This window comes from Siphateles boraxobius, unplaced genomic scaffold, assembly GCF_051911475.1.
Source record: "Siphateles boraxobius isolate OS27281-9 unplaced genomic scaffold, OSU_SipBor_1 9, whole genome shotgun sequence".
NCBI classification, from domain to species: Eukaryota; Metazoa; Chordata; class Actinopteri; order Cypriniformes; family Leuciscidae; genus Siphateles; species Siphateles boraxobius.
In genome coordinates, this window is record NW_027509219.1 from 10,767,103 (window position 1) to 10,910,255 (window position 143,153).

At 42.7% G+C, this 143,153-nt stretch overlaps 6 protein-coding genes and 1 long non-coding RNA gene across 14 annotated transcripts in view; 2 read left to right on the top strand and 5 right to left on the bottom strand.

The window, feature by feature from the left end:
• Positions 1-829: 829 nt before the first annotated feature.
• pqbp1 (polyglutamine binding protein 1) lies at positions 830-4,249 on the bottom strand. The gene is made up of 7 exons (XM_077222888.1): positions 4,153-4,249; positions 3,906-3,972; positions 3,688-3,799; positions 3,297-3,397; positions 2,484-2,705; positions 2,325-2,403; positions 830-1,192 (listed from the first exon to the last, which is right to left on the bottom strand). Exons 2-7 carry the CDS (start codon positions 3,970-3,972, stop codon positions 1,018-1,020), a joined length of 756 nt encoding a protein of 251 aa, XP_077079003.1. The 5' UTR covers positions 4,153-4,249; the 3' UTR covers positions 830-1,017.
• An 858-nt stretch (positions 4,250-5,107) lies between these two features.
• pold2 (polymerase (DNA directed), delta 2, regulatory subunit) lies at positions 5,108-17,080 on the bottom strand. The gene is made up of 11 exons (XM_077222734.1): positions 16,917-17,080; positions 16,558-16,773; positions 16,353-16,474; positions 15,433-15,556; positions 15,229-15,343; positions 13,517-13,715; positions 8,253-8,333; positions 6,449-6,606; positions 6,248-6,375; positions 5,452-5,553; positions 5,108-5,350 (listed from the first exon to the last, which is right to left on the bottom strand). The coding sequence occupies exons 2-11, from the start codon at positions 16,769-16,771 to the stop codon at positions 5,190-5,192; spliced, it is 1,404 nt and encodes a 467-aa protein (XP_077078849.1). The 5' UTR covers positions 16,772-16,773; positions 16,917-17,080; the 3' UTR covers positions 5,108-5,189.
• A 230-nt stretch (positions 17,081-17,310) lies between these two features.
• sf3a1 (splicing factor 3a, subunit 1) lies at positions 17,311-27,412 on the bottom strand. 3 transcript variants are annotated; one of them, XM_077223098.1, is made up of 16 exons: positions 27,280-27,412; positions 27,077-27,185; positions 26,034-26,143; positions 25,748-25,946; positions 25,348-25,605; positions 25,161-25,235; positions 24,085-24,235; positions 22,546-22,742; positions 22,321-22,438; positions 21,924-22,231; positions 20,481-20,720; positions 20,166-20,373; positions 18,349-18,509; positions 18,132-18,233; positions 17,923-17,994; positions 17,311-17,799 (listed from the first exon to the last, which is right to left on the bottom strand). In XM_077223098.1, exons 2-16 carry the CDS (start codon positions 27,122-27,124, stop codon positions 17,698-17,700), a joined length of 2,349 nt encoding a protein of 782 aa, XP_077079213.1. In that variant the 5' UTR covers positions 27,125-27,185; positions 27,280-27,412; the 3' UTR covers positions 17,311-17,697. The 3 variants fall into 3 exon arrangements, with proteins under 3 accessions (XP_077079213.1, XP_077079215.1, XP_077079214.1); XM_077223100.1 differs by having other exon boundaries at positions 27,077-27,166; positions 27,280-27,393; XM_077223099.1 differs by having other exon boundaries at positions 27,077-27,352.
• Positions 26,597-35,059, top strand: ccdc157 (coiled-coil domain containing 157). 2 transcript variants are annotated; one of them, XM_077223101.1, is made up of 9 exons: positions 26,597-27,753; positions 28,302-28,464; positions 28,617-29,072; positions 29,545-29,758; positions 29,864-29,941; positions 32,773-32,945; positions 33,102-33,278; positions 33,358-33,520; positions 34,351-35,059. In XM_077223101.1, exons 1-9 carry the CDS (start codon positions 27,506-27,508, stop codon positions 34,701-34,703), a joined length of 2,025 nt encoding a protein of 674 aa, XP_077079216.1. In that variant the 5' UTR covers positions 26,597-27,505; the 3' UTR covers positions 34,704-35,059. The 2 variants fall into 2 exon arrangements, with proteins under 2 accessions (XP_077079216.1, XP_077079217.1); XM_077223102.1 differs by lacking the exons at positions 32,773-32,945; positions 33,102-33,278; positions 33,358-33,520; positions 34,351-35,059 and having other exon boundaries at positions 27,391-27,753; positions 29,864-30,071.
• A 165-nt stretch (positions 35,060-35,224) lies between these two features.
• LOC143732253 (uncharacterized) lies at positions 35,225-49,676 on the top strand. The gene is made up of 8 exons (XM_077223103.1): positions 35,225-35,480; positions 36,178-36,346; positions 36,835-36,891; positions 37,096-37,236; positions 37,322-37,368; positions 37,489-37,550; positions 47,218-47,344; positions 47,679-49,676. The coding sequence occupies exons 2-8, from the start codon at positions 36,268-36,270 to the stop codon at positions 48,372-48,374; spliced, it is 1,209 nt and encodes a 402-aa protein (XP_077079218.1). The 5' UTR covers positions 35,225-35,480; positions 36,178-36,267; the 3' UTR covers positions 48,375-49,676.
• A 419-nt stretch (positions 49,677-50,095) lies between these two features.
• Positions 50,096-61,075, bottom strand: slc7a4 (solute carrier family 7 member 4). Of its 5 annotated transcripts, none has more exons than XM_077223109.1 (6): positions 60,957-61,065; positions 58,407-59,485; positions 56,592-57,337; positions 55,358-55,466; positions 54,111-54,322; positions 50,096-53,459 (listed from the first exon to the last, which is right to left on the bottom strand). In XM_077223109.1, exons 2-5 carry the CDS (start codon positions 59,386-59,388, stop codon positions 54,126-54,128), a joined length of 2,034 nt encoding a protein of 677 aa, XP_077079224.1. In that variant the 5' UTR covers positions 59,389-59,485; positions 60,957-61,065; the 3' UTR covers positions 50,096-53,459; positions 54,111-54,125. The 5 variants fall into 5 exon arrangements, with proteins under 5 accessions (XP_077079224.1, XP_077079221.1, XP_077079223.1 ...); XM_077223106.1 differs by having other exon boundaries at positions 58,407-59,388; positions 60,957-61,042; XM_077223108.1 differs by adding an exon at positions 60,222-60,273 and having other exon boundaries at positions 50,096-54,322; positions 60,957-61,033.
• Positions 61,076-124,212: 63,137 nt separating this feature from the next.
• LOC143732905 (uncharacterized) overlaps positions 124,213-143,153 on the bottom strand; it is a 376,949-nt gene continuing 358,008 nt past the window's right edge. Inside the window, exon 3 of the long non-coding RNA XR_013201198.1 lies at positions 124,213-124,396. This is a non-coding gene — a long non-coding RNA (uncharacterized LOC143732905). The remainder of the gene's footprint in view (positions 124,397-143,153) is intronic.

Sequence of the window (143,153 nt, forward strand, 5' to 3'; positions counted from 1 at the left end):
ATGGCGAAATACACTGAGTGGTCGACCCGAAGTAGAAAACTATTATGAGCGCAAACTACAAAAATTATTTTCTCAGACAGTATTTTTGTTAGTCCCCAAATAGTACATTTTATCCCTTAAAACTAATCCTTGATCACCAAAATTACATACTTAAAATTGTTTTCCTTTGAAAAAAAAAAAAAAAAAAACATTATTCGTGCCTTGAAATAGCTTGAATGTTACTCTCTACACCCTTGCCTTGTTTAGTACACGCGGTTGTATGAATATGCAAATTAGCCCCGCCTCCACTCACTCACACCAGCTCAGAGATCCACTCGTTGACTATCACATGTTGACGTGATTGGCTACAATGTAGTTTGTGACGTCAGAAACATCAGCGATTTCAAACCGTGTTTTTGAGACTGTCTTTGGTTCGCTGCAGTTTTAAGGAGAAAATACTCAGCAATGGTGTTGACTTATGAATTTGCACGTTTTATCGTAAAACACATTAAAAACGCCACATAGACATACAAACAACATTAAAAGCTTGATTTTCACCACAGGGACTTAAAATCAAGATACATTTACTTGATCAGCAAAATTGCATAAAATATTAAGTCTTGTTTTCAGAAAAAAGTAATTAAAATTTAATTAAATTTTGGAATTTAAAACAAGTTGGAAAACAAGATTATTTTTCACTGACATATTTTGTGTTTTAAGCATAAATTCACTTTTTTTTTCATCTAGAATTCAAGACTTTATAACTTATTCAAGACTATATAACTTATCATTTAGTCTCTATCAGTTTTAATGTGTGAATCATTTCAAAAGAGCACCAAACCACTTGACGCACCTTCAAACAAAATGTTTATTTTGCAGGGAACGGCATCGCTATGTTATGTAAAATGACAATTGTTTATAAAATGCATAACATACAACACATGGTATATTTACAAATGAATCTGTCCTAAATGTAAGAAAAGAAATTACAAACGCCTTTTACCAGTCACAAAGGCTTTAAAGACACACTGTTCCTGCTCAGTCATCATCAGAATCATCCTCCTCCTCCAAGCGTCTTGTGTTCTCAGCGTTGGCTCTCAGGACGGCTCCAGGACTGGGGTACGGTCTCTGCTGGAACAGGGGTCCTGCCGCCGTGGTGTCTGCTCCTGTCTTTGCCTCATTGCGTTTGGGGAGACCGGTGGACCATAAGCCCCTAAAAGTGACACCACAGTATATTGATCAGGAACGTGTTTTTTATTACAGAAACAACCTATTTTTAGATCTCACATAAACGCAATTTGAGTGCATTGCAGTCTGTTGTATACTAAACTTTGCAGTAAATTTAGTAGGTATCCAAAGTAGGGATCTATGATTTATGTGATGCCGAATACATGGATAGAATTACGTTCATAAGAATTTACTGTATAACGCGGAATTAAGGAATTTGGATGAATATTCAAAAGTAGGGCTGTACACTTGTTCAAATTGCTATTTAGACTAGTGTCTGTGTACTGTATGTTAAACTGCAAAAAGACTCTGCTTGTTCTGCCGTTTGATCCAGACATACTCAAGCACGCGAGGCGTTCGTAGTGTTTTCAGCGTCTGCTGTCTCACTACAGTACGAGGACATGAACTTTATTTCCAGAGCTCCTTTGAAAGTCACTTCATGAGCATTTCACCATTTCATTTAATAAAACAGCTGTCGTCAAATACACACAGAAACTTAAATGTCTTCCAGACAATTTGAAATAAAACGTGAAGAAATAGTCACAGAAATACTATTGTACAGTAGAATGTACTCCTCAAAAGTAATAACAACAATATTACATTAATAAAACATTATTTTTAAGGAATATCACAAATTTTTTCATCAATGTTTTCATTTAAACAGTAAACCTTAGTTGTCCTGCAATTTGTTTGGCAAAATTAAAAAAAATGAAAGGAATTGTTCAAATTTACATTTTAAACGATTAGTTAAGTTGTAAAAGTTATGCACCCATTTGATTACCAGCGTTTGTAATAATATTTTTTTTTAAATTTTTCTAGATTCCTTGTTTTATGATTAAAAACCACAGAATTTCTGAAAATAGGGCACGTTTATTGTTTGTTTTTTTGTTAACTATTAAATTGTTCAATATTTATGAATTCAAATGATTCATTCAACATTCTTTTTTATTATTAAAATGTAATCAAACCATTAAAACAAGCTCCAGTAAAATTAAAACGGACCACAAAGAATTTGGAAGAAAATGAAACATTAAATTAAACCGAAAATGAACGTACTGCATGCTGCACAAAGACAGTAAGAGACAGTAAGTGTTCATTTTAAACTAGCTGGTCATTACCTTGGAGCATCCGAATAGGCGCTGGGATCCATGGGATCCATTTCCTCCTGCTGTTGTTTCCGCCCTCCTCCTAGTCCTCCTGAAAAGTTGGCATTTATTCAAGCTTACTGTAGCAATACTTTTAATTATGAATTAAATATCTAATGAGGCATAAATTACCTCTCTTTGATTTGTTATAAGGTGCACTGTCGTCTCTCCGCATCCTTCTATCACGGTCCCGGTCTCTGTCCCGGTCTCGATCTCTATCCCTTTCTCGGTCTCTATCTCTGTCCCGGCCGTCCTCCCTGTCTCTGTCCCGCTCTCGCTCTCTTTCTCGCTCTCGTTCCCTGTCTCTCTCTGCCTTATCATAGTGGATGTCCACTTTGTCATGTCCAGTATCACCTAGGAATTAAAACACAAACATTTTCAGCATATATGTCTCAATAACAACACAAAATCCTTGTGTACTTACGCATGTCCATCCCTGCATCCCAATGTTCATACTATCCATCCTAAACAGTATGTGAGATTAGAATAAGTGTGTCCCAAAGCATAGTATATTGAGTAATTTTCGAAGTGTGGATCTGTGCACACTCTCAAGGCTAATGTTGCCCACAAGCCATTGAGTTTTGGAGGATGATTCGGATCAGAACTACAAACACGAGTAAAAAGTGTTTAAGTTTTAAAATGGATTATGCATTAATATGAATCTCTGCATGAAAAACCCACAACTGCAGATCAACGTCTACTGCAATTTCTCTCTGATACAGTAGGAAAATGAAATGAAATGTGGAGGATTTGAACTGTCACAACTTACAAGATGATTGACAGACCAGTTTACAGTGTCAGGAGCGCAACCGTTAAAGACGTTATTGTATGACGTGATAGTATGTCCCGAACCTTGTCTACCCCTTTGCTTTTTTTCTTCACAAAAAGAGTACATACTTTTAGGCCATAATAGAAGTAGGCGAATTTGGACGCAGCATGTCTTACCTTTCTGTTTCTTAACCCCCTTGGTGATAACAGCAGAAGGGTCATTAGGAGACAGCCAGCACACTAAATCGGTTTCCACATTCCAGTAGTACGGAAGACCGCTAAGGACAAGAAAAGTGGATGATTATTATGTACATGCAATGACTAAAACATTTTAAATTTTGGATATGTATAATGGTATTAACATGCTATTCTTGTAGGTAACTTCAAGAATCATGAATATGGTATTTGTTCAGTAGCAAAGTACATTTTGAAGTAACATGATATTTCAATCTCGGGCAATTTTTGTGCCACAGTAGCGTCATTGTATTCTTGTACTGTTACATTAAAAACGAATGTCTTGAATTCTTACCGCAGACCAGAGAAAAACAAAAGCTTATGAACTGCTTACCAAGAGGGGTCAAAAACTTTGTACCAATTCGTTGGCAAATTTTCAAGCCTTGTAGCCTCATAATCAACGTTGTTATCATCATAGTCTTCAGCGATGATCTCCTCTTCGGCCTCTGATGATGATCATGGTGATGAGAGACAATAAATGAGAGCATGAACTCATCATTCAGTGTGTTTTATAGATTACACAGTAAGATAAATATGCATAGTGTATTTTACCTTGGTCAGACTGTTTCACGATCCCTCTTTTAGCGAGGCGTGCAAGTAAAGCTGGAGGGAGAGGCATCTAAAGACAGAGCAAATCATTTTAGTGGTCCGTGTTGACGAGCCACGAGTAACGTTAACGTTAAACTGACACTATCTGAATCTGGGCTGACACAGAGGCTGATGTTGTAGTCAAATAATGGACAGAACATTACACATGCAATTTAAATGAGAAATACATGACGGCGAGTGCAAAATGTACCTTTATGATGTCCAAAATCTTAGTTATGTAGTAAACGTTTCATTGAAAGGAGCCAAACAAGCGACGCGGACGCGCAATAATGACGTAGCAAAAACGTAACGTGACGTAATCTAAAGGAACTGAATTAAACGCTGATCTGAGAAAAAAAAAAAAAAAATTTGAACACCTGAATACTTTTTAAAGAAATACGCCATTAATATGTTGTTTAAACTAGTTTAAAATATGAATGTAAATGTAATACTTAATGGGTGTTTTTTGCCAACGCTAGATGGCGACAAATATGCTCTGGATTTAATTTCTATACTGCTAAAATGTAAGAAAAATTATTTTGAGGATGCTTTTCTGTTGTGTTAGTAGTAAGATGAAAAACTGACATTTCATAGGCCACAGTACTAATGTTTATTGTTTTCATTAATAAATACGCTGCTAATGTTTACCAAGAAAAAAAAATGTTGGTACTAATATACACTAACCATGTTGTGCATTTCTCTACCTTATAGGTGTCTTAAAATTGCTATTGCATGTCTCAAATAAAATATATTTGTACAAAGTACCAATCTTCCCATTATTTAGGTTTCCAGCACAGTCCCCTCAGTAAATAATAAACTGAAATTTCTGTGAAGCAAAATTATGTGTTCCTGGAATCTAAAGCTAAAACTATCAAACACAAATGAATTGTTTCCAAATTATAAAATTAAGGACTAATTTTAATTCTAATAGGACTAATTAAACTAAGGATCATGGTGATTTTATACTTACTACAAAAAAAAAAAAAATTATCTTAAGGGCTATGCATGGATAAATGCAAAATAATAATGTAACAGTTGCATGCATGGTGCATAAATGTAATAAAAGGGTAGAAAAAAGGTGATTTTAAATACATGAGACAAATACTCTCAGAAACATTACGTCCATACAACAAGTACACTAGACCCAAAGAGGAAAAAGAGAATGGTTTCATACAAAAGAGGGAGCTTTATTAACAAACAACAAAACAGAAACAAGTGAGCAATTGCCATATGTTGATAAGCGAGTGTTTAATGGCTGATATTCATCTCGTTGTCCTCATCATCCTCTGTGGAAAAAGAGGAGAAGCAGACCGGCTCACACTCTAAAGTGCGCAGGTTCACAAGACAGGCTGTCTGTGTGCTGCTGAACTCTGGGATTGCTAACAGGAGAACATCTTGTCCTTCAGGTCCTGATAGAGACAAAAATTACCATACAAAAAGATATCGATAAAGCATGGCCACACTGTTACATAGCGTTGTTTTTAATATTATAAAATAGTCTTCTATTCACCTGTGACTCGTTTACATTGGTAGCTTGGAGCATTTCCGCAGAAGTACACATGGGGACATTCTTCCAATATAAAGGGATCTTTCTGATAGAATGGGTAACAACCTAAAGGGTCAACAGAACATAGCAGAATAATTTAGCATTAATGGTGCAATCTACAAAATATTTTTAACAGAATATAACAAAAATCAACATATTAAAAACTTTAAAAATAAACTTTTATAAATTCAAATGTTTTTAAGGTCCTGAAAAAGTCTTGTTAAAGTCTGTAAAAAACTATGGAATAAAATAAATAAATAATAAATTTCAGCATATATATATAGTAAAATATATTCAGAATATAGGGACATGGTAATGGGGAAAAGATAAGACCGGAGGAAAAGTTATATATTTCAATTCTTTTGAGTTCTCTCCACAAACTTTTTGCAATGTGAACAAAACTGGTGACGAAATATAATATAAGGAGGGAGGAAAAATTATATTTCTATGTTTTGTGAAAGATAGCAAAAGCATTGAAATATATACATAATATATTTGTGATACATTTTTATATATATATATATATATATATATATATACTGAGTGTTATTTTAACTTCAAGACTTTTTACCACAGACAAAAATCAAACAGAACTCAATCTTCAGTGTTTGCATAAATTTCACATGAAATTTTGATAATTTGAGGTACACAGATATTATACTAAAATTAGCCCAGAATATCCCTTTAAAACGTCAACAATCAGACCAAAAAAAAAAAAAGCGAATACATAAATAAAACAAAGAAAATAGTGTGTCCAGACCCAGTGTGTCCGGGGCGGTGGGAGCCAGGTGACGGAGTCTCAGTGTGCTTTCTAATATTTCCAGATGATCGTCCACACTGCTGTACTTCACAATATCACTGACATTCTGTCCTGCTGTGCCCAAGAACCTGAGACCACAAAACATTCACTGTCATGTACACTTGCCACTAACACAGAATAAAGATAAAGTCAGTTACTCACTGGACGCCATCTACGACGGCCTGGAATGGGTTGCTGACCAGCTGCAGTGTGGGGAAGGGCACAGACAGAGGGAACATGCAGCGGTGCAGGGGCTGCTGGGGGAGGGTGTAGTTCGTTGGGTCATACTGTCCAGGCATCACATCCACAGGTACAGAGGCCTGTAACGGACAAACCACATATTACAGACAATTGAAAATGAAATGAAAAGCCCCTTCATTACTAGGGCTGGACCCGAATATTCGTTCAGTGGGTTGGTATTTGATGAAATACAATACTCTTTTTTACAATTATCTTAGCTTAGCCGTTTTTATTAGGATGGACAGTTGAAGGAACCCAACCTTGTTATATAATATATTTGGATATTCTTAGCCTACTAAAGTGTTCCCTGCACCTAGAGTATTCTCGGTCTAAAGCGCACAACTGCATCTTGTTTTTTGCGTTAAGCTGCGTTGCTTTGACATTGTGGAAAATAGAATGTGGAAAACAGAATAATAGAAACAAAAAATATTAGCCTTTTTACTCGTTGTTTAGGGCTGTGATGGTAAACTTGACAACGCACCAATTCCGTTTTTGGTTTTTGGTCCGCAAAAACAATTTTGTTTTGTATGTGAATGCCATTTAACTGTTTTACATGAATATTATGACCCGAGTGAAGCACAAAGCATTGTTTACTAAATAAACAACAGGTTAACAATTAAATGTTACATCGCAGCCATGGAAACATTTGGATTCATGACGAATGAGAGAGTTGTGCGTGAGCCCATTAAAATGTAAGCTTTGTATTCTGGTTTGCGATCTGGTCTCCCGATCATCAGTATTTAACAATAATCAATTAGTTATTCCACTGGACATGGCATCTCTTGTTTCTTTTCCCAAATCTTCACCAACGTCTCACCCATTTTTTGCAGAGGATTATAAATGTTTCTTCCTTTGTTTCGCTTTTAATTAGGCCTATTATATTCGCATTCTTTACTGTGGTAGCCTAAAGCAGAAAAAAACGCTGTAGGACAAGTAGCCTAACTTTTTACTTGCGTGTCAAATTCTTTTTAACACCGCTTGTGCTTGTTATTAGACTTGGTAAGGCACGTCAAATTTATTTGTAAAGCGCGTTTCACACACACAAGTGTGATTTTAGTTTCGATTTCTCTGGCAGCGCAAAATCAAACATAGCCTAAATGTCTTGACACTCAGGAAGATAAAATTCACTCTTTTGCAGAAAACATATTAGAAAAGAGATGGTCTCTTTCCTGCTCGTGTCCCACATCCCTGATCCCTCTCAAAGCGCAGAGCGGTAGGCTTAGGCTATATCATGCGTCTTTATGTGGAAATATAAAACGAATTTAAAAAAAATTACTTTATTATATTATTTAAGTAACCATTATTTACTGATATTTATTTCAATGCTTTATAGGCATTAGTGTATTGTTTCATTGATGGAAGTGCTCAAATAAACACTCATGTCTGTTACGAAATGGATGTTTGAGCCTCGTTTATTATTATTTTTTATTCGAATATTTTTATTTTTTATTCGATGTTGATTACTACGGAAGCTTCGACGCTCAAAAAATGGTATTCGGACCAGCCCTATTCATTACCAATTTAACAGTATGACAGACTTAAAAGAATTGGAATAAATGGATAAAAGCCAGTCTAATCTCAGCATGTGATCAGAAAACAACTAAGAGCTACGGGACCTTGTCCTATTAACTTGATATATGGAATAAATGGGGGGAATATATGTCGGCTTGTCCCAAATCAGGCCCTCGGTCATTTTGGTCCTCCACAAACACTTGTAAATACTCACCACTAACTGAACTAGAAGCTCATCCAGCAGTCTGATAGCCTCCACACTCCCAGCCTGTGTCTTCTTAGTCAGATACTTTGCCTTCAAATGGAAAACAGTTTGATTGAAAAGACTTATTCACTAAATGTAATTGAATTCAATTAGCACTGTTTGGACCGTAAGTCCCATTTGCACACCTTAGGCAAGTTGGCAAGTTTATTTATATAGCACATTTCATACACAATGGTAATTCAAAGTGCTTTACATAGAAGAAATTAAAATAATCAAAAGAAATCAGAATAATTAAAACAGTTTAGAATAAAAGATAAAATACAGAAATCAGAATAATTAAAACATAAAATAAAATACAGTGCAAACAGTCGGACGAACAGTGGCACAGTGCTCATTCAGTAAATGCACAGCTAAACAGATGTGTTTTGAGTCTGGATTTGAATGTGACTACTGTAGGAGCACATCTGATCTCTTCTGGAAGCTGGTTCCAGCTGCGGCTGGCATAGTAGCTAAAAGCAGACTCGCCATGCTTAGAGTGAACCCTTGGTATTTCTAGCCGATGTGATCCTAATGATCTGAGTGATCTGTTGGGTTTATATTCAGTGAGCATATCTGCAATGTATTGAGGTCCTAGGCCATTGAATGATTTATATACCAGTAATAATACTTTAAAATCAATCCTAAATGTAACTGGCAGCCAGTGTAAAGACCTGAGGACTGGTGTGATGTGTTCATATTTTCTGGTTCTGCTCAGAATCCTAGCAGCAGCGTTCTGTATGAGCTGCAACTGTCTTATGGTCTTTTTGGGAAGGCCAGTGAGAAGTCCATTACAATAATCCACCCTACTGGTGATGAAAGCATGCACAAGTTTTTCTAAGTCTTGACTGGAAACAAAGCATCTAATTCTTGCAATATTTTTCAGGTGATAATATGCTGATTTAGTTATTGCTTTGACATGACTACTGAAACTAAGGTCTGACTCTAGAGACACACCCAGATTCCTGACTTGATTTTTAGTTGTTTGACCCCTAGACTGAAGGTATGCGTTCACCTTGAGAACTTCATCTTTGTTTCCAAACGCAATGACTTCAGTTTTGTCTTTGTTTAACTGAAGAAAGTTTTGGCACATCCAATTGTTTACTTCATCAATGCATTGGCAAAGGGAGTCAATGGGGCTGTAATCGTTAGGCGATAGGGCTAAGTAGAGCTGTGTGTCGTCTGCATAGCTATGGTAAGCGATTTGGTTCTTTCTCATTATTTGGCTCATTGGGAGCATGTACAGGTTGAATAGGAGTGGCGCAAGAATTGAGCCTTGAGGGACTCCGCATGTCATGGATGTCCACTCAGACTTATGGTCTCCTATACTCACATAATAACCTCTGCCTCCTAAGTATGACCTGAACCATTTTAGGACTATCCCAGAAAGCCCGACCCAGTTTTCCAGCCTGTCAAGAAGTATTTTGTGATCGACAGTGTCAAATGCAGCACTGAGGTCGAGTAGTACCAGCACTGATAATTTGCCTGTATCAGTATTTAAGCGAATATCATTTATTATCTTTATGAGCGCGGTCTCTGTACTGTGGTGCGGTCGGAAACCAGATTGAAAATGGTCAAAGTATCCATTCGAGCTTAAGAATTTGTTCAGCTGATTGAAGACAACTTTTTCAATGATCTTGCCTATGAAAGGAAGATTTGAGATCGGTCTATAGTTGTTTAATATGGTCTTATCCAGATTGCTCTTTTTCAGGAGGGGCTTGACAACAGCAGTTTTCAGGGAGGTCGGAAAACTCCCAGAGAGAAGTGAGGCATTTACCACTTCTAGGAGATCTGCTTCTAAGCTGTGTAACACATTTTTGAAAAAAGATGTGGGAAGTGCATCAAGGGCGCAGGTTGATGTTTTTAGTTGCTGTACGGTTTCTTCCAAAATTTTGCCATCAATTTCTTCGAAATCAGACATAGTTGCTACTTTCTCGTGCTGTTGTTTGATCTGCCTGACCCCAGCGCAACTCAAGGATGAGCTGATCACCTTTCTAATATTATTGATTTTCTCAGAGAAGAAAGAAGCAAACTCACTGCACTTTCTCACTGAGAGCATTTCACTGGGAATCTGGCTTGGGGGGTTTGTCAGTCTCTCTACAGTAGCAAAAAGAGTGCGCGTGTTGTTTATATTGCTGTTTATAATATTCGAGAAAAAAGTCTGTCTAGCTTTGCTTAGTTCCTTATTGAAAGCATGGATGCTGTCTTTGTAGATGTTATAATGGACTACAAGTTTTGTCTTCCGCCACATGCGCTCTGCTTTTCTGCATTGTCTTTTCATATTTTGCACTGCTGTTGAGTTTCTCCAAGGTGCTTTTTGTCTGCCACTCTTCTTCCTGACTTTCACAGGAGCAATATCATCAATTACACTCTTAACTTTTGAGTTAAAAGAATCAAGGAGAAAATCAACAGAGTCAGCAGATATGCTTGGTGTTAAAGATATAGCCTTCATAAATAGTACACTAGTATTCTCATTTAAGCATCTCTTCTTGACAGACACAGATCTAGCTTCAATGGCAGGAGAGATCAATATATCAAAGAAAATACAAAAATGATCAGACAGTGCTACATCCTTAATAACAATTGATGAAATGTTTAGACCCTTACTGATAAGTAAATCTAGAGTGTGTCCACGATTATGTGTGGCTCCATGTACATGCTGAGTCAGATCAAAAGTTTTTAAAACAGTTTTGATTTCTTTTGCCATATTGTTTTCTGCATTATCTATGTGAATGTTAAAATCTCCAGCAATGGCAAAGCAGTCAAACTCTGAGGAAATAGAACTTAACAGTTCTGTTAAGTTCTCAGCAAAAGCTGGAGAGTATTTTGGAGGCCTGTAAACAATGATAAGTAAAATGCGTGGAGCACCTTTTAACACAATACCCAGATATTCGAAAGACGGGTAATTCCCAAATGATATTTGCTTACATTGATAGACATCTTTATAAAGAGCAGCTAAACCTCCGCCTCTTCTGACAGCTCTGCAGACACTCATAAAAGTAAAGTTAGGAGGGGCTGTTTCATTGAGGACTGTTGCACTGCAACTTTCTTCTAGCCAAGTTTCATTTAGCAACATAAAATCCAGGTTGTATGTGGTTATTAAGTCATTGACTAAAAGTGATTTATTTTTAAGTGAGCGGATGTTTAAAAGTGCTAACTTAACAGTCTTACTTTTTGTCCCCACAGCAATCTTGGTATGTCGTGTAATAGGCACCAGATTAGATGGGTTTGCTGTACGGCTTTTGAAGGCCTTAGACTTTCTATCATGTAATTGAACAGCAATAGAAAAACATACAGGCACACTGGGTTCCCGCTTGTTCTGTAAACATTTGAGAAAGTTATTGTTATCATAGCGGGGACCCGACACATATCACTGAGAGCTGGTATCAGTTGTTTTTGGTTCACCTCGAGCCGCCGGAGGAGGGTGTGGGCCCTGGCGCTGTGGCAGAGGCCGAAGAGCTCTCACAGGGGGAGGGGGAGGGCGAGCTGGGCCCGTAGGCTTTGGTGGTTGTGGGGCCTGGCGTTTTTTGGTTGGTATCTGGGGGCTCGCAGCAAAAGAGTGGGATAGTCTAGTTCCAGCGTGCACCAGTTGTTCCATTTTCTCTGAGAAGCACAGAAGTGGAGATGCTGGAGAGAGTGATAATGTTTCCAGTGAGAGTGATTTTTGCTCTGGTGTTATTGGAGGCTGTAATATGCTGTCCTGGTTTCCCTGGCTGTTTTCCAGAAAGTCGTCCTTGGGTGCTGTATATTGGAGCAGTGCTGGTATGTCACAGTCTGTCTGTGGTGAGCTCTGTGGGCAGGGCTCAGCTGAGATTGTGTCCGTGAGCAGAGGTTGTTGTGGCTGAGTGGTGTTATCACTGTCCTTGTGTGATGTGTCAACCGCATGTCCATTCAGGGGCTGAAGTGAAATCCTGTGGTCATTCATACTGTATCCAGGTGTGTGTGTGCCATTCAGGTTGAGTGGATTGGCACACATTGCAGAAGGATGACGGAGGGAGAAGTAGATATTGTCCTTTAGCACTCTTGAACCAAGTTTGTTTGGGTGGTGGCCATCCTGTTGAAACAGTTGCCTCTGACTCCAGAAAAGATTGAAGTTGTCAATAAAGTTCACTCCTTTTATATTGCAGGTTTTTTGCAGCCATGTATTAAGCCCAAGCAACCGTGAAAACCTGTTTGTTCCTCTTGCTGGGAGTGGTCCACTGATGAATGTTTGAACTTTCAGTCTTTTAAGTGTTTCAAAAAGTTCATTGAAATCCTTTTTAAGAAGTTCCGACTGCTCTTTATGAATATCATTCTTCCCCACATGAATGATCAGTCGATTTGCAGTCTTATGTTTCATCAGAATGTTCTGAAGTTCCCTGTTTACATCAGATGTTGTTGCTTGTGGAAGGCAGCACGTTGTTGTATCCCTGCTATTAATGTTTCTGATTACGGAGTCGCCCACTATCAGAGTCCTGGGCTCGGCTGCACTGTGAGCTGAGTGCCGCTGTCTGCTCGACCTTGAGCCCCAGTTAGCATCAGTGTTAGCTACTGGTTGATTCAGTCTGTGTTCAATCACATTCATCAAATTTGGGGATTCCTCATTCATTAATACTTCAAATCTGTTCTCAAGATGTATAGGCGGTGGTAGGAGACCAGTGTTTGCAGTCCTTGTCAGAGCCGTATCTGGGGTAGAGGATGCTACTGCAGTAATATGTGATGCTCGTGACAATCTGATGTCTCGAGTGCCTTTGGGTCTCGCACCCTGTTTGTGCCATCGATTAGTAAAACGATCGGCTTGTTTCTCTACACTCAGTATGGCCTGTCGAGAAGCACTAGATTCATGGGACTCACCGGCTGTATGCTGAGGACGTCCATGACGAAGCTCTGTTGTGTGTTCCGTCTGGTTTGGTGGTCCCGCAATTAACTTTGTTTCAAGAATTGCAATCCTTTGTAAAAGTCTGTGGCAGTTGGAGCAGCAAGTAGATTCCAGAGGAGGCATTTTCTTATCCTTATGAATGTAGGCAGTTTTGTTTTCTCTTCCCCGGAATGTAAGCTTTCAGTGGGAGGCTGGTTGAATAAAATAATTCTGCTTTTTTTTGTAGTAATCCAAACGTTTGAGCACTGTGCTGATTTGCTGAAGTTAAAATTAGGTGATAAAAGGAGATAAAATATAGAAATATAAAAGCGATAGAGCAAAGCGCGGAGCAGTAAGCGAGAGCGTCCGAACAGTAGCTGAGCAGGAAGTAGAAGGTCACCTTAGTGGTTGAGACTTTGTCCTGAGTGCTTTGACTCAACAGGTTTCCAGCTAATATGACTCTGGAGATGGAAGCTGCTCCGCTCTGCTCCCCCTGGTCTCCAAGCTGACCGGTTACCATATCAACCAAAAGTTGCAATCCCATCATGCTGTCTGCTTTGCTGCCGTTCAATCCCAGGCCAGAGGCAAGAAGAACAAACCTAAAATGAAAGTGGAAAGGTTATGCGTGTACCACTGTAACAGTAGGAATGCACAATATATCCGACAACTCAGATTTTTTATTTATTTATATATTGAGTTTGTACGATATATTAAAATATTTTGTAAACGATATAGTATAAGGCAATACAGTTTATATCGATATACAGTAGTTTGATATTCCGAGCACATCTGACAATAGTGGAGGACACGGAATGAGGAGCAGCAGTGAAAGTGCATAATTTAATTTCTCCTAAACATGAGACATGATTTATATTAAGGGCTTCAAAATAACATGTAAGATATATGCATATAGTTTAAGATGGCTTGTTGCTGACAGACACTTGCTGTTTAATGCATTTGAGATGTGTTTTTCCTCCATGCATAACTTACATTCCACAGGTATATTCTCCATCTGTAAATATTAGAAATGTTGCTATGTTAAAAAAACTTTTTTTAACCTCATAATTTCGGATCAAAGTGTCATAACTGGACCTTCCTGTGAGACATAAGACTTCTTGAAGTAAGCAGGATTTCTCGAATCATTTGATCCCTTTTAAGCTCCGCCCCTGCAAGCTCGTGTTCATCTGCCTCCACTATTGAGTGCTATGCCCACATCTCAGCATCCAATCAACAATCGGTGGATAAAACCAAGTCCTCGTCCTACACATTTACTTTTTCGATAATCCGTTATTACAATTAGGAAGACAAGATCTTTCGATACTTCCATTTCATAGTGACTTCAAAACTAATCATTTATCAGTTAAAGGTAGGGTAAGAAAATTTAGAGAGGCTAGCAATAGCAAGCTAGCTTTGAAAGCATAAGATCCCACCCTCCCTTCAGAACGTCTCTAAATCCACAACTTTCTTCAAAACACACTACTACGCCACAACAGAGTCTGCAAAGTGTCACGAGAGACGGCATTAAATTACCTCATGTCTCAAAACTAATAATAATAATGTATGTTAACAACTTACAGAGCTCTAGTTGTACCACCTGACTACAGCAGATTAATTTCGGTGTGGATAGTGTTGACATAGAAACGCATTAATCCGAGTAGAACGTCCTGGTTTGCCATCTCTTAATTACAATAGTTATGGCCGGAACGCAGCAAAAGCTTGTTGTTTTGGTTCAAGAGGAACATTAAATGTGGCTGCTGTTTGTTTGTGGCCTTCAGTGTCTTTGACTTCAACTCTGCGTAACCTCATGCAACATGCTGATTCAGACCGAATGCAATGATTCGACAAAAAAGTTTTGGTTCGGAGACTTCCACAGAAGATATATGTACATGTTTTTAATATTTAGACCACTTATATTATTGATTGCTATCAAGATGTGAAGAGAGTTTCAACCACTATTATATCAAAAAGTGTTTATGAAAAGCATTGCCTACCCTACCTTTAATAGTCATAATAACATTTAAGTAATTATCAGTTTATCATATTTACACCAGTATGACTAAAAACCAAATCTCCTGCTCTTCAGTCAGTCAGGTCAGGTGTGTGTTTCTGTACCTGTCTGAGCTGGGAGGCTGTCTAGGTGTTTGTGGAGGAAGATCAGCCATGCAGAAGTCTTCAACTGTGAATTTCCCATCATTCTTCTCTGCACCCATGATTGCAATTACACTCCCTGGAAAAACCATTTAATTATAAAGCAGGAAAATGTAGAAGCATGAGAAGTTTGAGACAGGTAAGTTTATCTTTCTATATGTATCCCACCTGTTACAAACTTGGGTGTGTCAATGTTTCCCTCCAGTTTAATCCTCTGAAGTTCATCCTCCAAAATAAGCTCATCTGATTGGCTGATGTATTTGGAACGAGGCGGCTGGGGCAACAGATTGTGCTGAAGAGAGAAAAGACATGTTAAAGGGATAGTCCACCCAATAAAGAAAATAAGCCTATGATTTACTCACCCTGAAGTCATTCTTAGCTATATGGCATTCTTCTTTCAGACGAATACAATCAGAGTTATATTAAAAAATGTCCTGGCTCTTCAAAGCTTGATAATGCCAGTGAAAGGGTATATTTTTTTGGAAGTCCATCAAAGCACATTTATCCATTATAAAAGTGCTCCACACAGCTCTGGGGGGTTAATAAAGGCCTTCTGAAGTGAAGCGATGTATAATGAACTCTTGAACTTGACACAACATAATGATGAATGCGGTTTCCCAGCCCTGTCAGTTTGAACCGCGAGAGGCGTCAAAGCTTACGCTACTCCTACATCATACATAGTCCAGTGTTACTCTTTTGGCGAGTAGAGTGTAGAGTGAGTAGTGTTACTCTTACTCGCAAGTCGACTTGCGTTATTTTAGTTGATAATGGACATTTTTCTTACACGAACACATCGCTTCACTTCCGAAGGCCTTTATTAACCCCCAAGAGCAGTTTCGAGCACTTTTATAATGGATGGATGCGCTTTGATGGACTTCCAAAAGAATATACCCATTCACTCCCATTATAAAGCTTGGAAGAGCCAGGACATTTTTTTATATACCTCAGATTGTATTCATCTGAAAGAAGAATGTCATATACACCTAGGATGACTTCAGGGTGCTTAAATCATGGGTTATTTTTATTTTTGTGTGAACTATCCCTTTAATGAGGAAAAGCGAAAAATGCTTGTATCATCCAAGATTCACCTCCTCGCTGATCTCCTTCAGGATGGAGGGCTGCAGCTCCATGTGTTTGAATATGGTGCCCACTATTATACACTGTTCACCCATCTGCAGATCACACAGCTTCCTGATGGGCACGACACAACCTGCCACACACACATTCACTCATGTTCAGAAGCGCTTCAGGGGAAAACACGAGCCTGTCAGTGTGTTCACGGATGTTTCTCACCCCACTTCTGCGTGGCTCTGTCACTGAGGATGTTTCTCATCTGCATGAGTCTGGTGGCGTAGATGTGCGCGTACTGGCGGCTGAAGCTGCGCTCGCCGAGGCGGAACCGCTCCGAGCAGCCGCTGTATGAGGGCTGCTGACGGTCAAACACGGGCTCCTCGGACCCCGGAGGAGACAGCAACGTCTCCTTTGGCACGATCACGTCTGAGAACATGACTGGAGAAAGGTTTTGGACGCTAAATTAGCAACTGAACAGTTGTATCTGAATAAAATGCATTATAAGACAATGTATTAAAAACCTATAGAGTTGTCAAACAAGCATCTTGCTGTATGCTAACAGCACCGTAGCTTCACTTTACCTTATTCCTTGCTGTGTTGGTTTTCTACAGTATATTGAAAATCTAGTTTGATTCGATGATAAAGTAAATAAAAAAAATTAAAAAATCAGATCGATCTCCTCTGTGTTGATTTTTGGTATCTCCCGCTAAACACTTGAACTCTGACCTCTATGAAAATATGACGCAGCATCCGCTAAAATACACTTTCATAATAAAAGCCACCGGAAACAGAATAATCTGCGTTTATGTACGGTACTGTTGCGTTTTTTGCACGTATTATTTAAATTTTAAATATAATATTTAATATTTCATGATTACTTAAGACCATTATTTAATTAATACCCACCAAAAATACAAAAATTTAAAAAATAAGTAATTGCCAGCATTTGTGAGGAAAAAAAGACAGTATGACTAATAACATTACTTATTGAAATTTATTAGGTACATTTTCCTAAGGTACATTTTTATGCGTTTAACATGTATCCCACAAAATGTGATGTTTCAAAGCTGAACTTTAAATTTGCAAATATTTATTTCACACAATCACTTCAATAAAAAGAAGTGCAACTAAAAACAGTCAACAAGCGGTTTGCTAGGAGACTAATGCCAATATTAAATGTGCTGTTATTTAATCATTCATGCTTTGAATGTTACACATATTGGTACAACATCACAAGACACTGATTACTTTGCATTACAGTTTTTCTACAGAGCGCAGCACAAGTTCTGTGAAGTGTACAAATGTAGCAGGATTATAAGCACAATAATGTGGAAGATTCGAACAGCAAAGAAAACGAGCAATCTACTTCTTCCTTCCTCCTCTCTCCTTAAGGGCCAGATGGATGACGGAGCCATTGTTCATGTTGTAATAGGCCAGAGAGTTGGAATCTTTGATGAAAATACCCTGGAGAATCAAACACAATAATGAGATCTGTTTTCAAAGTAAATAATTTTATATTTTATATTAGTATACACCATTTATATATTAAATACATTTTAAGATTCAAATTAAACCAAAATATTTTACCTCATACTGCAGCTTCTGCTTTCCAGCCGGCATACCAGTGGCTTCATGGATCTTAACCTTGATGACAGACACCTGAGGCACATAATGGCAACAAATTAGCTTAGATTTTTATGTTTTACATAAAATGTATAGAATTATATAGGTCAGTAGTTAAAAATGTGTACAAATGTAGTTGGTACATATAGATCCCGGATAGTAATAGTCTTTACCTGGTCTGTGAGAGGCAGGTTGAAGTTCAGCACTTGGCCACTCAGCTTCCATTCGGTCTTGTCCTGCATGTTGGGCACTTGGACCTTGACTGCAACAGGCCCCTAAAAGAGAGCAAAAGATCACATTAAAGAGATTAACAAATGACTGATGTAATAGTTATAAAATATTATTTGTTCCTACTAAGTGCACTCAGAGTATGTAGCAGCAGTGTTGTACCTTGGTCCTGCGCAGGAACTCCTCTTCTGGAATCAGGTTGTCCTCGGTCTTCATCTTCTTGCTGGAAGGCTCGTCCTCGTGAGGAGGTGGAGGATGAGCAGGAGGCATGGGGGCGGAAACAGAGCTGGGAGGCTGAGGCACAGGGGGAGCAGGCACAAACCCTGAAAAACAAAAACAGTTTATTCACTAAAACTAAATTATTATTAATATACTTCAAGGTACACTATGTAACTTTTATTGTCCAAAATTTATTTAAAAAACAAGTCAATACATTAATTCTTCCTCCAAAATGAGTTTCCAATCCTGCCAAAATAGGTACCCTGATTCACTATTGGCGCTTTTCGATTACCAGTCTCAGCTGAAGTCAACTCGACTCGGCTCGCTTTTCACTCCGTTTTCCATTACAGATAGTACCTCCCCAATAGTACCTGGTCTTCATAGCGACCCCACAGGAACTACGCGACACGCCCGCTACCCACACACACACAGGACAATGGAGGAAATCGAGTGTATGCTGTTTTTAAACCTCGGGATGTGGCTATTTTTCACAGCAAGTAGACAAAACGTTGTTTCAGGAGAGGCTGAGGGCAGCAAAACGAAACACTGCTAAAAAAAAAATAGCTCTGTGTGGCGCGTGCAATGATGTAAATAGAGACGATTCTCTCTGACCAATCAGCAGTCTGCAGTGTTTCACGTCACATTTTAGTATCGCCTCAGCTCGCCTCAGCCCGCTTAGAACCTTGCCGGAGGTGATACGAATAAAAGTACCCGAAAGCAGGTACAGGTACAACTTTTACACAGTGGAAAACCAAACAAAGTCGAGCTGGTACTGTCTAGTGGAAAAGCGCCATTAGGTAACTAAAGCCTATTATCAGGGTTTATATTTTAGACCTGACAGGATGGTAATCGCGGGAAATTGCGTACAGTAGCCTGTGCGTGTCTCATCATATCCGTAAATGGAGAAAAGTTGCTTGGGCTGTTTTGAAGTGTATGGTGCAGGAGTGGCAGAGGTTCGTTGTCACAACGAGTGAGAAAGCTTGACATGGAGCAGCTAAATCTCCAACCTCCAGGGAATCACCAGTAAAAAAAAAAAAAAGAAGCTGTACAGAGGAGAGTCTGCTGACAAAATGAGAAGGCAACATTTGGCTTTTCTAAGATGGCAAAAACATGGATTTGAAATGTTGTAAAAGTGACACGGAGATGCTGTTTTTATTACTCAACAGGCGAATAAGGTAGTTTTTTTAAACAGATAAATTGCCATCTGTAGCTCTAGCAGTTCATTGTAAAGAATTATCTATTGTGAAGGGCCATTTCATTATGTTTGTTGTAGCGTTGTGCTGGTGTTTATTTTTTTTAAAGGAATACCGTGTCTATTAATGGGTAAAACTACAGTAGCGTCTTCAGCTAGTCACAGCTTGAGATCCTTTCTATCTAAACTGGTTATATCTTTTAAGCCTAGTAGTGAATGTTTTATGAGCGGTAAAGGATAACATTATTCATCCACACGTACAGTCACACAGAGCCAAAGCACAACCAAAACAATGTTGTTCCCCAAAATGCATGCATTTAGAGCGCAAAAGTTACATAGTGTACTTTTAATATAATTTAATCATTAATAAATTATTATTTTCCAAGTTGTTGTTGTTATTATTTCTATAATTTAATTATTAAAATTATTTACATATTACATTAAAACATAATACGTAAAAACGCTTAATAAAAGTATTATTATTGATGTGGATATCTTGTCTTAAAATTACATTTTAGAACAATGTACCAAGAAGCTACATAACATTTCAGTAATTCCAAAGACTGACCAGCAGGGACCACCATAGGTGGAGGTCTGGGTGCCATAATATGGGGTCCAGAGGGTGGCATGGGCACCACATTGATGCGTGGGGCATGAAGCATGGGTGGCATGGGAGCCAGAACTTGTCCAGGGCCCAGACGCACCACAGGGGACACCGGAGGTCTGGGTATGACAGGCACTGCAGGAAGCAAGGTGGTCCGCACTGGGGGCACCATCTGAAATATACACAAGAGCCTTTGGTTAGTATTAGCACTTATATTTTTGTGTTCGACAATCAGTGATCTTGCGAAACTCTTGAATGCAGAAACAGATTGAGACTCACAGTAGGTCTCGACATGGTGTTGATTGGTGGGGTAGGTTTGGGCATGCTGGAGGCTGATGATGGCATGGGCGGCTGAGGCATCTCATTGGGCTTGCTAGGGCCGATCTTCTCCTTGGTGTCGTCCTCCTGCACCAGACCTTTAGCTTTGTGGATGGCTTCGATCTGCTCCTGCAGGGTGATGTTAGCCTGAGCCGCCTGCTGGGTACGAGCCATACTGCCTGAGTGACCGTCCCATGTGACCTGCGGAAAAAGTGGAAGTGGTGTTAGATGAACACTACTACCTTCTGGTATTCCTCACTTTGGGGTCACACTTATGAATCTCGGCAGTCAAAACGGAGAGAAGACAATAATAATGACTTTTTAGTGAAAAGAAAGTACTTTTTCAGTAATATTTTTTTTTTTTTACATTTTGTATTTTGAGGAGATTTCTTGGTACTAGACAATATTCACCTCTAAATTACACAATTTATTTCTGTACAAAATACATATTTGTGTAATATTTATTACAAGTGTGAATATTTTTAAAGACTATTTAGTAGGGGTGGGAATCTTTTGGTACCTCACGTTTTGATTAGAATCGATTCTTGAGGTCACGATTCGATTTTGAATCAAATTTCGATTTGATATGTGCAACTTGTTTGTAGTTTACTGTTTTGTGTTACTTTTCTTATTTGACTGGGGTAGACAGTACTCCACAGTCCACACGATGTGCATTTTGAAAGTTGTGTGTAGCTGTGAAAAAGAACGGAATTTGAGATCACATGCATGTGGAGGCGGCAGCTGTGCGCGCACTTCGGCTGTAAGTCCGTCTGTCCGAGCACCGATTTGGGTCCTTGTTCGTGGCTTATTGCAATTAAAGTCAATAAATTTCAAATTTCAAATTTCACTAAGTAGCACTGCGAGTTAAAGAAGTGTAACACTTTAGAAAATCGATTTTTGAAATGTAGAATCGATGGAAATCAGCAGAAGATAGAATTGGCATTCATATACGAATCGATTTTTTTCTCGCACACCTAATATTTAGTCCTTTCACCAATTTTTGGTGCACAGCACATACAACAGCGCATGCGGAAGGTGAATGTTGAGAAAGAAGAATCCACTAGGTGGAAACAGTCCGTTGTATTGTGCAGTAAAAGAGTGCAGAGAGAGCTATACAAAAAAAAGAAGCATATAAATTTCCATAGTCTTTTAGTTTTTCTCTTCTACTTTTATTCTTCTATCCTTCCCAGTGAATGTCCAGTAAATGTAACACGACTCAGTGCTGCCCTCTGACGTCTTGGAGAGTATAGAAAAGCAATTTTACATATTAAAATCTGTACGGACATGACTGTGCGGAATACGGAAAATGAAGTGTACCAGGGCCTTAATCATGTCCACATTTTTTTTTTACATTCATATAGCAAGCAAGTCGACAAAAGTCAATTTTTTCTTTGTCTTTCTTACCTTCTCCTCAGGCTTCTGTATCTCCTCCTCTCCGATCTTCTTACCGATGGCCGTTTCTTCCACACCGAAGATATCGGTACGTCTCTCGGCCAGCTGCTTCAGGCTGCTCTCGATGTCCAGGCCGGGAGCGTACACCTCCTCCTCGATCCGACGCTCTCGGATGTTGCGGTCACGCTCCTCCAGCCAGCGGGGATCCAGCAGGCCGATGCGCATGTGCTCCTGCATCTTACTAGCTGGGATCTTCTCACCCGTGATGGGGGAGATGAGGTACTCGTCAGAGGAGCCCATGGGAAGCAGAGACTTAGAGGCTGAAGAGAAGATGAGATGGAAAGTGAGTGGATGCAAAGAAATGCGTGCCATTTTAGAACGATAAAGTGTGTTTTATAAATGCGCTTACCCTTGGGGTCGTAGTCTTTGCGAATGATAACCTGGTCTGGGGTGGGGGGCAGAGGTGGTGGCATGGGGTTATCAGGGGGTAGAGGAGCTTTCATGCCATCATCCTCTTCATCAGAGCCCTATTGAGAGGAATAACAGATGCTAGTTAGTCAGAGTAATAGTTAACCTACTTCTACAAACTCATCATCTATGGCATTATGTGAACATAACCCTGGTTGTCTCTCACCTCGTCCATGTCCTGCAGCTGTGTGTCCTGGTCCAGCTGAGCTGTGTGTCTGTCCTCCCTGCCCCCTCTCTCATCCTCTTCATCTTCACTCTCTACCTCCATCTCCACCTCCTCACTCTCTCCAAATTTCTCATAGCGCTCCTGAATCAGGATACGAGCGCCCAGCTCCTCAGGAGTAGTGGGAGGAGGGAAATTACCTGTAAAAAAGTATTAATAATATTGATGAGGATGATAAAAAAAAGAACATAAAAATGTTTAATAACAAATCATTAATAACAAATATTATGAACAATCAATTTAATATGAATCAATATTTTATTAAAAATTGTATAGTATTTTTTATGGTATAGTAAACTTATATTGATATAATATTAATAAATATCTATATACATTTTGTAAATAAACAACAAAAATGTCAATTTAAACTATTAACTCTTTCTCTGCCATTGACGAGTTCTCATCATTTATGAGAAAAAGCTCCCAAGCCATTGTGTTTTTACGGATTTCCGTGTTATCACAGTTATAAGATAGAGGGCGCTATTGTGCATCTCCTGAACAAGTACAGTATCTCCGGATCAAAACACAGGCAAAGACGAAGCACAAACGAACGATCAAATTTGTAAGCAGATGCATATGAAAAATAATGTGATCATCAACTATTAAACAGCATATATATCGAAACGGCCTAATGTTACTGAATGAAATGCTGACCCAGGACGACATTAAGGACTGTGTGTGTGTGTGTGTGGGGGGGGGGGGGGGGGGGGGGTGTTTTGATCAATGTTTTGATCATTCTGAATCCGATCTGGATGTAGTCTTTGACAAAAACACGATATTTTATTTATTAATGAAACATAACCACATTCAAGTGTTGATAAAGAATCCACGAGGCTAGAATAAAACATTTCTTTAGAGGCAGAGGCTATGTTCTTTCTTTTGATATATTGCATGTTCAGATATTCATACAACAAAATATTATGGGGGCCATGAAAACTTTGAGAAAACGACCAAAAACGCTGACGGTGGCTGACAACTGGCGAGGAAAGGGTTAATAATAATAATAACAATGATAATTTAAGTCCAATTTTGCTGTGGAAAGATTCACGCTTTTGGGGTTGTTCATGGTCTGTTGAAAGTACCTTGTTGATGATTTTACATTAAATGTCCTTTTAATGTTCAATGGTTGAAGGGTGAGTAGAATAATGTTATGTCATTGTACATAGTTTAAAAATATATATATTATTGCGTCCATAGAGCTAGTCTTTCACTGATTGTTTAAAGCTTAACGGAAGTTACACCCATAATTCGCGCAAAGCGTCTCGGGGTGTAGGAATAATGTGGATAGCAATGTCTCTATTATCTTAGAATAAAGGCGAGATTGTGTCTGAAATTGGCTAATTGAACCACATCTGAGATTGAAGAAATTGCTTGCCATTACCAAAACCAAGAGCATTCTTCTGATGCAATAGTATGTTTGCACAAATAAAAACACTCAAATATCTAAAATCATGCTAATTGTTGTCAACTAAACATGCTCACCTTGCTCATTTGGTTGGAAGTCCACAGTCTCCACGACCACAAAGTCATGCCAGTCAATCTGAGCATAAGCCACCCTCTCCTTCTCTCGCTCCTCCTCTTCCTTCTTCCTCTCTCGTTCCTGGAATTTTGCCCACTCCACACGATATCTGACCTAAAATATTGGGGAACGATATATTATAGGTCAATCTGATATGTCCTTTCCTTTTGAGATCTTACGAGTTTCAAAGCTCAGATTGATCCAACTTTTTTGATACATAAGATATTAGGAACGATTTTAGTTCTAGGAACTCCTTTTGAAGGAACTAATTTAGCTCCTACTTCAGAGTAGGGTCTAAACCAGCACTATAGGAACTACTGGTGAAGTTATTGTACGCTGACTGGCCGAACACACGTGAAACACCAGCACCTGCCATTTTAAAAACAGCTGTGTAAACACAAATTATAGCCCATACATTTACTCTAGAAACTAACTCTACAAACATGGAAAACAGTGATAGATGGACCTCTTAAGCTTTACGCCAAGGAGAAAATCCAACCCAACTTTGAGTGGACCAAGCCAAACATGATTATGCATTTCTGCTCAGCAAGCAACACCGGACATCAACCACACGGCATACGCTAATACCTTTTCATATACTGTCTACTTTCTATGTATAACAGTTCTGTCTAATAACGTATTAGACAGATCGTAAATGAATGAACATGGAGAATGCAAGCACTATGTGCCGTCAAAATAAAGGTCTGTGTGCGGTCAAAATAAAAGTCACAACTACAAGCGCGGTTTAAATTCCTAAAATCCAAAATTCATACTGGCGGTTTGAATGCAAACAGGAAAATGTTCCTAAGGGAACCATTAGTTCTTGGGGAATCACCCTGGTGGCTAGTTCCTATAACTACCCGATGTGAAAGCCCCTATAGACAGTCACATCCTTTCTCCACCCCCCGCTCCCTGCTCCAGTTTTTAGGGCCGGAGTTGAACCAAAGCACATTTTCTGCAGTGGAAATGCACGGTTTGAGAATGGACCAGCCGGGAACTGCACCGGAACCGTGTGATCTGGAATGGCTGTCATAATTACCTGGTCCAAGACTTCACGAGAATTCTCTGCTTCCTTCTTCAGTTTCAGCAAAAGACCTTTCGGAGGAATTAAAACCTGCAAGAAGCCAATCAATTATTAATATCACACTTGAATATCTTCATGATTCCCATAAAACTGCTTTCATTAGCCAAGTCAATCGGACTCATCCTAAATATTGCTGCCATACCTTTGTGTATTGTTCCACCAGTTTTGTAAAGTAGTTGAACAAGCTGTGCTGTGGTCGCAGGAAGTCAAACTGATAGTTCCTCTGCTCCTTCTGCATCAGCTGCGTGAGAAACTGACGGCCATTTCGGGCGACAAACTGTGCAGTCAGCTTCACCACATCCAGGTCAAAGGCTGAGATGGAGGGAGGGTCGGCAATGAACTCAAACTCAGGTGGAGGCTCCTTGGGCACCACCGTCTCATGGATCACCTGCGCTTGAACCTAAATGACCACAAACGCATAAGCTCTTCATAAAATATCTAGCTATTAAAGACTTTCAAATCCGACTGCTTAGATTATGACTTGACTGGTTTTACTTCAATTACTAGTAGGTGTTGTGTAAAGTCAATGACAGGATCCTGACCTTCTGAGGAAGCTGCTGTGATGCTTGCTGTTGCATGACTTTAGGCACCGCTGCAGACGGCTCCTGAGCTTTGCCCTCCTTGAACTCGTTGACCTTGTGGCGGTAGTAAGCATGGTAAGGGTCGTTGGGGTTGAGGAAGTTGAATTTAGGGTTGTTGATCTCATTCTGTCGAATCCTGGCCTCGAACTCGGGTCCATTCCTTCAAAAAATAAAAAGTGGTTAATTAAATGTACAATATTGAAACTCGATATATCATCATATGACTTGTAATGATATGATTTCAAACCTGGCCACGAAGCTGGCAGTCTTGTCAACAATGTTTCGGACTTCAGGAGGCGGATAGATGATTCCAACAATGGGCTTTGTGGCTGGAGTCTCTTCTTTCTGCTCCTCGGGCTGTTATTAAAACATTACACAACTTAACTGATCCGAGCCTTCATTAACACTTAATGCAAAGACTGCCCCACAAGCCAATTATTTTTGACTACCTGCATATGCTATTAGCTTAATCTGCCCCAAAAGAGTCCATTTAGTTACGCAACACTATATGTAAACATTGAAAAAAATTGTTGCTTTGAACTTATGAGGAATTACGTAATTGTAATTACTTAATGGAATATAGCCAAACTATACAAAAGAAAAATATATTATTTTGAAAATTCTGACTTGACTCAAGCAGTGGTAAGGGAAGTCGATTCATTCCCCTTGCCAACTTAAGCTTTCACTGCATCGGAAATCGCATACTTCCCTACTATATAGTGGGTGAAAAGAGTATGTGACCGAAAAAAAAGGCTGAATTCACAGTGCTCATAAGAGAGTAGGCAAAAGTACCCGGATGACCTACTTCTGGAGTGCTTCTGAAGTGTGCATTGGATGGACAGTTTACTATCCCATGAGGCCACAGGAGAGGATTTGTAAATGGCACACTTCAGAATCTCACCGCAAGTCTTTGGTCAACCGGATACTTTTTGCCTTTTCTTTTTTGATCACTGTGAATTCGGACATACTTATTTGATCACATACTGTTTTTCCGTGATAGTGACAGTATGGCGGATGTAGTACGTCCAAATTACATTCATTCATTTATATTCATTATATAAATATCATACTGTAATTTTTTAGCGGTCGTGAATAATTTATTCCAAATAAGTACCTACTCAAGGGAGTATGCTATTTCGGACGGAGACATAAGTTAATGCATAAAACATGCAATACTATGGCCCATTAGCATGTTTGTATGTTTATGAAGATAAATATGTTAGTAAGTGAATATAACGCAGATGAATCTACTCTGTGCTGTCTCTAAAATAATCAATCCTATGTCCATACCTTGTTATTTAGCTCCGGCTGCATGATCTGCACAGGCCCAGGCGGCATGACTGCGACACTACAGGCTCTTCTCAGGCCTAATCAAGAACGCTGAAAAAAATCACTCAGTCTAAGAGTGATTTGATTGAAAAGGTGAACGTACAGCCCTTAAAATTACTTAAGTTATATAATTTCTATATACACTTTCATTCAACTTCACTAACCTCTGGTTGCGCCAAACGCCACACAACAGAAGACGACAAATGAACGACTACTTCCGGTACTAGCAAGGCCAAGGGGGGTTGTGGTAAATGTAGTTCAAGTGGAATGATTCCGCCTACATGCGACCATGGAAACCTGGTTTGTGTTTAGAGCTAACGTTAGTGCACATGTTCTTGCTACAAAACTAAAACGATTAAAGAAGAAACGCATATTTTTGTCTGTTAAACAATGACTCATCTGTTAGGCCGTCAGGACTGTATCGACAGTCTTCGGAGAGATCTTATTGATTTACAGGGAGCGGTGCTGGATGTTTTTTCTAAGACTGGACCCGTCCGTTTCCCTTCATGGAAGTTTCCCGATAAACTGTCATGTAATCTGGATTTGGTCAGTCTTTTAGAAGAATATGATTATGTGGATGGTGATGAGGAATTCAGTCAGCACTCCCACATAGTCCTGCTAGAGTTGCTGATGGACAGGTAAGTTAGTCAACTTATTGTGAATTTTGTAGTTAAAAAAAATAAAAACTTTATATATATATATATATATATATATATATATATATATATATATATATATATATATATATATATAACACATTAATATTTGCATTATAACTTTAATCAATCAATATTATAAAATACTATATAATACTTAGTTAAAGATTTTTTAAAAGTTTCTTATGCTTAATTTAGCTACATTTACTTGATCAAAATACAGTAAAACAGTAACACTGAAATATTATTACATTTTAAAATAATTGTTTTCTGTTAATATATTTAGCATAGAATTACATTATTTATTGATGGCAGCCATTACTCCTTCAGTGTCTTATGATCCTTCATTCTTTCTGATCCATGCACTTTCTGTAAAGCTGCTTTGAAACAATATGTATTGTGAAAAGCGCTATACAAATACATTTGAATTGAATTGAATTCTCATATGCTGATTTGGTGCCTAATATCTTTTTGGGAAAGTTTTTTTTTTTTAATCAAAATCATTATGTGCATTTGTTTGTTTGTCCCAGATTAATGCTTCTTCTTCAGAGTTTCAACGTTCATACAGAGCTGTTGCTTGAGAATCCGAGAGCTTTATCATCTGGTCAAAATGAATCCTCTGTTTCCATCGGTCCTGTGGTCAAACGCTTCTGGAACAACCTACTTCAGCTCAGCAATCCACAAACACAACAGGTAAGAAACCTCTTGATAAAGACAACATTGACCTATCAACAATGATCCTTGCTTATAAACTAAATCATTAAACCGTGTGATCAATTTTATTTCACTGAAAACAATCAGTTAATTTGCAACCTAGAATATTTACTAAAGGCCTCTTCTTTCAGAGCACCAGTGAACAGCAACCTCCATCTCAACGGAGTTCATTCCCCACCAGAACAGCAGCAAACACACCTACTATTAATACGCACAAAACACAGAGCACCTCCATTGCAAGTACCCATAAAACCACCTCAAGTACCCCAGATTCCTCTTCCCACCACAGAAGAGCGTCCGCCGCAGGCTCCTGTGTGTCTCGGTCCGCTCACACTGTGAGCTGTCAGACGGTAGAGTCGGCCCTGCTGCCCTGTGAGGCCTGTGCTTGTGTTCAGGCGGTGATGAAGGAGAGCAGTGATGATCTAGTGTCTCTGTGCCGGTCTCTGGGTTTGCCTTGCTCCATGCAGGGCTTCCTGGAAGCTGTGGAGGAAACACAGCAGCTGGGCCGCTTGTCTGCATGTGACATTTCCCAATGGGCATGTGAGCAGCGTAAGGATATGAGCCGTGTTGGGAAGCATGTTCTGGAGGTGAGGGTCGGAGTGGTTTTGTTGGGTTTGTTGTGGCTATTCACACTTTTTGTCATTTAATCCTAAATACACTACAATCAAAGGTTTGGAATATTACAATAGTTTTTTATTTTTTTGAAAGAAGTCTTAGTTTTATGCTCACCTAGACTGTATTTATTTGACCAAACACAGTAATATTTTTAAATATTATTATATTTTAAAAGAGCTGTTAAATTATAATAAATAAATAAATATATATATATATATATATATATATATATATTAAAATGTAATTTATTCCTGTGATGGTAAAGCTGAACTTTCAGCATCATTACTCCAGTCTTCAGTGTCACATGATCCTTCAAAAATCATTCTAATATGCTGATTTGGTGCTCAATTATTATTATTTCAAGTGAACAATTAGAATTATTCCAAACTTTTGACCGGTAGTGTATTTCCTAATTTGATTTTTATAACTATTTTTCAAATGGAGGTGAGAGAAACTGTTGAGCCACTGAAAAAGAAGCTGAAGGAGACAGAGATGGAGCGAGAGAAGCTGAGAAAACAGCTAGCAGAGACAGTCAGAAGAGAGAAGGAGGAGAGGAGGAAGATGGAGGAGGAGTGTGAGCGAAGAATGCAGGAGGTGAAGGTCAAGGGAGAGGAAGCAGTAAGGAGGCTGAAGGAGAAGCAGGAGGAGTTAAAGAGAGGTCAGAGGTTTTTTAAGACCCTTAACTCATATCTGAAACTTATTATATTTAATATAGCTTGTTAAGTTTAATGCAGTTCATGTTAACAATCATTTTCTTTCACAGCTGTGACGTTATCAGAGGACAAAAATTCTGAACTCACAGCAGAACTGAATTTGCAGACAGAAGTAAAACAAAGTCTTGGTAAGCAGGACATCATTATAAAACTACTGGCCAGCTGTTTCTACTACCACTACTGTCCACAAAAATTAAACTAATAAAATCCTTAAAAATCTTTTCTTTTCTTTTTTTTCCCTTTATTTTTGAGCTGTACAAAATGATCAATACAATGATTCATGTTTCTCATAACTGTTAGTAAATATATGGAATAATACAGGTTAAAGTTTTTGATATTATGGACCTCCTTCTTAAAATGCAATGACAACTATTTAATATTTATTTTTATATACTTTATATACACTCACCGGTCACTTTATTAGGTACAATGCAAATATCTAATTAGCAATCACATGGCAGCAATTCAAAGCATTCAGGGGCCATTTACACGACAACATTTTCAACTAAAAACGGAAAACTTTTTATGCATTTTGGCCGTTCATTTACACAACAGCAGCGTTTTGGGGGCCTGGAAAAGTTAACTTGAAAATGGGTTTCAAAGTCTTTGAATGTGATACCACTATCGTCTCCGTGAAAACTACAAAAACGTGAATGTGTGAAAACGGTGACGTCATTCACTTGCATATTACGTGTTCAGTCTAAGTTCTAACTGAGCACCAGAATGGGCAAAAAAGCTGATTTAAATGACTTTGAACGTGGCACTGTTGTTGGTGGAGTATTTCAGAAACTGCTGATTTACTGGGATTTTTACACACAAGCATCTCTAGGGTTTACATAGAACGGTCCGATAAAGATAAAATATCCAGTGAGCAGCAGTACTGTGGGTAAAAATGCCTTGTTGATGCCATAGGTCAGAGGCCAGACTGGTTTGAGTTTATAGAAATTCAACAGTAACCCAAATAACCACTTATTTGCAGAAAGTCTGCAGAAGAGCATCTCTGAATGCACAACACATCAAACCTTGAGTAGGGTCATGGTAGGGTCCAAATTTAGCATTTACAACGTGAAAGCATGGATCTACAGTATCTGCCTTGAATCAGCAGTTCAGGCTGCTGGTATATTTTTCTAGGCAAACTTTGGACCTCTTAGTACCTATTGAGCATAAATTAAATGCCACAGGCAACCTGAGAATTGTTACTGACCATGTCTATCCCTTTATAACCAGTTTCCCATCTTCTGATGCCTACTTCCAGTAGGATAATGCAACCATGTCACAAAGCTCAAATCATCTCAAACTGGTTTCTTGAACATTACAATGAGTTCACTTAACTCAAACAGCCTCCACAGTCACCAGATCTCAACCCAATAGAGCACCACTGGGATGTGCTGGAACAGGAGATTCACATCATGGATGTGCAGCTGACAAATCTGCAGCAACTGTATGATGTTATCATGTTGATATGGACTAAAATCTCTGAGGAACCACCAGCACTTTGTTGAATCTGTGTCATGAAGAAATAACCAGGCAAAACGGGGTCCAACCCAATACTAGCAAGGTGTACCTAATAAAGTGGCCGGTAAATGTGCATTTTCAGCATTAAATAATTGGCATTTATATCATAATTAAATTATTGGGAAAAAAAATCCAACTATTAAAAGTGATGTTAGATGTATAAACTTGAAGAAGAACATTTTTAATTTAATTCAAATGATTTGCACTATTTAGGGGTCCTTCATTTAACAGTCACACTCAGGACCTTCGGGACCAAATGGTCTGAGAGGGCGGGATTAATATATTAAAAAAAAAATCATATTTTTTTTTATGATACTTGTTTTTTATAAAAAAAAATGTATTTAATTTTTTGGTGTTTTGAAATAATTTTATGATTTATAATTAATATTTATGCAATGATTATGACCTCTTTTTTCTCCTATTGAATATAATAGAATTAAAAAAAAATTTTTTTTTTTATTAAAGCTGTATTTCATTTTAGAGTCAAGCCTAGGCCTCATGAAAGCAATTTTTGAAATGAGATGGATGCCATCTGGTGGACACACTGAGCATTTTAAAATTTCAAAACAGATATATGTAATCTGAATTTATTAGTGTGTATGTGTATAAAAGTGTGTTTGTGTGTGTGTGTGTGTGTGTGTGTGTGTGTGTGTGTGTGTGTGTGTGTGGATGTGTCTGTTTTGCACTCTTGATGTTTTATAGATTCACCCCTTCACTGTTGTGTGCTTTTTTTCTGGATCGTGGCTGATTTGTAGATTGTACGCACAAAAAAACTCTGTATTGTCACATTTTTGCAAATTTCCCATTCATTTCCTATGCGGGTCCATTTGGACCCGAAGGCCCTGAGTGTGACATTTTTTTTTACAACCACTTAGACTATTCAAATCCTGTCCCCAATTTTTTTGGGTGTTCATATACCAAGTACCAACAAAGCCACCAAATTTCGGACCATTCCGATGAAGCAATGATTTTACACAATTTTTTTATTTAAATGCTTCGGGTCCATTTGGTCCGAAGGACCCCAGAGGGTTAAAATAAATATGTAAAAGCAGCTTTAAACATTACAACTCGCCTTACAACTCGGTAAGCAAGGAGGAACTTAATGCAAAATGTTATTGAAAATATGTATGTCATAAGGTAGGACATATGACCTATAACAAATAAATATAATTTTTACAAAGAAAAGGCAGATTTGGTCTTTTAACAATTTCACACTGTTTAAAACTACGACTGTCAATAGAATAAAATAATCATGATTAATCTCCAAAATTATAAAACATCTAATTATAAAATATTGCCTTAAATCATTGTAATATCATGTTCTTGACAGCCCTGATAAATACTTTTGTAGAATATTTTATTATTGTAGAATTTTCTCTCCACTTTTTTGAGGTATACACCCCCCTGGGATTATATAAGGAATGGATTGCTTTTTTTTCTATAGAAAGGGAGAGGGCTGCACTACAGGAGCAAGTTCATCATCTGCATAATTCACTAGAGACCATGTTAAAAGAGGTGGAGGAGAGCAGGAAAAACCTGGAGAAGGAGCTCAGAAGTACACAGACACTGTTAGACAAAGAAAGCGCCAAAAACCACAGTGTGCAACGCCAGCATGAGGTGTGTCAGTGTGATTACTATCATAATATTAAAATCAACAAGAACAACTTTAACAATGTTCCTTCCATAACATGATATTCAATGAGGAAAACAGTGTTGAGCTGGACTTGATTTCATCTAATTCGATCATGAAACATGGTCACTCTCTGTGCACAGGCTCTTCAGGTGAGGCAGACAGCTCTTCGGAAGCATCTGGATGTGCTGGTTCAGCAGACTGAGGATCTACATAACAGTCTGGAAGAATGTGAGGATGAAAAAGCTGATCTTGCCAACAAACTCGCAGAGATCGTACAAGAAAGAGACACACTTCAGGAGCAACTCACACAGCAGCAGGTAAACATCTAGTCAAAAATATTTGGAAAGACTAAATCAACCTGATTACATTAGGTCACACCAGTTTTTTTCTCTGCAGTCCCGGTGTAGTTCACTGTGTATTGAGAAGCAAAGGCAGCAGACACAAATCACAGAACTGGAGGAGAGTATGTCTAGTCTGAAAGACAAGCTGGAAGAAGCTGCTCAGAGAGAGCGGATACTGGTGGCCTTTCCTGAGCTTAATCCACAAGCAGCACCACAGAGTGAGTGAACTCTGCCCACTCCTGCCTCTTAAAGTTGACATGAAACACAAGTTGCAGTAGTCTTTTCTTCCCTATTGTGACGTATATCCGAGTGAAACTGCTTCTCGAACAAGAAAAAATCCCGCCCTCGCGCCGGTAAACACATCATCAGAGAAGAGAAGAGATGACACTGCAGGTGGAAGGGAAGTTATTTTGATTAAAGATTACATGGGCACATGAATAAAAAAAAAATGATGTACGCCAATCATTTATAATAAATACAATATTGCAATACTGCAATATTCCATAAAAAACAAGAATTGTCTATTTTTATTTTATGGTGACTTTAAGTATGGAAGCAATTTCTTATTCCAGACCAGAATTTATTCAGAAGGCAGTGGATATTTATACTCAGTGTAAAAATGTAGGTGCTATTTACAGTGAGAGCAAGTATTGGTAGATACATTTATATTTACATTTACATTTAATCATTTAGCAGACGCTTTTATGCACAGCGACTTACAAATTAGTTTTAAAAAAAATATATATTAATAGCCTTTAAACACATTTCAGTCGCGTCTTTTTCTGTCTTTTTCTGTCCCCCTTCAAATGTTGCTTTTGAGGCTTTCAGGGGGGGGGGGGGGGGGTCGAATGAATGAAATATGTTACCACACTTTAATATTGTTATTTGATACATAATTAAGGCCAATTATTAGATCACATTTATGTTTCCTCTCTTAAAAATAATAAAACCTCATTCGAAAGTCTGCATTAAAAACACCTGTTGTTAAATTTTGTGTGATTTCCACACCTACCTGCCACTTACAACCGTTTCTCTGTGTGTGTCACAGCTACAGGTGATGTAGTGTGTGATATGGAGCAGCAGCTGAAGGCAAACTCAGTGAGGATCAGGGTTCTGCAGCAGGAGAACGTCTCCCTGAGCAACAGTCTAGACAAACTGAAGGACAGAAAAGAAAAACAAAGGTCTTCAGACTCTGGGATAGTAGAGATGGACAGGAGCAGAGTAGCTGCAGCGACGGGACCCTTGGAGAGCTCTAGCACCTCCTCACCCACCTCCCCTTCATCCATTCTTCATCATCAGACTCTCTGCCTCTCTCTCCATCAAGATGTGGAAGAAAGATACATGAACATTCGTCAGGCTGCTCGCATCCGGTCTGCAGGCACACGCCGTAGGAGGAAGTGATGTCACTTAATCGACTGAGACTGGTCTGGAGATTGGGATATTAATGTGACTTTTGTGTTGTTTATTTGTATGACATTGAAATTACAATGGACATTTGGCATTTTACGAATGTTGCAAAATGAACAACAAGCAACAGTGTTCATAGCAACAGTGTTGGATGAACTGGATCTTCAAATCCATGCTCTTCAGCAAGATGCTAAAAGATTCTGGCTGACTTTATCAAAATTAAATTATTTAGGTTTTGTCAATATCATCACTGTTTGTAAACACACACACACACACACACACACACGGGTTCCCCCTGCAAAAAAAAGGAACCTGTAAATTGATAAATTCATTCCTTTCATAGTAATGCCCTCCTGCTCATATTTGTCTCTTTTCTTCGAAAAACACATTAAGGTCACCGCCGTGCTACTAAAAGGTGAATATTGATAAAAACGAAAGCAAAATTTGTCCTGCTCGTCTTGCGTCATAGTTTCCGTACTGTGTTTGATTGGCTCGCGCCCGCTTTTTCTTTATTTGAATACGTTTGAATCTACTAACAAAGTAGATAAGAGGAGGGGAGGGGCTGGATTCTGGAATGGTATTATAAGTGTAAATCTAAGTATAGCCTATTCATTTTTTGTCACATCATGGCCATTATGTTGGTCGATTTATAAAACATGAAAAATTGGAAGACATTTGAGGTATTTTTTTGTAACCAGCCAGACGTGAATGAAGCCGTGTTTCTGAGTCACTGCTTTTGGATGGAGGAAGTGCGTGTGTGCAAGAGCATAAGTGGGTTTCTCTATTATTTTAAATCTCTTTTGTTTTGTATTGATTTATTAATTGGCTTTAGTTTATACCATTTTAACAGTATATACATTTTCCGTCATATGTGGATTCTGCGACTGCGAGTAGGCTATACATGTTCTACCACAATGAACAATCTGACTGACATTGGCTATTTTACTAGAATTAAATGTATCATGTGATCTTCTACAAATGTTGCAAAACTTCACTAGTTTGTTTACATTTTTCCTGCAAGTCTTTTTTTCATTTTTGAATATGCAAGGACTTTGTGCTGTACGTGCCCCGATTTTCTAAACGATTATCACATTAGGCCTGCCTCCTTCATAAACAGAAAGTTATTTTAAAGAATCCATTTTCTAGCAACGTCAAAAGAGCACTATACTACCTGGCTAATTATTACTTTCTTGTTTCTTTAACTGTATGTATCTGCACAAAATATTGCATCACCACGCACAGGAATATTTAAATGGCCCAGTTAGCTATCAGTTGAGAATTACACATTGTTTTAGTTTAAAGGTATAATCTAATTTGTAATTTTTAAATTGCCAGAGATTTGCATACACAACATCATAGTGGATTGTATTTGTCATTGGTGAGATCATTACGACTGTATTATAGAGGTTTATTAATTTTGCTTAATTTATTAATAATGGGTTTTGTAATATTTTCTTGGTCCTATCAGGTCTGCTGAATATGTAGACTTGCTGCTCCTCACTCATAAAGTCAGGAGTCTCTTTGAGGAGGATCTGAAGTCAAAGTCCATCAGATTAAAATGAAGAGAAATTCTGTTAATAGATCAAAAACCAAACAATCATCAGCAACAAGCAGATGCCGGTATAAAAGGTCCAAAGGTAAGTTCAATTTAGGTATTACCTATTTAAACACTAAAACAGCACAAAGACTACAAGGCTGCCATCCCACGTTAATCTCGAGTAGTTATCTGTTCATAGCACTGATGTTCCTGAAGCAAAGGAGTACACAACTCATTTTTATTTCTTATTGCAAGTTAGAGGCCGATTAAAGGCACATTTACAATTGCTCTGCAACATTTCACAGGCAAAATCCAATCATTCAGCGTGAATACATGTGATCTGGAATTTCATGTACAAAATTGCTGCATTAACCAACAGTAAACTGCTTGCTGCTTACTGAAAGTGACTTCTGTGTGAGCGGTGCTTTATGCATTGCTATACTATTGACAATAAACCTTATTGCCTCCAAAACTGAAATGTGTGCATACTGCATATTAAATATCTAATTGAATTCATATTCTTCAAATTTTAAGCTGTTTATAATGTCTCCATCCTCTCTTTGTTTTTCCACATATCTCCTGTTGAAGTGGACCCAGAATCAGAAAACAAACCCCCTTGCCCAAGTCCAGTTCAAAATAAATGTGGTAAGAAACACTGTAAAACTGTAAGTTGAATAGGTGTCATTTGGAAGGGTTGGTTTTACAGTGAATTGTCATTTTAGTCGGTTTAAAACTTATAGAGAATTAATTTAACATCAATCATGGGTCAGGTAGGTCTACAGCATTATCATTATGTTAACCATCAGTTTTTTGCGGGTCATTTCTGTTTTTGTTTCTAATTTCTCTCAGCAAGGGACCATGTAAGGATAATTTTAGCTCATACTCCTTCACGTCTGAATGTCACTGCTTCAGCGGATCATGGAAGTCCAGTCAGTGCTCCAACAATTAGCCAGACAAGTGTGAACGGAAACTTAACTATAAATCAAAACTGTACGTTTTTTTTACCAGCTGTGATTTGTAAAACATACATGATGTATATAACATATCTAGAGAAAATAATACTATGCCTCTTTAGTTACAATGGTCTTGCAGAATCCCTCTGATGATTATCCTTTGGCTGAGGTAAGTGAGATGTCTTAAAGATTTTTATTGATGATATTTGAAACTTCACCTCATGAAATTCCATTTGAAAATATTAGTGGCATAAATATAACTCCCTTTATTGCTTTCTTTCTGCATTAGGATCACTCAGATGGGGGGACATATAATGAATATCAAAATCTTCCTTCACACAACACTGAACAGTAGGTAACTTGCAAAAAATCAATTGCATTTAGGTGTTAGTGTCAGTTCCTGTAAAAAATGTCTTGTTAAAAGAATGGAATATTCTGTCACCACAACAAATGAAATGTGAAATCTCTTACTCAATCCCTCTAGCGCCACCAACTGTCCAAAGTTGTTTAAGCTTATAACTTTTGAACCGTAAGGGCTAAAAATTCTTCACCCAACTGATTACTTGGCTTAAGGCGATTCGTTTTTATGGACATATTTCATATAGCTACTCTAGTGATCTAAACATGAACCAGCACTGCGTATGCGCACATGAAATAAATATATGTGCAAATAAGGACACTTATTTGGAGCCGTGCGCCTGATCATGAACGCGATGACACAATGGATTATTCTGATACACAGAAGACAATATTCTTTCTGTTAAACTGACGCGTCATTTGTTCAGAGACTGTAGTGCTTGTAAATTTATGAATATATATTATTATTAGACCTTTTAAATGTTCATACTTACGATTAAACTAAACTAATCACTCAGAACTAAATATATTCCTCATGAATCCCACAGAAAATCCCACAGAAGCACATAGCCAAGCAAGGTAGCTTAGACTTGGCCTTTTCGCTCGTATCTTCATGAAACATACATCGATCGTGAAAACTGGAACATCGTTATTTACAGAAGGAGCTCACTATTAAAAAGAGCCCAAACTCAATAATCCATCATCAACGTTGCATTTTAGCTTATAACTTCATGAAGCATGCACAAATCGTTGAAAATGGCACAACATTGTTTACAGCAGACTCTCACGATTAAATATAGCCCAAACTCAACATAATTCATCTTTCAGGTCTAAAGATATTCCTCATGGAGTTGTCACACATAAACCCACAAGCCTTGTATACTGATGACGTGGTTTTGCTCATAACTTCAGGAAGCATGCATAAATTGTGGAAAATGGCACATCCTTATTTACAGCAGATTGTTACGATTAAAAAGAGCCCAAACTCACCATAATCCATCCCTCAGATTTAAAGATATTCCTCATGGACTTCTAACACATGAACCAGCACAGGCGCACATCCAATGAAGGATATAGACGGTGCATTGATGTGACGTTTCAGCTCATAACTCCATGAAACATGCAGTTGTGCAAAATATAACATCTTTATTGACAGCCGAGTCATACGTTTACAAAGAGCCCAAACACAACATAATACATTGCGTTGATAACGCGATATTCCTTTCAAAGTGATGCATACATGGCTAAAAAACATGTCTCTCATCTTTCCGCGATGCAATGTGTTTTCCAATGTTCCCTGAACCGTCCGTGATTGTTTTCACACCACTTTGATAAACTCTTAAAAGAGTAGTTCACTTTAAAATGAAAATTAGCCCATGATTTACTCACCCTCAAGCCATCCTAGAATTTTACTTTGTAACGTGTTAAATATGAATATTTTTGTGAAGTTCGTTTACGATGGATGGATGCACGTTTTTGAGCTTCAATCTGTTGGTTGCAATCCACTGCCATTCTAAAACTTGGAAGAGCCAGGACATTTTTTAATATAACTCAGATTGTATTCGTCTGAAAAAAGAAAGTCATATACACCTAGGATGGCTTCAGGGTGAGTAAATCATGGGCTAATTTTCATTTGAAAGTGAACTACTCCTTTAACAAGTGCCTCTAAACTGGAGTGTACCGCCTGCGGCTGCGAAAAAATTCATAATCATATTTTTCAAAACTGCTAATAATAATAATAATAATAATAATAATAATAATAACTTCAATTTATATAGCGCCTTTCAAAGTACCCAAGGACGCTTAACAATCAACATGAGAAAGGGAAGGGTAGAATTAAGATAGGGGCAAAGGCCAGGGGAGCTAGAGTCCATAGGCCTCATTGAAAAGGTGTGTTTTGAGCTGGCATTTAAAGGTTAAAAGTGAGGAGGCAGAGCGGATCTCATGGGGAAGCTTGTTCCAAAGTGACGGAGCACCAACACAGAAAGCTCTATCACCAAATGTCTTAAGCCTGGACTTAGGAACAGCAAGCAGATCCTTGTCAGAGGAACGCAGGGACCGTGACTGAGTGTAGGGATGGAGAAGATCAGTAATGTACTGGGGTGCAAGTCCATGAAGGGACTTGTACGTCAGGAGGAGGATTTTATATTTGATGCGGGACTTAACTGGCAGCCAATGAAGCTTCATCAGGATGGGAGTAATGTGAAGACCAAGTTTTGTGTGTGTGAGCATCCTAGCCGCAGAGTTCTGCACATACTGTAGTCTGTCAGTGGCTTTGCTGGGTAGACCGAACAGGATGCCATTGCAATAGTCAAGTCTGGAGGTGATGAATGAGTGGATGAGGGCCTCAGCTACAGAGTTGGAGAGGCACTGTCGGAGTCTGGAGATGTTCTTGAGATGATAGAAAGCAATTTTAGTGACGTTTTTGATGTGTTGTTGGAAGGAGAGAGTGGAGTCCATGATGACGCCCAGGTTGCGTACTTGAGGAGATGCAGAGATTGAGCAGCCATCCACATCCAGTATGATGTCATCAACTTTTTTAAGAAGTGACAGCGGGGCAAACACCATGAGTTCTGTTTTGTCTTTGTTCAGTTTGAGAAGGTTACTGTCCAACCAGTGCTTTATGTCCTTCAGGCAGTTGATAAGTGCCACTGGTGGAAGAGAAGTAGAAGGCTTGGTACTGATGTAGAGCTGAGTGTCGTCAGCATAGCAGTGGAAGTGTAATCCATGCTTCCGGACAATCATCCCAAGTGGCAACATGTAAATATTAAATAGCAGTGGGCCAAGTACAGATCCTTGTGGCACGCCATGCAGGACTGGCGCCAATTTAGAGCAAGTCCCCTTGAAGGTGACATATTGTTGCCTGTCGGTGAGATAGGATTTAAACCAGGAATACACTGTATCAGTAAGGCCAATGAGTTCAGAGAGACGTGTGAGAAGAATGGAATGGGAAACTGTATCGAAGGCTGCAGAGAGGTCAAGAAGTATTAGAATGCTGACATGGCCAGAGTCAGCTGCCATGTGGAGGTCATTCGTGATTTTGATGAGGGCAGTTTCTGTGCTATGATGTGTCCTGAAACCAGATTGAAAAGGCTCGTAGAGGTTGTGCTGTAACATGTGATGGTTGAGTTGGGAAGCCACAGCCCTTTCCAATAACTTAGAGATGAAAGGTAGATTTGAGATAGGGCGGTAATGGTTTAAATCGTCTTGGTTCAGGCCTGGTTTTTTAAGTGTAGGGATCACCACAGCAGTTTTAAAGCTGGTGGGGACCACCCCAGAAGACAGTGAAGTGTTAATGATGTTAACCAGTGTTGGACCCAAAGTTGGAAGACATGCCTTAACCAAGGCTGTCGGCATAGGATCCTGTTTGCTGGTTATGGCCTTTGCTTTTGATACTAGCTCAAGGACTTGAGCTGTGTTGAGCGGGGAGAAGGAGGAGAGGCAGTCCTGCGGCGCGAGAGCGGTTGAAGAGTTTGTGTCAGACAATGGTAGTACGGTTGATTGAGATAAGCTGGACAGCTGCAGTTGTTGGTGGATGGTTTCAACCTTTTCCCGGAAATGAACCAGGAATTTAGAACATAAGCCAGCAGCATCAGAAGGTTGAGGAGGGTCAGGTGGGCAGAGTAAGCGGTTGATAATGGAAAAAAGCTGTCTAGGATGGTGTTGTTGTTTGCCAATGAGTGTAGAGTAGTAGTTATTTTTCACCTTGGATAGGGCATCTTTGTAGCTCTTAACGTGGTTCTTATAGGCTAGCTGGTGGACAGTAAGGCTAGATTTTTTATAGTACCTTTCCAGCCTCCGCCCTGTAGCCTTCATTACGCGGAGTTCAGCATTGAACCAGGGAGCAGGAGAGGAGAATGAGACAGATCGCGTAATGAGGGGGGCAACAGAGTCCAGACTATGTGACAGGGCCAAGTTGTAGTGAGTAACCAAGTCATCAACTGTACAGGATGGAGGACAGCTGATAAGATGGCCTGCAAGAGTGTATGATAATTTGTGAATGCACACTTGTTTGATGTTTCGATATGCAATGGTCCTTTTCACACACTTCTTGTGTGTGTGTACAGAAACAGAGAACATAACGGCAAGGTGATCAGAAATAGCTAGGTCGATAGTTTGTAGATGGGTTGGGGTTATACCCAAGGAGCATACCAGATCCAGTGTATGACCTTTAGCATGAGTTGGGCCGTTGACATCTTGTGAAAAATTAAAACAGTCCAGTAGTGACAAAAATTCTGCAGTGTAGACATTACTGGAGTCAACATGGATGTTAAAGTCACCAAGTAAGATCGTAGCTGGAAAGGTGGGACAGATTAGAGCAAGGAGGTCAGAGAGCTCCGGCAGGAAACTAGCAGATGCCTTAGGCGGACGATAGACAAGGACCATTTGTAGCTGCATTGGCCCGATCAAAGCAAAATGAATGCACTCAAATGAAGAGGTGTGTACTGGAAATTCTTTTATATGGAAATCTGCATGATGTATGACAGCCAGTCCCCCACCCCGTCCAGAACTACGTGGCTTTTGAATGTAACTATAGCCTTGGGGGGTAGCTTGGTTAAGCGTAAGAAAGTCCATTTGGTTCTGCCAAGTTTCAGTTAGACAAAGAAAATCCAGTTTCCTGTCAGTTATAATGTCATGTATGAGTGGTGCTTTATTATTTAGCGACCGAGTGTTCAGCAGCATGAACGAAACAGATTTCAGGACAGATGAGTTGGCATGAGAAGTGACGTCAACAGCCTGTTCAACGGGCCGTAGATTCAAAAGGTGTATACGCGGCTCATTCTGATGACGTCGTCGCTGGGAAGTGATAGACCGAACAACAGGAATAGCCTGGGATGTCTCCGTGTAAACAAGCTTATGCCGAACAGCCCTGTGCACATAGGGGGCACGACGTAAGAGATGGAGAGATTTAATCACCTCAAGGCTACCGTTGCCCGGTACGATGTGCGAGTTGAAATTCTTGAGTTCCAGAGCGCAGTATCTTAGGAATGCCATGATGCCAGAGGAAAACGTTAGCTTGCCCAACACTAGCTAGCAGCTTACAAGCCGCAGATCATCACGACCAAGCTTCAACAGAGAATACTGTGGAGGATCAAGCCGTTGACAGAGGTAATTACAATGTTCACAGTTTGGAAATCGTCCGATTGCAAAGAAGCGTAGCAGCTGGAAAAAACCACAGGTTTACCAGATCCTGTAGCATAACCAAGCATACAGCGAAAGAGTTGCAGAATGTGAGAAAGTTAATCCAACTAGTAGCATGAAGTATAGTCCAGCTTTGATAAAGCAACGGGAGAAGAATCGCAGAGTAGCGGTAGTAGTGCGTTATTTTGTTTGTGAGCATGAGAAGCAGCGACATGAGCATGAGAAGCGGCGACAGACACGCCAGCGTCCTCTCGTAAGCTCAATATACTTTATTGACTTGCTGGCTTGATTAACACAAAATAGGCATCATTTGAAAGCTAAGAGCCTGAACTTTACAATGAATGTGTAAATTCTGATTTGATTAACTCCGAAGTAGTGCTGATTTACTTGCTGATAAATAGAATTTCGTTTTTTCATAATCTATAAAATACTTTTTTTGTTTTGTGTACTGCAATGTGTCGAAAACATCATACAGCCCAAGAAACATTCACAGATCGTTGAAAATGGCTCATAATTTTTTACAGCATATTATTACAATTAAAATGAGCCCAAAATGAACATAATCTATTGCGTTGATCACAAGATAATCCTTATGGAGGAACAATTTTAAAAGCCGCATTAGGGGACGTCAAGGACTGAACAAAAAGGCTATCTTGGTTGCAACTGCAAAATGCTGCAACTTTAGATAACTTTATGCACCACAAAATTTGATCCAGATGCAGCTCAAGTGTAGAGGGACTTCACCAAATTCAAATTTAAAAAAAAATTCCTCCTTATTTCTGTCCTGAGTTATTCCATGTCAAATAATAAAGATATATATAAAATATATATATATATATATATATATATATATATATATATATATATATATATATATATATATATATATATATATATATATTTGTCTTTTATCAGCAGTTTCTCAGCTTGAGAATTTCCAAATGTAATGTAAATTTTCAAAAAATTTCAAAAGTGTTTTATCAAACGAAATCTACCTTTTGACTCTCCTTGTTATAGGTTTCGAGTTATGAGTATTTAGTTTTGTGTGTCACTCAGAAAAACAACAACTCTAAAAATGCCCTCAGGGCTCAAGGGGATTGATGTTAAATTTAGACTTGTATTCACTATAAACATTGATCAATGCAGAGGCCAAATATGGTAAATGAAAGCATAACCATACTTGCATAGAAAAAAATGTAGCATTGGTGCATGCTGATTCAGAGCTTCCTTCATCTGAAGTCTTCATAATAGGCTGGATTCAAACTGGAGCTGACATACTCTAGTTACCTCAGGATGGGCATCCCAAGATAAAACAGAGAAGCAAATAGAAAATAATTAGCGTAGCTGCTGTTCATAACATTAGGCAAAGATAATCGTGTGCATTTAATCTGATATAACTGGGGTACAAGCCTATGAGATGCATTATATGAATGCTAGACTAAAGAGATGTGTCTTTAATCTAGATTTAAACTGGGAGAGTGAGTCTGAGCCCTGAACATTATCAGGCAGGATATTCCAGAGTTTAGGAGCCAAATGTGAAAACGCTCTCCCTCCTTTAGTGGACTTGGATATTCTAGGTACTACCAGAAGCCCAGAGTTTTGTGACCTTAAAGATGGATGGATGGATTGTAAGGCGTGATGGATTGTAAGGCGATAGAAGATCAGTTAAATACACAGGCACTAAACCATTTAGGGCTTTATAGGATAGTAGCAATACTTTGTAATTGATACAGATCTTAAAGGGTTAGTTCACCCAAAAATTAAAATTCTGTCAGTAATTACTCACCCTCATGTTGTTCCAACCCCGTAAGACCTTCGTTCATCTTCGGAACACGAATTAAGATATTTTTGATTAAATCTGAGAGCTGGATCACTCCTCCATAGGCTTTTTCAGGGATTGAACTTGCCGGCCTCGAAAAGTTATTAAAGACATCGTTAAAATAGTCCAAGTGACTACAGTGGCTCAATCTTAAGTTTATCAAACGACGAGAATACTTTTTGTGCGCTAAAAAACCCAAAAATAACGACTTTATTTCAACTATTCATTTCCTTCTCTGTGGGCCTCGAGTCAGTTCACTAGTGTAATAGCGTACGCTTCTGTTGTTGTACGTCACACGCATCACCCACATGACCAGCGTCGGCCAATAGTGAGCCTACGTGTGACGTAGCTCTACGCTATTACACTAGGTAACTGACTAGAGGCCCACAGAGAAGGAAATGAGTAGTTGAAATAAAGTCGTTATTTATGTTTGTTTTTGCGCACAAAAAGTATTCTCGGCGCTTGCTAAACTTAAGATTGAGCCACTGTAGTCACTTGGACTATTTTAACGATGTCTTTATTAACTTTTCGAGGCTGGCAAGTTTCAATCCCTGAAGAAGCCTATGGACTAGTATGGAGGAGTGATCCAGCTCTCAGATTTCACCAAAATATCTTAATTCGTGTTCCGAAGATGAACGAAGGTCTTACGGGGTTGGAACAACATGAGGGTGAGTAATTACTGACAGAATTTTCATTTTTGGGTGAACTATCCCTTTAATAGGTAACCAGTGTAGAGATGATAAAATTGGTGTTATATGAGCATATTTTCTTGACTTAGTAAGAACTCTAGCTGTTGTATTTTGGACTAATTATAGATTGTTTATTGAGGATGCAGGACAACCAGCTAGTTACTACAGTAAAGTAATGCATTACTTGCTTTGACATGTGAAAACAAACCTTTTTATTTACATGTTTATAAATGAATAAAATCCCAATAAAAGTTACATAGTTTGTATAGTCTATACATTTGAATTACAATAATAATAATAATAATATGTTTATTTTCTATAGCGCCTTTCAAGAACCCAAGGTCGCTTCACAATGTAATACAAATAGCAAACAAACAACAAGCAAACAAATACAAAGGCCATCTGCTTATGAGAGACAGAACAGATGGAAACAAGCATACACTGATTGACATGAATCATAACAAAGACATATTGTATTATTGATCAAAATATACAATTACGACGAAGTATGTAGCAAATAGAGCTGGAAAAGTGAAGAGTGAAGAACAGAGAAAGCAGTGATGAGGATACTGATTTATTGGGCAAGCTTGAAGATATGTGTTTTAAGTTGTTTTTTGAAGGTCCGGATGTTGTCGGTCGCACAAAGATTCGGGGGCAGCTTATTCCACAGCTTAGGGCCAACAACACTAAAAGCCCTACCGCCCACCGTGGAGAGTCTGACCCGGGGTACCACGAGTAGGTTTTCAGTGCTAGACCTAAGGGCCCGAGTTGGAACATATGGCTGTACCAAATCATCAAGGTATTTGGGTGCCGGGCCATGTACAGCTTTAAATACTAGAATTAACAGTTTAAATTGGATGCGGTTTATGACAGGAAGCCAGTGCAGTTGGTGAAGGATAGGAGTGATGTGGGCAGATTTTTTATTATATGTCAGGGCACGTGCAGCAGAGTTTTGGACCATTTGAAGGCGGTGTATTGATTTGGTGGGTAGTCCGCTGTATAATGAATTACAGAAGTCCAATCTGGAAGTGATAAAAGCATGAATAACAGTTTCCGCATCTATAAAGGTAAGAGAGGGGCGAATACGAACAATATTCCACAGGTGAAAAAAGCATGATTTGACAGTCTGACTAATGTGTGAGTGAAAGCAGAGCGTGGGGTCGAACAGAACTCCCAGATTCCGTACAGTTTTTGAAGGCCTAATCTCAGTACCATCTATATCAATAAAAATGTCATGTCTGGGTGAGCTCTGTGATCTAGGGTTAATCAACAGGATTTCGGTTTTACCAGCATTAAGCTGTAAGAAGTTAGAGGACATCCATGTTTTAAGTTCGTGAAGGCAGGAGGTAACTGAAGAGGGTGGAAAGGATGAATTCGGATCGATCGTGAAGTAAATTTGAATATCATCAGCATAGCTATGAAAATTGAGACCATGCTGTCTGATGATCTGGCCTAACGGTAGCAAGTAGATTAGAAATAGAAGCGGGCCAAGTACAGTGCCTTGGGGCACACCATGAGAAACAGGAACAGAGCGTGAGCGGTTGTTACCTATCTTAACAAATTGTTGTCTATCACATAGATACGAGGTCAGCCACTGAAGTGCCGCACCCGTAATGCCTATTGCAGACAATCGTGAGATAATTGTAGAGTGGCACACAGTGTCAAATGCTGCACTGAGGTCAAGGAGAACCAGGATACTATGTGCACCTGAATCAGAAGCCAGAAGGAGGTCATTTAGTACTTTTAGAAGAGCTGTTTCTGTGCTGTGATATGTCCGGAAACCAGATTGAAGGGGTTCGAAGAGATTATGTTTCTCTAAGTGTGATTGCAGTTGTGCCACAACTACCTTCTCAAGTAGCTTGCCAACGAAAGCGAGATTTGATATTGGTCTATAATTGCTGTAAGTGGCGTTGTCGAGGCCGGGCTTCTTAAGGATTGGGGTAATGGTCGCTACTTTCAGATTAAGCATAATAATAATGAGCAAAGTGAAAAAATTAACTTTTTCTTGTAGGGTCCTTCAAAAATGTAAAAGCTCTCAGCGCTTACATCATCCAAGATGCTTGTCCTTCAAAAATTGTCAGGAGCAACCGAAATTAACTCTTGCAGAGGTGAAAAAGAACACAAATTACCTAAGAGAGGTTAGTAAACCAAGTACCATATTTTGATTTCTTATCATTTGGCTTTTTACCCACTACAACAGTTTGGAATATTGGATTTTTTAAGTTGTTGAAAGAGGTCTCTTGTGCTTACAAAGGCTGCATTTATTTGATAAATACAGTAAAAACAATTTAAAATAACTAATATAATATATTTGAAAATGTATATTTAAATGTGTATTTAAATGTATAATGTGATGGCAAAGCTGAATATTCAACATCATTACTCCAGTCTTCAGTGTCACATTATCCTTCAGAAATCATTCTAATATGTTGATTTTCTAATCTTTGAATTAAGTAATCATTTTAATTTCAGGTTACTGTAATTGGAAAGATCTTTGAGAATCAGCCTGCAATCAACAACATCCTACCCGATGAAGAAGGGATGCAATATTCTCATCACACCCTGTATGATAACACTGCAAAAGTTCACTTGAGTTTAGCAGATAGATTTACTGTAACCCTCAATCAGTGGTATATATTTACAAGTCTTTCCATCTGTGACTTTGGCGAAGGAAATGTACTCTGTTCAACCGAACTCACAACGTTGGAGCCATTTACTCCTTTAGAAGACAATTTACAGGAGCCTGAAGAGACAATCATCTCAGGGCTGGTCACTGAAGCATTACTGAACTTTGAATATTTGTGTTCATGTGGTGCTACTCTCTCTCTCTCAAATTCAAAACAGTTCAAAATTAAATGCAAGGAGTGCAGAAAAAGCTGCAGGTGTGACAGCGTTCAAAACCGAGCCAAGGCCAATGTAACCATCAAACAGCTCAATGGAACCGAGCAGAGAGTGGTGTTAAACGATACACTGCTGCACTCTATTGTCCGCTTTAAGAGAGAGGGATACTGTGACAGTCAGCTGCTAGAGGAGCGTCTGCTGAGAGCTGAGAGAATGACTGTAGTGTGTGTGGATGATGAGCCTCGGAGTGTGCAAATAGAAGCAGTGGAAGAAGCAAAGGGTGTGGCAAAGCCCTTTTTTTCTAAGTTGAAATGTTGTGTGTTATGAAGCCTTGTCCATAAAAGGTGCAGTAAGTGATTTCCAAAAAAACAACAAAAAAAACACTTGTATCCAATCAGCAGTAGGAGGCCGATACACTCATGAAGGGGGAGGAGAGAGAGAGAGAGCAAGAGGGAGATTTGAAGAAAGACTGTAGAAAGAGAGATGGCTGAGAGACATTACAAAAGAGAAAATTTCTGAGAAATATCACTGGATAAAGAAGGTATATGATTAGGCAACAGGTTACTATTAGAAAAGGCCTAAAAACGGATGCAGAGGTTCTTGTGTTTCTGCTCCATACGCAGGGCTCTCAAGTGTCACGCATTGAGCGTGACAGTCACTCATTTCGGTCTTTTGTCACGCTCTCCCGCCACACATTGTATTTCTCACGCTGAAAAACTATTTGTAATATATTTAATATGCCGCAGCGCCCAAAACTCTGGCCGCGCCGCTCTCACTGTGGAACCGGCAGGAATCAAGCGCGTCTCCTCTCGTATTGTTCGTCGAGCTACACAATAGCCAATCAGAAAATATTGGAAGAAATATTGGAAGAAATACCCCCCCCCACCCCCACCCCCCCGTTGGCTGGATGTCACTCTAAATATTGGAAGAAATAATGTCCATTATTACGTATTTCCTTTAGATTTGTTCTTAACTGTTTGTGCATGTTGTATGTTTATTGCATATGCCTGTAGAATGTAAATTTGGCTTTATCAGAGACAGTTTTGACACGTTTTTAAAACATGAAATAGCAATGAAACAATGCTTCTACAGCATTTATTATTCATTGTTAATGTTAACCTTAACTATCAACCTTATACTAATACATTTTTAAGATCAAAAGTTCTATCTGTTAACATTAGTTAATGCGCTGTGGACTAACATGAACGTTCGCATTTTTTAAAGGTTAATAATTATGTAAAAAATATATAGCATATTGCTCGTTGTTAGTTAATGTATTATTAACTAATTTTAAGAAATGAGTATTTATTTGTATTATTTATTAAATGGGTATTTATTTAAGTGTTGCCCATAATTTCAACCTTGGCAACTGAATAGATGTGAATGTTTACTGACAAAGACCTCAGTATGTTGTCATGGTAACCCTCATTCTGGAGTGAAACATTATCTTTTCACTACAGAGATCCATCAGTCTATCTATCTGTGCTGTATGTAATATTGAATCAACTGCACACACAATGTTTTCTGTCACTGTTTCCTGTGGTAAAGTCAAGGTACACACTGTACATATTACTGTATTGTGTTTATATGACTGACAAACTCAGCATGTAAAAGAGAAATTTAACCCCAGTGTTTTGTTCTGTGGCATTGTTGGGAATCTCATGTGCAGCTAAGCATGATGGGTGTCATATTATGGAGTCTGGGACTGGGTAGATCTTGGTTGTCAAGCTGAATCATTCATGTAGCATTTGGCAAACACAGCAAAAGCAAACACTCCAGTTATCTATCTACACCTTGTTAAGCCGAGGTCATCTAGGTCAAACTAGTAATTGGAAAAAAATTCCCATGTGACTTTTCACAAGTTCTGCTTAATCTAATAATCCATTCCTGTCGGATAGATATCTGTCATTGCTGATGTTAAAGTTTTTACAGTTGATTATTGAAAAGAAAAAAATACTATAATTTGTGTCACTTAATATAAAAATAAAAACTCCACAAAAAAATATATAAAAGAATACACCACATATTCTATGAATAACCAAACCATATGATGCTTCAAAACATTTATTCATCACTATATAATACAATCTCTCATAACAGAAAGTTACAAAGACAGAGGTATATGCTCATGACACAACAGAAGAAACTTCTTAATAACAAGTGGTGCTTTTTAAGAGAGATGAGTGCGAGTGAGAAGGGCATAAACAAACCAAACTGGTATACAGGAAAAGGTGTAGAAAGAGATCAAGACAAAAAGATGTACTCAAAAATTTATTTTTAAACAAGATCTCAACGTTATAATGATTTTCATCTTCGATTCAATAATCTTAAATTCCACAAAATGACAGTCTATACAAGTCTAAAATAACAATTCTACAGTAGCTGTATGTAAAACTTTGGGAATGCTTCAGTATCTGAATCATTAAGGCCATTGGTTACATGTGCTATACAAACATATAGATATAATATTTACTTGTTAACTGGGTTTTGTGCCTTCATCTATTCTTCAGTTCCTCATTAAGCAACTACATTTGGCTGCCAGAAAGACATGAACTGGATTATACAGCAGAGTGGACTGGCAGACATTTTTAGATATAAATTAAACAGCTGTTGAACAAAAGCAGGGAACGGACTGAGGATATAAACCCCCGTTAGAAGCGTCTGAATAAACACCAGGGCCAGTGCACTCAGTAAAGGGAGTATTTCATATGGACATTCGATCTGAATCAGTGTATGGGCAGCCACAATGTGATGTGTTGGACTTTTTACCCTAATCATGTGATAAAAATGGGATTAAGGACATAAACAGGACATTTAAGGTTAAGGAGGGAGCAGTCACATTCTTTATATCAGTGAGGAAGTGTGATTAAACAGAAACAGCAGGAAGTAGAATGACACATCATGTTTCTGAATGTGTGTAGTGCAGCTGAAGCTATTCGAGCGACAATAATAATCTTCGATGCACTGACTCTCTCTACCGGGATAATCTGGGTCAATCTCTGAGGGAGGGAACGCTGTAGATCTAGGGGGTGAGGGAGATTAAGGGGCTTGTGAAGCAGAATATTATCTAGTATCTGCTGTCCAGCCAGTATCTATATAAAATGCACACTTCTATTATGCTTGTACCGAGGAACAGATCTGTTCTGTGCTTGTTTGTATTATAGTGTTAAAGAGAAGTATAGATTATTATTAGTTATTTAAATTGTAAATTCCTATCCAAAAACTCAAGGAGAAACTCAAGGTGAAGTGCTCTGAAGGGCACACTGGTGATCGGGGTGCCAGTAATTCACAAAACTGTGTGTGCAAGTTTGTCAATATAATTTTGAGTGTTCTATTCTGTTCTAACATAAAAAATATTTAATATTTATGGTCAATATAAAATGTAAAGCTCAGTTTCTAATGCACACACGACACTTGGTCAAGTTTGTGCACACTTGGCAGGTTTGGTTTGATTAATATGAATTCTGGTGCTATTGCTCTGTTAGTTCGGTTCATTTGGATAAGTGTGAACGCTTCCATCTGAACCCTGTGCACACCAAACAAGCGGACTGAGACACAAATTTTCAGGGGTTCTTAGTCTTCCAAACTAATTCTGGTGTGGTTTAAATGAATACAACACAGGCCAAAGATAAACAAATCAAAAACAGGATGTGATGTCACTAAAAAAAGTATACTGCTCAGGCATACTTGGTTCTTCTTGTCATAAGACCTACGTTTCCCATTAGAGTTCAGTACAGGCATCGGAACTGAGTCTCCCTGAAGCAGATCTTCATTTGAAAGTGCAATGGAGGAATTCCTACATGTTTTAATTCCTTTACACATTTTATAAGCTGTTTGAGACTTGTAAGCTGGTAAAGATGTGTGTATATGTACACACATACAACAAGCGCATTTAGCACACAGCATTATTTTGGATGTTCGGCAAGTTCTGACGCAAAATATACAGCATAAAAGCTGTTCAGTCAGGTTGTGACCTTATCCTCATGCCTTTTCTTTTGCATCTTTAGGTTTGATGTTAAAATTACAGTGTAAAACACTAAGTGACTAATGTGTCGTTTTCTTTTTTGGCCCAAAAGAATTAAGAAATTTAAGTGTGAACACACACTTAAATGCATGTGTCACGGTCTTAGAAATGAACTCATTTCCTTAAACACAAACTAGAAATGAACTCTTTTCAAATAGTTTTTCAAATAGTTACTATTTAAAGAAAAAACACTGAAATAATAGAATAAAATATTATTATTTTCAAGAACTTCCTTTTAATGATTTTTTTCTTCTTCATTCTGTAATCAGGACAGTTTTATCACCCTGTCATTAATTTGTTTTGAACAAAAAAAATGTATAATAAAAGAGGTGTATTCAAGTAATATTATGTATGAAATGTGTCACTGACCCAGATGCTAAAACAACCAGTCAGTTCCAAGGTACCGATGCCAAGTAAATGTCCCAGCTCAGTCACGTCACACTGTTTGAGTGTGTGTGAGAATAAGGGCAGTTTAGTGTGTGTGTGTGTGTGTGTGTGTGTGTGTGTATGACGTCACATGAGATGTGCAAATCTGAGTGTGGGAATAGGGATTAGTGAATACTGGGTAAGTGTGTTTGCAAAGGTAAGGCAAGTGAGGAGTGTCAGTGGACACAAATGAAACAAGATCACTCAGGAACAGCTCATTCTAAGGTTATCATACAAACATGCATATGAAAAACAGAAAAAAACTCAATTCACAATAGTGACCATTATTAAAACCTGATTTTGGTTTAATTATACACTGAAAAATGAATAAATATACAGTTATGCTGTATTATAAATAAATATTCATGAGGTGCAGAAAAGCAATGGAAAACAAAACAAAGAGAAAAGGGTTGGAATCAGGGCCACAGGGGTTAGTGTGTGTTTAAGGAGTGTGTTCCTGACCCAAACACCCAAAAATAATGTATGTGTAAATATAGTAATGTTTGAGTATATTCATGTGATCCTGTTCCTTCTGTTAAATTCAAAGTATGGCCATCAGAGTGAGTGTGTGTGGGTCTGATGGGGGAAGGGAGATAGATTTGAGTAGATCCACATGATCCCTTAACAGCATTTGCTTAGACACTCATAGACCTTTAAACAGACCCTATATTCTGTCTACCAACCAGTGATTGTCAGTATTTCCCACAGGTCTGCAGAAACCATAAAAATATCAGGTATCTGCCAGTAACTACACTCCAAATGACATTTCAACAACCACAGACTCTTGCATTATAGATGAATCTACCATCATACCTGTGCATTTCAGTGTTTGGACTACACAGATGAAAATGTTTCCTAAGAATATGCTCAAGCAACAACTTACATCAGTGTTTGAATGATAAACAGTAGTCTGTCTTAAAGGTTTCAGCTTTCACAGAGCAGCAATGCGGATCCACTCGGCTCTATATAAACACCATATAAAAATAAGGAGATAATGAAGCCGGTTGGGCCACAGAATTATGGTGCACTTCGCTTATTCTCATATATAATTTACATACAAGCCAGAATAGTTGCTAAAAGTAGCTTAACACAGTGGATATGTTATGTAAGAGAGAAAGTAAATGGCCCACAGTTATGATCAGAATGCTAACAAAGGACAATGATTGCATACAAAACAATCACTTACTGACTTTAGAAGAAATATTTCATGTTCAGTACAAGTTAAGCTCAATCTACAGCCTTTGTGGCATAATGTTGATTACTACAACCATATTTAAACTTGTCCCTCCTTTTTCTTTAAAAAAAGCAGAAATCTGAGTTACAGTGAGACGCTTACAAAGGAAGTGAATGGGGCCAATCCGCAAACATTAAAGTGCCTTTACAATTTTTTTACAAATTTTTTTTTTTTAAACAAGGTTTACATTTTTTTTTTGTGGTAATAAACATTAAGCTTTACTTGTATTGAACCCAAAACATTCCTTTAATCCATTTTGCTTATGAACAGTTTGGTTTATCTTGACATGATGACAGCAGTAGTAAACGGAAGTGGAGCATAATAGAAAGAAAGCAAGAGTAATACAACAGGTAGGCATGCAGGTGTACTGTAAACACACCTCAGCATGATCAGATCATCTGCTGGCAGGTGGATTGTCGAGGGTTGGTGTGTGTGCGTTGTGAGTGTGTCCTTCAGGCTGGACGTTCTGCACTGTCTCCACAAGGCTGCCGCTGGGAAGGACCACGTAACGCGCTGCCACTTCCTGCCCCTGCTGTTCCCGTAAACCCTCCTTACTGTGCCAGACGCCATACCCGAAATACACCAGAAGACCTGTGATAGAGCAAGAGGACAAATTTGATTATGTGACCAGGCCGGTTTAACTGTTTAAATGGTTTGTAGCAGTGCTGACAGGAGCTGAAGATAATCATGTTTGGACTGATCTTCTTTTCCCACAGATGAGTCCAAAGCCAATAAATGCTGAGACACTAAAAACAATAGTTGCCTTGTCTCTTTAAATGCTTGCACATGGCGAAGCAGCAGCCATTTAGCTATCAGCTTTGATTAACAAACTAACAAAACAAGACTTTGACATGACATTTATAATTGATTTCTCATTAAAACAAGATGGTGTTTATATTTACCTGTCAGGGTAACAGTACATTTCAAAATGTAAATTCTGTCAACATTTACTCTCCTAATATGTGACTAACAATTTATAATTCCTTATGTTCCTTACACAAAGCAATTGGATGGGTTTAAAAAACTTTAAGGGTGTGTTTTTGTCTTTTTGGAGCTTGACAGTAGCCGCGTTTCCATTACCCTTCAACTGCAAATTGAAAATACGCCCAATGGAAACGCATCAATTTCGCAAAAATTCCCACATAATCGCAAAAAAACTTTTACGCTCATATGAAGAGGTTTTTTTTTTTATTATGATTTATCGTGAGTGGAAAAATGTGTGTTTTAGTCGCATAATATTGGGTAATGGAAAACGCTGTAATTTAGCGATATTTTTTAATCAACATTTATAAAATATTGCAAAAGTTTTGCACAAATCTGTAATGAAAACACGGATTGTAATGGCTGCCATTCTCTTTGATGATAAGAAAAAAGTAGGTTAAACACTCAGCTGAACATCCCTTTGGTGTTCCACACAACAACAAAAAATACTGACAGAATGGAGCAATATGAGCAATCATTTTTGGGAGAATTATCACATTAAGATTTTTTTTAAAGAGATAATGCTGTTCTGTACTGAGTTGGTCAGTTCATAAAGTGTATATATCCACCTCATTTGCTGCTTTACTTTAGAACAGTAATTACTAAATTGATGTTTATGAGAAGTGAAAAGTGATGAACTTGTACCTGCTGCGAGCCATATGCTGAAACGGATCCAGGTCAGCGGACTTAACTTCAACATGAGAAACACATTCAGGAGGATGCTGAAGCCAGGAATAAATGGAACCAGAGGAACCTGAATGATGAAACACATACTAGTGATGCAAAGTCTGACTCATTTCTATGACTTAATCTCAGTTGGTTTGAACGGTTTGTTTAAATCAACTGGTTCAAGAAAACTATTCAGTGATTCTTTTACATACATCCTACATGAATGCATCATCTCATGGTTCCTGGCATACAAGCATGTTTTGTATGTTTTTTTACATTTATTTATATGGTTTTATTAATAAGGGAGTTTGTAGTAATTTCATGTGTTCATTCAGTTTGTTGCGGCCAATTCAGCTCCAAGTAATTTTGAACTCATCTAATTTACATTTATATTAAACAATGCTGAAATCTATTTATACCTTTAGACTGAAATAATTTTTGCATGATTTTATATCAGACATCAGTATCCTCAGTTTATTCCCAAATGCTCTTAGTACTTATCGGTTGTCACTCATTACACATTCCATTTCAAAAGCTCAGTCAGTTAACATTTTGCAGATTCTGCAAGGTGTATATAAACTAATGACCACAACTGTACAGTTTAACCAATTGTAACATTTCATGATGTAGGCTTGCACAGAACAAATATTAGTGTGCATAAAAACATATTTGCTATAGTAATACACTAAATTCAACTTATTACGTGTACAATACATTCATTCCCACTTTTTGTAAAAGTAATAGTTCAACCAAAAATAAAATTCTATCATAAATTACAATTGTCTAATTTCGTTCCAATCCCATAAGACTCGTTTAATGAAATGTGAGAAATTTCTGTCCCTGCATGAAAAGTCTTATCACCCAAAACCAAGTTCATAACATTCATAAAGAGCATGCTCTATGTATGTTCGCTGATCAATATGTGAATAAAATCCTAAATTAAATTCATATGAATTTATTTTACTATATCTTTATGAACTTGTTGAACATCCGAGTTTTGGGAACAGAAATATCTCACAATTTATTCATAATTACTACATTTGTGTTCTAAAGATGATTGAAAATTGTATGGTTTTTGAATGACATGACAGTGAGTAATTGATGACAGAATCAATTTTTTTTAGTAAACTAACCCTTTAACTGTATGATATCTGTGTTTTTTTCTAACCAGATGTCTAATCACCTCATTACTGCAGTATTTGTAACTAACCTGAAAGGTCTTGTGATTGGGCTGCTGTTCATGGACCCAGATGAGAGCCAGACTGAGCAGGAAGACCAGACTGAAGATGACCAGCAGAAGTGTGAAGCTCCACACAGGCAGATGCAGCTGGTTACTCCCAAACACCAACACAGCACTTAAAGAGACAGCACTGACCATCAGAGCCAGCACAGAGAACGCCACCACCTCCCCCGGCTCACAGTCCCCCAGTATACGGCCCAGATACGGTTCCCAGCGAGCCTTCAGTGTCCCAGCAGCGCGTCTCTCCTTCACCGCCTTCTGCCTCTCCACCAGCTGAAGTTTATCAGAGAATGATTCATACTCCTTCGGCTCTCCGCTGTCCTGTGCAAAGGTCTGGGTCTCGTTCACTGCCACAGATGGGTCCAGCTGTTGCCCTGACTGGTTCAGTGGAGGTGTGGATGAAGCATCTGTCTTGATTCCATTTCCTCCTGAGCTCCCAGTACATTTATCCTGTTGGTAGCGGAGAACTATGATGCTGGCCGCTACAAAAGTGTAAGCAAGCAGAGTGCCAATAGAGAGGAACTGGACTAGTGCTTCTAGATCAAAGATGAGGGCAAGAAATGCCATAAGGCTGCCAAAAACAAGAATGGCGATCACCGGGACTTTGGTTACAGGGTTGACACGAGAAAAGACGGAGAAGAAGAGGCCATCCTCCGCCATGGCATACACAATCCGCGGGAGAGAGAAGAGGTTGCTGAGCAACACAGTGTTCATGGCTAGATGAAAGAGATTAGATCGTTTTAATTAGACAAGATAGGAAACAGTATAAACTCCATATTTCTTCATCTATATGAACATAATCATAGAGACTGCTATAAAGTAGAAAAGAAAAAAAAATCTTTTACATCAATGTGACCATATGAACATCAATATGGATCTTCTCTACATACACAAAGGATCTCTACACACACTAACGTTCATAGGTTTCTGGTCTTTAAGAATGTTTTAAATGTTTTTGAAAGTCTCTTCTGTTCACCAAGGCTGCATTTATTTGATCAAAAATACAGTAAAAACCTTAATATTGTGAAATATTATTACAATTTAAAACAAATGTTTTCCAAGTCAGTATATTTTAATCTGCATATTAACTTCAAAGCTGAATTTTCAACACCATTACTCCAGTCTTCATCCACCAAATCCTTCAGAAATCTAATATATATGCTTATATGGGGCTCAAGAATCATTTCTTATTATTACCAATGTTGAAAACAGTTGTGGTGCTCAATATTTTTGATATGCTTTGATGGCGTGATGTATAGACAGTTCAAAACGACAGCATTTACTTAAATTAGACATTTTTGGTAACATTATAAAGGTCTTCCTGCCACTTTTGATTCATTTAATGCATCCTAGCTGTATAAAAGTATTAATTTATTATAGCCATAAAAAATATTTAGGTATATTTTTAAAAGACGTTCACTGGAGGTTAACATTTTTTTATTTGAATCGGTAAGGTGACATCATATGCAAACAAACCAGGATGGAAACATATTTATTAAATAAATTCCTAAAAGCGCATCAAAAAAGTGATGTGATGTTGCCTCAACAAGACAGCTTTCAGCCTGAATAATTTGCTCACATGATTAGCCACTATTACATTGTATATTTTTTGTGAATTAATAATCATTGCGTAAAATAAGTGGTTATTAAATGAAAATTTTTGTACATCTTTTATTATCATTTAATTATGTATATTTGTATTAAATCAACAATCGACCACCCTGCTCTCTATATATCAAAACTGACCATCGAAATCCTATACGTCAACTACTAACTCATACTCACCACAGATGGAACCCACAGCCACGATGAACCCGGCCCAGCTGTATCCCCGTCTGAAGAACGCATCTGACAGAGCGGAGTTTGGGTCGAGTGTATGCCATGGAACCATCAATGTAAGAACTGTGGACACCAGGACGTACGCTGTGGCCGCCAGGCCCAATGAGATTGCAGTCGCTATAGGAATAGCCTTCTGAGGATTACTGGCTTCTTCACTGGAAGCGGCTATCACGTCAAAGCCAACAAATGCATAGAAGCATGTTGCAGTTCCTGCCATAATACCCGAAAATCCAAACGGGGCAAAGCCTCCCTCCCGAGCACTCCAGTTGACTGGGTCGGCCAGTACAAAGCCAAACACCAAGATAAAGGCAATGACTACCATACTGATGGCCGAAAAGATGTGGTTGAGCCAAGATGAGACACGAACACCAAATGAGATGAAAAATGAAGCCACTAGGAGGATGGAGGCCGCTAAGAGGTCTGGGTAATGAGTAATGAAGGGCACGTCCCAACGCATCACATGACTTTCAGTGAAGTTCTGGATGCGGTGATTGAAAATTGAGTCCAAATAGCCACTCCATGCACGAGCTACCGCAGCCCCTCCAATCATATACTCCAAAATGACATTCCAACCAATCAGGAACGCCCAGATTTCCCCAACAGAAACGTAAGTAAACATGTAGGCGGAGCCTGTCTTTGGTACACGGGCGCCAAACTCAGCATAGCACAGCGCTGCCATGAGAGACGCTACTCCTGCGATGAGGAACGACACCACGACAGCTGGTCCTGCAGTGTCTTTAGCAACAGTTCCTGTGAGAACATACAGGCCTGAACCCACCATTCCACCGACACCAAGCAGAGCGAGGTCCACTGTGGACAGACAACGTTTCAGTGATGTTGCCATTACGTCATCCTCCAGCGTCTTTAGCCTGTTGAGCTTCTGACAGAACCTCATCACTGAAGAGCATCCAGAAACACATGATGCCATCTTGATAGAGAACGAAGAGTTGGTAAAAGAGATGATATGAAATACACCAAGGTCACACCTGGTCCATAGTTTCCGGAGTCAAACAGGCCTTATAAACCTGAAATGAAAATAGACATAGAATAAATATAATATACTGAAAATCAAAGTCAGAAATATATATATATCAATTTAAAGTGTTGTGAAAAGATTTTTTTATTGGACATTTTATATTTCATAACATTCTATTCTAGGCCTGTCTAGTGATGGATGCAGTCCCTTTGTAGACCTGTAGTTATTAGATATGCACATGACTGTTTAAGATGTTAACGTATGGCTAATGTTTAATTGTTGTGGATCAACAAAAGAAAAACTGAATCCAGCTCTGAAAACATTGATTGAATATGAAAAATTTACATCCAGCAACTTTCAGTAATTTACCTTATTACATACAAATGATAGTACACAGCAGAGAGCTGTGTAATATAACATAGAAACCAGTCAATTATTCAACATGCATTTATTGTGTTATGAAATGTTGTGCATTATTAACAGACAGTCACAGGGCCATCACTACAAATCATGGTACATCATTTTATTGGGTGGGCTTCCTTTCCCCTGGTCTCAATAAGTAGGCAATAGATGACCTAGCTTACAGATGGAAACTAGCTTAAGCTAAATCTGGTGCAAAGCATCTTTAATTAATGTTTTTTGCACATTGTCCCTGTTGAAATAAATAAATAAACAAACAAACAAACCTTAGTAGACACATTTTGTAAACTCTAATTGAGCCGTAATATTTGTTTTTATGCCATAATGTATATAATAGACCCTATGTATTAAGTTAGTGACAATACCTTTTGCAGGCAGCCAAAATCCACAGCCATAGATATGGTACAGAAAGAATTTCTAAAAAGAAACTGAATTACTAATTTCCGCTATCATAACCTGGCATAATATATTTGGAATATGCAACATAAACGTTTAATAGTGTTTAATGCTTAATAAAACCTCTACATTTTGATTAAATTAATGAATCATAATAAGCAGTTATGAGGAGATCAGGCCACACAGATGATGCTGCGGATGACAGATGGTGATTCCCGGGCCGTTCACATCACATCATATCCGCTGCTTCACTAGACTCACTGCTGGAGCGAGCCCTGGATGACGTCATACATGCCATCCTTATCTGAAAATCTCCATTGTACAGTGAATTTACAACTCACTTTACTTATAAAATGATATGAAATACAAGCTAAATGTTGATGCACGACCTTTCTCCATAAAACGCAGCACGAATAATCTAACTCAACATGTATTTGAGTCGGTAGTGATATTTTAAAGAGCTCAAATAAGCTCACATTTAATAACCAACGATATTTTCTCGGCGCTGTAATCGTTTGATTGAACTATACAGTGACAGCTGTCTGTTTTCATCCTCCCTTATCGCCAAAACCACAAGGTGTTGATGAGCATCGCCGAGAAGACAGGTGAGAAACTGCCCCGCTATGTTTCGCATTAAGGACAAATCTAAGCATTAAAACCTATACATGCAAATTCATAAAGGAGAGTAGGCTATGGCTTTTTACCTGTAATTGATTCTTGCGTTCATTCGTGTCGTGTTTGATGAAAGCGATGTTGTAAAGCGTCATTGAACAGAGCAGAGGGTGGAGGAGCGAACAGGAGCTGTTTCCGCTCTTAAAGGCACAGCACCTCATTAATGGATAATGTTTTGTATAAAACATCCCTTTACCTAATGTACTTTTGTCTGTACACAGACATGATGCTATTACTGATAATTAAATACTGAGCCACTTTTCTAGTGTTGGAAAGTCAGATTCATTCTATTGAATCTGTGCATCCTACAGTTCTTCTCATTAAAAAGGTCATCTGAGTCCTTATTGTATAGTTTTTTAGTTAAACAATTTTGATTCAAATTATATATTTGTAAGTTTGATGTTGTAATTCTAATTATCATTCATTCAAACCTCTTTTTTTGCCCAAAATTACATTCCACTAAATTGCACGTTTAACAAGTCCCTAAAGGAACTGTGTGTATACATATAATGCTTCTCCATTCAAAATTAGCTGTGTATTTTAATCACAAACATTTCATAATATATTTTAGGGGACAGAATTTTTCCAAAGAGTTTGAAATTTTTGCACTCTCTTCTGGAGCAACCTGCTGACTAGTTTGTTCTGCATGAAGTGAATTTAGAGGGGAAAAAAATATTTAAACAAAATATGACAGTGTTAGGCTATCTTTTTATTAAACTGAAAAAGTCTCAGGCTGCATTAATAAAGTTTGAGATTTTACTGGTTACAGAGTTAGAGCAAGTAGAAATCAGAGGTATAAAGCCTAATTTAATATAAGCATAACAAATAATAATGAACAGTATTTCACAGTAATTATGTTTATGATTGACATGCAATAGCTTAAAATATACAGACATTCGGCCTATACAATGTACAATACCATACCTCTGGTACTAATAAATAAGCCTAATACATGATGTTAGTTTAATGTTTTACATCATTATTTTTTTGTGTGTGTTTTCTTTTAGAATATTAATTAAGATTATGCTAATATAACACATTTTAAACACTCATAAGGCTAATTAGGTCTCCATTGTTTGCCGAGGCCCCCTAGTGGTTAACTGCAGTTAAACCCTTGTACAGTGTGACCATATGGACATTTTTTTTTTCATTTTGCCTGTGTTAATGCCAACTGCATACATTTTTGCACATGTATTTTTATTGGAATTTTACTGTCACCCCAACTTCCTTTAATAAATCTATTTTGCACTATACACAAAATAGTTTCATTCAGGACCTTAAAGGTGCTCTAAGCGATGTCACACATTTTTTAGGCCAAAACATTTTTTGTCACATACAGCAAACATCTCCTCATCATCCGCTAGCTGCCTGTCCCCTGAACACACTGTAAAAAAATGCAGTGTCTGCCGACACCCCAGACTCCAAAAACGGCAACAAAAACAAACTGGGCTAACCCACACCACGAAACATAACAAACTGTTCCAGCCAGTAACCGACAAGAAGGATTTGGGGGTTAGTGCGCGGATGAGGAGGAGGGAGGGTCTAGCTAGCCTCCGTTTTGTTTGACAATACTTTAAACGTCAACAAGAAGTGACATCACCCGACATCGCTTAGAGCACCTTTAAGGACAAAAAAAAAAGAATTATTAACCCCAGGGGTATTTAACTATAAAATGATATGATCTTTGTTAATAGGCTTTCATTAATTTGGGAAGGCCTCAAAATTGCAGCTGCAATTGTGTGAGTGTGTTGGTATGGATGTCAGATTGTGGTTTTTATGTGTGCAATAAAAAAATGTGCATGTGTGCTTGCTAGTAATATTTGAGAGAGAAAAACTCTACTGCAAATCACAAATCCAACCACTGTGTGCACCACTGGAGCTTTGCTGGCATCTAATGGGGGAAATTTGGTACTGTGCTCAAACTAAATATTACTGAAAGCTTTACGCGTCGCGTCCCGCCAGAATGGGCGTGGCTTATGTCTATATAAGCTGAGTCCACATAGGGTGTTCTTTGGTTATTCATACTGAAGCGAAACCAGAACGTAGCACAAGCACGGCAGGGTTACGCAACACTCGTTCCCTCATCTAGAGAGAACTGAGGTTACGTTAGTAACCGAGAGCGTTCTCTTACGAGAGTACTCTCGTATTGCGTAAGCTAGCTTACGCTACGGGAACCCGAAGTAAAACGCCGTGCGTGCTGAAGTCATTCACACACATGGCCCCAAGGGCGTGTGCCCGGGGTGCACATTATAGTGGGTAATATCTAGACCAGTGAGTAATATTCGGACCGCAGCTAACCAGCTGTAGCCTGACATGCACTTATCCAAAAAGATTAATTGAGTGAACACGGAGCAGTTTTTCCGTGAGCGGGAATTGAAAACCCGGACTGAATCATAAGCGAAGTGATTACAGAATACTTAGAGTGGAGAGAGGAACGTGCTTTCGCTCCACTCCAGGCTTTATCACATCCCCCTCAGCAGGGTGAATACACCTCGTCTTTCCTTAATTTAGGACCTATTCAAACTAAAATTAAGACATTTATCACACTATTTGAGAAATGAAAGCCTATTTACGGTCTTAAAATTATGAAAAGTGAATTTAGGACATTACGGAACATAAGGACAGACGGAAACCCTGCAATTGACGGAAATCCGTCATAGACGCGACTGCAATTAACGGAAATCCGTCGTAGCGACGGAGAACTTTAATCCCTGTGAATAGTCCACCGATAGGCTGCAGCAGTTGCAGCAGAGCAACCAATAGGCGTGCGAGCCATCTCGCCTAGGTCTGCTCTATGCAGCAATGCGTTTTAAATTAATGCAAAATTATGGATAATTTTTAGCTTCAGTATTCTCGAGAAAAGAGGTTTTCCCAGCTTACGCAACACGAGAGTACTCTCGTAAGAGACATCTATTTACCTAGAGATTGGCATGGGGTTCTTTCAATAAGATTATCACTCAATGCAAATCAAACCAGCTATTAGGCCAACTGAAATAAAACCATGCCAATCTCTAGGTATGGTGAAGGGTATGTGATGATGTGGGGCTATTTTAATTCCAAAGGCCAAGGGAACTTTTAGATTCAAGATGGATGGCGTGCTCAATTCCTTTTGAATTTGATTTGGGTGCTCTTCGGTCCAAGGTAGAACATCTAAGAGACAGTGTAGAGAAAGAATTCTCTGATGATCGAGGCACTCCTTGATTAAAATGTCTTTATTACAAAAATGACATGTCCTACACGGACAACTCTAAAACGCCCACGCGTAGCGGCATGGAGCCTTCTTCAGGGCATAGTGAAGCAGATAGAAAACTGATCTTATGATCTTTCCGCCAAGGGAACTTTATCAGGATGCATAGTATCCTGGATCCATGAAACAACTGGCCTTTAAAAATAAAAATCTGCCTGCCTGATGGGAATTTAACATAGGGATGTCCTGACTTATGCAACCTGTATTTTAAGGAAGAACATTTATTTATTTACGATACAGTATTTATTCACAAAGAAAATTGGTGCCCTTAAAGGTTGGATTTTTCCTAATTTTTCTAATTAAGGTATTAAGATCAATTTCCAAAAGATGATTTATTCCTCTTTTAAGTCAACTTTACCATGGGTGTGTTCACTTATGCTAAGCACCGTAACAATTACCTCTGTTTAGCGACCGAAGCTGGCAAGATTGTGATTGTGAGACCCACGTTAAACAAGGCGTGAGGACCTCTGAGCGACATAACTTCCTAATATGAACGGGTAAAATATAAGTAAAGAGTTAAATAGAACAATCAAATGTATTGCTAAACTATTATATAATTGACCAATAACCAATTGGCAGTCTAACTTAAATTCGAGGTTGTGGTAAAACGGAGTGAGATTAAAGTTTAAATGGAAATAAATTACTTTGCCACACGGAAAGACAATAACACGCAGAGACCTTCACCCGTTCTATCTGGAAACCACCTTTGGGCCGATCTAGACGGGCTTACAAAAATGGTGACCAGCCTCCGTGATCTCGCAAGGCGAGCAAGGTCTTTTCAGCAAAATATTGGGATTTTAAAATCAACAAGAGTTTTGATCATCTTATTCCTTCTGCCGTTGTGGTAAGTCAATTATTTTAGCCTTTTCAGAAGTGTTGAGGGAAAAACAGACACACTCCATATTAACACATTTATAGAACGGGTCAGAATACCCAGTCACATCCGGACACCGAAAAAGGCAGATAAAGCTTGAGAATTAGACACAACCACATGTCAGGCACATGATAGTGGCAGTGCAGATGAGCAATGAAAACCCTTGTAATGGATTTTAAAGATCTCCTTGTTTTCAGGAAAGGAGATGAGATTATTTTCTAGGACTCGATGAAGAGCTATAAATTAGAGCCTAAAGTTTTAAAAATCAGCAAAATGCTTTAAATCCATTGTTTTATTGGCTTTGTTGCAACAAACTAGCAACACTTGATGAGAATGAGCAAACAACAGAATGACAATTTTAAGTTTGTAAACAATTGGAAAACATGCTATTGATAAATGAAAAGGCAAGTCAGTGCATTTGTTTATGAAAACATGTTCAGTTGAGTTGGGAAAAACAGGATGATATGATGCAACAGTTTAAAAAGTTAAGGAAACTTTTTGTTTGGCCAGAATTATACCTCAGCTCTTGAGGGCTTCTGCTACAAAGCATAATTGCTCTTGATTACAAATAATTAAGAGGTGAGAAGCTTAAAATATAAAAACGATACACAGAACGATGGTGATGTTTGTCACAACTGATGTGGTAGTTCTCAGAAGATTAAATGAAAGTTTTCACAAATCAGATTGACCTAGTTAACCACTCAGGGAAGGGTTAACTGACCCAAGCTGATCTGTGAAGGTTTTCACAAATCAGAATGACCAAGTTAAACACTAAGGGAAGGGTTAACTGACCCAAACTGATCTGTGAAAGTTTTCACAAATGAGAATGACCAAGTTAACCACTCAGGGAAGGGTTAACTGACCCATACTGACCTACGGTAGTTTTCACAAATCAGAATGACCAAGTTAAACACTCAGGGAAGGGTTAACTGACCCAAACTGACCTGTGAAAGTTTTCACAAATCAGGCTCAATCTAAAACAAGTGTTTTTGTAATCCAGCGGTGTGTGTGTTTATTATAAATTGTTATTATACATTGTTAAACATTAAAAACGCCTATTTTCCACATTCCTGTCTACCGGACTTAGCGACCGGTTTACAGACAAGAGCTTTGCTGTGAAAAAATTCACAAATCTAGCATGTCAAGATGACACTGGGTTCAGACTTCTGAGTGACCGACTTTTGCAGCTATACCCAATTTAAAATTAAAATTCAGAAAAAAAAAACTGATTTCGGACCGGAGTAACACCGTTACACGAATTCACAAATCATGAATAACCACATGAGATATTATTATTTGCATGTCTACGACATCGCACGGCGGGACCACAGCGAAACAAAATCTGAAGATTGTAGGGTATGGACCAATCAGACACACACTAATTATTCATTATATACAAAGGTTTATGAAACTCCAAAACTAACAGCCCAAATGAACGAACACAAGGGCAGAAACAGTGTCATGTTACAGGGCATGATAAGGAGATTTTATGACCTCAGAGGAATGTGGCCACATGCACAAGAGAGAGATACAATGGGAACACGGAAACCCTCTTTAAAACAGACTTTGCTGCATTAATCATAGACTAACTGATCTATAAATGAACATGCATAAAACTGTGAAAGAAACAGTGTAAATGGTTTACTGTCTCGTGTACTATTAGGTACATATTATGGTATGTATCCTGGTATACAACCAACTAACGATCAATGTAACCTCACCTGTATCATGCCTCCTACCTAATTAATCCTCATTTATTGACTCACACTTTGATGTACATCACCTTCTTCTAGAATGCAGTGTGGATGTGTTATAGCTATCTGAGCATTAATGAAGGTATAACCACGCTAGGGACAAAAGACTCGTAAATCAACTAAGAGCCACTTTCCCTCTCAGACATGTCACCTTTCTGATTGGTCGAGTTCAACCCTTAGGGGAGGATCTTTTCCAGGCTTTATTAGAGACAGTCCACATGTGACCTCCCTCTCTTAGTTCTTTCATCCAGCCGCAACACTGCTCTGGTGATCCTGGGGAACCCCCTCCCCCTCCACGGGGGCCCCAGGGCCCAGCAGGCCTCGATCCAACCAGATATGGGCTCAGGCAGGAGAGAGAAGACTCTCTCACAAAGAACCAAGGACAATCTCAGGAGTTTTGGAACAAAGACTCCAACCAACAACGACTCCAATCACCCACTCTTCCGACTTCCTCACTTCTCCTGGGTGCTCGGCGTGGCCTCAACAGGGACCTGACCAAACCAGCCGTGCATTCCTGGAGAAAGAGAACTCTCAACCAACTTCCACTTGACACTGCCGGAACCATCAACGACTTAAATTTTCAACAACTTCAAGAATTGTTCCCACTACAAATGCAAGTATTTCAATTCAATGAAATGTGAAAATGAAATTCTGATGGTTCTTCTCATAGTCCCTTTTTCCGGTTTCCAATTTAATCCTATCACTAACCTATTTCTGTATTTCTGTATATATGTGTTTTAGTTTATTTATGTTAATGATTTAGTTAATAAAACTTATGCACTTTATGTATTTGGTTCTGATTCGCTTGCAATACGAAGTCCCTTTACGGTTTGTTCTTGCTACATGCTCAAAACGCTGTACATGCTAAGAAATAATTATTCTTCTGTGGCCAGGGAAGATACCCTTTTCTTAGAACAAATTAATAATCAAAAGAGTTCGTTGGACGAACTGATTAATTGATTGTAATATTAATTTAGCCATGTCAAGTTAATCCAATTAACTGACCCAAATATTCATAATTAGTCATAACAAAATATTATTGATTATTAATATTTCATATAGCTAGGTTCCTTACAAGATCAAACCGCAAACTATCTTTACTCCGGTGAGGAATCGACACTCACTCACACACATCCTCACATACACTCACACACGTCCTCACATACACTCTCACACACATCATGACATACTCACTCTCACACACACATCCTTACACTCACTCTCTCACGCATCCTCACACTCACCCTCTCACACACATCCTCACATACACTCTCTCAAACGCATCCTCACATACGCTCTCACACACTCTCACACACATCCTCCTCACATACACTCACTCTCAGACACATCCTCACACTCGCTCTCTCACGCATCCTCACACTCACTCTTACACACGCTCTCAACATACACAGAGGCCGTTTCTCAATATGCGTTCTTGTCTGTACTTGTGTTCTTGTGGACTTGTGAAACGTCATCAGTCGCTGCCCAAGTACTGTCCCAATTCAAAGTTCACATCTAGCCAAGTCCAGTTCAAATCCCCGGATGTGTCCTTGATCCGCCCCTTTTACCGAGGATGCATCGAGAGCAAGGGGGTAATCCATCAGCCGGAAGTTGAAGCCTCGCGGGAGCCGCCATTATAGCAGAACTTCACCTGCTGTTAGCATTCCATTGACTCCCATTCATTTTGGCGTCACTTTGACAGCGAACAACTTTACATCTGAGGCGTCCAAAGACTTCTTTTGTCCATTATTAATTTCTAAATTAACACGACAATGTATAAAAGGCTCCATTACTTTGTGTCTTACGTTATGGCCCCGTAGAAGCCGTTTTTGTTAAAAACAGGCTAACGATTGCGTCATAACCACGCGACTTTATGTAGCACAATAGAGACATTACCGTATAGACAGGAGGAGAAGCTCGCAGGCAATCGGGGGGACGTCCCGTCAAGGGATAAGCCCATAGATAATGAGTCCATAAAGGCAACGGGACAAAATATTTCAACAACGTTTTTGGGGAATTGGAAATAATTCGGTATTTGGCAAGTGAATACATATGAAGTGATTAACGTTGGCAATTTTTACGCACAGCTACTAGAAGATTTACGTCTGTCAGACAGGTTTCTCACGTCATCAAGCTTAGTTTGAGTCGGTTTGAGTCTGCGCGTCAGGAACGGAAGTGCTCAAAAATCGCTAAAAATGGGCTTCAACTGTCTCAACTGAGTTCCAATGAGATGGCTCTGTCCACTTCTTATACTGTCTATGATCGAGAGGTGACTTGTGCGGACTTGAGACAGCCATATATCCCAGAATGCATCTCGCACCAACCAGCAAGCGTCAATACCAGTGGAGAAAACCCGCGTTATATCAAAATACTACTGTTATTGTGTCATGAAATGTAATTTTAAGAGTGTTTCAGGCGAGAATATAGTTGTTTAAAGCTCAAATCTGTGGTTTGTTTATAAAGATAGCGCCTATTTCAGAAGAATCAGAAAGAGCTTTATTGCCAAGTGTGCTTGCACACACAAGGAATTTGTTTTGGTACTGAGGCTTCCAGTGGACTATACAAATACAAATACAACATGAAACATGAAACATAATACTACAAATTATAAGAATAAAAAAAATATAAATATAAATATATGAGAATAAAACTATCACAGTTTGGTTTAGTCAGAATAGTTTAGTCAGAATATGAGAATAAAACTATCACAGTTTGGTTTAGTCAGAATAGACATTTTCAGATTTACAGATTATGAACCTATTTACAGTGTTTTGAATATTATAAATAAATAAATCTACATATAAGTATCACCTGAGTTGTAGGATATTGCACTAAACAGTGGGAGTATTGCACTTACAGGCATATGCCTTGGGAGGAGTGTTAACTGTTCAGGAGGGAAATGGCCTGTGGGAAGAAACTGTTCCTGTGCCGAGATGTTCTTGTGGCCAGTGATCTGAGTCTCCGTCTTGACGGTAACAGTTTAAACAGGAGGTGTCCAGGGTGAGTGGAGTCTGTGATGATTTTACCTGCTCTCTTCCTCACTCTGGAAGAGTACAGGTCCTGGAGGTTTGGCAGGGGGGCACCAATGATCCTCTCCGCAGTCCGGACTGTCCGTTGTAGTCTCCTGATGTCTGATTTGGTAGCTGAACCAAACCAGACAGTGATGGAAGCGCACAAGACAGACTCAATGACGGCTGAGTAGAACTGAATCAGCAGATCCTGTGGCAGGTTGAACTTCCTCAGCTGGCGAAGGAAGTACAGTCTCTGCTGGGCCTTTTTCACAGTGGAGTCAATGTGATTGTCCCACTTCAGGTCCTGAGAGATGATAGTGCCCAGGAACCTGAATGACTCCACTGCTTCCACTGTGCTGTTCATGATGGTGAGTGGGGGGAGTGCTGGGCTGTTCCTCCTGAAGTCCACGATCATCTCCACTGTTTTGAGCGTGTTCAGCTCAAGGTTGTTATAACTGCACCAGGCAGCCAGCTGTTCAACCTCCAGTCTGTAAGTAGACTCGTCACCGTTTTGGATGAGACCGATGACAGTGGTGTCGTCTGCAAATTTCAGGAGCTTGACAGTGGGGTCTTTAGAAGTGCAGTCATTAGTGTACAGGGAGAAGAGCAGTGGGGAGAGAACGCACCCTTGGGGGGCTCCGGTGCTGATTGTGAGAATCTTGGATGTGTGTTTCCCCAGTCTCACTCGCTGCTGCCGGTCCGTCAGGAAGCTGGTGATCCACTGACAGATCGAGGATGGTATGGAGAGCTGGGTCAGTTTGGCTGTGAGAAGACCAGGCATGATGGTATTGAAGGCCGAACTGAAGTCCACAAAGAGGATCCTTGCATAAGTCCCTGGTCTGTCGAGATGTTGCAGGATATAATGCAGTCCCATGTTGACTGCATCATCCACAGACCTATTTGCTCTGTAAGCAAACTGAAAGGGATCCAGCAAGGGTCCAGTGAGGTCCTTCAGGCCGGCCAGCACCAGTCTTTCAAACGACTTCATGACCACAGACGTGAGAGCGACAGGTCTGTAGTCATTAAGTCCAGTGATTTTGGGTTTTTTGGGGACAGGAATGATAGTGGAGCGTTTGAAGCAGCAGGGAACTTCACACTGCTCCAATGATCTGTTGAAGATCTGCGTGAAGACCGGGGCCAGTTGGTCAGCGTAGGCTTTTAAACAAGCAGATGAGATGCCGTCTGGGCCTGATGCTTTCCTAGTCTTCTGTTTTTTGAAGACTGGGCTCACGTCCTCCACACAGACCTTAAGCTCAGGTTGGATGGCAGGAGGGGGGAGTGATAATTGGAGTGCAGGAGGTGATGGTGAAAGTGTGAAGTGCAGATCAGACCGGGTGTGTGGTGTTAATGAGGGCTTTTCAAACCGGCAGTAAAATGAATTTAAATCGTCAGCCAGGTGTTGATTGTCCACAGATCGAGGGGATGGTGACTTGTAGTTGGTGATGTTCCTCAGGCCATTCCAGACTGATGATGGGTCGTTGGATGAAAACTGGTTTTTCAGTTTATCAGAGTAGTTCCTTTTAGCAACTCTGATCTCCTTTGTCAATCTGTTTCTGGCCTGGTTATACAAGATTTTATCCCCACTTCTGTAAGCATCCTCTTTGGCATGACGAAGGTGTTTGAGTTTCCCAGTAAACCATGGTTTATCATTAGTGAATGATAAGAATGTCCTGGTAGGAATGCATGTATCCTCACAGAAACTTATATATGATGTTACAGTATCTGTGAGCTCATCCAGATCATTGGTAGCAGCTTCAAAAACAGTCCAATCAGTGCAATCAAAGCAGGCCTGTAGATTCTGCTCTGCTTCATTAGTCCATCTTTTTACAGTCCGTATTCCAGGTTTAGCTGATTTCAGTTTCTGCCTGTAGGTCGGTATGAGATGAACCAAACAGTGATCAGAGAGCCCCAAAGCTGCCCGTGGGACGGAGTGATACGCATTTCTTATTGTGGTGTAACAGTGGTCCAGTATATTACTGTCTCTGGTGGGACATGTAACGTGCTGTCTGTATTTTGGTAGTTCACGGGAAAGATTTGCTTTGTTAAAATCCCCAAGAATGATTAAAAGAGAGTCTGGGTACCTTTGTTCCGTTTCAGATATTTGTTCAGCCAGCTGTTGTAGCGCCGCGCTCACGCACGCGTCTGGAGGGATGTAAACATTCACGAGAATGAAAGAGGGAAATTCCCGAGGCGAGTAGAAGGGTTTACAGTTTATGAAATGTGCCTCTAAATTAGGAGAGCACATCTTCTTCAGTGTTGTTACATCTGAACACCAACTTTCGTTAATGTAGAAACACAATCCACCACCTCTCGTTTTCCCCGTTAGCTCCGCGATGCGATCCGCTCGGAACAGCTGGAAGCCCGGCAGATGTATTGCGTTGTCCGGTATGGCTTCACTCAGCCAGGTTTCAGTGAAGCACAAAGCAGCAGAGTTTAAAAAATCCTTGTTAGTGTGGGTGAGGAGAAGAAGTTCATCCGTTTTGTTAGGAAGGGATCGGAGATTCGCGAGATGAATACTGGGGAGTGCAGAGCGCAGGCCGCGCTCGCGGAGTTTAACCAGCGCGCCGGCTCGCTTCCCGCGTTTGCGTCTGAACGCGCGTTTGAACAACAACGCTGCACCTCCGACGAGAATGTCCAGCAAAACGTCCGAATAATCAAAAACTGTAGAAAAGGTCTCTGGTGTGTGTTTCCTAATGTCCAGTAGTTCGTCTTTGGTGAAACTGATAGGAAAAGAATGACTAAACGCAGAACAAACGAACAAAAACAACACAATAGCTGGAGAGCTCCACACCGAGGCAGCCATCCGCGGCGCCATCTTGGATTTGAAAAATTTATCTGACGCTTTCGGAGTTGTAAGATCCAGGTGATCACCGGGTGTTCAACGCTCATTAACCCCGACTGGAACAGCTTTTCCTCGGCTAGTGCTTCTGATGTGTGCCGCTGGCTCTGGTGTCTCTAGTCTAGTGGATAAACATGACGTATATTCGTCTTGTGTCGATCTTTGGTCTCACTCATTAATCTATATTTGTTCCATGGCAAATCGTTTTGGCTGAGGGCAAAGTGAAGTTTCATAACTTTATATATTTAGGCTATTTAACTTTAACTTTGTAGCCTAATTGTTTGCTTAATTTCTCATTGTACGTTAGCTTCTTATACCTTTATACTGGATATTATTGATCAGTAAAAATTACATTTAACAAAAAGAGACAGGGTTGTTTTTTTATTTTATATACTTTAAAATAGATATATATTTTTATATTTATTTTAACATCCTCTTCACTGTGTGTAAAATAAAATGACACAACTCTGTCCCTCTTTGACAAATGGCAATAAAAATCAAGAATATTTAAAATAAAATAAAAAAGAAGCAGGGTTGGGTTTTAATATTTCATGTTGTTATAAATATGCAGTGAAGATAATTAATGTACACGTTGCCTGCACCACAATTGTGTGGCCATTTAAGCTAATATGTTTAAGATTTTTTTTTTATGAAAAGAGGCTGTCACGGTGTGGGTTTTGTGTCTTGTTCCTTGTTCTTGTCTGTCATGTGATTCCCTGTTTGCCATGTGTCTTGTTAATTGTCTGATCATTGTTCCCATGTGTTTCTGATTAGCCACGCCCCCTTGTTATCTTGTTTAGCTTGTTTGCCTGTCTATTTAGATCTCTGTGTTTCAGTTGGTTTTTGTTGGTCGTTGTTTGATGTGAGTTTTTCCCAGTTCCTTGTTCCGTGTGCCTTGTGCCTTATTCTGAGTTTACCCTGGATATTCTGTTATTAAAGTGCTTGCGATTGGATTCACTCTCCGCTTTATCCTTGCTGCAACATTACAGAACGACCGATCCCAAATATGAATCCAGCAGCACGGATCTCGCCTGATCTACACAGGCTAGACCGGGAGTTCGCTGGACAGATCGCGGCCTTGGCCCTGGAAAGCCTTGATCTGTTCCAGTACACCTGGGGGTTTGTTCCCCTCGCTGCCTCCTGCTCTCTGGGTGATGAGGCGATTAAGATGTGTTACCGGCTGGGGGCTAAGGAGGTCGACCCGAGGGAGCTCCCCGATCTCTCCGGTCTGGACTGGAGAGAGGCACTCTCCAGATGTCTGGAGAGCTTCCTCCCGTGGCACGCCACGTCATCACCTGTTCTTCACGTTCGCCAAGACATGCCTGAGCTTCACCACGACATGCCTGAGCTTCACGTCATTCACGTCCGGCCAGAGCTTCACGTCAGCCACGTCCGGCCAGAGCTTCACGTCAGCCACGTCCGGCCAGAGCTTCACGTCAGCCACATCCGGCCAGAGCTTCACGTCAGCCACGTCCGGCCAGAGCTTCACGTCAGCCACGTCCGGCCAGAGCTTCACGTCAGCCACGTCCGGCCAGAGCTTCACGTCAGCCACATCCGGCCAGAGCTTCACGTCAGCCACGTCCGGCCAGAGCTTCACGTCAGCCACGTCCGGCCAGAGCTTCACGTCAGCCACGTCCGGCCAGAGCTTCACGTCAGCCACGTCCGGCCAGAGCTTCACGTCAGCCACGTCCGGCCAGAGCTTCACGTCAGCCACGTCCGGCCAGAGCTTCACGTCAGCAACATTCTCCCGTCCAGCACAGAGCCTTCACCGCTGGTCCCGTCCAGCACAGCGCCCTCACCGCTGGTCCCGTCCAGCACAGCGCCCTCACCGCTGGTCCCGTCCAGCACAGCGCCCTCACCGCTGGTCCCGTCCAGCACAGCGCCCTCTCGCTCTCGGAGACGGAAGAGGAAGAGGACTTCCCGCGTCCCGCAATGCCTGGAAGTCCTCCCTGTACTTCCTGTCAGCCCAGAGTCCTCGCCGCTGGTCCCGTCCGATCCAGAGACTGTTCAAGTCACGTCTGCCGATCCAGAGGCTGTTCAAGTCACGTCTGCCGATCCAGAGGCTGTTCAAGTCACGTCTGCCGATCCAGAGGCTGTTCAAGTCACGTCTGCCGATCCAGAGGCTGTTCAAGTCACGTCTGCCGATCCAGAGGCTGTTCAAGTCACGTCTGCCGATCCAGAGGCTGTTCAAGTCACGTCTGCCGATCCAGAGGCTGTTCAAGTCACGTCTGCCGATCCAGAGGCTGTTCAAGTCACGTCTGCCGATCCAGAGGCTGTTCAAGTCACGTCTGCCGATTCAGAGACTGTTCAAGTCACGCCTGAACCTGATCGCTCTATGTTTGTTTCTGTGTTTACGTCTGTCCTTGTGGCTGTTTCTGTTCTGGTGTCTGTTCCAGAACCGGAGCCAGTGTCTGTTCCCGAGCCATTCTGTGTGTTGTCTGTTCCCGAGCCAGTGTGTGTGTGGATTTTGTGAATAAAATATTAAATGTCTCCTGTATCGTAGCTACATGTATGACCTTTGCAGCAAAAAAACCCGCGTGAAAATCAGTTCGGTATTCAGTGAGATAGGCCTATGATTAATTAAATGCGCTGATAGCTCATTGCACCTGCCAAACAGATTACACTGAGCGGAGCGGGTGACCGGTTTAAGATGGCGGCCCCACGGATCGTCCGCGCCAATAGACAGTAGCGGTCGATAGGGCGTCTATCTATACATAGTTCCTACATGACGTCACAACATACGGGCATTTGCAGACCCGGCGCCATTTCTATGGGCAGAACATTAGAAGAAGAAGCTGAAACGAGTTAATGTCGTGATAAAAAGTGAAAATGGTCATCTCCTGCTGGGTCAATGGATGTTCAAATCGTGCCGGAGGTTCAGTTAAATTTGGATTTTACAGTATACCCGTTATTAGACTTCATGAATGTGAGAAGACTAAGCTTTTGTCAGAACAATGACGGAGGTTATGGCTGGTGAGGATAAACAGGAAAGAAACTCCCTCAAAACAAATATAAGTTAACACTTTGCAGTTTGAATGATGTCCTGTATCAACAAAATGACGAGGTATTAAAAACATACAAAAACAACATTGTTTCCACTGTTTGATCGCGATCGCGCCTGCGCCTCTCTCACTCACTCACTCACACACACATTCCAGCATTGCAATCTCAGATTATGTCCCTAAAGAACCCGCGTATAAAGTAGTTCCGCATTACATTAATTAATTTGCACGCGGGTTTTATTTATTTTTATATTCATGCACCGAACCATGACGCCCGTACCGTTTCGGTTCAATACGAATACATGTACCGTTCCACCCCTATTCTTCAGTGTACAAATAAGTACATGCATATAACAGAACGCACCGATGACTGTTTTAATGGGAACATAGGAATTAAGTTGTGGAGGCTATGGCTTTTTAATAGACATTTGATAGTCTAGCATCATGCTACATTTGCTATGATGACTAATTTTCCATTGATTGCACTTGAGCAAACGTCACCAACCCAACCCTCGGCAAACTGATTGTACGCCTTCAGTGATTTCCAGGCTCGGAATTACTCACATGTGTAAAAACTCCTAGCCAATACTAGATAATGGTACATATGAAAATACTGTATCTGAGGCAAAGCTGCATAATCAGTGCTCAGTGCTTCCTTCATTAGCGCATACGGATCCAAACCATTTATGACTGAAATTTTCGCATTGTACCTCTCTCTGTCTTGTGTTAATAGAGTCTCTTTATAATCTCTGTCATTTTGTCTCTTCATGATTTGCGTAACATTATAAACAGAAAGAAATATTTGAAATTTGCTTGTAAAACTGTGTAAACACCGCAGATTATGCCATCAAAGATGGCGTCTCCGGGGAGGTCACGTGACATGAATTGGCCTGTGGGAACCATAGATATCATATAGAGACTAGATGCCCTATTGGCCGCTGTGGCGCAAGAAATGCGGCCGCCATCTTAAACCGGTCATACTCCTATTTGCATTGCATAGCAGCAGTAGATGCCAGAGCACTGTGCAGCATATTTCTGCTCAAATCGGCGGACCATCACTCGGGGATTACTTTTCACAAGTAAAATTTAACATTTAACATTACCGTACTATTGGTTGTATTTTGTGAGCAAAATATTCAATGTGTCCTGTATCGTAGCTACGTGTATCCCAGCAAACACAGAACGTTCCCCTAACGTTCCCGAATGGTCCCATGAGGTTATTTTTTTGGGAACCAAACAAGAACGTTATAGGAACGTTCCATGTAGGTTATTTTTAGGTTCCATTTTTATAACGTAAGGAAAACGTTCCGGGAACGTTCCCCTAACGTTAAGGGAAAGTTCTAGGAACGTTCTGGGAACCAAAAACGAACGTTCCCAGAACCTAAATTTGTTTGCTGGGATGACCTTTGCAGCAAAAAAAACCCGCGTGAAAATCAGTTCGGTATTCAGTGAGATATGATTAATTTAATGCGCTGGCAGCTCATTGCACCTGCCAAACAGATTACACTGAGCTGTAAGGAACTCAGCTTTTTGGAAATATTAATAATCAATAATATCTTGTTATTATTAATTATAAATATTTGGGTCAGTTAATTGGATTAACTTGATGTGGCTGAATTAATATTACAATCAATTAATCAGTTCTTCCAACGAACTATTTTGATTATTAATTTATTCTAAGAAAAGGGTGTCTTCCATGGCCACCGAAGAATAATTATTTCTTCGCCTGTACAGTACTTTGAGCCAGTAGCAAAAACCGTGATCGTAAAGTGACTTGTATTGCAAACAAAACAGAACCAAATACATATTATGTACAAGTTTTATTAACTAAATATAGATATTTATATGAATATAAATAAACTAAACAACATACACACATGAATACATAAATAGGTTAGTGATAGGATGAAATTGGAAACCGGAAGAGGGTCTATGAGAAGAACCATCAGAATTTCATTTTCACATTTCATTGAATTGAATACTTGCATTTGTAATGGGAACAATTCTTGAAGTTGTTGAAAATTGGAGTCGTTGATGGTTCCGGCAGTGTCAAGTGGAAGTTGGTTGAGCGTTCTCTTTCTCCAGGAACGCATGACTGGTTTGGTGAAGGCCTGGGACTCTGTTGAGGCCACGCCGAGCACCCAGGAGAAGTGAGGAAGTCGGAAGGATGGGTGATTGGAGTCGTTGTTGGTTGGAGTCTTTGTTCCAAAACTCCTGAGATTGTCCTTGGTTCTTTGTGAGAGAGTCTTCTCTCTTTTCCATGAGGCCGGATCTGGTTGGAATCGAGGCCTGCTGGGCCCTGGGGCCCCCGTGGAGGGGGAGGGGGCTCCCCAGTCTCACCAGAACAGTGTTGCGGCTGGATGAAAAAACTAAGAGAGGGCGGTCACTGTTGCCTGCCTCTGATATACCCTGAGAAAAGAACCAACCCCTAAGGTTTGAATGGACCTATGAGTAAGGTGACATGTCCGAGAGGGGAAGCGGCTCTTAGTTGATTTATGGTCTTTGTCCCCAGCATGCTTAGACTGTTCATTCAAGCTCAAATAGACATAACAAATTCACATTGCATTCTAAGAGAAGGTGATGTACATCAAAGTGTGTGTCATTAAATGAGGATTAATTTGCTAGGAAGCATGATACAGGTGAGGTTATATTGAACGTTGGGTGGTTGTTCAACCACATACACCCCAATCAAACATACCATGTTGTTATACCTAATAGTACACGAGACAGTAAATCATCACAGTTTCTGTGAGGCATGTTCCTTCATAGATCAGAGTAACACCGCAAAGTTTATTTAATTAAAGATGGTCTCTCTCTCTTAAGCATGTAGCGCATGTGGCCACATTCCTTTGAGGTCGTAAAGTCTGTTATCAGTCTTAAAGTGTTCTGTAACCGGACACCCGGCTGACAAAGTAACTTCATTTGTGAGGTTAGTTTTGGGGGAGAGTTTCATAGACCTTTATATTCATTAAATATAGTGAATATGAATAATTAGTGTGTGTCTGATTGGTCCAGACCCTACAAGCGGAGCGGGTGACCGGTTTAAGATGGCGGCCCCACGGCTCGTCCGCGCCAATAGGCAGTAGCGGTCGATAGGGCGTCTATCCATATGATGTCTATGGTCGTCACGCTCAGTTTGAGCCTGCGCAGTCGCTCAGCCATCAGACAGGAAGTACAATAATCGGGCTTCAGTCTTCTCCGTTGAAATCAATGGTCCATTTCTGTGTCCATTTCTTTTACTGTCTATGGTGGCTCCTCAGACTATCAGAAGTGCAAGGCGGCACGCACTTGTTCCTCTAAAGTACACACACACACACACACACACACACACACACACACACACAACCCACATAAAAATGTGCGTCAGTATCGGGTCCTCTTTCGAGCTTGAACGAACCATAACACACACAAATTATGCCAAACTGTCCGTTTTGTCGTGTGTCCTCATAAGAGCAGTCTTAAATGAGTAAAATAAAGTATTTTATTTTAAAGAGTAAATTACTCACTCAGACCAGGATGATTATTACCGGCAGCCTAATAATCAATGCACTCCGCTATCTTTTAACACATCTCCGGCGAACAGCTTCTTCGCGCAAAAGGAAAAAATGTCACGAAGCGCAGTGAAATGCAGCGACCTGTGGCGTTTCCTGTGGATCGAGGTTGTTCATTTTATACGTACAATTCACACGAGCTCTAAGCGCGTGCAAGACTGCTGCAAGTATGCGCTTATAGCTATTAATGTCGTGGGAAATACTTAGAGGACACTGACAACGCGCTGACAGACAGGACCAAGAGGGTAACATTTAATAAAGTCTCAACTTTCAAATTTGGTCAGTCAAAGAAAATTAAACCTTAAATAGGCCTACTATTTTGTTGTTCTTTAATGTGTCGTGACAGATCGCACTTTTTTTCAGTAAGCTCTGTTTTCAAGGCTTCAAGGTTTTATTGAATGCTACCTCTGACTAAGAATGCATTACTTTTTACTTGTATAGTCTTTTATTTTGGAATTTTAAGAGCAATAAACATATATTGCAATGTTAAGGAATTCATGTTTATTTTTCATTCAGATATGTAAATCAACATGTATAAATTGCTATTAGTCAATTAATGGGGAGATAATCGAATCGGACTGGAAAAATGAATCGTTAGATTAATCGATGCATCGAAAAAATAATCACTAGATTAATCGTTTAAAAAATAATCGTTTATCCCTAATTGGAATACTTGATCACTCGAGCGTCACTTCATAGCGTCATCAGCAGCACTCAAAGGATCTGCCCTTATGTTGTTGAAGTTTGTTTATTTAAGACATTCATAATGAATAATAATAAATCAAGATACTCTGTTGAAATATTTGAGATGTGTGGTTTATATAAACTGCAAGAGTAAAGTATAAATGAAGAAGATTGTGATCGATGTGAAGGGGGAGGAGAATTTATATGTGTGTCACGTTTAGTCAATAAAACACTTCCGCATAGGATACGCCTGTGTATCCTCGCTCATGGCTCCTCTGAAAGCCTCCTCACTCCTCGATCCTCGACTCCTCGCGGTGCAATTAGAGGGTGCTTCTCAATTCTTATTTGTGCATCCTCGTTTCCTTTCCTCGCTTCCTTTCCTAGCGTCTCAGCTCCACCCCCTGTAGGTTGTGAGGGAAGGACGCAAGGAAAGAAAATGAGGATGGAAGGATCGAATGAAAGCTTTTTTATACATTGGAATGCTTGATCACTCTAGCGTCACTTCATAGCGTCATCAGCAGCGCTCAAAGGATCTGCCCTTATGTTGTTGAAGTTTGTTTATTTAAGAAATTCATAATGAATGATAATAAAGCAAGATACCCCGTTGCAATATGTGAGATGTGTGGTTTATATAAACAGCAAGAGTAAAGTATAAATTCAAATTATTGTGACCGATGTGAAGGGGGAGGAGAATTTATACGTGCGTCACGTTTAGTCAATAAAACACTTCCGCATAAGATACACCTGTGTATCCTCACTCACGACTCCTCTGAAAGCCTCCTCACTCCTCGATCCTCGACTCCTCGCGGTGCAATTAGAGAATTGAGATGTCCTTCAAGATGGCTGTGCTTGATTGGTTCTCTTACGAGAGATTCTCTCGTATTGCGTAAGTTTAGCTTACGCTACGGTAAAGATTCATCTTCTCGATATATTGAAGCCAAAAATTTTCCTTAATTTTGTATTTATTGTCAACGCAGTGCAGCAGCAAGCAGACCTAGAGCAGGTTTTCTAGCGTGCTCATGGGCTGCCCTGTGGCAACTGCAGCAGCCTACCAGTGAACCCGGCGTGACGTCACGTCCAATGAATGATACTTTATACTCAACGCGTCCTAGCCCACCAGAGTGGGCGTGGCTTTAGCATATATTAGCGGGGCTCAGAGGCTGATATTCTGATTTTCATCTCTTCAGCGAAGGTCTCCGCATCGCTGGATCTTGGAAAGCCAACGCCGCCGTTGAAACGCGACTAGCCAGCTTAGGACAGTGCCTGAGGAAGCCGGTCGTCTTCGCAACCTTCAGCCTGCCGTGCGTGCTATGCCATCCGGCGACGTATCCTTTTATCTCTATTCCTTTCCTTCTATTCTAAAAGAGCTGCGAGACGTCTTTTTCAAGATGTCCCGCACTTCCTGTGGCTCGTGCAGAGCCCCGCTCAGCGCCGGAGACCGCCACGTTATATGCGCTCTCTGCCTGGGCCAGGAACACGCTGCTCTTGCCCTCTCGTCCGGACTGCGATGAGCTTTCAATGTCGACCCTGCGGGCTCGACTCAAAGCCTTCACCGAGGATGCTGTCTCTCCACCCTCTGTAGGACCGCGCAGGAAGAAGCGCCGTTCTCAAAGGCTGCCGGAGCCTGTGGCTGTTGCGACGCGCTCGCCGGAGTCCCTCCCTCGAGCCTCGCCCTCGCCTTCCCCGCCTCTCCTCACCGAAGCGCAGCCACCGGCCGAAGCCCGCACTGCCGTCGTGTCGGATGACGAGGCAGAAGACGGGAAACAGCTGTTCCATCCTGGCTTCGGATAGTGAGGAGTGGTCAGGCTCTCATCATTCTGCCTCCTCCTCGATCCAGGAATCCGGTAGGACCCGCGCTGGAGTGGACGCTGAGCTGATGCGCCTCCTCTCGCAGGCCGTTGACCAACTCGGGCTCGAGTGGTCAACGCCTAAGGAGCCCGCGCCCAACAGACTCGACGGCTGTTCCTACATCGCCGCCGCCAAGCGCCCTCAGCCAGGCCTGCTCCCTTCCTCCCAGAGCTGCACTCCGAGCTCTATAAATCGTGGAATGCACCCTTCTCCGCGAGGCTCCACTCTTCTACCTCCGCGTCGCTCTCCCAGGTGGACGGCGCCGCCGAGAAAGGGTACAGCTTGATCCCCAAGGTCGAGGAAGCGGTTGCCGCCATCTCGCCATCCGCGAGATGGCGCTCAAAGTCTGCGCTGCCGTCGAAAGCCTGCAGGAACAGCTCTGCCCTTGTCGGTCGAGCTTACACCGCCACCGGACAAGCAGCTTCCGCCCTGCACTCAATGGCTGTTCTGCAGATCCTACAAGCCAATCTCCTCCGTGAGTGGGATGAGAAAGGCCCGGACCCAGCGGCCATTACGAACCTGAGAAGCGCGATGGATCTCTCCCTGGCGCTACCAAGTCAGCTGCTCAAGTCTTGGGACGATGCATGGCCTCGTTGACTGTAACGGAGAAGCATCTTTGGTTAACACTTGCAGACATGAGAGAGTCTGAGCGCTCCACTTTCCTCGACGCGCCCTTCTCTCACATTGGTCTCTTTGGCCCTGCAGTGGACGGGATCGTCGACCGTTTTTCTGAGGTACAAAAAACCTCCCAGGCCATGAACCTATTCCTGCCTCGCCGCGCTAGCTCTGCTGTAGGTCGCCCACGTGACCGGCCGCCTGCACGAGGCTCTTCACAGCGCCCGACCCAGCCCAGGCAGTCCAGCCAGCAAAGCCAGTCCGCGCAGCGACGGGGCGGCCGCCCCAGATCGCGCTCGGCCAACCGTCATGGACTGCGCCCCCCATGTGGGCCACGGACCAGGATTGCATTGAAGCCCGAGCACGCGAAGCCCTCCTAGCCACAGCAAGAGGGAAAAGACGGCTGAGTCTCGCCGCGGCCGGACCGGTCAAAGCTTCTCGCCCTGTCAGTCCCCTTAGCACAGGCTACTGCAGTGCTTTATTCAGCAGCCAACGAGCCGGTAACACGACCAGCTCGCCTGCACACAACCGGCGTTTTTACGGCGACCCAGAGAAATCTCATAAAGAGCATAATGTCTGGTTATCTGGCTCACGCCGATGGTGTTTTAAGTGTAGAAAAAGTGCCTGCGCCACAGTGCCCGCCCCTACACACAAGCACAACACTTCCTGTGTCACTCACAGAGCCCACTCACATAAAGCTGGCAGGTGCCGCTCGAGTGTTAACTACAGGAGATGTGCCCACGGGTCCGTGCCAACATCTATCCTCTGCCCGCTCTGTCACACGGCCAAGTCAACCCCATATCAAGCAGGTTGTAAGTCTGGTGCCCGCTCGCAAGCGCTCACGCTTACTGACTCGCACTTCACCCATGGCACTGCTCGCACATCACAATGTGCAGCCCCATATCTGTCAGGTTATGAACAAAAGTCTCGTGCCCGCTCGCAGGCGCTCACGCTTACTGACACGCATTTCGCCCACAGCGCCTCTCGCACATCACAATGTGCAGCCCCATACCAGCCCGGCCCCGCTCACGCTTACTGAGATGCACTTCGCCCACGGCGCCCATCACGTGTCACGAAGTGCGGCCACACATCGGTCAAGTTATGTATGTAGATCCCGTGCCCGCTCACAAGCGCCCACGCTTGCTAACATACACGCCGCCCACGGCACCCCCCACGCAGCACAAAGTGATCGCAAGTCGCTCCCCATTCACAGCAATCGGGCCGCTATATATGAAACAACCTGCTATCGCTGTCAGCGAGCCGCCTCTTTCATGCACAGAGAGCGCGCGCGCGCGCTGCGCCCATTCCTCCTGTTCAGTTTCTCGAGCCCACACAGCGCGGCGAGCAGAACCCGGAGACCATTCTGCCCCTAGTTGCACACATAAAAGCATGGGAAGCAATTCCAGGGGTATCGGCATGGGTGCTAAGCACAATAAGACAGGGCTATGCGTTACAGTTCGCTCGCCGTCCTCCATGCTTTTGAGCACGGACCGCAACGACAGTGAATGCTGAGGCAGCGCATCTTCTCCGCTCAGAAATAGCAAAGCTGTTGTGCAAAGGGGCCATAGAACCGGTACCGCCTTCTCTGAGCAAGTCAGGCTTTTACAGCCGTTATTTTCTCGTGCCCAAGAAGGACGGGGCTCTCAGACCTATTTTGGATCTGAGGCATTTGAACAAAGCTCTCATGAAAAGACCGTTCAAAATGCTTACGACCAGGCAACTCCTCGCGCACGTTCGCCCGGGGGACTGGTTTATCTCTCTCGATCTGAAAGATGCCTATTTTCAGATTCAGATAATACCCCGTCACAGGCCATTCTTGAGATTCGCCTTCGACGGTCAGGCTTATTAATACACCGTCCTGCCGTTCGGCCTGTCTTTAGTTCCCCTACATTCACGAAGTGCATGGACGCGGCTCTTGCCCAATTGAGAAATCAGGGTGTGCGAATTTTGAACTATCTGGACGACTGGCTGATTCTGGCGCAGTCACAGACAGAGTTGATATCTCACAGAGCTGCGCTCCTCAGTCACCTGGAAGGCTTGGGTCTCACGGTCAGCTGGACCAAGAGCTCATTACTGCCCAGCCAGTCAATTTCCTTTTTAGGAATAGAACTGGACTCCGTGGCCATGACGGCTCGCTTATCAACACAGCGCGCGCGCCGTGTTCAGCGGCTAGCCGCGTCCTTCTAGACGGGCAATGCAGCTCCTCTGAAAACATTCCAGAGGATACTGGGCTACATGGCTTCAGCCGCTGCGGTACTTCAGCTGGGGTTGCTGCGCATGCGCCCTCTGCAACGCTGGCTGACCGCTCGTGTGTCTCACCGAGCTTGGAGGTCCGGCTGCGAGCGGATCAGAGTGACTCAGAGCTGCATGACGGCCCTGCAGCCCTGGTTAGTGGCCGACTGGTACCAGCGGGGGGTGATTATGGAAAGCCCAGATCTGGCCCAGCCGCCCGCTATATGCTTTCCCTCCGGTCTCCCTGTTACCGCAGGTTATCAAGAGAATCAGGGAAACGCGCCACTCAGTGCTCCTCATAGCCCCGCGCTGGGAGAACCAGACGTGGTTCCCGGAGCTGACGCGGCTGTCACAGACAGCACAGTGGCCCATCCCGGAGAGAACAGATCTCCTCTCTCAGGCTCTTGACGCGATCTGGCACCCCCACCCAGAGCGGTGGTCTCTGCATGCATGGTTGATCAACGGATACCCGTTGCTCTGCCAGACACAGTAATGAACACGATCACGCAGTCTAGAGCTCCTTCTACCAGAAGGCTCTACGAGTCTAAATGGTCTGTGTTCTCCAAGTGGTGCGCTGACAAAAACCTGGACCCACGAAAATGTGGGGTTTCGCGGTTGCTTATTTTCCTTCAAGAGCTGTTGGACAAGAGCAGATCCCCCTCCACGCTCAAAGTGTACGTGGCAGCCGTTGCGGCGTTTTCAGAATCAGCGCACGGTCAGTCAATTGGAAGGAATGAGCTTGTCATCCGCTTCCTTAGAGGAGCTAGAAGGATGAATCCCCCGCACCCCACTTCTGTTCCTATGTGGGATCTTACTTTGGTCCTCAAGGCCCTGAAAGCATACCCCTTTGAACCCTTAAACTCTGCGGATCTAAAATACCTGTCACTCAAGACCGTTTTCCTGATGGCGCTGTCATCAGTCAAACGTGTGGGGGGCTTACATGCACTGTCTGTCGGCGCTACGTGTCTTGAGTTCGGACCGAATGACTCAAAAGTCATCCTCAAACCTAGACAAGGGTATGTTCCTAAAGTGATTGGCACTCCGTTCAGAGCACAGGTCATTTCCCTATCGGCTCTGCCTTCATCCGAGGGAGAGAGCGACGTTAATCTCCTCTGCCCGGTCAGGGCGCTGAGAGCTTACATTACGTGCTCCGCTCCTTTCAGGAGCTCGGAGCAGCTTTTCGTTTCCTTTGGTGGGCGAACCATGGGTCTCGCCGCCTCGAAACAGAGCCTATCCAGATGGATAGTGGACGCTATTGCGGCTGCTTATGCGTCAAAAGGGCTCCAATGCCCCCTGGGCATCAGGGCTCATTCCACCAGAGGCATGGCCTGGCCTCTTCGTGGGCATGGTCCAGCGGAATTTCTATTCATGACATATGTGTGGCGGCGGGCTGGGCTTCCCAGTCCACCTTTGTCAGGTTTTATAACCTGGAAGTTCCCACCCTGCAGGCTAGACTGCTGTCAGTGTAAGTGAGAGGTCAGTGCTGCCCAGGTTGTCGTGCGCAAGCGACTCTCATATGACTCAGCTCTTCTGGTTGAGCTGCACTGTATCAGGTTATGTGCTGTATGCTTATACATTGACTGGCATGGCCGCTCTGTATTCCCTGTGAGTGCTTATGTACATGCGCTTATTCCTGCTCATCGGGGTTCCCCGAGCTTCTCTGGGACTCATGTAGTGGATGCTGGCGTACACGGCGTTGACAAAGGGTTCCCGTAGCGTAAGCTAAACTTACTCAATACGAGAGAACCTCTCATAAGAGAACGAATCGGTTACCTAACGTAACCTCGGTTCTCTTTAGATGAGGGAACGAGTATTGCGTAACCTGCTGTGCTCACGCCACGAGCGCTCTTTCGCTTCAGTCGATGAAAACCAGAATATCAGCCCGCTAATAAACGCTAAAGCCACGCCCACTCTGGCGGGCTAGGACGCGTTGAGGGCGCGAGCGCCCTTCATTGGACGTGACGTCACGCCGGGTTCACTGGTAGGCTGCTGCAGTTGCCGCAGGGCAGCCAATGAGCAAGCTAGACAGCCTGCTCTAGGTCTGCTTGCTGCTGCACTGTGTCACCGGGCGACGAACCAAAAGGAACTATTATTCCCGGAAATGTTTCCTAGTGGGAGCGGATTTAGTGAGACACCAAGCCGGTTCCGGGGTTTTCCCCATGTATTGCGTCCGGGCGTAACTTCTAAATGACGAGACAAGCGTCAGCTGTGCGGGAGGAGGAAAGCGGACAGCGATTGGGACACGTATCTATTACAGGGATTATAAAAAGGCCAATCTGGCGTGAAGGAAGCGTAACAGAGCGGGAGAGAGTAACAGAGCGGGAAGGCAGTCCTTAATGTTCGGCATTCCGGGGAATTGGAATAATGGATTCATAACGTGAGAGTGACAAGGATTAAAGAGTGGCTGAGCATCCACACGGCCCAAGCAGCAGTTAAGTGTCTCTCAGATATTCTTTTGTGAAGTCCCTGTATCTTCAATCTTCGTTTGGGTGTATCAACCAGTGGACAGTGGCTCTAAATTAGTCAAGATATTGACTGTAATGGCTGTGCAGTTGTAATCCTCACTGTGCTGTGTATTAGATCCATCAATGGGAGAGGACGCCGGCCGGGGCCGCGAGTGGGAGCCTTATTCACTGTGAGTTGATGTGAACTGCAGTGCTTAGTGTGAAGTGAACACGTGTGATTCTTTGAAGTGACTTACTGCATGCACAAGTGTGGGTGTATAATTCTGCTTCCACCCGTTAGCCCCAGTGGGCAGGTTTGTGAGGTTTGAGCTGGAGAGACCCATCTAACCATTGTTGATGCAGCGTGTGTTGTGTAGGAACTATTGTGAAGATCTCTTACCAACGTCTGTTCCATTATCCGCTAACTGCTCCACTGTCTGCCCTGAAGTTAAGCGGTTGTATGAACGTTTCTTACCACAGTTTGTTGCTGTCTGCTTTGAAGAGGAGCCGCTGGGTGAAGATCTCTTAATAACATCTGTCCCATCGTCCGCTGACTGCTCCACTGCCTGCTTTGAAGTTAAGCTGTTGTGTGAAGGTGTCTAACCACAGTCTCTACTGCCTGCTCTGAAGTTAAGCTGCTGTATAAACGTTCTTACCCCAGTCTGTTGCTGTCTGTTCTGAAGAGTCGCTGGGCGAAGATCTCTTACCAACGTCTGTTCCATTATCCGCTAACTGCTCCACTGTCTGCTCTGAAGTTAAGCGGTTGTATGAGCGTTTCTTACCACAGTTTGTTGCTGTCTGCTTTGAAGAGGAGCCGCTGGGTGAAGATCCCTTAATAACATCTGTCCCATCGTCCGCTGACGTCTCCACTGCCTGCTCTGAAGTTAAGCTGCTGTGTGAAAGCGTCTTACTACAGTCTCCACTGCTTGCTTTGAAGTTAAGCTGCTGTGTGAAAGTGTCTTACCATAGTCTCCACTGCCTGCTCTGAAGTTAAGCTGCTGTGTGAAAGTGTCCTACCACAGTCTCCACTGCCTGCTCTGAAGTTAAGCTGCTGTGTGAAAGTGTCTTACCACAGTCTCCAATGCCTGCTCTGAAGTTAAGCTGCTATGTGAAAGTGTCTTACCACAGTCTCCATTGCCTGCTCTGAAGTTAAGCGGTTGTATAAACGTTCTCACCACAGTCTGTTGCTGTCTGTTCTGAAGAGTCGCCGGGAGAAGATCTCTTACCAACGTCTGTTCCACTATCCGCTAACTGCTCCACTGTCTGCCCTGAAGTTAAGCGGTTGTATGAACGTTTCTTACCACAGTTTGTGGCCGTCTGCTTTGAAGAGGAGCCGCTGGGTGAAGACCTCTTACTAACACCTGTCCCATCGTCCGCTGACTGCTCCACTGGCTGCTCTGAAGTTAAGCTGCTGGGTGAAAGTGTCTTACCACAGTCTCCACTGCCTGCTCTGGAGTTAAGCTGCTGTATAAACGTTCTTACCACAGTCTGTTGCTGTCTGTTCTGAAGAGTCGCTGGGTGAAGATCTCTTACCAACGTCTGTTCCGTTATCTGTTGTCTGCTGCTGTCTGCTCCGAAGAGAAGCCGCTGTACGAAAGTCGCTTGCCACAGCCTGTTGCATTGTCTGCCGTGCTCATTCGGAGAAGGACCGTTGTGAACTCTGTTGTGGCTACTTACCAGTATTGACCGCAGAAGAACGATCGAGTCGACGTCCCGGCTCCGTTACCCGTTGGGTTGCGACTGTTGCGCCAAGTCCTCCCCACCTTTGCTGGATAGAGGAAAGCATAGCTGGAATTCTTCCACCAAGTGTTTTAGTACATAGGATTTTAATTCAATAAAATTGAACTTTTGTTACTTACCCTGTTGTCCGTCTGTGGTGTCTCTGGATAAACTCCTCGAGGTGGTACGTTAACAAGGGGCCCGTTCCGGCCCGGTGACAACTTGGCGTAGTCGGCAGGGTTCCACCTTGAGTTGAGCGCCCAGAGACCCATGATGGCGGACGAAGACTTGCCGGCAGTCCGGCCTCCTGTTACGCCTGTCTTTGTTGGTGCCCCTTGGGCCCAGAAGTATGGAGGACCAGGATCAGAATTGAGTTTGAGTGGAAGGCTCAGGTAGAGTACCTGGCGGGACTACAGGGGCTGAGTGCCTCGCAGAAGACCCAATTTGTGTTGAATTCACTTGAAGGCGAGGCCAAAAGGGAAGTACAAGCCGCACCCGAGGCCACCCGTAGCACCGCCCAAGCAATCTTCGACTTCCTGGTCGGACAGTATGGTGACGCCACCCCGGTGGCTGTTCTGAGAGCCCAGTTCTTTAATTGTAAACAAGGACCCAGACAGACTCTGCGGGCCTTCGCCTTGCGACTACGGGAGCAGTTTGCTAGGTTGAAGGGGCGACGTGATCACGGCCTGGGGGAAGAGGAAACTTTGCTGCGGGACCAGTTCCTCCTGGGACTCCGTGAGGGGCCCATTCGGCAGAGTTTACGCCTACAGCTTCGCCGGGACCCTGCACTGACGTTCGAGGGTCTGCGACGAGAGGCCTTGGCCCTGGAACTGGACCATGCTGAGGCGGTTGACCCTTCTGTGTGTATGGCCACTAGTGGGATTTGTGCCCCTGCACCTTCGGAAGTCTCCGATTGGAAGCAGACCTTACGGACGGAGCTTATGAACGACGTCCGAGAACAGATGACGGAGTTATCTAGGACCCTCTTGGAGGAGTTGCGCCGGGGCCGGCCCCATCCCCCGACCTTACCCCGGGAACGTTCCTACTCGGACGGGAGTCGAGAGCCGGGGCGACGTCTCGCCCGGTCTACTGGTCTGAGGTTCCAGTGGGACGAACAGGGGCGGCCTATATGTAACAGCTGCGGAGAGCCTGGGCACATTAGCCGACAGTGCGGCCCTCGCCGCAGTTCGCAGGGGGGTTTTTAGAGTCACCGGCCACTGTGGGTCAAGTGGTCGGGGCCCCCTTGACGGACCCTTCGTTATTTGTTCCTAGAGACAGTTTGGTGGGGCACTGCCCGACTGTGGAGGTCCAGGTGCATGGTGTTGAGTTCCCGTGCCTGATAGATACTGGCTCCCAAGTCACCTTGTTTTCTGAAAGTCTGTCCCAAGAACTTTTTGATGTCCGTCAACTGCAGGAAATGGAAGCTCCGTGGCTCACTCTTAGAGGGGCGAATGGCCTGGATATCCCCTATGTTGGATACTTGGTAACCGATTTCAAGATTCATGGAGTCACCGTACCCCAGAAAGGGGTTGTGGTTGTACGAGACCACTGCCTTGGGGGGTGTCGAGCCCTTTTGGGCATGAATGTCCTCACGGATTGTTGGGAGGAAGTATTTAGTGTTAGGCCAGCTCGAACCACTTCGATGGCAGAGAGGAGGGAATGGGAGCGGATCGTGGCTGATTGCCGTAGGATCCAAATGGCCAGTTCCCAGGGGGACCGGGAAGATACTGGCCGAGTGGCCTGTCGATATGCCCTTTCTGTCCCAGCCAGGAGTGAAGCTGTTGTCTGGGCCCGGTTACCCGCTCGGTCATATGGGCCAGAGGATTGGGTCCTAGTAGAGCCACATTGGGACTGTCAAAGTGTTGAAGTGGCTCGAGGACTTGCGGTGGCCCGTCGAGGCCGTGTTTCCGTAAGGGTGCGGAACGTGAACCCATACCCCGTTAACCTCTACCGCCATCAGCGGTTGGTCCGAGTCACCTCGGTGAGCCCTTACCAAGTGCGGGAGAGCGGAGAAGCACGCTTTTGTCAAGTAAGCTCCACGGTGGTCGAGGTAGCCCTTGGGCGAGTGGATCCACCGACTGGCCCTATTGAGGGGGGAATGCCGGCCCATCTCCTGGGGGAGTCGCTGCGAGGAGAGGGTCTAGAAGAAGGCCAGGCGCAACAGCTCCAGGACTTCTTGGCAAAGTGGCAGCACATATTCTCAGCTCACGATGAGGATTATGGATGCACGGACATTGTGAAACATCCGATCTGTACAGGCGACGCCGCACCCAGCCGGGAGCGGTACCGTCCAGTGCCACCAACTCTGTATTCAGAGATCCGTACCTTGCTACGAGGGATGCTGGAGAAGGGGGTTATCCGCGAGAGTAGCAGCCCGTGGGCCGCCCCGATCGTCCTGGTGCGGAAGAAAACAGGAGCGTGGAGATTCTGTGTGGATTATCGGAAGCTGAACCAAGTTACCAAGAAAGACGCCTTCCCCTTGCCGAGGATAGAGGACTCCCTCACCAGTTTGACACAGGCCGCATGGTATTCCACCTTAGATCTCGCCAGCGGGTACTGGCAGGTGCGGGTAGAGGAGGGGGATCGGGAGAAGACTGCGTTCGCTACCCCCTTTGGGCTCTTTGAATGGGACCGGATGCCGTTTGGACTTTGTAATGCCCCGGCTACATTCCAGCGGTTGATGCAGCGGTGTCTGAGCAGCCAGTTGATGGATTCCACACTGGTGTATTTGGACGATGTGATCGTTTATTCCCCGGATTTTAACTCACACCTACGACACCTGGAACAGGCGTTTCAAGCGATGGAGAAATATGGTCTAAAATTACAACCAGACAAGTGCCAATTGTTCCGAAAGGAGGTGAAATACCTGGGACACTGTGTGAGTGCTGCTGGAGTTTCTGTGGACCCGGACAAAGTGGCGGTCGTCCAGGGTTGGGAACCACCCAAGACAGTGCGGCAAGTAAGATCTTTTCTGGGTTTCGTGGGGTATTATCGGCGCTTCATAAAGGACTTCTCCAAGACTGCCAAGCCATTGAACCAACTTCTCGCCGGCTCGGGACGCTCTCGTGGTCGAGGATCTCCCCCTGTTGCTTGGGATTCCGCATGTGAAACGGCCTTTCAACAGCTGAAACGGGAATTATTACAGGCCCCCATTCTGGCCTATGCGGATTTCGCCCAACCCTTTATCCTCTATACTGATGCCAGTAACACCGGGCTTGGAGCAGTGCTGGCCCAGCGGCAACAGGGAATGGAAAGGGTTATAGCTTATGCGAGCAGGAGCCTCCATCCCGCGGAGCGGAACGATTCCAATTACAGTTCCTTTAAGATCGAGCTGCTGGCCATGAAGTGGGCCATGTGTGAGAAGTTTAAAGATTACCTGTGGGGAGCCCAGGTACTCGTGGTCACGGATAACAACCCGTTGGTACACTTGCGTACGGCCAAGCTGGGGGCAGTCGAACAGCGGTGGGTAGCTCAGCTGGCCAATTATGATTACCAGCTGCAGTATCGACCGGGCCGAGAGCATACTAATGCTGACGTTCTATCCAGACTCCCGGTTTCTGATACCGGTGGCCCCCCGCCGAGGCGGTTGGCTGAGCATGAGGAGGAACTGATGGTAGGAGTGGTAGAGGCGTCCGGAGTTCATCCGGAGGAAACCCCTGCTAGTTGGGGCTGGGACCCACAGCGATGGACAGAACGGCAAAAGGAGGATGGCGATCTGGTGGTGGTACGGTCTTGTCAGGAACGGGGGATGCCTCTTGGAGCAGCAGAGAGACGGACTCATACACGGGTAGTGAAGAAGCTTCTTGGACAACGGGAGCGTCTCTGCTTAAAAGATGGAGTGGTTTGTCGCTCTGTCCAGGACCCGGTAACCCACGAAGCTGTGCTCCAGGTGGTAGTACCGCAAGGTCAGATTCTTCCGCTGTTAAAAGCTTATCATGCCCAGTTGGGACACCAGGGGCAGGAGAGGACGGTGTCCCTGCTGCGGAGATGCTTCTATTGGTCTGGGATGGAGGCGTCAGTGCACTTGTTCATTCAGGGATGCCCTCGCTGCATGCTCTTCAAGGCCCGGAGAGAGGTGAGGGCCCCTCTGGTTCCATTGTGCCCTAAGGCCCCCTTACACATTGTGGCTATGGATTATCTGACGCTGAGCCGACCCACTGATCGTTTCCAGAATATCTTGGTGGTGACGGATCTATTCACAAAGTATGCCTGGGCGATTCCAACTCTAGACCAGACAGCGATCACTACTGTGAATGCCCTCTGGAGGTCGGTGTTTCAACCGTTTGGATGTCCGGAAACCCTACATTCTGATCAGGGGCCAAATTTCGAGTCCAAGGTGGTGGAGGAACTGTGCCGGCTCTATGGGTGTAAGAAGACCCACACCACTCCGTACCACCCTCAAGGCAACGGAGGGTGCGAACGGTTTAATCAGACCCTTCTGAGCCTATTAGGAACCCTGGACACAGACCATCAGAGCCATTGGATGGATAACCTCCCTGCCCTGACGCAGGCGTACAATAATAGTGTGCATAGTACCACCGGCTATGCCCCCACCTATCTGATGTTCGGGAGACATGTGCGCCTGCCCATGGATCTGCTCTGGGGGACGGCTATGGTGGCAGAGCGTCCGAGTCTTACGGGTTGGGTGAATCGGCATCACCAGCAGCTCCATGTGGCCTACCAACGAGTCACTGACCGAATCAGTAGGGCGGCCACTAAAAATAAGAGGCTGTACGACCGGACGGCTCGAGAGGCTCCCTTGTTACCGGGAGAGCGGGTACTTATACGGGACAATCGGCGCCAAGGAAAAGGGAAGCTTGGAGATCGTTGGGAGGCCCAGCCGTATGTGGTGGAGCGACAACAAAGACCTCACCAACCGGTATACACGTTCGGCCCGAAGGGAAGTCTGGTCCGGAGCGGGTGTTGCATCGGAACCTACTGCGCCCTTGCCCAAATTATCCGAAGGCCACGGCAGGTATTCCGGCAGTCTCTGTGCCTCCGAGACTACCCCTGGTGGGGTGGGCTGTGGTCCCAAGGGGCCCAGATATGGATGTGAGAAGAGTGGACCCTGTCTCGCCCCCTAGACGCTCCCAACGAGAGACGCGAGGTCAACCCCCCGAGAGGTATGGAGATTGGGTTTCGGCTTCCCCGGTCTAGGGACTAGACCGAAATAGTGTGGGAGGATGTCACCGGGCGACGAACCAAAAGGAACTATTATTCCCGGAAATGTTTCCTAGTGGGAGCGGATTTAGTGAGACACCAAGCCGGTTCCGGGGTTTTCCCCATGTATTGCGTCCGGGCGTAACTTCTAAATGACGAGACAAGCGTCAGCTGTGCGGGAGGAGGAAAGCGGACAGCGATTGGGACACGTATCTATTACAGGGATTATAAAAAGGCCAATCTGGCGTGAAGGAAGCGTAACAGAGCGGGAGAGAGTAACAGAGCGGGAAGGCAGTCCTTAATGTTCGGCATTCCGGGGAATTGGAATAATGGATTCATAACGTGAGAGTGACAAGGATTAAAGAGTGGCTGAGCATCCACACGGCCCAAGCAGCAGTTAAGTGTCTCTCAGATATTCTTTTGTGAAGTCCCTGTATCTTCAATCTTCGTTTGGGTGTATCAACCAGTGGACAGTGGCTCTAAATTAGTCAAGATATTGACTGTAATGGCTGTGCAGTTGTAATCCTCACTGTGCTGTGTATTAGATCCATCAATGGGAGAGGACGCCGGCCGGGGCCGCGAGTGGGAGCCTTATTCACTGTGAGTTGATGTGAACTGCAGTGCTTAGTGTGAAGTGAACACGTGTGATTCTTTGAAGTGACTTACTGCATGCACAAGTGTGGGTGTATAATTCTGCTTCCACCCGTTAGCCCCAGTGGGCAGGTTTGTGAGGTTTGAGCTGGAGAGACCCATCTAACCATTGTTGATGCAGCGTGTGTTGTGTAGGAACTATTGTGAAGATCTCTTACCAACGTCTGTTCCATTATCCGCTAACTGCTCCACTGTCTGCCCTGAAGTTAAGCTGTTGTGTGAAGGTGTCTAACCACAGTCTCTACTGCCTGCTCTGAAGTTAAGCTGCTGTATAAACGTTCTTACCCCAGTCTGTTGCTGTCTGTTCTGAAGAGTCGCTGGGCGAAGATCTCTTACCAACGTCTGTTCCATTATCCGCTAACTGCTCCACTGTCTGCTCTGAAGTTAAGCGGTTGTATGAGCGTTTCTTACCACAGTTTGTTGCTGTCTGCTTTGAAGAGGAGCCGCTGGGTGAAGATCCCTTAATAACATCTGTCCCATCGTCCGCTGACGTCTCCACTGCCTGCTCTGAAGTTAAGCTGCTGTGTGAAAGCGTCTTACTACAGTCTCCACTGCTTGCTTTGAAGTTAAGCTGCTGTGTGAAAGTGTCTTACCATAGTCTCCACTGCCTGCTCTGAAGTTAAGCTGCTGTGTGAAAGTGTCCTACCACAGTCTCCACTGCCTGCTCTGAAGTTAAGCTGCTGTGTGAAAGTGTCTTACCACAGTCTCCAATGCCTGCTCTGAAGTTAAGCTGCTATGTGAAAGTGTCTTACCACAGTCTCCATTGCCTGCTCTGAAGTTAAGCGGTTGTATAAACGTTCTCACCACAGTCTGTTGCTGTCTGTTCTGAAGAGTCGCCGGGAGAAGATCTCTTACCAACGTCTGTTCCACTATCCGCTAACTGCTCCACTGTCTGCCCTGAAGTTAAGCGGTTGTATGAACGTTTCTTACCACAGTTTGTGGCCGTCTGCTTTGAAGAGGAGCCGCTGGGTGAAGACCTCTTACTAACACCTGTCCCATCGTCCGCTGACTGCTCCACTGGCTGCTCTGAAGTTAAGCTGCTGGGTGAAAGTGTCTTACCACAGTCTCCACTGCCTGCTCTGGAGTTAAGCTGCTGTATAAACGTTCTTACCACAGTCTGTTGCTGTCTGTTCTGAAGAGTCGCTGGGTGAAGATCTCTTACCAACGTCTGTTCCGTTATCTGTTGTCTGCTGCTGTCTGCTCCGAAGAGAAGCCGCTGTACGAAAGTCGCTTGCCACAGCCTGTTGCATTGTCTGCCGTGCTCATTCGGAGAAGGACCGTTGTGAACTCTGTTGTGGCTACTTACCAGTATTGACCGCAGAAGAACGATCGAGTCGACGTCCCGGCTCCGTTACCCGTTGGGTTGCGACTGTTGCGCCAAGTCCTCCCCACCTTTGCTGGATAGAGGAAAGCATAGCTGGAATTCTTCCACCAAGTGTTTTAGTACATAGGATTTTAATTCAATAAAATTGAACTTTTGTTACTTACCCTGTTGTCCGTCTGTGGTGTCTCTGGATAAACTCCTCGAGGTGGTACGTTAACAAGGGGCCCGTTCCGGCCCGGTGACAACTTGGCGTAGTCGGCAGGGTTCCACCTTGAGTTGAGCGCCCAGAGACCCATGATGGCGGACGAAGACTTGCCGGCAGTCCGGCCTCCTGTTACGCCTGTCTTTGTTGGTGCCCCTTGGGCCCAGAAGTATGGAGGACCAGGATCAGAATTGAGTTTGAGTGGAAGGCTCAGGTAGAGTACCTGGCGGGACTACAGGGGCTGAGTGCCTCGCAGAAGACCCAATTTGTGTTGAATTCACTTGAAGGCGAGGCCAAAAGGGAAGTACAAGCCGCACCCGAGGCCACCCGTAGCACCGCCCAAGCAATCTTCGACTTCCTGGTCGGACAGTATGGTGACGCCACCCCGGTGGCTGTTCTGAGAGCCCAGTTCTTTAATTGTAAACAAGGACCCAGACAGACTCTGCGGGCCTTCGCCTTGCGACTACGGGAGCAGTTTGCTAGGTTGAAGGGGCGACGTGATCACGGCCTGGGGGAAGAGGAAACTTTGCTGCGGGACCAGTTCCTCCTGGGACTCCGTGAGGGGCCCATTCGGCAGAGTTTACGCCTACAGCTTCGCCGGGACCCTGCACTGACGTTCGAGGGTCTGCGACGAGAGGCCTTGGCCCTGGAACTGGACCATGCTGAGGCGGTTGACCCTTCTGTGTGTATGGCCACTAGTGGGATTTGTGCCCCTGCACCTTCGGAAGTCTCCGATTGGAAGCAGACCTTACGGACGGAGCTTATGAACGACGTCCGAGAACAGATGACGGAGTTATCTAGGACCCTCTTGGAGGAGTTGCGCCGGGGCCGGCCCCATCCCCCGACCTTACCCCGGGAACGTTCCTACTCGGACGGGAGTCGAGAGCCGGGGCGACGTCTCGCCCGGTCTACTGGTCTGAGGTTCCAGTGGGACGAACAGGGGCGGCCTATATGTAACAGCTGAGGAGAGCCTGGGCACATTAGCCGACAGTGCGGCCCTCGCCGCAGTTCGCAGGGGGGTTTTTAGAGTCACCGGCCACTGTGGGTCAAGTGGTCGGGGCCCCCTTGACGGACCCTTCGTTATTTGTTCCTAGAGACAGTTTGGTGGGGCACTGCCCGACTGTGGAGGTCCAGGTGCATGGTGTTGAGTTCCCGTGCCTGATAGATACTGGCTCCCAAGTCACCTTGTTTTCTGAAAGTCTGTCCCAAGAACTTTTTGATGTCCGTCAACTGCAGGAAATGGAAGCTCCGTGGCTCACTCTTAGAGGGGCGAATGGCCTGGATATCCCCTATGTTGGATACTTGGTAACCGATTTCAAGATTCATGGAGTCACCGTACCCCAGAAAGGGGTTGTGGTTGTACGAGACCACTGCCTTGGGGGGTGTCGAGCCCTTTTGGGCATGAATGTCCTCACGGATTGTTGGGAGGAAGTATTTAGTGTTAGGCCAGCTCGAACCACTTCGATGGCAGAGAGGAGGGAATGGGAGCGGATCGTGGCTGATTGCCGTAGGATCCAAATGGCCAGTTCCCAGGGGGACCGGGAAGATACTGGCCGAGTGGCCTGTCGATATGCCCTTTCTGTCCCAGCCAGGAGTGAAGCTGTTGTCTGGGCCCGGTTACCCGCTCGGTCATATGGGCCAGAGGATTGGGTCCTAGTAGAGCCACATTGGGACTGTCAAAGTGTTGAAGTGGCTCGAGGACTTGCGGTGGCCCGTCGAGGCCGTGTTTCCGTAAGGGTGCGGAACGTGAACCCATACCCCGTTAACCTCTACCGCCATCAGCGGTTGGTCCGAGTCACCTCGGTGAGCCCTTACCAAGTGCGGGAGAGCGGAGAAGCACGCTTTTGTCAAGTAAGCTCCACGGTGGTCGAGGTAGCCCTTGGGCGAGTGGATCCACCGACTGGCCCTATTGAGGGGGGAATGCCGGCCCATCTCCTGGGGGAGTCGCTGCGAGGAGAGGGTCTGGAAGAAGGCCAGGCGCAACAGCTCCAGGACTTCTTGGCAAAGTGGCAGCACATATTCTCAGCTCACGATGAGGATTATGGATGCACGGACATTGTGAAACATCCGATCTGTACAGGCGACGCCGCACCCAGCCGGGAGCGGTACCGTCCAGTGCCACCAACTCTGTATTCAGAGATCCGTACCTTGCTACGAGGGATGCTGGAGAAGGGGGTTATCCGCGAGAGTAGCAGCCCGTGGGCCGCCCCGATCGTCCTGGTGCGGAAGAAAACAGGAGCGTGGAGATTCTGTGTGGATTATCGGAAGCTGAACCAAGTTACCAAGAAAGACGCCTTCCCCTTGCCGAGGATAGAGGACTCCCTCACCAGTTTGACACAGGCCGCATGGTATTCCACCTTAGATCTCGCCAGCGGGTACTGGCAGGTGCGGGTAGAGGAGGGGGATCGGGAGAAGACTGCGTTCGCTACCCCCTTTGGGCTCTTTGAATGGGACCGGATGCCGTTTGGACTTTGTAATGCCCCGGCTACATTCCAGCGGTTGATGCAGCGGTGTCTGAGCAGCCAGTTGATGGATTCCACACTGGTGTATTTGGACGATGTGATCGTTTATTCCCCGGATTTTAACTCACACCTACGACACCTGGAACAGGCGTTTCAAGCGATGGAGAAATATGGTCTAAAATTACAACCAGACAAGTGCCAATTGTTCCGAAAGGAGGTGAAATACCTGGGACACTGTGTGAGTGCTGCTGGAGTTTCTGTGGACCCGGACAAAGTGGCGGTCGTCCAGGGTTGGGAACCACCCAAGACAGTGCGGCAAGTAAGATCTTTTCTGGGTTTCGTGGGGTATTATCGGCGCTTCATAAAGGACTTCTCCAAGACTGCCAAGCCATTGAACCAACTTCTCGCGGGCTCGGGACGCTCTCGTGGTCGAGGATCTCCCCCTGTTGCTTGGGATTCCGCATGTGAAACGGCCTTTCAACAGCTGAAACGGGAATTATTACAGGCCCCCATTCTGGCCTATGCGGATTTCGCCCAACCCTTTATCCTCTATACTGATGCCAGTAACACCGGGCTTGGAGCAGTGCTGGCCCAGCGGCAACAGGGAATGGAAAGGGTTATAGCTTATGCGAGCAGGAGCCTCCATCCCGCGGAGCGGAACGATTCCAATTACAGTTCCTTTAAGATCGAGCTGCTGGCCATGAAGTGGGCCATGTGTGAGAAGTTTAAAGATTACCTGTGGGGAGCCCAGGTACTCGTGGTCACGGATAACAACCCGTTGGTACACTTGCGTACGGCCAAGCTGGGGGCAGTCGAACAGCGGTGGGTAGCTCAGCTGGCCAATTATGATTACCAGCTGCAGTATCGACCGGGCCGAGAGCATACTAATGCTGACGTTCTATCCAGACTCCCGGTTTCTGATACCGGTGGCCCCCCGCCGAGGCGGTTGGCTGAGCATGAGGAGGAACTGATGGTAGGAGTGGTAGAGGCGTCCGGAGTTCATCCGGAGGAAACCCCTGCTAGTTGGGGCTGGGACCCACAGCGATGGACAGAACGGCAAAAGGAGGATGGCGATCTGGTGGTGGTACGGTCTTGTCTGGAACGGGGGATGCCTCTTGGAGCAGCAGAGAGACGGACTCATACACGGGTAGTGAAGAAGCTTCTTGGACAACGGGAGCGTCTCTGCTTAAAAGATGGAGTGGTTTGTCGCTCTGTCCAGGACCCGGTAACCCACGAAGCTGTGCTCCAGGTGGTAGTACCGCAAGGTCAGATTCTTCCGCTGTTAAAAGCTTATCATGCCCAGTTGGGACACCAGGGGCAGGAGAGGACGGTGTCCCTGCTGCGGAGATGCTTCTATTGGTCTGGGATGGAGGCGTCAGTGAACTTGTTCATTCAGGGATGCCCTCGCTGCATGCTCTTCAAGGCCCGGAGAGAGGTGAGGGCCCCTCTGGTTCCATTGTGCCCTAAGGCCCCCTTACACATTGTGGCTATGGATTATCTGACGCTGAGCCGACCCACTGATCGTTTCCAGAATATCTTGGTGGTGACGGATCTATTCACAAAGTATGCCTGGGCGATTCCAACTCTAGACCAGACAGCGATCACTACTGTGAATGCCCTCTGGAGGTCGGTGTTTCAACCGTTTGGATGTCCGGAAACCCTACATTCTGATCAGGGGCCAAATTTCGAGTCCAAGGTGGTGGAGGAACTGTGCCGGCTCTATGGGTGTAAGAAGACCCACACCACTCCGTACCACCCTCAAGGCAACGGAGGGTGCGAACGGTTTAATCAGACCCTTCTGAGCCTATTAGGAACCCTGGACACAGACCATCAGAGCCATTGGATGGATAACCTCCCTGCCCTGACGCAGGCGTACAATAATAGTGTGCATAGTACCACCGGCTATGCCCCCACCTATCTGATGTTCGGGAGACATGTGCGCCTGCCCATGGATCTGCTCTGGGGGACGGCTATGGTGGCAGAGCGTCCGAGTCTTACGGGTTGGGTGAATCGGCATCACCAGCAGCTCCATGTGGCCTACCAACGAGTCACTGACCGAATCAGTAGGGCGGCCACTAAAAATAAGAGGCTGTACGACCGGACGGCTCGAGAGGCTCCCTTGTTACCGGGAGAGCGGGTACTTATACGGGACAATCGGCGCCAAGGAAAAGGGAAGCTTGGAGATCGTTGGGAGGCCCAGCCGTATGTGGTGGAGCGACAACAAAGACCTCACCAACCGGTATACACGTTCGGCCCGAAGGGAAGTCTGGTCCGGAGCGGGTGTTGCATCGGAACCTACTGCGCCCTTGCCCAAATTATCCGAAGGCCACGGCAGGTATTCCGGCAGTCTCTGTGCCTCCGAGACTACCCCTGGTGGGGTGGGCTGTGGTCCCAAGGGGCCCAGATATGGATGTGAGAAGAGTGGACCCTGTCTCGCCCCCTAGACGCTCCCAACGAGAGACGCGAGGTCAACCCCCCGAGAGGTATGGAGATTGGGTTTCGGCTTCCCCGGTCTAGGGACTAGACCGAAATAGTGTGGGAGGATGTCACCGGGCGACGAACCAAAAGGAACTATTATTCCCGGAAATGTTTCCTAGTGGGAGCGGATTTAGTGAGACACCAAGCCGGTTCCGGGGTTTTCCCCATGTATTGCGTCCGGGCGTAACTTCTAAATGACGAGACAAGCGTCAGCTGTGCGGGAGGAGGAAAGCGGACAGCGATTGGGACACGTATCTATTACAGGGATTATAAAAAGGCCAATCTGGCGTGAAGGAAGCGTAACAGAGCGGGAGAGAGTAACAGAGCGGGAAGGCAGTCCTTAATGTTCGGCATTCCGGGGAATTGGAATAATGGATTCATAACGTGAGAGTGACAAGGATTAAAGAGTGGCTGAGCATCCACACGGCCCAAGCAGCAGTTAAGTGTCTCTCAGATATTCTTTTGTGAAGTCCCTGTATCTTCAATCTTCGTTTGGGTGTATCAACCAGTGGACAGTGGCTCTAAATTAGTCAAGATATTGACTGTAATGGCTGTGCAGTTGTAATCCTCACTGTGCTGTGTATTAGATCCATCAATGGGAGAGGACGCCGGCCGGGGCCGCGAGTGGGAGCCTTATTCACTGTGAGTTGATGTGAACTGCAGTGCTTAGTGTGAAGTGAACACGTGTGATTCTTTGAAGTGACTTACTGCATGCACAAGTGTGGGTGTATAATTCTGCTTCCACCCGTTAGCCCCAGTGGGCAGGTTTGTGAGGTTTGAGCTGGAGAGACCCATCTAACCATTGTTGATGCAGCGTGTGTTGTGTAGGAACTATTGTGAAGATCTCTTACCAACGTCTGTTCCATTATCCGCTAACTGCTCCACTGTCTGCCCTGAAGTTAAGCGGTTGTATGAACGTTTCTTACCACAGTTTGTTGCTGTCTGCTTTGAAGAGGAGCCGCTGGGTGAAGATCTCTTAATAACATCTGTCCCATCGTCCGCTGACTGCTCCACTGCCTGCTTTGAAGTTAAGCTGTTGTGTGAAGGTGTCTAACCACAGTCTCTACTGCCTGCTCTGAAGTTAAGCTGCTGTATAAACGTTCTTACCCCAGTCTGTTGCTGTCTGTTCTGAAGAGTCGCTGGGCGAAGATCTCTTACCAACGTCTGTTCCATTATCCGCTAACTGCTCCACTGTCTGCTCTGAAGTTAAGCGGTTGTATGAGCGTTTCTTACCACAGTTTGTTGCTGTCTGCTTTGAAGAGGAGCCGCTGGGTGAAGATCCCTTAATAACATCTGTCCCATCGTCCGCTGACGTCTCCACTGCCTGCTCTGAAGTTAAGCTGCTGTGTGAAAGCGTCTTACTACAGTCTCCACTGCTTGCTTTGAAGTTAAGCTGCTGTGTGAAAGTGTCTTACCATAGTCTCCACTGCCTGCTCTGAAGTTAAGCTGCTGTGTGAAAGTGTCCTACCACAGTCTCCACTGCCTGCTCTGAAGTTAAGCTGCTGTGTGAAAGTGTCTTACCACAGTCTCCAATGCCTGCTCTGAAGTTAAGCTGCTATGTGAAAGTGTCTTACCACAGTCTCCATTGCCTGCTCTGAAGTTAAGCGGTTGTATAAACGTTCTCACCACAGTCTGTTGCTGTCTGTTCTGAAGAGTCGCCGGGAGAAGATCTCTTACCAACGTCTGTTCCACTATCCGCTAACTGCTCCACTGTCTGCCCTGAAGTTAAGCGGTTGTATGAACGTTTCTTACCACAGTTTGTGGCCGTCTGCTTTGAAGAGGAGCCGCTGGGTGAAGACCTCTTACTAACACCTGTCCCATCGTCCGCTGACTGCTCCACTGGCTGCTCTGAAGTTAAGCTGCTGGGTGAAAGTGTCTTACCACAGTCTCCACTGCCTGCTCTGGAGTTAAGCTGCTGTATAAACGTTCTTACCACAGTCTGTTGCTGTCTGTTCTGAAGAGTCGCTGGGTGAAGATCTCTTACCAACGTCTGTTCCGTTATCTGTTGTCTGCTGCTGTCTGCTCCGAAGAGAAGCCGCTGTACGAAAGTCGCTTGCCACAGCCTGTTGCATTGTCTGCCGTGCTCATTCGGAGAAGGACCGTTGTGAACTCTGTTGTGGCTACTTACCAGTATTGACCGCAGAAGAACGATCGAGTCGACGTCCCGGCTCCGTTACCCGTTGGGTTGCGACTGTTGCGCCAAGTCCTCCCCACCTTTGCTGGATAGAGGAAAGCATAGCTGGAATTCTTCCACCAAGTGTTTTAGTACATAGGATTTTAATTCAATAAAATTGAACTTTTGTTACTTACCCTGTTGTCCGTCTGTGGTGTCTCTGGATAAACTCCTCGAGGTGGTACGTTAACAAGGGGCCCGTTCCGGCCCGGTGACAACTTGGCGTAGTCGGCAGGGTTCCACCTTGAGTTGAGCGCCCAGAGACCCATGATGGCGGACGAAGACTTGCCGGCAGTCCGGCCTCCTGTTACGCCTGTCTTTGTTGGTGCCCCTTGGGCCCAGAAGTATGGAGGACCAGGATCAGAATTGAGTTTGAGTGGAAGGCTCAGGTAGAGTACCTGGCGGGACTACAGGGGCTGAGTGCCTCGCAGAAGACCCAATTTGTGTTGAATTCACTTGAAGGCGAGGCCAAAAGGGAAGTACAAGCCGCACCCGAGGCCACCCGTAGCACCGCCCAAGCAATCTTCGACTTCCTGGTCGGACAGTATGGTGACGCCACCCCGGTGGCTGTTCTGAGAGCCCAGTTCTTTAATTGTAAACAAGGACCCAGACAGACTCTGCGGGCCTTCGCCTTGCGACTACGGGAGCAGTTTGCTAGGTTGAAGGGGCGACGTGATCACGGCCTGGGGGAAGAGGAAACTTTGCTGCGGGACCAGTTCCTCCTGGGACTCCGTGAGGGGCCCATTCGGCAGAGTTTACGCCTACAGCTTCGCCGGGACCCTGCACTGACGTTCGAGGGTCTGCGACGAGAGGCCTTGGCCCTGGAACTGGACCATGCTGAGGCGGTTGACCCTTCTGTGTGTATGGCCACTAGTGGGATTTGTGCCCCTGCACCTTCGGAAGTCTCCGATTGGAAGCAGACCTTACGGACGGAGCTTATGAACGACGTCCGAGAACAGATGACGGAGTTATCTAGGACCCTCTTGGAGGAGTTGCGCCGGGGCCGGCCCCATCCCCCGACCTTACCCCGGGAACGTTCCTACTCGGACGGGAGTCGAGAGCCGGGGCGACGTCTCGCCCGGTCTACTGGTCTGAGGTTCCAGTGGGACGAACAGGGGCGGCCTATATGTAACAGCTGCGGAGAGCCTGGGCACATTAGCCGACAGTGCGGCCCTCGCCGCAGTTCGCAGGGGGGTTTTTAGAGTCACCGGCCACTGTGGGTCAAGTGGTCGGGGCCCCCTTGACGGACCCTTCGTTATTTGTTCCTAGAGACAGTTTGGTGGGGCACTGCCCGACTGTGGAGGTCCAGGTGCATGGTGTTGAGTTCCCGTGCCTGATAGATACTGGCTCCCAAGTCACCTTGTTTTCTGAAAGTCTGTCCCAAGAACTTTTTGATGTCCGTCAACTGCAGGAAATGGAAGCTCCGTGGCTCACTCTTAGAGGGGCGAATGGCCTGGATATCCCCTATGTTGGATACTTGGTAACCGATTTCAAGATTCATGGAGTCACCGTACCCCAGAAAGGGGTTGTGGTTGTACGAGACCACTGCCTTGGGGGGTGTCGAGCCCTTTTGGGCATGAATGTCCTCACGGATTGTTGGGAGGAAGTATTTAGTGTTAGGCCAGCTCGAACCACTTCGATGGCAGAGAGGAGGGAATGGGAGCGGATCGTGGCTGATTGCCGTAGGATCCAAATGGCCAGTTCCCAGGGGGACCGGGAAGATACTGGCCGAGTGGCCTGTCGATATGCCCTTTCTGTCCCAGCCAGGAGTGAAGCTGTTGTCTGGGCCCGGTTACCCGCTCGGTCATATGGGCCAGAGGATTGGGTCCTAGTAGAGCCACATTGGGACTGTCAAAGTGTTGAAGTGGCTCGAGGACTTGCGGTGGCCCGTCGAGGCCGTGTTTCCGTAAGGGTGCGGAACGTGAACCCATACCCCGTTAACCTCTACCGCCATCAGCGGTTGGTCCGAGTCACCTCGGTGAGCCCTTACCAAGTGCGGGAGAGCGGAGAAGCACGCTTTTGTCAAGTAAGCTCCACGGTGGTCGAGGTAGCCCTTGGGCGAGTGGATCCACCGACTGGCCCTATTGAGGGGGGAATGCCGGCCCATCTCCTGGGGGAGTCGCTGCGAGGAGAGGGTCTGGAAGAAGGCCAGGCGCAACAGCTCCAGGACTTCTTGGCAAAGTGGCAGCACATATTCTCAGCTCACGATGAGGATTATGGATGCACGGACATTGTGAAACATCCGATCTGTACAGGCGACGCCGCACCCAGCCGGGAGCGGTACCGTCCAGTGCCACCAACTCTGTATTCAGAGATCCGTACCTTGCTACGAGGGATGCTGGAGAAGGGGGTTATCCGCGAGAGTAGCAGCCCGTGGGCCGCCCCGATCGTCCTGGTGCGGAAGAAAACAGGAGCGTGGAGATTCTGTGTGGATTATCGGAAGCTGAACCAAGTTACCAAGAAAGACGCCTTCCCCTTGCCGAGGATAGAGGACTCCCTCACCAGTTTGACACAGGCCGCATGGTATTCCACCTTAGATCTCGCCAGCGGGTACTGGCAGGTGCGGGTAGAGGAGGGGGATCGGGAGAAGACTGCGTTCGCTACCCCCTTTGGGCTCTTTGAATGGGACCGGATGCCGTTTGGACTTTGTAATGCCCCGGCTATATTCCAGCGGTTGATGCAGCGGTGTCTGAGCAGCCAGTTGATGGATTCCACACTGGTGTATTTGGACGATGTGATCGTTTATTCCCCGGATTTTAACTCACACCTACGACACCTGGAACAGGCGTTTCAAGCGATGGAGAAATATGGTCTAAAATTACAACCAGACAAGTGCCAATTGTTCCGAAAGGAGGTGAAATACCTGGGACACTGTGTGAGTGCTGCTGGAGTTTCTGTGGACCCGGACAAAGTGGCGGTCGTCCAGGGTTGGGAACCACCCAAGACAGTGCGGCAAGTAAGATCTTTTCTGGGTTTCGTGGGGTATTATCGGCGCTTCATAAAGGACTTCTCCAAGACTGCCAAGCCATTGAACCAACTTCTCGCGGGCTCGGGACGCTCTCGTGGTCGAGGATCTCCCCCTGTTGCTTGGGATTCCGCATGTGAAACGGCCTTTCAACAGCTGAAACGGGAATTATTACAGGCCCCCATTCTGGCCTATGCGGATTTCGCCCAACCCTTTATCCTCTATACTGATGCCAGTAACACCGGGCTTGGAGCAGTGCTGGCCCAGCGGCAACAGGGAATGGAAAGGGTTATAGCTTATGCGAGCAGGAGCCTCCATCCCGCGGAGCGGAACGATTCCAATTACAGTTCCTTTAAGATCGAGCTGCTGGCCATGAAGTGGGCCATGTGTGAGAAGTTTAAAGATTACCTGTGGGGAGCCCAGGTACTCGTGGTCACGGATAACAACCCGTTGGTACACTTGCGTACGGCCAAGCTGGGGGCAGTCGAACAGCGGTGGGTAGCTCAGCTGGCCAATTATGATTACCAGCTGCAGTATCGACCGGGCCGAGAGCATACTAATGCTGACGTTCTATCCAGACTCCCGGTTTCTGATACCGGTGGCCCCCCGCCGAGGCGGTTGGCTGAGCATGAGGAGGAACTGATGGTAGGAGTGGTAGAGGCGTCCGGAGTTCATCCGGAGGAAACCCCTGCTAGTTGGGGCTGGGACCCACAGCGATGGACAGAACGGCAAAAGGAGGATGGCGATCTGGTGGTGGTACGGTCTTGTCTGGAACGGGGGATGCCTCTTGGAGCAGCAGAGAGACGGACTCATACACGGGTAGTGAAGAAGCTTCTTGGACAACGGGAGCGTCTCTGCTTAAAAGATGGAGTGGTTTGTCGCTCTGTCCAGGACCCGGTAACCCACGAAGCTGTGCTCCAGGTGGTAGTACCGCAAGGTCAGATTCTTCCGCTGTTAAAAGCTTATCATGCCCAGTTGGGACACCAGGGGCAGGAGAGGACGGTGTCCCTGCTGCGGAGATGCTTCTATTGGTCTGGGATGGAGGCGTCAGTGAACTTGTTCATTCAGGGATGCCCTCGCTGCATGCTCTTCAAGGCCCGGAGAGAGGTGAGGGCCCCTCTGGTTCCATTGTGCCCTAAGGCCCCCTTACACATTGTGGCTATGGATTATCTGACGCTGAGCCGACCCACTGATCGTTTCCAGAATATCTTGGTGGTGACGGATCTATTCACAAAGTATGCCTGGGCGATTCCAACTCTAGACCAGACAGCGATCACTACTGTGAATGCCCTCTGGAGGTCGGTGTTTCAACCGTTTGGATGTCCGGAAACCCTACATTCTGATCAGGGGCCAAATTTCGAGTCCAAGGTGGTGGAGGAACTGTGCCGGCTCTATGGGTGTAAGAAGACCCACACCACTCCGTACCACCCTCAAGGCAACGGAGGGTGCGAACGGTTTAATCAGACCCTTCTGAGCCTATTAGGAACCCTGGACACAGACCATCAGAGCCATTGGATGGATAACCTCCCTGCCCTGACGCAGGCGTACAATAATAGTGTGCATAGTACCACCGGCTATGCCCCCACCTATCTGATGTTCGGGAGACATGTGCGCCTGCCCATGGATCTGCTCTGGGGGACGGCTATGGTGGCAGAGCGTCCGAGTCTTACGGGTTGGGTGAATCGGCATCACCAGCAGCTCCATGTGGCCTACCAACGAGTCACTGACCGAATCAGTAGGGCGGCCACTAAAAATAAGAGGCTGTACGACCGGACGGCTCGAGAGGCTCCCTTGTTACCGGGAGAGCGGGTACTTATACGGGACAATCGGCGCCAAGGAAAAGGGAAGCTTGGAGATCGTTGGGAGGCCCAGCCGTATGTGGTGGAGCGACAACAAAGACCTCACCAACCGGTATACACGTTCGGCCCGAAGGGAAGTCTGGTCCGGAGCGGGTGTTGCATCGGAACCTACTGCGCCCTTGCCCAAATTATCCGAAGGCCACGGCAGGTATTCCGGCAGTCTCTGTGCCTCCGAGACTACCCCTGGTGGGGTGGGCTGTGGTCCCAAGGGGCCCAGATATGGATGTGAGAAGAGTGGACCCTGTCTCGCCCCCTAGACGCTCCCAACGAGAGACGCGAGGTCAACCCCCCGAGAGGTATGGAGATTGGGTTTCGGCTTCCCCGGTCTAGGGACTAGACCGAAATAGTGTGGGAGGATGTCACCGGGCGACGAACCAAAAGGAACTATTATTCCCGGAAATGTTTCCTAGTGGGAGCGGATTTAGTGAGACACCAAGCCGGTTCCGGGGTTTTCCCCATGTATTGCGTCCGGGCGTAACTTCTAAATGACGAGACAAGCGTCAGCTGTGCGGGAGGAGGAAAGCGGACAGCGATTGGGACACGTATCTATTACAGGGATTATAAAAAGGCCAATCTGGCGTGAAGGAAGCGTAACAGAGCGGGAGAGAGTAACAGAGCGGGAAGGCAGTCCTTAATGTTCGGCATTCCGGGGAATTGGAATAATGGATTCATAACGTGAGAGTGACAAGGATTAAAGAGTGGCTGAGCATCCACACGGCCCAAGCAGCAGTTAAGTGTCTCTCAGATATTCTTTTGTGAAGTCCCTGTATCTTCAATCTTCGTTTGGGTGTATCAACCAGTGGACAGTGGCTCTAAATTAGTCAAGATATTGACTGTAATGGCTGTGCAGTTGTAATCCTCACTGTGCTGTGTATTAGATCCATCAATGGGAGAGGACGCCGGCCGGGGCCGCGAGTGGGAGCCTTATTCACTGTGAGTTGATGTGAACTGCAGTGCTTAGTGTGAAGTGAACACGTGTGATTCTTTGAAGTGACTTACTGCATGCACAAGTGTGGGTGTATAATTCTGCTTCCACCCGTTAGCCCCAGTGGGCAGGTTTGTGAGGTTTGAGCTGGAGAGACCCATCTAACCATTGTTGATGCAGCGTGTGTTGTGTAGGAACTATTGTGAAGATCTCTTACCAACGTCTGTTCCATTATCCGCTAACTGCTCCACTGTCTGCCCTGAAGTTAAGCGGTTGTATGAAGGTGTCTAACCACAGTCTCTACTGCCTGCTCTGAAGTTAAGCTGCTGTATAAACGTTCTTACCCCAGTCTGTTGCTGTCTGTTCTGAAGAGTCGCTGGGCGAAGATCTCTTACCAACGTCTGTTCCATTATCCGCTAACTGCTCCACTGTCTGCTCTGAAGTTAAGCGGTTGTATGAGCGTTTCTTACCACAGTTTGTTGCTGTCTGCTTTGAAGAGGAGCCGCTGGGTGAAGATCCCTTAATAACATCTGTCCCATCGTCCGCTGACGTCTCCACTGCCTGCTCTGAAGTTAAGCTGCTGTGTGAAAGCGTCTTACTACAGTCTCCACTGCTTGCTTTGAAGTTAAGCTGCTGTGTGAAAGTGTCTTACCATAGTCTCCACTGCCTGCTCTGAAGTTAAGCTGCTGTGTGAAAGTGTCCTACCACAGTCTCCACTGCCTGCTCTGAAGTTAAGCTGCTGTGTGAAAGTGTCTTACCACAGTCTCCAATGCCTGCTCTGAAGTTAAGCTGCTATGTGAAAGTGTCTTACCACAGTCTCCATTGCCTGCTCTGAAGATAAGCGGTTGTATAAACGTTCTCACCACAGTCTGTTGCTGTCTGTTCTGAAGAGTCGCCGGGAGAAGATCTCTTACCAACGTCTGTTCCACTATCCGCTAACTGCTCCACTGTCTGCCCTGAAGTTAAGCGGTTGTATGAACGTTTCTTACCACAGTTTGTGGCCGTCTGCTTTGAAGAGGAGCCGCTGGGTGAAGACCTCTTACTAACACCTGTCCCATCGTCCGCTGACTGCTCCACTGGCTGCTCTGAAGTTAAGCTGCTGGGTGAAAGTGTCTTACCACAGTCTCCACTGCCTGCTCTGGAGTTAAGCTGCTGTATAAACGTTCTTACCACAGTCTGTTGCTGTCTGTTCTGAAGAGTCGCTGGGTGAAGATCTCTTACCAACGTCTGTTCCGTTATCTGTTGTCTGCTGCTGTCTGCTCCGAAGAGAAGCCGCTGTACGAAAGTCGCTTGCCACAGCCTGTTGCATTGTCTGCCGTGCTCATTCGGAGAAGGACCGTTGTGAACTCTGTTGTGGCTACTTACCAGTATTGACCGCAGAAGAACGATCGAGTCGACGTCCCGGCTCCGTTACCCGTTGGGTTGCGACTGTTGCGCCAAGTCCTCCCCACCTTTGCTGGATAGAGGAAAGCATAGCTGGAATTCTTCCACCAAGTGTTTTAGTACATAGGATTTTAATTCAATAAAATTGAACTTTTGTTACTTACCCTGTTGTCCGTCTGTGGTGTCTCTGGATAAACTCCTCGAGGTGGTACGTTAACAAGGGGCCCGTTCCGGCCCGGTGACAACTGCGTTGACAATAAATACAAAATTAAGGAAAATTTTTGGCTTCAATATCTCGAGAGGATGAATCTTTCCCGTAGCGTAAGCTAAACTTACGCAATACTCGTTCCCTCATCTAGAGAGAACCGAGGTTACGTTAGGTAACCGATTCGTTTCCGGTTCATAGGATGGAGGACCGAGGAGCGAGGAGACGAGGAGGAATATTGAGAAGCACCCAGAGAATTGAGATGTCCTTCAAGATGGCTGTGCTTGATTGGTTTCCAGGTCATAGGATGGAGGACAGAGGAGCGAGGAGATGAGGAGGGATATTGAGAAGCACCCAATAACAGACGCGAATTTTATCAGTAGGAAATAGCGCTAAATAAGTCTCATTCCGAACACATTGCGATATTTGGCATCAGGTCACGTGTGCCAGATGTTGTTAAGTAGTTGTAAATACGCTGTCCAAATAATGTTTGTTATAATGTCTTTTCTGTTTGTCGATATTAATCAGATTAGCTCTCTCATGTTCATGTTCATGTTCATTATATCTGTCATATCAATTGAGGCTTTGCGTTTCATTGGTTTCTAATTCAAAACACATTACTAAACTAACGTGATTAAACACTGTCTGTCACGTGACGTGCTATATAGGCCTAGACCTTCAATCAGTTAACTTATGTAAGGACTGGGCTAAGTGGGTGAATCTGAATAACTAAATACATTCTGCTAAAGACCAAAAATCTCTGAATGTAAATTAACCCAAACACACACACACACACACACACACATTCCCCCACCAGTGAAGACCACACTCAGGACAGAGCGTGGTGTCCGCTTACAATACATTTTATGACTGATCGGAATGTCCCAAAGGAAGTGGATTCCAAAGCGAAAAGGAACTTCTTTTCTTTAAAAGACATTTAACCAGATATATTCGATGTGTTTTTTTTGTGTGTCCATTTGCCCATGTCACATTGGAATGACTATGATTTTATCGTAGCTTAAGGTGAATTATAAATACCTTCATTATGCATTTTAAATATAACTGTCTATTCCCATAACTTGTACACATAGTTCTGGACACCTCCAGAATGCTTTCGGTGTGATCAATCAGAATACGTACAGTAATATCCAGTAAAATATAGTTTACTATGTTTTCCATCTTTGGAGTGAAAAGAGACCAAAACTAACATCACTGGTGTTCTTAGATAACAGCGTTTACGACCCAAAGGAATGTTCACAGAACTGTGGCTCTCTCTGAATTCTAACCAAGGAGGAGAAATGAATCCTGTATTCATATATATATATATATGCTATTATATATCCACTTGAGAATTGTATGAACAATGTATCTAAGTTCCCTATTTCATGAGTTGCCTTTTTGTGGTTTGGTCTATGTTTCTCGACAACTCTAATGCGATAATGTTTTAAACTTTGCCAACTAATGTTTAACCAAATCCATTTGTGGCAAGTTTGGTCTCGATAAACTCCAATCTTCATTCCCCATTTGTTAATTGACATTACATTTTTGCTAAACTTGTGACACATTAGTATTATAAGAATTGTGAAGATTCTGCTCTTAAACACCGACGAAATTAGGGTTTCAAATGTCTCTCTCTTAGACAAAGAGCAATAAAAACCAAAGTCCCGCCTGTGAAATTCCAACCCTCTAATTGGCCAAGTCAACAGGAAGAGGCCGGATTTCTCCAAGGTGATAAATGACGCTTCCCCCCTCCGCTCGCTCTCTTACTTCTCTTGTCCTCGTGTCATAATGTAACGTCTCGCCTCCGGGCAAGCTCTTCGCCTTTCTTTTATTTGTTTCTAGTTTAGTTTGTGTTTTTCAGTCTTAGATAAGTCTCCGTGTTTAATTCCAATCGACGAGTGAAAGAACACCGCGTGACATATCTCTTCAGCAAATCCATCTACAAGGGACCTTTAAACGAGCGCGCGCTCGTTTTGAAGGAGAAACACGCGCACGTGACCACGTGGCGAGAGACGCACACACGCTTCTTTACCAGCCATGCGAAGATGTGACGTTAACTCCGCGTGATTTCCCCGTAGAGATCTTTATTTCTTTTCTTTGTTAGTCAAAGTTTTGTTTTCCGTAGTCGACTCTGTTCACTTCCACAAAGTGAAACGAACTTAGCCGAACTATTTTCCTTTGGTAATGTTACCCCAAAGACTTGGAAACTCCGTTCAACACGCGCGCCAAGCAGCACCCAGTGACGCTTCCTAAAGGACTCCGCTCACGCACGCGCAGGACACAGAGAGACCCAGAAGAGACCCAGAAACTTAAGTATATCTCTTTATAGAGCTTCTAAGAAGCATTAAGATGATGTTTTCGTGTTGTTATAGACAGGGGACTGTCACGGGGAATGTTGCCAATGCTCTCTCTCTCTCTTCCTCTTCCCCTCTCACACGTGTTTCCATTGTCCACACTCTATGCATTTCTCGTTCATCGATGCCTTATCGTGTATTGTTGTTTATTATGTTTGTAAATACATATATCCCATGTAACCGTAGTAAATACATAAGTAGTTCTGCCTTATTAAATTCATTATATTCATCTGATTGATGTACTGCCTTTTTGCTCATTTTCAAGTCCCTTAAGTGCCAAAAGATCTTATAGCAACAAGCTTACAAATTAAAGATACTTTAAAGAGTATGTGTTTATAGGGCAGGAAACGTCTCGGTTACGTATGTAACCCTCGTTCCCTGAGTAGGGAACGGAGACGTTACGTCGGATGACGACGAATGGGGGTTTCGCTTAGAACACCTATCGACTTCGAGTATTACAAAACGAGCCAATGGCGATGAAATGCCATGGGTCTGCGGAATTTGCATAGCGTATCTCCGCCCCACCGCGTGGGTATAAAGGAGGACGCCGGCAACATGCAGGTATGTCTTCGCTGAGGAGCCGAGACTGAACTCAGGCGTCTGCCCAGCGGTACAGCGGAAGTGGCAGGGAGACGTAACGTCTCCGTTCCCTACTCAGGGAACGAGGGTTACATACGTAACCGAGACGTTCCCTTTCGTAGTCACTCCGAGTTACGTCGGATGACGACGAATGGGGGTCCCCGTGAAATCACGCCACCTTCACAGCTGTCTTCCAGTGCCCTGCGAAAGTCTGATCCCCTTGTCGTGATACTGGCACAGACGAAGGAGTCCTACTTAACACAGGAATACCAAGGTACACTGGGAAGCATATCTCAGAGGAGATATGCCGCAGCATGCCTACCCGTAGGGAGGACTTAAGATACACATATGGCCGGAGGGCTACATATGGGTGAACACTGAAGTGACCAGCCCGAGGGGTGGCAACTTTCAACTCCAGGAGGGCAAGATGGCTTGCCAAGGGAAAGACACATGCTCAAGGAGGCTTACAGTGGAAATACACATGTGGGGGTTACTCAGGGAGGAACCATGCACACGGAGGCACCTAGCCGACGCCCAGGCAATAGACACTGGCGCCAGCGTCAACAGTGCAGGAGGAACTCAGGGCTTCAAAGAGGAAGGCTCACCTAAGGAATAATCGCACGTATCCAGTCCGTGGAGTGGAATGGCGAGCAAGCGAAGACACCTGAGCGGGTCCAGCACGAGAGGACACAGGCTCCACTCGGAGATTATAGAATCTGGCGAATGTGTTGGGTGTCGCCCAGCCTGCAGCTCTACAAATGTCTGCCAGCGAGGCGCCATGTGCTAGAGCCCAAGAGGAAGCCACACTCCGAGTGGAGTGGGCTGTCACACCAAGGGGGCACGGTCGGCCTTGCTGTTGGTAAGCCAAAGCAATGGCGTCCACTATCCAGTGAGACAACCTCTGCTTTGAGAGAGCCTTTCCCTTCAGTCTCCCACCATAACAGACAAAGAGCTGGTCTGAGGTCCTGAAACACTGCGTTCTGTCTACGTAAGCGCGGAGAGCGCGTACTGGACAGAGCAGTGCCAAGGCTGGGTCTGCCTCCTCCCGGGGCAGCGCTTGCAGGTCCACCACCTGGTCCCGGAGGGGAGTGGTGGGAACCTTGGGCACATATCCAGGCCGGGGTCTCAGGATCACGTGAGAGTGACCGGGCCCGAATTCCAGGCACGCTTCGTCAACGGAGAATGCGTGCAGGTCCCCTACCCTCTTGATGGAGGCCAATGCAACCAGGAGCGCTGTCTTCATAGACAGGAACTTAAGCTCAACTGGTTGCAGAGGCTCAAAGGGAGCCCTCTGCAGGGCATTTAAGACCACTGAGAGGTCCCAAGAGGGAACGAGAGGAGGGCGAGGAGGATTCAGTCTCCTCGCTCCTCTCAGGAACCTGACGATCAGGTCGTGCTTCCCCAGAGACTTACCTTGAACTGCTTCGTGATATGCGGCGATAGCGGCCACATACACCTTCAGGGTGGAGGGAGACAGCCTTCGCTCCAACCCATCTTGCAGGAAGGAAAGCACGACAGAGATCGAGCATCTCCTGGGGTCTTCTCGACGAGAAGAGCACCAGTTGACGAAGAGGTTCCACTTCAACGCATAGACATGTCCCGTGGACGATGCTCTAGCGGAAGTGATGGTAGCCGCCACCGCTGGTGGCAGGGAACTCAAACCTGACTCGTCCCGTCCAGGAGCCACACGTGGAGCCTCCAGAGATCGGGTCGAGGGTGCCAAAGGGTGCCCCGTCTCTGAGAAAGGAGATCCTTCCTCAGAGGAATTGGCCAAGGAGGTACTGTCGCGAGGAGTACCAGTTCGGAGAACCAGGTCCGGGTGGGCCAATACGGCGCAACCAGAATGAGCTGCTCCTCGTCCTCCTTGATCTTGCACAAGGTCTGTGCGAGAAGGCTCACTGGGGGAAACGCATATTTGCGTAGGCCCCGCGGCCAGCTGTGCGCCAGTGCATCCGTGCCGAGAGAGCCCTCAGTCAGGGGATAGAACAGGGCGCAATGGGTCGAGTCGTGAGAGGCAAACAGATCTATCTGTGCGTCCCCGAACTGGTCCCAAATCAGCTGAACCGACTGGGGATGGAGTCTCCATTCGCAGGAGATGGGCCGAAACCGTGACAGCTCGTCGGCTGCAAAGTTCCGATCTCCCGGAATGTAGATAGCACGAAGGGACCTCAGGTGCTTCTGACTCCATAAGAGGAGGTGGCGTGCGAGTTGCGACATACGGCGGGAGCGTAGACCACCCTGACGGTTGATGTACGCTACAGTCGCGGTATTGTCTGAACGGACTAGTACGTGTTGACCCCTGAGCAACGTGAGGAAACGGTGCAGGGCAAGGCGTACTGCCAGCAACTCGAGGCAATTGACAAGCAGAAGGCGCTGGGGTCCTGTCCAGGAGCCCGCGGCAGCATGTCCGTTGCACATGGCGCCTCAGCCCGTGGAAGAGGCATCTGTGGAGACAACAACATGCCTGGAAACTCGTTCTAGGGGAACACCGGCCCGTAGAAACTGAGGTTCCACCACGGGGTGAAGGTCTGACGACAGGTCGGAGTTACTGTAACTCGGAGCGTGCCATGATGCCATGCCCACCTCGGGACTCGATCGCGAAGCCACAGCTGAAGCGGTCTCATATGAAGCAATCCGAGCGGCGTTGCCGCAGCTGCAGATGCCATATGCCCCAGGAGCCTCTGAAACAATTTCAGTGGGACCGCACTCTTGTTTAATGGCTGAGTGGAGAAGGCGACCAAGTCCATGCCGAGAAAAGAGCTCCCCTGCACGGGGCAAAGTCTACTCCTTTCCCAGTTGACCCGAAGGCCCAGACGAGCTAGGTGCCGGAGCACTGGGTCCCTGTATTCACAAACCTGGTCTCAGGAGTGAGCTTAAGACAGCCAGTCACCGAGATAGTTCAGGATGCGAACCCCGTGCTCCCATGGAGGAACAAGGGCTGCCTCAACAACCTTGTGAAGGCGCGAGGAGACAGGGCTAGCCCGAATGGGAGAACAGCGTACTGACATGCGCGCGCCCTGACAGCAGAACGTAGGTACGGTCTGAGTCGAAGGAGAACGGAGACATAAGAGTAGGCGTCCTTCAGGTCGATCGCTGCAAACCAATCCTGTGGCCGCACACATCCAGAAATGCGTTTGGCCAGGAGCATCTTGAACGGCAGCCTGAGAAGGGAGCGGTTCAGATGCATAGGTCCAGGATTGGCCGTAACCCACCAGACTTCTCCGGGACAATGAGGTAGGGACTGTTAACCCGGACCTCATCTCGGCTGGAGGGACAGTCTCAATCGCACCCTTCGCCAGTAGGGAGCAACCTCCGCTCTCATGATAGGGGCATAGCCACCGACGAAAGTGGAGCGGACTCCCGTGAAGACGGGAGGAGACCGTGCGAACTGAATCGCATAGCCGAGCCGATGGTTCGCACGACCCAGCGGAACAGATAGGGAGCTCTAGTGCAGGCTCCCAACTGTGCCAGCGGAGTGAAGAACCACAGACGTCCCCCCGGTGGTGCAGCGAAGCGGAAATGACCAGCCCAGACGAGGGCGGCATAGCGGCCCGGTGTGGGGGCAAGGTCATAACCGCACCCTGACAGAGGAGGCCAGGGAAGGACCAGCGTTCCACGGGGGCCTGCTCTGTCAGGGGTCTGGCGACAGAGGGGGACAGGGGCGAAACGGTCCGTGGACGGCACGCCGTGTCAACCACCTCTGGGGCAGAGGGGGAAGAGGAGAGCACGGCTTGTGGGCGGCGCTCTGTGTCGTCCGAGAACTCTGTATGCTCAGAGAGGAGAGAGTCAGTTCTTCCTGAATAAGGATTCTTCCCCAGCCCTCCACCGGGGAAAGGAGTGGCCCTGCTACCAACTCCTGGAAAGAACTGAGTCTCATCTCTGAGCAGCCCATCTCAAAAGTGCCGCTTAACCCGGCGTTTAGCGGGGTGCGGGGCTGGAGAGGGCTGAGGCATCCCCCTACGGTCTTCCAGAGCCAGGCCCGGGTGAACGGGCGGGGTTGGAGCCGTGGGAGGGAGCCTTCGGCGGTGGGCAGACTGAGGGATCTGAGCGGACGGCGGGGCCGTCGGGCAGAATAACCTCAATCTGCTCACGGGCGGTTGAGAACTGTGGGCAGAAGCACTCAACCGCACCGCCGAAGAGGCCGACCTGGGAGATGGGGTGTCGAGCAGACGGGTCCGCCCGACATCTTGCACCTCAGACCGGTCAGCCCCAAACTGGTGAACATCACCTGACTCCGAGAGCGTACGGCCACTTTCGTCGCTCGGAGAGCAAGGTCAGTGGCGGCGCGCAGCTCACTGAAGAGCCTCGGGTCAGTCCCGCCCTCCTGCATGTCCATGAGCGTCTGGGTCAGGTAGACCAGCAGAACGGTCATGGGATGCAGTGAGGCAGCTGCCTGTCCTGTGGCACTATAGGATTTCGCCACAGATTACTGTGACGAAAAGAACTACAGGCTTGGACGGGTGCTTAGGATTGCGCCGGGAAGCACTCTGAGGACACAGTAGCATGGCAACAGAGCGTTCAACCGGGGGAACCCCAGTGTACCCATGGGCAGCGGCCCCTGAGGGGAGGAAAGGCGGATGAGACCAACGAGAGGACCCGTGAACTCATCATGCACGTCCGGGAGGAAAGATATTGGGGTTTGCCGTGGACGCGTCGGCGGCCTCACCCAAAAACCAATCGTCCCGGGAAAGCATGGCCATCATCTCCGGATCAGACTCAGGCACAGCCGTATGCACACCAAGGGGTGGCAGCTGTGAAGAGTCGTCATTTCCAGAAGAATCAAGCCCACCTAGTGATGCTGCTACAGACACAGCATCATCCTCTGTAGCTTCAAATGAAAACACACGGGCCACCCGTGGGTAGACTCGTGGAATCATCAGTTCGCTAGCGGGCACCGTCATTAAAGAGGGGGGGCTGGGGCGTGGACACAGAGTCGGCGCCTTGTTCCAGACCAACACCCTCAGGTCACCCTGTCCACCAGCCGAAGATCGGGTAGTGGATGAGGGGACTCTCACTCTTGCGAGTTCACCGAGTCTCGACCTATATATGACGCGATGATCACGTTCCCAGAGAGAACATGAGTCATCCACGAGCGCTGTTCAAGCATGATCAAAGCCCAAACACACTAGACAGCGCTCGTGCCCATCAGAGTCCGATACCAGTCCGCCGCCTTGGAAGGAGAACCGCGACACGCTGGCTTCCTACACACGGGTCTCGCTCCGCCTCGTGGCCTGGGGCCCGAGGACGGCGCGGCCGCAGAAATGCACGGGCGAGCCGTCTTTAAAAAGACGTGCCGCGTGCGAGCTCTTTTATGAGAGGAGAAAAAAACTCCGCGATGTTGAAGCGCACAGGGAGACACACACACACTGGCAGATCACTGCACAGATCAGCAGGCACTGTGAGCTCGCTGCAGATCGCCGTCACACCAACACCGGAGAGAGAAGCTCGTCTCATAGAGCGAAGTCAGAGATGATTGTGGAGTGAAGAAATATTCTTGGCTCCGAAGCGAAAACATACCTGCATGTTGCCGGCGTCCTCCTTTATACCCACGCGGTGGGGCGGAGATACGCTATGCAAATTCCGCAGACCCATGGCATTTCATCGCCATTGGCTCGTTTTGTAATACTCGAAGTCGATAGGTGTTCTAAGCGAAACCCCCATTCGTCGTCATCCGACGTAACTCGGAGTGACTACGAAAGGGAACCCAATTCTTGTGGCCACAGAATTGCTTTTCCTGAAATCCTATAAAGTAAGATGATATTGTGGAGTCCCACAAATATTAGTCTGACAATTGAGCTAATTAATTTAGCCTGTTTTGTAAGACGTGGTCCGTGTAGTTAACTGCAATCAACTTGTGGTTAAGTGCAAGGATACACAGACATGCATGCAGGTAAAATGACATATCATCCCTTATCGGGAGTTTTATTAACATGTAAGACTGATCTAATCCAAACATGTATGAATAATTATTAATTACCAATTATTAATTATGATATGCAAATTCCCCACGGATTAGATCCGCCCCAGAGTCTTTACACTTACCATGCTTTTACCATAGTATTTGCAGTTTTAATGTAATTGGTTGTAAATGCACAGTAACCACAACACTTGCCATGGTTTTACCACAGTATTTGCAGTTTTAATGTCATTTGTTGTAAATGCACAGTAACACAACACTTACCATGCTTTTACCACAGTATTTGCAGTTTTAATGTCATTTGTTGTAAATGCACAGTAACACAACACTTACCATGCTTTTACCACAGTATTTGCAGTTTTAATGTGTCATTTGTTGTAAATGCACAGTAACCACAACACTTACCATGCTTTTACCTCAGTATTTGTAGTTTTAAAGTAATATTTGTTGTAAATGCATAGTAACCACAACACTTACCATGCTTTTAATGCCTAATAATTTAAAATCCAAAAATTGTAAGGTAAATCTGTAATTTTTCATTTAAATAATCCTATATATTATACATAATGATATTTTATTTTCTCTTTTTTCAGCTGAAAAGACCAAAAGGGCCTTTCGGACTCAGTCAGCCCATTATTGTTTGAGGAGAAGTAAACAGAGGAGACGAAAAGCTGCAAAGGCAAATATTCACAATGGCATGTATGTGTTGGTTTTAACCCATAATCAAACATTTTAACAAGCATTTGTGTTTTTTAAACCTTTTCTTACAAAACCCATAGCCCAATCAGTACAAACATAGTCTCTTAGTCTTAATAATTCACAAGATTTAACAAGTTCTCAAATTCATACGATGCTCATACATATTTTGTATACTCGTACATAGTCCTGCGGCTTTTACTCCTACAGCTGTCATTGGCTACTGCCTCAATTCCTGTACATATTTATTGCGATATTTTCAAATCAGTTGCGCCCCTTCTTGGAAAGTAGTCAGATGTCCCCACACACTGTCAGAAAGTTTATATTAATTGCATTGTATTATTTAAAATTATTACAAATTGGAACCTGTCTGTTCATATTCCAATGATACATGATGTCTCTCCACAACTCATAACCTTCCTCTGTTTGCAAGAGTAGAAAAGCTAATCTGACTTGTCACACAACATCAGATACTGGATTATTTTGTCATGATCAGATCAGTTACACTGCTGATAACTGTCCCGTTTGCATGTAAATCGTGTTATTTTTAAACAAATTTATATGATTATTGCGTGTTTTTAAACAAATTTATATGATTATTGCTTGCTATTAAAGACATACTTTTAATCATGCCCACATATCAGTAAACTTATTACATAAATGCATTTAATATTTTAATTATCCAACCTCTTTACAAAAAAATATCCCACAGTTATGGATAAACTCACAACATCATCATCTAGTCCTGTGCTGGGCACATTGGGCAACAAGTGTCCTCCAACATATTCGATTAGTAACAATTGAAGTTTCCTTTCATTTAGTTTCATTTAATAAAAGTGAACAATAATCACAAGGATATAAAACTAAAGTTGAGAATGTAAAATGTTGTGCTTAAGTTTCTGCCTATTTGTTCTTTAAAGGGAGGAAGAAACAAATATATTTTCACATAACAAAGTTGAATCTCATCTCTTGGTTTGTAAAAAATATTATTACTTCATCATAGCGATTTTTTTAACGTTACTTTATGTGTAACTGTAATAGATTGCCTCTGTATCTGGCTATTTTTTTATATAATTAACTGATATTGATACAGTTGTGCAGTAGTTTTGGCACTACATTTGTCTTTAAACAGTTTGACATTAAATATTGGAATATGCTTTCAAAATTGTGTGCATTCATAATGCTTTTGTTACATTTATTTGAATTCCAAGAGTTCAGATGATGGAGAATGGCATAAAGAATGTAATGTAACTTAAAAGTAAGTTTTATTATTTAATTAGAAGGAATACATATTTAACAGGCCAAAAATTAAATCTATCCCTGCAACCGGAACCAGATGAGATCTGTCATCATTACCATAAATTGTCAAGTAAGTGTGACGCATCTGTTCAGCTGGGTTGTCATTTGCTGTGATTTTATCGCAGAACTTGCTGTTATTGGACTATCTTTTAACCCATATAAAACGGCGCTTCATGTTACAAAGTATGTTTTGGTGTTATTATTACGTTAGTTATACATTAAGTTAACTATAAAATGTCTCTATGTTGTGAGAAATTACTCCTTTATCGAGATCCCAACCCCAACCCTTAGCATTTCTGCACATCTCAATGAACTACAGCACCAGGTTTCCTGTTCTGGAAAGAATGACAGAGCTATGTGGGTAATGTAGTTTAAAACGTTTAGCAATGAAACAATAAATGTTAAATAAATAATATATTTAATGGACAACTGGATATCTAAATATGTTCATTGTACAAACCTTTATGAAATATATGAGGGACAGGCTGAAATTTTATATTTTACTGTGAGCACTTTTAAAAAACCTTTATGCCAGCTTTTCATATACAGGTCCTTCTCAAAAAATTTGCATATTGTGATAAAGTTCATTATTTTCCATAATGTAATGATAAAAATTAAACTTTCATATATTTTAGATTCATTGCACACCAACTGAAATATTTCAGGTCTTTTATTGTTTTAATACTGATGATTTTGGCATACAGCTCATGAAAACCCAAAATTCCTATCTCAAAAAATGTGCATATCATGAAAAGGGTCTCTAAACGAGCTTTTAACCTAATCATCTGAATCAACTAATTAACTCTAAACACCTGCAAAAGATTCCTGAGGCTTTTAAAAACTCCCAGCCTGTTTCATTACTCAAAACCGCAATCATGGGTAAGACTGACGACCTGACTGCTGTCCAGAAGGCCATCATTGACACCCTCAAGCAAGAGGGTAGGACACAGAAAGAAATTTCTGAACAAATAGGCTGTTCCCAGAGTGCTGTATCAAGGCACCTCAGTGGGAAGTCTGTGGGAAGGAAAAAGTGTGGCAAAAAACGCTTCGAGAAGAGGTGACCGGACCCTGAGGAAGATTGTGGAGAAGGACCGATTCCAGACCTTGGGGGACCTGCGGAAGCAGTGGACTGAGTCTGGAGTAGAAACATCCAGAGCCACCGTGCACAGGCATGTGCAGGAAATGGGTTACAGGTGCCGCAGGTGAACCAGAAACAGCGGCAGAAGCACCTGACCTGGGCTACAGAGAAGCAGCACTGGACTGTTGCTCAGTGGTCCAAAGTACTTTTTTCGGATGAAAGCAAATTTTGCATGTCATTCGGAAATCAAGGTGCCGAAGACTGGAGAGAAGGAAATGCCAAAATGGCTGAAGTCCAGTGTCAAGTACCCACAGTCAGTGATGGTCTGGGGTGCCATGTCAGCTGCTGGTGTTGGTCCACTGTGTTTTATCAAGGGCAGGGTCAATGCAGCTAGCTATCAGGAGATTTTGGAGCACTTCATGCTTCCATCTGCTGAAAAGCTTTATGGAGATAAAGATATCATTTTTCAGCACGACCTGGCACCTGCTCACAGTGCCAAAACCACTGGTAAATGGTTTACTGACCATGGTATTACTGTGCTCAATTGGCCTGCCAACTCTCCTGACCTGAACCCCATAGAGAATCTGTGGGATATTGTGAAGAGAAAGTTGAGAGACGCAAGACCCAACACTCTGGATGAGCTTAAGGCCGCTATCGAAGCATCCTGGGCCTCCATAACACCTCAGCAGTGCCACAGGCTGATTGCCTCCATGCCACGCCGCATTGAAGCAGTCATTTCTGCAAAAGGATTCCAGACCAAGTATTGAGTGCATAACTGAACATAATTATTTGAAGGTTGACATTTTTTTGTATTAAAAACACTTCTTTTATTGGTCGGATGAAATATGCTAATTTTTTGAGATAGGAATTTTGGGTTTTCATGAGCTGTATGCCAAAATCATCAATATTAAAACAATAAAAGACCTGAAATATTTCAGTTGGTGTGCAATGAATCTAAAATATATGAAAGTTTAATTTTTATCATTACATTATGGAAAATAATGGACTTTATCACAATATGCAAATTTTTTGAGAAGTACCTGTATGTCTGAAAACTGTGCCCACATTATTTAGTAAACATAGCATAAACATTTGTCCTGCCGATTTTCTCTTTGATACACTAACCAGACTTTGAGACTCTGATTGCTTCTTATATGCCTGACATCAATAATATCTATGCTTTTATACTAAATGCAGTAGATGTATTAGAATGATCAACATGGATCATCTTCAATTATGATTGAAGTGTTTGTAGAAATATAGCCCACTGCAGCCTCTTGTTAAACACACACCTTCCCTTCATTTCACTGAAGTCTGGCATACTTCTCACAACATGCAAGTATGTGCAACTTTTAGTGCATTGTTGTCCCATATATCATTAACTAGATCAAAAATGTTTATGTCCTGTTTATTTTTAAATTATGAACTAAACTCATAAGAATTTAAAATTTCTCAAATAAAATATTACATTTACTGTGCCAAACACCACTTTCAATACACAATATTCACCATACTTTATTACACAATACTTTATTAGAGGACACAGCATAAAGTTGATAAAGTAGCATAAAGACAAATGAGATTCAAGATAAATAAAAATGGGTCTTCAAAAATACATTAACATCACATTAATCCATTCACAGCTGCTGAAGCCACACAAATGAGTGCCAGAGAATCATATTCAGTCACCAATGATACAGAAAATAGATTTGATATTGTGTTGGAAAATAATGATTCATTATCACAGCTAAACTGGTTTCTTGCTCTTCCCTGTACGTCTCTATCGTGTTCATGTTCTTCTTCCTCATGTAAACAGTTTGTTCAGTTGTACCCTACAGTACAGCTGATGAACAGAAGATGTGATCACTGATGTGGTGTAGCTTTTTCTCAACCAGAGGAAGAAGTCTCAACATCCCATCGTCAGGCGTTCTCCAGTCCTGGTCTGAAAGTAAAACAAAAAACACAAACAATTCAAATGAAGTTGTTTTAAATGACAGTCAGGTCAGCTTGTGTTGTGAGTTATTTAAAGCAGTGATGGGCTACTCTGGCCCTCAGCGTCCATTGTCCTGCAGACTTAGCTCCAACCTCAAACCCTCCTGCCGATTGTCTATAACTTAGTCTATATAATTTAATAAAAATTTCAGGTGTGCTCAATTAGGGTTGGATGTAAACTCTCTACCTCAAAAAGGAGAACGCAAAAGGGCCTGAGTTGCCTGTTCCTTATTTAAATTTACGAAGCAGCAGTCAGTACATTATATTATATACACATTGAAGTATTATATATATAAAATTGCAGCACATACAGGTGAAACTCGAAAAATTTGAATATCGTGCAAAAGTTCATTTATTTCAGTAATTCAACCTAAAAGGTGAAACTAATATATTATATAGACTCATTACATGCAAAGTGAGATATTTCAAGCCTTTATTTGTTATAATTTGGATGATTATGGCTTAAACTAACTTGATTAAACACTGTCTGTCACGTGACGTGCTATATAGGCCCTAGACCTTCAATCAGTTAACTTACCATGCTTTTACCATAGTATTTGCATTTTTAATGTAATTTGTTGTAAAAGCACAGTAACACAACACTTACCATGCTTTTACCACAGTAATATAATGTGTTTTGAATTAGAAACCAATGAAACGCAAAGCCTCCGTGGAGATGACAGATATAATGCAGTGACTGAACATGAGAGAGCTAATCTGATTAATATCGACAAACAGAAAAGACATTATAACAAACATTATTTGGACAGCGTATTTACGACTACTTACCAACATCTGGCACACGTGACCTGATGCCAAATATCGCAATGTGTTCGGAATGAGACTCCTTTAGCGCTATTTCCTACTGATAAAATTTGCGCCTGTTATTGCCGCCACAGGTTTCCCATTGAAAGCAATGGAGTTCCTATTGCATATAGAGTGACGCCAAGGGGTGCCTTCGGCGTCTGCTATGTGACGCCTCGGGCGCTTGACCATGCTTCAGTTGTTGACGCCTTGGGAGTGAGAATGGGTTGGTCTCTCAAAGACAACACCCTCTCACATACACATCTTTGTTGCCAATGTTCACTACAAGCATCCCCTGTGCAAATTCCCACTATTCTGCTACTTTTATTGCTAATATATTAAGAGCATATTATACAGTCCATGATTTATTACTGAGATTTCTTTTTTTTCCTTTTTTTATTCGACAGATGCCTTTTCAATATAAACCCAGAGAAGGGATCAAAAGTAGAAAAGGGCACATCAAGAAAGCAACTGGCAGTCAGTCCAAAGGTGCTTTCACTGATTAACAAAATTGCGGATGGAGTAAGAATTTTGGAAGACTGACAAATCTGAGTGTTTTATGTATTATTATTATTATTTTTTTGTAATCTATCTGTTGACAAAGTTTTATATTGGTGTATTGTTGTAGTTATGAACTAGAACGAGTTATACTAATGGTTATATCGGTATATTGTTGAATTAAACATTAAAAAGGATGTGTTAGAGCTCAAGAAAATATAGAACATTTTATGTAAAAACTGTATTTTGAATAAAGGAAAACTAATATTAATATCGTGGGAGATCTTTTAGTGTTTAATGTTCTATTATTTTAGAATTTAAAATGTTTTCTGGTATGTCTGAGTTTTTGGGGTCATGTTGTTATGGTTATGGTTATGTTGACGATTGGCTGAAGACCATTACAGGGTTAGTTCACCCAAAATTGAAAATTCTGTCAGTAATTACTCACCCTCATGTTATTATTCACTATTATTCACTATTATGTTATTATTCACTAGTGTAATAGCGTAAGCTTCTGTTGTTGTACGTTACATGCATCACACACATGACCATCGTCGGCCAATAGTGAGCCTACGTGTGATGCAGAGAAGGAAATGAATAGTTGAAATAAAGTCGTTATTTTTGTTTGTTTTTGCGCGTCACACGTAGGCTCACTATTGGCCGACGCTGGTCATATGTGTGATGCGTGTAACGTACAACAACAGAAGCTTACGCTATTACATTAGTGAATTGACTCGTTATCATTAATATATTATTCCATGTATTTCCAATATATAATATATTGGAAAAATAATATATTACAATATATTACAATATATTTCAAGTAATATATTGGTAAATATATTTTCCTTCGGGACTAGCAGGTGATTAAGACTGAACTGAAGCACATGAAACCAACACACAGAAATGAAATGAACACAAGACACATAATAGCCTACTGACAATGTTGTTAATATATTTTTGTCAAGAAAACGCATGATTTACTGTTTCTGAGAATGGTTCATCATAGCAGAGCACATGGGTAAACTCACTCTAGAGAACTCACATTTTTCTCCCCATTCCATGGGAGCTATTTTAGCCTCACAACAGGATTCAGTAACTCTGAACTTTGAACAAAATTTCTCCAAATTGCAATGATCCTGTATGTATTTTCAAATTTGTAATTGTGTGTAACACATTGTGCTCATAGTAGGGGTGCGCCGCTCCGATACTAGCAATATTTGCCGGATCGGGTATCGCCAGACGAGACCATCCAAATCCGATCCGATATTGTATAGCCTATACGTATGTTATTGTTATACAACACAAAGGGCACAAAAACATAAAGCACTATAATGTTTTCGTGTACTGTATTCCAAGATTTCTGAAGCAATTACATATAGTTTTATGTAAGGTACAGATTTAAATCGTTAAATTAATCTTCACCTAAGTGCTTCCCTCCGCGGCGGCTGTCAGTCATTCTCAGCACTCAAACAGCGCGTCGCGCTCGGGTAAAACAGTCAACACGATGAAACTCTCTCCAAGATGAGTCAATGTTCCTATTATTATACTGTAGATATGTAGATAAAGGTCTATGGTTTGCATAAAAGGACTTTAACGTGCTGGAGTTTCACATGTTACTTTCAAACGGGTGTCTGTTAGATCACAACACAACTCCTCAGTGATCACAACACTGGAGTAGAGAGCGATATAATTGCTCTTCACACGAACATTAACTGAAATTTAAAACTGTTAAAAGGCTCAAACTAATGAATAAATAAAGAAATATATGTATATCTTACTTTTGTGCTTTGAACTTTTCAATGCGACGCGCTGCGCGCCGTGACTCCATGTTACTTCGAGCGCATCATTCTGCGCACGGGATGCTCAAGGTTTCGTGCCGCTCTGAATTGGAGCCTTTCATATTACAATACTTTTGCGCAATGGCAGTTTATTGATAGCCTTAGTTGTTCTGTCCAATCTATGTATCATATGTTGCTGATTCATTAAAAAGTTGCGCTTAAAATTTTAAAATAAATATATTTTAATTATATAGTATAAATTTTGTCTGTATTGCTTTACAAAGTAAGGACAATAATGTTTAAGTCAAGCTTTGATGCCTTTAACAAAAGAATAATCCCAGTCTCTTCCCCACAGTGAGGCATACAGATACAGTTTATTAGGTAATTTGGCACTGTTTTTTTAATTATTATTTTAGTATTGGATCGGAATCGGCCAATACTGAGTCCCAGGTATCGGAATCGGTATCGGAGGCAAAAAAAGCGGATCGTGCCACCCCTAGCTCATAGTATATGGCAAGCCGTTTTAACTTTTATTCATTTCCAGGATATGAATCGTTGATACCAACAATTCAATTTTCTCTAGTTAAAATTATAGTAATTGATATCAGGAATAATATTTCTACTAGTAACAATGGCAATTTTTGATTTCAGGAATTACATTTTCACTAGTAACAATGCTAATTCTTGATATCAACATTTACATTTGCACTAGTTAAAATGATAATTCTTGATATCAACAATTGAATTGCAACCAAGCGGCAACATTCTAATCTGAAAAATGAAGCCTACCCGGAAGTGCGAAAAACTGCAATACACCGAAAATCCGCTAGGGGTAGGTCCCAAAAGGGAGCAAATGTCCATAGACTCCATGTTAAAATGTCCGTTTTCACAGCATAAATTCATGTTTTTACAGGTTGGTCCCATGGACTTTTATTGTATTTTTCGATAGGTTCCGAGTGCCTGACAACTGTGAGGGGGGTGAATTTTTTTCTAACTCGTTAGTTTAGATCGTATTTAGATATAAAATGTATGACAAATAAGGGCGTGGTTAACTTTGATTGACAGCTTGATTGACAGCTGATAACGTGCTGCGCCTAGTGGAATTCCTGAAATTTGATGTCTCGGCCATGATCTGACACAACACATCATACCACCTCTGTATCCTTTCTGAACATTTGTATTGAAATATCGTACATAAAATTGGTTGCTCTGCTAAAAACTACACTAACCGACACTGTAGGAGGACTTCGCTTCATTTTTTCCGGTAACGTTAAGTGACATTCCACTACTATTTCACGTAGTTAGCACTATTTAGCGTCAATGTTTGTGGGCAGTGGCACTGCAACAGTTAGCATTAAATCGCCTCAGATAAGATAGCGTCCGAGGTAACTTACTTTACCTATGGTTATAACTGACGTTTGAAACACTGTAAATGCGTCTGCCAAATGAATAAATGTAACATAACATTTAAAATATTCATACATAGGCTTTATAAAATAAAATGTCACAACCGTCTCTTTTTGTGAGACCAAAGATCGCCCGTTAGATATACACAAGACGAATTATATCTCATGTTCAACCACTAGACTAGAGACATCAGAGCCAGCAGCACACGTGAGAAGCACTAGCCCAGGTAAGGCTGTTCCAGGCGGGGTACATGAGCGCTGAGCGCGCGCTGATCTCTGGATCTCAACTCCGAAAACGTCAGATCAAATTTTTAAATAGGCGCTATCTTTATAAATAAACCACAGATTTTAGCTTTAAAAACAACTACATTGTCGACTGAAAAACTATTAAAACTACATTTCGTGACACAATAACAGTAGTATTTTTAAATTTCGCGGCTTTTCTCCTCTGAACGTTACTATTATTATTTATATCATGACCAAATACAACCAGAAACAAATTTTCAGTCTTGCTTGTGAAAGATAATTCATCGAGACTTGTTTTCAATTGTGTGGCAATTTGTACAGACCCAAGCAGGCACGAAACTCATATGGGTTGGCCAGAAGGTGGGCGGGGTTAGGATTTCCCAAGATGGCGCCGCCCATACCCCCATAAACGGCTTCAAAACCGTTCTTCAGAAAGTCTATGGGCGTCACAGACGCTTTGTCCATATGTCTATGATTGCAACTAGTAAAAATTATAATTCTTGATATCTTTTATTTCTTGTATATTTTCACTAGTGAAATGTCACCAGGCTACCATTCAAAATCAATTGTTGATATCAAGAATTGATTTCTTACCAGTTGAAATTCCAATTTCACATATCAGTATGGAAAGCCCTTTGAGCATTTATTCGATATCCTACTAGTACGCATTTATTTAATCTTACAAAGACTTTTGTTCAAACTAGTTCGACAAAATGGCAAACTAGTAGACCAAAAGTCTCAACTGGTTGGCTTTTTGACAAACTAGTGGCCATCTGGACCGAACTAGTAAAGCACAAAGGCGTACTAGTTAACTAGTGAGCAGTGTTGGGGGTAACTTATTACAAGTAACTTGAGTTACGTAATCAGATTACTTTTTCAAGTAACTAGTAAAGTAACGCATTACTTTTTCAATTTACAACAAAATATCTGAGTTACTTTTTCAAATAAGTAACGCTAGTTACTTTTTCACATTTATTGACTGACAGCTCTCCTGTCCCCATGTTGAGAGAAATAAAGTGAGGTGTTGTGTAGTGAGGTGTCGCTCGCAACGTAAGTGATGGATTAAAATAGCGCTACTGCAGAAATAGGTTAAATTAAAACGGTCTTTACAAAGCGAAGCACTAAATATAAAGGCAGTTAATAACAGCAGCAGTAAAATATTGTTTTTTAGTCACTGTACTCAGTGGTTTTCAGCGAATGCTTGTGCACTAATGCATACTTTCTCCTGTCCTTTACTCAAGCCTGTTAGCTTGCTGGGTAACGTTACCTCCATTCCGTTCTCTTTTTATAGCATTTGTCTACTAAGTTTTAATTGTTTTTCAAACGCTATCTACTGCGGCTCTACGTTCACACAATTGTTTTCAGTCTTTCTATATTTATTTAATCAATTTATCCTTATATTATTCTTTTATATATTATATATAATATATATTATATTCTTTATCCTTATATTCCTTATAATTAATTTTAAATAAAAATTAAATGAATTATATATTTTAGATGTTTTTAGTTTGTTTTTAGTTCAGATATTCACATCTGAACAACATGTCTGTGTAAATTTGTTTTAACAAAAATTGTGTTAAAACATAATATGTTAGATATCATTTTTTAACAATAATCATGTTTGTCAACTTGCCATCAGCAATTATCATTAAAAACAATGCAAATATTGATATTAGTAAAACTCAATGTGTGGCTTTTGCACTTTTTAAAGTACACTTTTACACATGAATACCCTGATTTACGGTTTTATTTAGTTATAATAAAAAAAATATCTAATTTAATTTCTATCCGATTAATCGAAAAAATAATCGTCCGATTAATCGATTATCAAAATAATCGTTAGTTGCAGCCCTAAAAATTTACATTTAGACATTCACAAATATTTGACACTGACTCTGAAAAACCATGCTGTTCAATTAAAAGTATATAAATTAAACAAAAATAAAATCATCTTACTGTTTCACCATGGTTGAAAAAAACCCACAAGTGTTTCCCCTGAAGTCTTTTCTCTCTGTCACACCAGCGTGTGGCTGGCCTGGTATCTGTTTTTGTGACACGTTCCTGAGCCCATTGAAAAGCATTGTGTTCCTTTAAAAGTGTATAAATTAAAATATATCATATATGAAATAAATAGTTTACTAATTTAACTAAAGTTGAAAAGAATGTTGTTCATTTAAAATCTTACTAAATTACTGAAGTGAAAATCATGCCGTTCATTAAAAAATCTTACTAAATTACTGAAGTTGAAAAGCATTCTGTTCATTTAAAATAAATATTTTACAAATTTACTGTACCAATTATGTTAGATTTAGATAAAAATAAAATCATCTTACATTTTCACCAGGGTTGAAGTAGCTCATATCACATAGATGTCCATATTGACCATTTAAAGTTGAAAAGAAACCCAGAGTATTTCTCTCATTCTCACACCAGCGTTTGACAGTCAGAGGGGTGTGTTCAGTGATCAGAATGAGACTGTGAATGTTTTGCTAAATTTATTTCATAGTGTATAAGCATTAAAAGTTTGAAATAGATCTTTTTAAAAATATGATTTTAATTAAATTCATAAAAAACAAATATGCTATATCAATGGTCTCTGGGGAAAACTTGACTATATTTTTTTATTTATCAGGGTGCATGTTAGGCTTGCCGCGATAGACGGTGTTGACGGTGTTACCGCTTTTAAGCCCCATCACCGGTGACATCACTTTCCCACCGTGACACCGCGATGTCTTGACTTTTTTAAAGTATTCGTTTTTGCTAAAATATTTATTTGAATTAAAAATAATAATTATCAATTATTTAGTTCAGAAGAGAGCATACATTATAATTAAAAACTGAACTGCGCAGTGCGTGCCAAGAGCCAGTCACGTCACAGATCAGCAAGCATCAGGATTCCATTTAGCACGTGTGGAGATGAGAACGAGTCAAATTACAGAAAAGCAAGATAATGGCGGAAGATTTGGTGTCAAAACGCAATGCAAAAGCGCCTGTTTGGCAATATTTTGGGTTCAAACCAAATTCAAAAATGGAACCTGAAAACGTTAATGAGGCAATCTGCAAACTTTGCCTGACAAAGGTTGCAGCATCTGGAGGAAACAAGTAATTTATACACGCACCTTCAAACGCACCACAAGAATGAGGCTGCCAAAATGGGCACTGCAGTAAAACATCGACCGCAGAAGCCAGACACACAGGTACAACAATCAATTAGTACTGCGTTTGCGCGATGCACCAAATATAAGAGGGACAGTGTGAGGTGGAACAAATGCACTGATGCAGTGACCAAGTATATCTGCAAAGAAATGGTGTCTTACTACACAGTTGAAAAACAATCTTTCAAAGACCTCATAACAACACTCGACAGCCAGTATGAATTGCCCGGGCGTTCATATTTCTCTAACACCGCTATCCCACGTGCCTACAACCGTGTCCGTGGTGAGCTGCAACAGGCTGTTTCAGCAGTTGATTATTTTTCACTCACAACAGACATGTGGTCCAGCACAAAAATGACACCTTACATGTCACTGACTTTCCATTTCATTGACACGGAATGGACACTGGTGTCAAAATGCCTCCAAACAAGTTTTTTGCCCGAGGACCACACTGCCGCTAACTTGGCCGATGCTTTGCAGGAGGTTCTCCATGACTGGGGATTAAAAGAGGATAACGTGTCTTGTGTCACGACAGACAGTGGAAGCAATATTAAAGCGGCTGTTCGTAATTTAGGCTGGCCCTGGTTAAGCTGTTTTGGGCACAACCTGAACCTAGCTGTGTCCAACACTATTGAGAAGACGGAGAAAGCCCGCACAGACCGTGCCCTCGCAGTTTGTCGCACCATAAACGGCTTCTTCTCTCACAGCTGGAAAAGGAGAAGGGAGCTGAAGAAAGCCCAAGTCCAGCTTGGCCTCCCAGAGCACTCACTCGTGACGGTAAGTTTATTCTTAGTTCTTATAAAAAAGCCTTTAGTATAGTAAATAAAGTATAAAAAATTATAAAACATTAAAAGCTAGTTTACTTTAAATATATTCGGCAGAAAACCATTAGGCTTTGTAGAACAGTTTAAGAGAGTTTTTTTTTTTTCGTTATTGAGGCTATGTATAAATGATTTATAATAAATCATAAATAAAGTAAATGTTTGATGCAGTTTTACTTTGTTCTGGGCTATATAATTTAGACTTTAATAGCTCTACCACATCTTTTTTTTATTTGTCATTGATAATAATAATAATAATAATAATAATAATAATAATAATAATAATAATAATAATAATAAGATTTATTTTCTCATTGAGGACTGTGCAACTCGCTGGGGCTCCAAGCAAAAAATGATTGATAGGATGCTAGAGCAGAGGACGGCCATCAATCGAGTTCTAGCTGATGACCGTAAAGTCAATGTGAGCATCACATGGCAAGACGAGGATGTGTTGCAATCGTTGAACAAAGCGTTAAAGCCAGTGAGCGAGTTTACAGACGTTCTGTCCGGAGAGAATTATGTAACCGCGTCATCTCTTCGACCTGTGCTGCGTCTCATTAAAGAGGACACATTGGCCCCATCGGATGAGGATGGACATCTGACAGCCAACCTGAAAGCCGGCATCATGTCTATTTTAGACGATAAATATAAAGCTCTCCCAGAAGCAAGCCTGCAGCTTATTCGCAAGACAACATTCCTGGACCCGCGCTACCGGGGTGACTACGACCCGAATGTTGAAGAGACCAAGAAAATGATAGAGGAAGAAGCGGTCATCCTCGGTAGGAAAGCGCAGTCAACGCACCCCGTGAGAGAATAGGGAGAACAAAACGAGGAAGCCGACGTCGAGCCGCAGCCCAAAAGAAAAAAAACTCTGGCAAGTTTATTAAAAAGAAAAGCAGGCACTGCGACAGTAAATCTGACTATTCCAGAAAAGGTGGTGACAGAAATCACCACCTATGCTCAGGAGTCCCCCATTCACGGAGAGCAGGATCCTCTGGCCTGGTGGAAAGAGAACCAAAGTAGGTTCCCCCTGTTGGCAAAGATAGCCAAAAAGTATCTTTGCGTGTGTGCAACAAGCTGTGCATCCAAGAGGGTGTTCAGCACGATGGGGAACATAGTCACCCCCAAAAGATCCCATCTTAAGCCAGAGATGGTCAACATGCTCGGTTTTCTGGCTAAGAACATGTAGACTCAGTCTACATGTTCTTGACTGCAAGACTGTCTTGGTCATGAAGTCTGTCTTTGTCTCAACTGTCATGTTCTTTGACTCTACTAGACTGCAAGCAATGTTAATAAATGCCAATTTATAGTGTTTTACTTTTTTTTAGAGTGCTGTCATTTATTTAGGCTAAGGTCCTTTATGAAGTTTTTATTTTATATTCGTCTCTTATTTATTTGGTTTTATCTTATTTAAACTTTGTGTAATTTATTTATGCCTATTTTATTTCTTATTCGTTAATAAACGTTTTATGGTTCTTGTTTGTTTGGGCCCACAGTTTGCCGATTTTCACTTTTTTCAGCCTATGCATGGGGTTATTTTTATTCGTTCGTTATGCTAATAAAAGTTCTGTCTATAAATAAAAGTTTTATTATCAGCGAGTTTTTTTTTTTTTGTCCATTCAAGCAATTGACGCTTATTTCGAAAGTGAAAGTATAACGCGCACGCATTTAAAATATATTTAATCCCCCTGCCCCGCCCCCCACGGTGACACCGGGATTACCGGTGTTGTCACACGTCGATTAACCGGTGGGAAATTTTCCTCACCGCCGCAACCCTAGTGCATGTAAAGAACTTTGAAATTTGCGGCTCTCACAACTTATCACTAGGGCTGTCACTTTTGTGAAAAAATCCTGTTCGATTTTTGAGACATATGTGTTCATTGAATCGATTGTAAAATCGATTTTTCCATGTCTAAAGATGTTTCCATTTTCAACACCAAATATTGGCAAATCCACGGACAACTAACAGGCATTAGGACGAACGTAAGGAGGGCGCTTGAGACGCGCACAAGTCAGCAATGTTTCTGATGATTTATTGGCGTGAAGTTTTTTGCAAGGTGACAAACAGGAGTGCAACATTCAAGGATTGAAATGGACACACGCCAAATTCGGATAAAAATGAACTTTGGCGGGTAACGCTGTCATATCACGAGCCAATTTTGCGTGTTTCTATGTTTAGTCACTTTGCTGGGGAAGTTCGTGTAAGCCAAATCTGCGTGGATTTAGCGCAAATACGCAACTCGTGAGTCCTCATGATATATTAAATACAGCGTGTTGCGCAGAATCTGCGCATTTCTGGCTTGCTTGAAAACACACACGTCACTAAGCAACAAATAACGGTAACAACGCGCTTGTTCACTTGTCTTGCACTGAAGCAATAGCGAATATTAAAAAGCATTTGGTTAACAGAAAAGACATTGTTATTTCCCAACATCCTACATGTTCTGTGCACTGTATTGATCTGTCAAACTAAAACACATTTTTGGTAAAAAAAAAAAAAAAGGCAGTTAAAATCGATTCCCTATTTTCGTTTTCGAAACTTGTGTTGGTTGATCCGATCGATTGTGCAATCGATTTTCGAACGTAAAGTGACAGCCGTACTTATCACACACATTGTGTGAAATGTTTAATAATTCCTCAAGTAGTATCTGTGAGAAAATCCCCACATAGGCCTATCTGTAGTGAGAGAGCAACAATGAAGACTTTTAGAATCTGTGATGCCTCAGGCCGAGCCCCATTGATAGCCTGCTTATAAGCTCCTTCCGATCACCAGCACATCTTCAGAGAAATACGTTACTTTACAATAATGTTAGCTTCAGGATATAGGGTGACAGAGCAGATGAGCCTCTGTGCATCATGTAATGTTAGTCTGCTAACGCCTTTCCAGAGCCAAAGTTTTGTTCGTACTAAATTTATTTCAAAGCATAATCGTAAAAGTTTAAATATGATCTTTTAAAAATGAAAAGATTGTTTAAATTAAATCTTTACAGTTTTAATACATTCATATCTTTTAGAAGATTACTGTAATGATTTTGTTTAACGATGACCTAAAGTATAATTGTTATTAATATAGCCATAATGATTTTTGTACTGTAACAGCATATTCTACCCCATACACCTAAACACGACATCACAGAAAATTGCATTTTTACATTGTTTTTTTTTTTACATACTGTTTTGCACTCTCACACACTAAGTTGGTTCCATAAAATCAAATAAAGTATATAACTCAATGTATAATGACAAATGTATTCAAACAATTTAACCGTAGTTTTAGCTAAATGAATATATATAAAAATTATATATATATAAATATAAAATATAAAAACTCCTTACATTTTCATAGAACTGAAGAAGTAGTAGAAACTAGATATATGCAATAGTAGTTAATATCATACACCATGTGTCAAAATGATTTATGGCCCTATGATTGACAGGTGGGCGTGACCTTTGATCTTCCCCCGCCCCTTCCGGTTCCTCCCCTTCCTGTCCCGCCCCTTCCGGTTCCTCCCCTTCCTGTTACCTTTGACCTAGTTCCGCCCCTTCCTGTTACCTTTGACCTAGTTTCCGCCCCTTCCGGTTACACTTTCTGTCAAAATGATGGATGGTTACCTTTGACCTAGTTCCGCCCCTTCCGGTTACACTTTCTGTCAAAATGATGGATGGTTACCTTTGACCTAGTTCCGCCCCTTGCGGTTACAGCTTCTCTCAAAATGATGGATGTGTGACAGTTAGTTTGATTGTTTGATCAAGAAAAGGGAGGTATTGGCCTTGTTAACATAAGCTTTGATGTTACAGTTACAAAGTGATGTGACAGTTAGTTTGAGATGTGATTGTTTGAAGTTGGTGTTTTGGTCACCGCATCCCTGAGCTTTATCAAGGGGAGCTGTGAAAGTGATAAGAAAAAAATGTACAACTATTCACTGGACCAAGCATTATGTTCATTTAAATAAAATGGTGAAAGTTTATCTGTTCTGTAAAAAAGAATATAAAATAAAATCTCACACAAAAAGTTGAAATAAATGTACAACTATTCACTGAACCAAGCATTTCAGTTTAAATAAAATGGAGCCACAAAAATAAAAAATGTACAACTATTCACTGAACCAAGCATTTCAGTTTAAATAAAATGGTGAAAGTTTATCTGTTCTTTAAAAGAATATAAAATAAAACCTCACACAAAAAGTTTAAATAAAATGGAGTCACAAAAATATTCCAAACAGTTAAAAATGTATTAGAGAGTTGAAGAAAAAACATACAGCTTATGTAAAACCTCACACAAAAAGTTTAAATAAAATGGAGCCACAAAAGTATTGCAAACAATCCAATGTATGAATGATCTGACTCTGTCTCAAAAACATAGGGAGCACGCGCGTCTATGTGTGTGTGTGTGTGTGTCAAAGCAGGAATTCCCCCCCCCCCCTCCGCATTGCTGAGGACCTTGAAAGTTTATCTCACACAGAAGTTGAAAAAGCATTATGTTCATTTAAATGAAATGATTATAAAATTTACATTTAGTCATTCACAAATATTTGACACTGACTCAAGTTGAAAAACCATGCTGTTCAATTAAAAGTATATAAATTAAACAAAAATAAAATCATCTTACTGTTTCACCATGGTTGAAAAAAACCCACAAGTGTTTCCCCTGAAGTCTTTTCTCTCTGTCACACCAGCGTGTGGCTGGCCTGGTATCTGTTTTTGTGACACGTTCCTGAGCCCATTGAAAAGCATTGTGTTCCTTTAGAAGTGTATAAATTAAAATATATCATATATAAAATAAATAGTTTACTAATTGTTGTACATTTAAAATCTTACTAAATTACTGAAGTTGAAAATCATGCCGTTCATTAAAAAATCTTACTAAATTAATGAAGTTGAAAAGCATTCTGTTCATTTAAAATAAATATTTTACAAATTTACTGTAGCAATTATGTTAGATTTAGATAAAAATAAAATCATCTTACATTTTCACCAGGGTTGAAGTAGCTCCTATCACATAGATGTCCATATTGACCATTTAAAGTTGAAAAGAACCCCAGAGTATTTCTCTCTTTCTCTCTCTCTCACACCAGCGTTTGACAGTCAGAGGGCTGTGTTCAGTGATCAGAATGAGACTGTGAATGTTTGCTAAATTTATTTCATAGTGTATAAGCATTAAAAGTTTGAAATAGTTTCAAACTTATTCAATGAATTCATAAAAAACAATTATGCTATATCGATGGTCTCTGGGGAAAACTTGACTATATTTTTTTATTTATCAGGGTGCATGTAAAGAACTTTGAAATTTGCGGCTCTCACAAGTTATCTCACACATTGTGTGAAATGTTTAATAATTCCTCAAGTAGTATCTGTGAGAAAATCCCCACATAGGCCTATCTGTAGTGAGAGAGCAACAATGAAGACTTTTAGAATCTGTGATGCCTCAGGCCGAGCCCCATTGATAGCCTGCTTATAAGCTCCTTCCGATCACCAGCACATCTTCAGAGAAATACGTTACTTTACAATAATGTTAGCTTCAGGATATAGGGTGACAGAGCAGATGAGCCTCTGTGCATCACGTAATGTTAGTCTGCTAACGCCTTTCCAGAGCCAAAGTTTTGTTCGTACTAAATTTATTTCAAAGCATAATCATAAAAGTTTAAATATGATCTTTTAAAAATGAAAAGATTGTTTAAATGAAATCTTTACATCTTTACAATCTTTTTTTTTAACGGTGACCCAAAGTATAATTGTTATTAATATAACCATAATGATTTTTGTACTGTAACAGCATATTCTACCCCGTACACCTAAACACGACCATCACAGAAAACTGCATTTTTACATTGTTTTTTACATACTGTTTTGCACTCTCACACACTAAGTTTGTTCCATAAACTCAAATAAAGTATATAACTCAATGTATAATGACAAAATGTATTCAAACAATTTAACCTTAGTTTTAGCTAAATAATATATATAAAAATTATATATATATACAAATATAAAATATAAAAACTCCTTACATTTTCATAGAACTGAAGAAGTAGTAGAAACTAACAATAAAAAAACAAATAGTTTAAGATGTCATAAACAAAAACCCTCCCAGATCCTTCAGGGATAAACTACAGGGTGAGATGAAGCTTCACACCCTCACAGAGACGAGAGGAGTGACAGGCCAGATGAGCCTCTGGGGTCACAATGCCCCAGCATATGCAAAGTTAGTCTGCTTTCCACTGTTTTATTCATATTAAACTTGCTTAATTAAAAGCATAATCTTAAAATTTTAAATGAGATCTTTTCAAATTAAAAGACCGTTTAAATCAAATCTGTAAAGTTTTATTAAAATCGTATCTTCTATTTATCTTCTACTTCTGTATGATATAAATGAATTTAATAAATTTAACCTAAGGTATTATTTTTTTACTAAACATCGTTTGTTCAAAAAATGAATTTCATTTTTTTTATAAATCAAGAATTGTGCTTTGGCGTCTTAGATCTTATTTCAAACTGTATTTTTGTCCATGCGACATGAAACATGTTGTCACAATGTTTTTGTTGTTTTAAAAGAAATCCCAGGACTCTACATTGCTCTTATTTAGATTAAATTGTATCATTTAGAAAATCACCACACATGTTCAGAGACGCGATGTGCCTCTGTGGTCCATGAGTAATAAGTAAAGTTTGTCTTGAGCGAATATATAATTTTACTCGTCTTAATTCAAAGCATGATCTTACTTTTTCTACGGTAGCTATGATCTATTGTACGTATAAGATCATTTTTACTTTTCTTGTATCTCCCAAACTATCCTTATTCATTGTGGAAACACACAGGGTGAACCCCTTTACTGAGAGTATACTATCGGTTATCTACTCAAAATATATGTAGAATTTTAAAATGTTAGCCTTTGTTGATGCGACAGGCCACATGAACAGACTTTGGAGAGAGCTGATGATACTATAGCGGGAAGCATGCCCCTTTGACCTCCTCCATTTTTGTAGGCTTTTTGTTAAATACCCTATAGCTTAGTCCTTAATGGTACGCTGTGTAGAAATTTCCCCATCTAGCGGTGATATTGTATTTTGCATTCAAACGCATAGTGCTCTCTAGCGCTTCGCTTTTTCAAATGCGTATTGCAACTACGGTAACCGCTATGTGCCAAGAAGCTACGCCCTGTCGTCCAATTGCACTTCATCGAGTTTAACTATACACGTTCTACCGTTATGTTGCCTATATAATGAATTACACAACCACGGAATGAAAAAGCTTGTAATTTAGACCATAACACTGACTTAACTGTCGAGGAGAAAGCAGGACTTCGGTGTCCCTTTCAAAGTCTTTCTCCTTCATTAGCTCTATCCACCTGGGAAAAGCCACCCCCATATTTACCCTCGTTTTGAATTTGCCGGTCGCGTTTCCTTTTAGATTAAATTTTTAAGCTTTATCATGGCTACGAGGATTGCATTATGAAGTGCCGTGCAATCTTTCAAGCGCCTCTCACTGACCGCTTCAGTGGTTTCAGTCAGCCGGCTCTGAACGAAAAGGTTGGCTAGTTGAGCTAGGCTAGTGCTTTTTGTCCCTCTCTGCTATTATAGTTTTTCAAGATGGCGGAACGACATGGAGGCCTCCATGGACTTACCCGTACCATGTAAATAAAGATAAGAAATTCTTTGCTTACGAGGATAAGTCAGTTCGTTGGCAAAGGTAATTTTACACCAACGAGAAAATATTTATGAATAAAGACATTGATTTTAGCTAATACAATACTTTATAAAAAAAACTACCATAAGTTTAATTTCAGATGTGTAAATTACGAAACTCAATTTTTTAACCGAGTGAATCTACGCATGAGAGATCTTCATAAGTCATAACTTCAAACCAAAAGATTAAAAACCAAAGATTAAGCTAAATGACACTAGGTTCCAGCGCACCTAAAAAGTTAAAAAGTTAAAATCATGCATACGTGTTGTGTTCTGACACAAGGCCATTAGCTGATTCTTTTTGTTTTATAAATTTACTTTAATGATTTCTACAAATATCAGCCTGATAATATGTACTTAATACACGATGAAACAAGATAATCATGCTACCAATTACGTCTGACACAATGTTTTTAAGAAAAGTAGAGTTTTAAAATGCAACTAAACCAGATGATTTTTCTTTTGACAAACCTACAGAAATGCATGTCGATTACTAAGTTTCAGGCATAGTGCAAACATGCAATGTTCGAGAAAGTGTAATCTTTGCGAGGGCTCACCCACAAACGCAAAACTTTGTGTTGGGAAAATATTATGGAAGTAATTTTCAAACCGTAATTATATTACATTTATATTTTATTACTATTATGGTTTCATGTTGATTTAAAGTATTTGTTATTAATTAATACCTTTATTTTTATCTAACAATTCAATATCCAGCTCAAAATTTTGTTCAAAAATTGATCTCTGATCCCAAATAATTAGATAATGTAATGCTCACAAGCCACAGATATTCTCCTGCATAGTATGTGTGTAAATAGTAGTGCTTAAATCTTTGGCTGTATTTTGTCACCCTCATGCTGATCCATGCATAGCTTTTTACTAAAAGAAAATATTATGGAAGTCATTATCAAACTTGAATTAAACCATATTTTATTTATTAATATTAGGCTTTCGTGCTGATTTAAAGTTTTTTATTTGTTATTAACTAATACCTTTTTTTTTTTTTTTTACATCCACCACAATTTTTTTTTCAAAAATTGTTCTCTGACCCCAAATAAACAGATAATGGAATCTTCACAAGCTACAGTTAGATATTATTCTGCTTAGTATGTGTGTAAATAGTTGTGCTTAAATGTTTCGATGTATTTTTACACGCCAACATATTCTGTCACACCGTAGTGATGTAAAGTTCCACACTCTTGTAAAGACTATGGTCTAACTTTAAAACATAATCTTTATACATGAATTCAAAAGACCAAATCACTAAGAAAAGTACCGTTTAAAATAATAAATACACAAAAGTTCACAAATGATGGTTTTATTACTATTACTATTCAGATAGCAGACGACACTGGTTCACATTTTGAATGTGTGTCTGTTTTAGGTGAAGACTTTTCTTTGAGAGCCGTCGACATTCATTGTTTATAGGAATAAATGACCATTGATAATTTAAGTGTTTGTACTCTGAAGTATTTCTGTTTGAGAATGTTTGACTAAATTGCAACTTTCCCTCTATCTACGATGTGGAATCACACAAAGTATTAACACAAAAAGTATGTGCATGCTGTTTTACACGTTACAACAGAATCACATATGATTATTGCACTGAGAGAGGCGTATTCATTAAGACTGTTAAACAAATCGGTTTAAACCTGCAGATAACATTGCACAAAGTAAATTCTAGTGATCAACTTTCTAAAAAGCAAATACAACATAAGCCATACAGAAAAGCCACTTGTGATCAGTTTTGTATGTTTGTAATTGACATCATGTTTCTTTTTGTACAGTTTGCAAAAACTATAGTCTCCGAGCGTGGTCAAACATATAGGAATTTATGAAAAACATGAACAGATATTTCTACATGAGATATTTATTTTAGAACATCTTTCAGCTATGTCTACGAAACATCGACATGAAAGATGAGTATTGCTGTTTTTCTGTTACCTATAAAACTATTATACTTCAAACTCGTCTAGCTATTGCCCATTTCACAGCACAGTCGGTTATTTTTTCTACGTGGCTAAACAACGGTTAAGCTAATGAATTACCGTTGAAAGGCGGGATGATTCATTTTTTATTCCGTCTACACCGATACTTTGACACAAGAGTTTTAGTCAGGGGGTCTTTTAGGCCTGATCCAGAAAACAGACATTGTGTTTTATGTCTTAATAATCGTTCTTCTTTTTATGAAAAGTAAGCAGTTTTTGGCCTCATCATCAAAAATGTTTAAACATATTGTAAATATCAATTGTTATATAAATTATATGTGAAACACGCTCAGTCGCATTAGAGTCGGATTCTTGTTTATAT

What these genes read in the sequence shown, in the direction of transcription:
- pqbp1 (XM_077222888.1), bottom strand. Translation starts at nt 3,972, where the DNA reads ATGCCTCTCCCTCCAGCTTTACTTGCACGCCTCGCTAAAAGAGGGATC. An exon ending in CGTGAAACAGTCTGACCAAG is followed by an intron (nt 3,800 to 3,905) that starts GTAAAATACACT and finishes GATCATCATCAG; the next exon opens with AGGCCGAAGAGGAGATCATC. An exon ending in TTATAACAAATCAAAGAGAG is followed by an intron (nt 2,404 to 2,483) that starts GTAATTTATGCC and finishes CCAACTTTTCAG; the next exon opens with GAGGACTAGGAGGAGGGCGG.
- pold2 (XM_077222734.1), bottom strand. Translation starts at nt 16,771, where the DNA reads ATGTTCTCAGACGTGATCGTGCCAAAGGAGACGTTGCTGTCTCCTCCG. An exon ending in AGCTTCTAGTTCAGTTAGTG is followed by an intron (nt 6,607 to 8,252) that starts GTGAGTATTTAC and finishes TGTCCGTTACAG; the next exon opens with GCCTCTGTACCTGTGGATGT. An exon ending in CCAATGTAAACGAGTCACAG is followed by an intron (nt 5,351 to 5,451) that starts GTGAATAGAAGA and finishes TGTCTCTATCAG; the next exon opens with GACCTGAAGGACAAGATGTT.
- sf3a1 (XM_077223098.1), bottom strand. Translation starts at nt 27,124, where the DNA reads ATGCCGCCTGGGCCTGTGCAGATCATGCAGCCGGAGCTAAATAACAAG. An exon ending in ACTGCCAGCTTCGTGGCCAG is followed by an intron (nt 25,947 to 26,033) that starts GTTTGAAATCAT and finishes TATTTTTTGAAG; the next exon opens with GAATGGACCCGAGTTCGAGG. An exon ending in ACCTGCCTCTCACAGACCAG is followed by an intron (nt 17,995 to 18,131) that starts GTAAAGACTATT and finishes TATGTGCCTCAG; the next exon opens with GTGTCTGTCATCAAGGTTAA.
- ccdc157 (XM_077223101.1), top strand. Translation starts at nt 27,506, where the DNA reads ATGACTCATCTGTTAGGCCGTCAGGACTGTATCGACAGTCTTCGGAGA. An exon ending in GCAGGAGGAGTTAAAGAGAG is followed by an intron (nt 29,759 to 29,863) that starts GTCAGAGGTTTT and finishes TTTCTTTCACAG; the next exon opens with CTGTGACGTTATCAGAGGAC. An exon ending in AGAAGTAAAACAAAGTCTTG is followed by an intron (nt 29,942 to 32,772) that starts GTAAGCAGGACA and finishes TTTTTTCTATAG; the next exon opens with AAAGGGAGAGGGCTGCACTA.
- LOC143732253 (XM_077223103.1), top strand. Translation starts at nt 36,268, where the DNA reads ATGAAGAGAAATTCTGTTAATAGATCAAAAACCAAACAATCATCAGCA. An exon ending in ATGATTATCCTTTGGCTGAG is followed by an intron (nt 37,369 to 37,488) that starts GTAAGTGAGATG and finishes TTTCTGCATTAG; the next exon opens with GATCACTCAGATGGGGGGAC. An exon ending in ACACAAATTACCTAAGAGAG is followed by an intron (nt 47,345 to 47,678) that starts GTTAGTAAACCA and finishes TTTTAATTTCAG; the next exon opens with GTTACTGTAATTGGAAAGAT.
- slc7a4 (XM_077223106.1), bottom strand. Translation starts at nt 61,019, where the DNA reads ATGACGCTTTACAACATCGCTTTCATCAAACACGACACGAATGAACGC. An exon ending in AACGCAAGAATCAATTACAG is followed by an intron (nt 59,389 to 60,956) that starts GTAAAAAGCCAT and finishes TTCTCTATCAAG; the next exon opens with ATGGCATCATGTGTTTCTGG. An exon ending in CAGCATATGGCTCGCAGCAG is followed by an intron (nt 54,323 to 55,357) that starts GTACAAGTTCAT and finishes GCTCTATCACAG; the next exon opens with GTCTTCTGGTGTATTTCGGG.